We start from the raw sequence: 121,453 nt of genomic DNA, 5'->3' as shown, positions 1-121,453 counted from the left end.
ACTGAATTCCCACTGCTGGGTGCCCACTCTTTCCCCCTTTTCCCCTCTTCCCTTCTCACCTGCAGCACCATGGACCAACAGGAGGATCAGAGGGAGGAGCAGGAACAGGATCTTCATGGCTGCTGCTCCTCCTGGGTCTTCACAGAGCTGCAAAGAAGACCAAGGCAATGGGGACAGGGAGGACCCTGAGTGGGGAGAATTCAGGAAAGAGACCCACACTCACTTGGCTGGAGAAGGTCTGGGTGTTGAGGCAGCAGCAGATGCAGAGGAATGGCTGTGTGCAGATGGCCTTGGGGCCAGGCAATGCTGCAGTGGCCCAAGCACGCTGGGTTTATAGCAGAGCTGGTGGGTGGGACAGGCCCCAGGTGCTGCTGGCACAAGTGGCCTGGGCCAAGGCGGGAGGGCCCCATGGCTGTGGGGGTGATGGGGCTGGCCCTGCTCCCTCCCTGCTGCAGGGCCAGAGGCTGAGGGGCCTCCTGGGGCTGTTGCAATCAATGGCACCGTTGTCCCCATGCAACACCTCTTGTGACACCCGCAGCACAGCGACAGCGGGCTGGGCAGGAGAGAGATGGGATGGACAAGAGAGGTGGGTTGGTGTTGGGAAGAGGAGAAATGAGGAAATGCTTTCCCTCCTTGTGGTCCTCTCTGGTTTTATCTGTTCTATACCCATAGTGGGATGTGGAAGATCTGACTGAATATTGCAATCGTGCTCAGCTTTGTACTGTGAGGGGAAAGGTTTGCCAATCATTTCACACCAACAGCTCTTTTGGGGAGTTTGGTAATAAGATAGAGAAAATAAAATTTCGTGCACTCCCTCTTGCCCTTTACTTCCTCCCGTGTGCCCTTGGTGAGCCCTGAGCTTGTTTTCCACACCTCCATCAGTCTGGCTCCAGATGTTCTGGGCCAAGGAGCCCCTGGGCTCGGGGAGCAGCACTTGAGTGCAGAGGGAAAGGGAGCTTGAGGGAACAGCCCCAGAGTCAGTGCCAGGCCAGGTGAGCACAGCTGAAGGAAAAGCCAAGGCAGGCAGGGATGGTCTGAACATCCCTCACCAAATCCTCCAGGTCTAACAAGCAATGGCAGTGCAGACAGTTTTGGGGTCAGTCTCTTCTCCCAAGTAACAATTGGCAGGGTGAGAGGAAATGGTCTCAAATAGCACCAGGGAAGGATTAGACTGGGTATTAAGAAAAATTTCTTTGAAGCAATTGTAATGGCTTTATGGGACATGCTGCTCAGAGCAGTGGTGATGTCACCATTCCTGCAGGGAATTTAAAAGCTGTGTGGATGTGGCACTTGTGCTCATGGTTCAGTGTTGGGATAGGAGTTCCCAGGGGAATGATTGGACTCAATATTCTTAGAGGTCTGTTCCAACTTCAGAAAAGTTATGGGACTGCTTCTTGAGAGGGAAAGTCTCCAGTGAACTAGGCAGGGTCCCCAGCTGCTCCCAACCAAGCCCTGCAGCAGCAGCAGGACACACAGACACGGCCCAGCCCTGCAATGCCAAAGTGCTCGTCTTTATTCAAGGTGGGAAAAGCAGTCCCTGCCCCAAAGACACCGGGGCTGGCACCACAGGGCTCCAGCCCAGCAGCAGCCAGCAGGAGCAGCTGCCACTGCTGCTGTCAGCCCAGCTGGGCACGGCACAGCCACCCAGGGCAGGGGACATAAGCACATGGGGACATCAGCACATGGGGACATCAGCACATGGGGACAACAGCACACGGGGACATCAGCAGATGGGTCCAGCAGCCAGAAGCGAGGGCCATGTCCTGCTTGGGAATTTCAAGGTCTCAGCCCCAGGCACTGCAAGAAGAGAGGAAACAAGCACATCAGCTGGTGTAACTTTCCCTGCCACCCTCTCCCCAGCCCTGCAGTGCCCAGGGTGAGGTGCAGCAGAGTCAGGCTCAGGGCAGGTGAGGTGCAGTCCTTAGTGCAGCCAGGTTGGGCCTGGGCTATCTCAGTGCTGGCAGCCCTGGCTCCAGGGCTGTGGAGATGCAGCCACACCTGGATCATGTCCTCAGTTCTCCCCAAGGACAGGGAATATTTCAGTCCTTGGTGGCTTTGGTGAGTGGGGAGGCCCTGGCTGACCTGGGCCTGCTGCAGCTCCTCTTAGGGTATCTCCAAGCACGTTCCCATCCTTCCCCTCAGCTCTGCCTTCAGTCTTCAAATGCCCTGAGCCTTTAGTGACTCAGGGCCCTTAAACACCTTCTGCCATGACACCAACATTTGTAATTCCAAAACTTACTTTTTGCAGCAATAGAAGAACCTGGAACATGCTCCTTTGATGACCCAGGGGTATTTGCAGCCCAAAAATCCACAGTAGCCATTTTCTTTCTGACACTCTTTCTTGTTTGATGGCGCCAAGGAGGATCCTGCTCAGTGAAACAGGTCAAAGTGAGTTTGGCATGAAAGTCGAAATATGTCTGGCTCCAGAGTAGCTGCTGCTGGCTCTGAGTTGCAGTCTTATATGGGAACTGAACAACAAAATCAACGTTTTAAACTCTCCAGTCACAGTTCATTTTTTTCCACAGCAACAGGTGCATGTGGGGAAAGACAGAGGGAAAGATCAGCAGGATCTACAGGACTTGCTGTGCTGGATCCTCAGCTGCCCAGACCTTCGTCACAGCAAGTCCCTCCCAAATGTTATAAATACCTGAGAATTCTGGTCACATACCAGGACCAGGAAAACCCCTCAGGTGGGGGTTCCCACCTCAGCCATCTCTCCTCTGTCCCTCTCACCTGCAGCACTGTGAACCAGCAGGAGGAACAAGGGGAAGAGCAGGTAGAGGATCCTCATGGCTGACGCCTGTCCTGGGTCTTCTTAAGGCTGCAGAGGGAACACACCATGAACCAAAGCAGGGTCAAGGATTGAGGGGAATCTTTGTGCCTGGAGAGGCCAAGCTAAATGAGGTCTTATCCAATGTTTCCCATTGCCCAAGCCAGCCCAAGGCTTGCTGCTCAAACACCCTGCACAATCCCCTTTGCTTTCCAAAAGTGTGAAAAGTATTCCCAGTTCTGCTGGCAAATATCCATCCCCAACTCCAGAGCATTCCCAGGATTCCCAACCAGCCCAGTCCCCATCCCTGTGCTGCACTGACCCAGGAAAGAGCAAGAGGGCAGGGAAGGGTCTTGGTGGCCTGGAAGTGAGTCCCCAGTGACCTACCTGAGAAAGGTGTTGGTTCAGAGCACACCAAGGTCTGACTGTGAGACACCAAGCTGGAATGTCTTGTGTGAAGAGTCCAGCTGAGGGAGTGTCCCTGTGCCCCAAGCACGCCGGTTTTTCCCCATTTCCAGTGGGTGGGGCTGGCACAAGTGGCCTGGGCCAAGGCGGGAGGGCCCCATGGCTGTGGGGGTGCTGGGGCTGGCCCTGCTCCCTCCCTGCTGCAGGGCCAGAGGCTGAGGGGCCTCCTGGGGCTGTTGCAATCAATGGCACCGTTGTCCCCATGCAACACCTCTTGTGACACCCACAGCACAGCGGCACCGGGCTGGGAAGGAGGGGCACGGGATGACAAGAGAGGTGGGTTGGTGTTGGGAAGAGGAGAAATGAGGAAATGCTTTCCCTCCTTGTGGTCCTCTCTGGTTTTATCTGTTCTATATTCAGAGTGGGATGTGGAAGATCTGACTGAATATTGCAATCGTGCTCAGCTTTGTACTGTGAGGGGAAAGGTTTGCCAATCATTTCACACCAACAGCTCTTTTGGGGACTTTGGTAATAAGATAGAGAAAATAAAATTTCGTGCACTCCCTCTTGCCCTTTATTTCCCCCCGTGTGCCCTTGGTGAGCCCTGAGCTCGTTTCCCACACCTCCATCAGTCTGGCTCCAGATGTTCTGGGCCAAGGAGCCCCTGGGCTGGAGGAGCAGCACTTGAGTGCAGAGGGAAAGGGAGCTTGAGGGAACAGTCCCAGAGTCAGTGCCAGGACAGGTGAGCACAGCTGAAGGAAAAGCCAAGGTAGGCAGGGATGGTCTGAACATCCCTCACCAAATCCTCCAGGTCTAACAAGCAATGGCAGTGCAGACAGTTTTGGGGTCAGTTTCTTCTGCCACGTAACAATTGGCAGGGTGAGAGGAAATGGTCTCAAATAGCACCAGGGAAGGATTAGAGTTGGCATTAGAAATAATTTCTTTGCAGAATGGCTGATGGTTGTTTAGGACATGCTGCACAGGGCAGTGGTGGTGTCACCATTCCTGCAGGGAATTTAAAAGCTGTGTGGATGTGGCACTTGTGCTCATGGTTTAGTGTTGGGTTTGGCAGTGCTGGGGGAATGGTTGGACTCAATATTCTTAAAGGACTTTTCCAACATCAGAAATGTTATGGGTCAGATTCTTGAGAGGGAAAGTCTCCAGTGAACCAGGCAGGGTCCCCAGCTGCTCCCCAGCCACCCATGCAGCAGCAGCAGGACACACAGACACGGCCCAGCCCGGCAATGCCAAAGTGCTCGTCTTTATTCAAGGTGGGAAAAGCAGCCCCTGCCCCAAAGACACCGGGGCTGGCACCACAGGGCTCCAGCCCAGCAGCAGCCAGCAGGAGCAGCTGCCACTGCTGCTGTCAGCCCAGCTGGGCACGGCACAGCCACCCAGGCCAGGGGACATCAGCACATGGGGACATCAGCACAGGGGGACACCAGCACATGGGGACATCAGCCAGAAGCGAGGATCATGTCCTGCTTGGGAATTTCAGGGTTTCATATCCAGTCACTGCAAGAAGAAAACAGACAAGGACATCACCTGGTGTACCTTTCCTTGCCACTGTCTCCCCTGCCCTGCAATGCCCAGGGTGAGGTGCAGCAGAGTCAGGCTCAGGGCAGGTGAGGTGCAGTCCTTAGTGCAGCCAGGTCGGGCCTGGGCTATCTCAGTGCTGGCAGCCCAGACTCCAGGGCTGTACAAATGCAGCAAGTTTGGGATCATGTCCTCAGTGCTGCCAGGGACAGGGAATGTTTCCCTCTTTGGTGGCTTTGGTGAGTGGGTAGGCCTTGGCAATCGTTCGTCTCCTTCAGCCCCACTCAGGGCAGCTCCAAACCCCCATAGAAAAGACTTTTCCCTTCCTTCTTGAGCATCTCTTTCAAAGCATAAATGCAGGAGAATATTTATCACGAGTTGTCAAGAAAGAAACATTAAACAGATTCTTCTGCAGGAAAAAGGTAAAACCTGTCCTTAGCCAGGAAATCCGGGTCTTACCTTTTGCAGCACACGGACATGTCTGAACATCTTCCAATAGTTCTTAGAGGGGGGCGACATCTTACAGAAGAACAAAATCCTCCTCTCTGATTGCATTGAATTCTACTCCCTGTTTCCATGGGGAAAGACACACAGAGAATAATTACAGCAATAATCTGGCAGAGCGGGTTGTGCTTGCAGTCCTGCCTGTGCCATGATTCATGGGGCCTCTGATGAATACTCCTTGTCCAGCCGTTGCAGGGATCAACCCTTGGGGAAATGAGGATTTGGGACACTCAGTGGACGAACCACTTGATAAGAAGTGTCACCTTTGTGCCCCAAGAAACCCCCCTATCCAAACACCCCATGGGGTCCTCTGCCATCCCTCTGCAGGGCAAGAGACTTCTAAAGAGGAACAGCTGGGTGCAGGCGTGGAGTCTCATAACCAAACCCCTTCTCAACCCATGGAACAAGCCAGGTTTTTTCCCATGGAGTCTCTCCACCCCACATCAGTTGGGAACTCACTCAAAAACCAGCTTTGACCTTGATACCCCATTACCTTCTCATCACTCCCACAAACTCAGTCACTTCCAGGGACACTGAATTCCCACTGGTACAGGCTCACACTTTCTCCCATTTCCCCTCTTCCCATCTCACCTGCAGCACCCCGGGCCAACAGGAGGAGCAGGGAGAAGAGCAGGAACAGGATCTTCATGGCTGCTGCCTCTCCTGTGTCTTCAGAGAGCTGCAGAGGGGACACCAAGGCAATGGGGACACGCAGGACCCTGGGTGCGGAAACGTGGGCTCTGTGATTCACCAAACTGTGGCTGCTTCCAGTCACAGCAGATGGCATTTCCTCTACCTTTGTCTTTAAAACAATACTTAGGTCTGTGCCACCCTTCAACACCTGGGGTATTACACTATGTCTTGGTCTATAGGAAATCAATGACCTAAGAGGATTCATTCCCATGACCTCCCTCAGAGCTCTTCCAAAAACCTTTTCCTAGAGCACTGACTTGAGGTCAACAGTTGCCAATTCAAACCAAATAAATTACCAGTGAAACTGAGGAGAGGGAGATAAAATTGCTTTTGGAATTGCTGAAAACCTGAAATTGTGGGAAATCTCTCTACTGCTGTGAGAATAGAATCTCCTTCCATTCCAAGGTAACGTCCCCATTCCCCCAGCAATGATTTTGTCTCCCTCCTCCACCATCAAGGCACCATTCCAGTCTCTCCCGTACTTAGGAAACTTCAGGTCCACTTCCCACAAGTTCTGGCCTCCTATACTCACCTGAAGGCTTTTATTCTCTGTCCAGCGCCGCAGTTTAACGAAGTCTGGTTTTCAGTTGGGGTGCGGTCCACAGGCCACAGGGGTGGTTCCCTGTGGGGACCAAGCTGAGCCAATCAGCTGGCTAGTTTTTAAGATTGACACCCGGTTCAACCACTTAAAAGAGTCGAACACGCCTCCATGAAGACACATATAAAAACGAACAAAGGGCTGGGGACGTCTTTTGGCTTCTGGCCTTTGAATGGGAAACTGGCCAGGCTGGGCAGGCCTTGTGTGGGGCTGGCCCTGTGTGGCCAGGCCAGCTTGGCCTGCAGCAGGACTTGGCATGGCTGAGGTTTCTGCCCTCTGAGGGGTGGTGAGCAGCTGCTGAGATTTCTGCCCTCTGAGGGGTTGGTGAGCTGCTGCTGAGGTTTCTGCCCTCTGAGGGGTGGTGAGCAGGCTGAGGTTTCTGCCCTCTGAGGGGTGGTGAGCAGGCTGAGGTTTCTGCCCTCTGAGGGGTGGTGAGCAGGCTGAGGTTTCTGCCCCCTGAGGGGTGGTGAGCAGCTGCTGAGCCCCTCATCATGGAGCCCACCAGGCTCTGTCCTGATGGGGCAGCTCGGGCCCCTTCCCAGCAGGGCTGGGTCTCTTTCCTGGCAGTGAAAAACACCAATCACTTGTTTTTAAAATTTTAAAATTTTAAAATTTTAATAGTAATAAAATGGTTATGAAAATAGTAATATAATTAGAGTAATAATAATTTGGACAATTTGGATTAGGACAATATGAGACAATAAAAACAAAGAATTACGGATGTCCGGGTACCTTTTTCTGGGCAAAAATAAGCCTGAAAAAGAACACCCGCTCACAGAGGATTGACCCTTGAAAACAACAGCCTGTTGCATATTCATGCACCTCATATATGATGCATAAATTCCATTCAAACACAGGATTCTGTCTGGTCAGTGTCAGCTTCTTCCTCTTAATCCTGATGGCATCTTCATGGATAAGCGAGGCGGGAAGAAATTAGTTTCTTCTGATAATGGGGCAATACATTCTCTGAAAGATTTAGGTGTCCTGTGGCTGCTATCTCAGTGCAAGTCCTTTCTTTAAAAATATCTTACATAGCATAGTTTCTATTTTAACATTATGTTATAACCTAAAACTATATTTAACACATTACTTAAGAAAATTAATACAGCATAACTTTCTAACACAACACATGTAATATTCATTTTAATATTTGTGAAAAGCCAACCTTGAATACACATTTTTCACACCGGCGGAGACCCCAGGTCTTTTTTTTCCAGCAGCACTGCTAGGCCATGCTGGCTGGGGGCTATTGTGGCATTCACATTCTCTGGAAAAATCCCTTCACCTAGGATTTTTCTCCTGGGTGAGAAGCCTCAGAGAAAAGGGAAACAATTCTTATCTCATTTGCTTCTCCTGTGTTGTGCTCACATGTGGAATGTGTTTGGAGATTGTTTACCCAGAGGTGATTGTTGCATTGGATTCTGATGGGTTGTTTTCACTCATTGGCCAGTCAGTGCCAAGCTGTGTCGGGACTCTGGAGAGAGTCACGAGTTTTCATTATTACCTTTTTAGCATTCTGTAAGTATCCTTTCTATACTCTGTATAGTATAGTTTAGTATTCTTTAATATAATATAGTATCATAAAGTAATAAATTAGCCTTCTGAGAACATGGATTCAGGTTCATCATTCCTTCCTTTGTCGGAGATCGGGGCAAATACAATAGGCTATATGGGCACTGGGAGCAACCATGCAGCCAGGACCAGCACCGGCTGCCATTGGCACTGGGGATGGCCTTGAGGAGGCCAGGAGCAGCCAGAGCCACGTGGTGCCACTGCTATCCTGGACTAGGAGCAGCCACATGGACAGGACTGCACGGCTGAAATCAGCACAACCAGGACAACAGTGCACAACTGTGGCTGCCTCAGCATGGCTCCCAATGAACTTTGTTTAGCTGCTTTTAGCCAGCCATGCTGCAGGCAGAAGGACTCTCAGAGTCTCTGTGGTCGAGATGACCCTGAGGTGTTAGAAAGTCTCTTTTTTATCCTGCCTCAAGATCGATGAAGGAGTCAGGATTCTTCAGCTGTGGTTTTCAAGGTTGTTTATTTTCTGTTATCTAACACTCTTTTTCAGACCTGCTGAGGCCTGTCTAGCAAGTTGGTCCATGGCACACTGACCACCTTCAGGGTGATGTTATCTTTTTATACTAAAAACTACATGTACTTTATTTACAATAAATTTCCAATACCTATCACCTATGTTAGACAGTTGGTTCCTACTCTAAACCAATGCAGAAGTGCCACCATCACCCAGAAGATGGAGGCTAAAAAGAAGGACAAGGCATTCCCAAATCTCTCCATCTTGGCCTCTCATCCCCCATTCCGAAAACCCCAACATTTTACTTTTTCACCCTATGACAAACTATCATTCTATTTCAACTCTTGTGGCTTGTAAATCTTCACACAAAGTTGGTAATTTTCTCCATGGGTTAAAATCAAAGGCACAGGTGTCTTTGGCCCTGTGCCAAGGTCTCTGAGCCCTCAGCCAGGGGCTCAAGCCCTCCAGGGCAGCCAGAGGGATGTCCTGGGTTCTGACAAAGGACAAAACCAGCAGCAGCAGTTTTTCTTGTTTTTGACATTTCACATGAAGAAAAGCTGAGTAGAGCTGGTGGCCAGCGTGGCTCACACAGTGTTGGCAGAGACGTCATGACCGACATTGAGAGGCACTGTGAGCGATTTCCCTGATGCAGAGCCTGCATGGGATCAACATTTCAGCGCTGCAGAACTCTGTAAAAACCTGTTTAAATTGAAAAAGCTTGAGAAAAAATGAGCCTACAAACACTGGTTCTCTGCTCAATCAGGAAAAGGAAAAGGTGAAGACACGTAGAGAAAACAACATGAGACACTGAGGTCAATGAGGAAGGCATCAAATTCTAGATGGGAGGGGATTGAGGAGATACCTTAGTTTTTGGGCTGAAATTCTGTTGTGGGGCTGTAACTCATGGATTGCACTGGGGGGATGTATCATTCTAACTACAGCCGTGAGCAGAAGCACCAGTGTGAAATAAGCAGATGTTGCAGTAGCTGTGATCCAATGAGAATCTTGAACAGAGAGAGATGAGAGAGATGAGAAGTTTTGCCCTAGGAATAAAAGAAGAAAACCTCTGTTATCCCAGAGATGGATGAAGAGAACTTTTGCTTTTATGCTAGAACAGCTCATCCTTAAAATATCACCCCAATAAGCTGACTTGGCCCATGAAGTCTGCTGTGGGAGAGCTGCAAGGCATTGGGAGGGACTTTCCCACTACAAACAGATTTTCCTTTTCTGGGTGGCTGATTCATGGTGACATTAAAGCCACCAAGAGGACTGTTTCTTGTGGAAAGCTCTCCATGGCATGGCAAGAGAGACTCCTCTCCCTAAGAGAACTGAAGAAACACTATTTTAGAGGTGGTGAACTGACTGAAAGTCACAGGTTTTGTCTCAATCCAATGTCAGTGGGAAAGAAAAGAAGGTGTCAGGGGAGGAGAAGTGTTCTGAAGGTTTTTTCTGATTTCTTATTATTATTTCATTAAATTCTGTTGATATTTTTTTCTTTATTCCCTTTAAAGTTTTAGCAGCAGAAAATGAGTAAGTAATTCTAGTGGGTGCATGGGCATTTGGCCAGCATTAGACACACTGCACCCAACCATCTCTGATGGCCAAATATTCCACCTGGATGCTTCCAACACTTTGTCTTTTCAGAGACTCTGTGGTGCTGGGCTTTGAGCTGAGACCCTAAATGGGCAGGATTCCAGAAAGAGGCTGTACATTCACCTTCCTGACAAAGATCTTGGTGTTGAGGCAGCAGCAAAGGCAAGAGGAATGGCTGTGTGCAGATGGCCTTGGGGCCAGGCAATGCTGCAGTGGCCCAAGCACGCTGGGTTTATAGCCGTGCTGGTGGGTGGGACAGGCCCCAGGTGCTGCTGGCACAAGTGGCCTGGGCCAAGGCGGGAGGGCCCCATGGCTGTGGGGGTGCTGGGGCTGGCCCTGCTCCCTCCCTGCTGCAGGGCCAGAGGCTGAGGGGCCTCCTGGGGCTGTTGCAATCAATGGCACCGTTGTCCCCATGCAACACCTCTTGTGACACCCGCGGCACAGCGGCACCGGGCTGGGATGGGGTGGAACAGATCTGCACTGCAGAGCTTGTGGTGACAGCTGCAGGGTCAGTGCCAGGAGAGGGGAGCACAGGGGGAGGAAGGGCCATGGCAGGCAGGGATGATCTGAACATCCTTCACCAAAATGTCCACTTCTGGAAAGCAATGGCAGCAGAAGCCTTTTGGGGATTACTATCTTCTCTAAAGTCATAACCGAGACCCCCAGGGGAAATGGCTCAATTAGCACTAGGGAAGGTTTAGACTGGATATTAGGAACAATTTCTCGGAAGAAAGGGAGGTCAAACATTGGATCAGGCTGCCCAGGACACTGAAGGAGTAACCATCGCTGATAGAATTTCACAGCCTATTAGATGTGGCCCTTGGGGACATGTGTTAGTGCTGGGGGAGCAGTGGGACCCAATGATCTCAAAGGGCTTTCCAAACATTAGTAATAAAAAAACCCATTATAATACATTACATTTCATCAAAAACATTATAATACAAACTTTAGTAGTAAAGTCTCTGAGTCTATGACTCTTGGACTCTTGAGAGAGAAAGTCTTCACTGCAACAGGCAGGGACACAAGTTGCTCCTTGGGCATGTGGACATGGACACACACAGATATTGAGCCAGTCAAATCCTAATGCCTGAGGTTTGCTTTGCAGACATGGACAAGTCACTGCTTTTGATGGAGCAGTGTTGTCACCCTAGACTGCCTGAGATGAGCAGAGAAAAGACAACACACTTAATACTTGTGTGTAAAATTTTGGACATTTTCTGGCCATGCTTAATTTGGAGCCATTTCACAGGTCACCCTAACCCATGAGCTACAGGAGCTACATGATCTTGTCCTCCTCCTCCTGCCTGGTGGCATGGGGTGTGGAGCAGCACAGCCACAGCAGGGAGGGCTGTGTCACAGGAACAGGGCAAGGATGAGTAGCAGGGACAGCTCCTGTGGGTCACCATAGCCATGGCCACTCAAGGTACACAGCTCCCAGCACGACTCTGCACATGGAGCTGAGGCTGCCAGGGACAAGGGACAGCCATAATCAGCAGGATCGGGATAAGGATCCTGCTCCCTAGAGAGGGAGCATCTGCAGGGCAGCCCCAGCACAGGCAGCCCAGCCAGGCTGGCCCAGCAGGGAGTGCCAGGCTCAGTGTCCCCAAAGCACGGCCAGGCAGGAGCATCCCCAGGGACACAGGTACTGCTCAGCCCCAGCTCCATGCCCAGTGCCTTCTGCTGCCACCAAGGCAGAGGCAGCCCCAGGGCCAGCAGGCACAGCAGCCCTGCAGCAGCAGCAGGACACACAGACACGGCCCAGCCCTGCAATGCCAAAGTGCTCGTCTTTATTCAAGGTGGGAAAAGCAGCCCCTGCCCCAAAGACACCGGGGCTGGCACCACAGGGCTCCAGCCCAGCAGCAGCCAGCAGGAGCAGCTGCCACTGCTGCTGTCAGCCCAGCTGGGCACGGCACAGCCACCGAGGCCAGGAGACATCAGCAGATTGGGACATCAGCAGATGGGTCCAGCAGCCAGAAGCGAGGGCCATGTCCTGCTTGGCAATTTCAGGGTCTCATCCCCAGACACTGCAAGAAGAGAGGAAACAAGGACATCAGCTGGTGTAACTTTCCCTGCTACTCTGTCCCCTGCCCTGCAGTGCCCAGGATGAGGTGCAGCAGAGTCAGGCTCAGGGCAGGTGAGGTGCAGTCCTTAGTGCAGCCAGGTTGGGCCTGGGCTGTCTCAGTGCTGGCAGCCCTGGCTCCAGGACTGTGCAGATGCAGCCAGACCTGGATCATGTCCTCAGTGCTGCCCAAGGACAGGGAATATTTCAGTCCTTGGTGGCTTTGGTGAGTGGGGAGGCCCTGGCTGATCTGGGCCTGCTGCAGCTCTACTCTCAGGAGAGCTCCAAACCCCCAAAGAAAAGACTTTTCCCTCCCTTATGGGCATCTCTCCCACAAGGAACAGATAAAGAGATTACGTAGCAGACATTCACAGGAAATACATTTGCTACATATTTCATTGTGGACAAAAGCGGGAACTCTGTGCTCAGGCAGGATTCCAGACCTTATCTCTTGCAGCACACACTATACAGTGTGCATCTTCCAATGGGTCTTGCAGGGAAGTTGCATCTCCCATAAGTGCAGAATCCCCCTCTTTGCCTGCATCCAGCTGCATTTTGGGTGTCCATGGGGAAAGAAACATACAGAACAGTTAAAGGGGTCATCTGTAAGAGCAGTGTTTGGTTGCAAAAAGCTGGTGGTGTTTGTGCATTTCTGGCCAGTGGATGATTCAGCTCCAACCTCCCCACAGCAAAGACCACACACAAGGCAAAAGAACATTCAGAGACACCCAAAGAGAAACAGCTGGGTTCAGTGTGGAATTCTGAAACCAAACCCCTTCCTAACCCACCAAAGAAACAAATATTCTATTTCCATGGGCTCTTTCCACCCCAAGTCTGTGTCCTATAGAACTATCACTGGAGAAACACCTTTCTCCTCAATCGCCCCTTACCTTTGCATCACTCCCACTAAAGTGGTCACTTCCCAGGACATGGAAACCCCAGTAATGGAGGGTAATCACACCTCTCCCCATCTCCCCACTTTGCCTCTCACCTGAAGCCCCCCCTCTCACCAACAGGAAGATCAGGGGGAAGAGCAGGAACAGGATCTTCATGGCTGCTGCTCCTCCTGGGTCTTCACAGAGCTGCAGAGGGGACACCAAGGCAATGGGGACAGGCAGGACCCCAGGTGGGGCAGGAGCCTGAGCTCTGTGGTTCACCAAACTGCAAAGGTGCTGCCTCCAGGTACAGTGGATGATGTTTCTTCTACTTTCCTCTTAAAAACAATTCTTAGGTTTGGGCCACCCTGACAACCTCAGGATCATTTAATGTTGTTTCAGTCTCTGTGAAATCCATTACCTGATCTGATCCTTTTCCAGGAGACACCATAGCCACCTACCTGATAAAGGTCTGGGTGTTCAGGCAGCCACAAACCCAACAAGAATCGCTGTGTCCAGCAGCCCTCAGGTTCAAGGAGCACTCTTTTGGCCAAAACACTCTGATTTTATATTGTTGAAAGCCCTGAGGACATTCCCTGATTTTTGCCGACACATTTTCTCTTGGCCAATCAAAAAGCCACCCATCCATGTGGGGATGCTGGGGCTTCTCCTTTTCCCTCTCTGATGCAACAGCAGAGGCTGAGGGGCCTTCTGGGGCTGTTGCAATCAATGGCACCGTTGTCCCCATGCAACACCTCTTGTGACACCTGTGGCACAGTGGCACCGGGCTGTGGTGGCATGGCATGAACTGCCTTCAGAATTATCTCATTGAATGGGATGCCATGGGCAGGGACACCTTCCACTATCCCAGGATGCTCCAAGTCCATCCAACCTGGCCTTGATGCATGATGGGGACATTCCTTGAGCATCAATCTGTAGAAGTAGGACTGGGAGTCCATTGCTGGGTCCTTGGAATATCTTTGCTCCTGAAGGTTTGGAACCAGACTCAGGACCAGCCCAGAGCCAGCACAGCCAGGGATTGCTGCTTATGGTGTGGAAACAGCTTCTGTAATTCCCACTGCAGGGAGGCCATGGCTGGGGCCAGCCCTGCCATGGGAAGCTGCTCTGACCTGGGAATCTTGTGCTCGACCCCATCAGAGCTTCAGCTTGGCCTTGCTGATCCAGACCCAGACTTGAACCCAGAGCTGGCACCCTGATCTGACCTTCCCTGTCCCCACAGCAATGCCCAATACCCCAGGAGAGGCTGCTCCCACCCCTGGCTACCCTGCTCCATGGAGGGGAGCACTGGGTGTCCCCAGCATCCCCATGGTCACTGCCCCATGGCAGTGCAGGGGCCACCCCCATGGCCCCCATGAGCTGAGCATCCTGGATCTGCACACCAGCCATCCACAATGACCCACCAGAGCTCCTAACTGAGCCCCCAGGCCTTGAAACCCTCCCAGCACTGACCTCCACCCCAATTCCAAGCTCTTGAGAAGCCCCATGGCACAGCCATCCCTATTTCCTCTGGAACAGAATGACTTTTCCTATCCCCCAGACACCCCTGGACCCCACAACACCCCTTGTGCCACAGAGCTGGGTATGGACCCAAGGACACCAGGCCAGTGTGTGTCCCATGGAACAGCCCCATGAGGACTCCTGACCCAGCCTGGGAGCCAGTGTTCAACCAGCAGGACCCCACTGAAATTAGGGTGGTCACAGCCACCCCTCCACCCTGTGTGAGAGCTGCTGGGGCCCTCTTTCTGAGCAACAAGGCTGGCACTGGGGTCCCTGTGAGTGTCACCTGTGTCCCCTTTCCCACCACAGGTGGAGATGCTGGTGTGGCTGAGGCCACCAAGGAGAGAGGGAGGATGGTGGGACAGTGTTTGTGTGTCCATATCTGTCAGGAATTCACCCCATCCCCTCTGCCCTTCCCTACACACAGAGGAAAGAGATGCACACCCAGGATACACATCTTGGCAGTGGCAATGACCACCACCTTGTATTGGGGACACTGGGGGATGAGATTCCCATGGGATCCAGGTCTGGCTGTGCTTGGTGCCTCCGGGCAGCATCATCCCAACGGGCTGGTGTCCTGCTCGGGGATCCAGGAGCCCATCAGGGATACCAGCGCCTGTGGGATGGAAAGGTCTGGCAGTGCCTGTCTCACCAGGGCAGCAGCGAGGCTCAGCAGTGCCCTGTACCCTCAGGCTGCAGAATCCCTGGTTTTCCCCCAGCAGCCGAACCCCGAACCCCAACAGGAGCAGCAGCCCCGAACTCACATCCGACAGCAGAATTCCCGGTCGGAGCAGAGGCCGATGCGGCCGATCCCCTGCGGGCAGGAGCGGTAGGAGCAGAATCCCCCGCGGCGCTCGCACGCCTGGACTGATGGTCCAAACGGGGACAGCCCTGCAGGGCACGGAGAGGAGATGTCACAGGCATCTTTTATGAAAAATCCTTTCCTTAGGATTTTTCCTCCTGAGAAGCTGAGAGGACTTAGGAAAAAATGTAAACAATGATTATCTGCTGCTGTGGAATGCAACAGGTGGATCTGGGATTGGTCTCATGTGGTTGTTTCTAATTAATGGCCAATCACAGTGAGGCCAATCACACACAAGCCTTTGTTATCATTCTTTCTTTTTCTATTCTTGGCCAGCCTTCTGATGAAATCCTTTCTTCTATTCTTTTAGTATAGTTTTAATATAATATATATCATAAAATAATAAATCAAGCCTTCTGAAACATGGAGTCAGATCTGCATCTCTTCCCTCATCCTAAGACCCCTGTGAACACTGACACAAGGAGACTTTAAGCCGAGATGCTGAGCACTGCCCCTGGTCCCTGCGTGGCCAGAGTTAGCCCAGCCCTGCTTGTCCCCTGCCACAGCTGCTGAGCAGGTGCCTGCAGCAGAAATCCAGGTGAGTCCAAGTTTGTGGCACTTGGATGGGAGACAATCACCACACCCTAGGCAGGCTCTGGGAGAGGTCTCCATCATGCCTGCTGCCTTCTTCCTGGAGCAAGAGAGAACTCCAAGGGTACTACTCCTCCTCCTCCTCTCCAGCAGATGTGCCCAGTACTGCTGACTCATAAATGCAAGGGTCAGGAGGCATGGAGAGGGGTCAAATCCCAGATTTGGAAGGATGAGAGCTTTAATACAATGCCCCAGCTCTGGTCCCAACAGCACAACCTGCACCTGGAGTCTTTCCTTAAAGATGTGGGGTCAGAGAGTCTCCAGCAGGGATGGCACAGCCACCAGGAGAACTGACACCTGACTCATCAGCTCTGGTGACAAATCCTCCCTGAAAAGCACCGACAGAGGACAAACCCTCCACATTTCTTACCTGTCACTCCCTGGAGCGCCAGGAGGAGCAGAGCACAGAGGACGGGCAGGATCCGCATGCCTGGGAGTCGCCTGCAGAGTCGCAGCTCTGTGGGGAAGAGAAAGGAGGCAGAGGTGAGTGGGAGGGTCCCTTCCTGCAGGTCGTGCAGGGGACAGAACCGAGCAGAGGGGATGTGACCAGTCACTGGTGGGAGGATGCACTCAGCAGCCTGGGATTCGGAGCTTCCTGGCACCAGCAGCAGCAGCAGTTTGGTCCCTCCACGCGTCACAATATCCCTTGGGATGGCTGAGTCCTCCAAATGTCCAGCCCCAAAGCTCTTTTTCTGTTCCTTGCCCTGACAGAGAAAAACAAGCAGAGCTTTCCTCATCTGACACCTGAGAAGGACTCCCAGGCCTCCAGCCCAGGATCTTTTGTCATCCTGCCTTGCATAAGCACTTCTCAGTGCTGTGGTTTGCTGGACAGCTCTGGGGACACACACAGAAAGCATCCCTGTTCGTTGGGCCTTGGCAAACACTCAGCTTTCACCACACAAAGGAGCTCTGTCCTCCTCCCCCCGCGGGAAGCGAGCTCTCTATGCTTCACTTGAAAATAACTGGGAAGACGCCACTTGGGATGACATCCACAGCCCTAGGAAGGACAAGCTTTAATTGTGGCTTTGTTTGGTGGAGTTTGCTGTGTGTAACCCTTTGCTGTTTGATGGAGCATCTTCATAAACGTGTTCAGCCTTGCTGCAGTTTCATCAAGTGCTACTGTTGGGGTCTCTAGCTGGTCAGAGTGACCCCGAGAAAAGTTAAAAAGCTTTTTTCCCAGCAGGGCGCTTGAAGAAAGAGTCAGGGCTCTTCATTTTTCTTGGTCTCAAGGTTGTTTATTGTATCTTATCTATAAATTTCTTTCTCCTCTACAGCTGAGGTCTGCTCAGCAAGACAGTCAGAGGCACTCTGCCTGCCTTGGTGTTATCTTTTTGTACTAAAAACTATGTATACAATGTTTACAATTACTTCCCAATACCTATCACCTAAGTTAGACAGTGAGCTTCTACTCCAAACCAATCTGTAAGTGCCAACATCACAGCAGAAGATGGAGGCTGAGAAGAAGAAGGAGCAACGCTGGACATGCCCAGATCCCTCCATCTTGCCCCCCTGAACCCCCATATCAAAAACCCTAAAATCTACTTTTTCACCTTGTGATAAATTCATGGTCATTCTATTTAATTTGTCGTGGCTTGCTGATCTTCATATAAGGTTGGTAATTTGCTCCATGGGTCATAATCAAAACCACAGGGGCATTTTGGGCTCTGTGCCAGGGTCTCTGAGCCCCCTGGCAGGGGTCTTGGCTGCTCAGGACAGCCAGAGGGATGTCCTGGGTCCTGACATGTTATGTGTGTAGGGATGGATGTTAAAAACACACTTGTGAGCGCTCACATGAATCGTGGAATCACTCAATGATTTGGTTTGGAAGGGACCAGGAGGCTCCAGCCAGCTGCCATGGGCAGGCACACCTTCCAGTAGGTGCTCCAAGCCCTTTCCAACCTGTCTTTGAACACTTCCAGGGATGGGGCTGTCACCACATTTCTCTTCACAGAGAAAAGCAAAGCACAATGTCCCAAAAATATTCTGAGATTCATATTGTCTGATCCTCAGAGAAAAAGAAAATCCTTATCTCATTTGCTGCACCTGAGTTGTTCACAAGGGAAATACATTTTAGAAAATTGTTTATCTAAAAAAAATTGGTAATTAAATTCTAGTGTGAGTGTTTTAATTCACTAACCAATTAAATCCAAGTATGTGGGTGTCGGGACTGTCAGCTGATAGTCATGAGATACTGTGCAGTTGAGTGCAGTTAAATACTTAACAAATTCAATTTAAATATAATGTAATATAGTATAAAATAAAATCAAATAAATAATATGAAATAAATTATAATATAATATAATATAATATAATATAATATAATATAATATAATATAATATAATATAATATAATATAATATAATATAATATAATATAATATAATATAATATAATATAATATAATAATTAACCTTCTAATAAAATAGAGTTCTCCTCATCATTCCTTCCTTCATTGGAAATACCTTATTTCTGATATGGGGCAGCCACAGATCCTCTGGACAATACATGAATATGCCTTTGATCCAAACAACTCATCATATTTCATTGTTCTGTCACTCCCCAGTGAGGGACATTGTACAAACTATTTGCAAATCTGTACCCAGGTGGATCACTACTACTCTGCCCTGGTAGTCAGAGCACTCAGGGCAGCTTCTTAGTTCCTTCACCACTGAAGGAAATCCTGATCCTACAGCTGCAGCCAGAAAAAGGGAAAAGGCCATGCCCCAATTCTTTTTTTAATATCTGCTGAGCTGTCTTGGCATCAAAACTCCAGGAGAGAAGGGAGTGGGAGCAGCTATGTCGAGTAGTCAGGTTCCTTACGGGCTTCATTAAGGGGGCAATTAGCTGCATCTCTGTGCTATTGCTCTTTAGCACAGGCATCAGCTTAATCCCTGGAAGTGTCCAAGGCCAGCCTGGACAGGGCTTGGAGCAATCTAGGATAGTGGAAAGTGTCCCTGGTCATGGTGGGTGGGTTGGTTCTCTATTATTTTAAGGCCCCTTCCAACCCAAACCCTTTTATGATTCTTGGATTCTATGAGTTTGAATGCGTAGAGTGCTGGGGAGATGGGACTGGGATAAGAAGCAGGGAGGAGATGTGGAGCATGGATCCTAGAGGGTTTCAGCCTGTTTCACCCTAAACTGGCTCTTGAAGCCATTGCCCAGCCATAAAGGCAAGGACAGATCTTTGTGGTGGTGAGTTAAAGCATGATGAGCCTGGATTCTGCATGATGGTGGCTACAGGCAGATGAATCTAAAATTACAGGGGCTGAACTCTCCCTGCAAAGTCCTCAGTCCTTGAGCATAAATCTTGTGCCATTCCAGTTTGTGAAACATTCTCCTAGCATGGATTGTGCAAAAATCTCTTAGGACATCAACTGTAAATTGCTGGTTTGGCTCCACTTGGCAACTTCCTGAGGTTTCCATCCAGGGAGATCCCTTGGAGGAGGCTGTTGGCCCAGCTTCCTGCCCTGCACAAGGCTGTGGTCTCAACGGTGCCAGAGGCATTTGCAGAAATACCTGCTTTGAACAGGCCCACAGAGTGAGGGAGCTGGGCCTGTTCAGTCTGGAGAAAACTGAGAGGGAATCTCAACAATCCATATAAACATCCCCAAGGGGTTTCAGACGATGGTGACTGACTCTCTTCAGTGGTGCCCAGCCACAGGATGAGGAGCAATGGCCATAAACTTAAACACAAGAAATTCCACCTCTACTTAAAAAAAAAAAAAAAAAAAAAAAAAAAAAACCAAAACTTCTTTATGTTGAGGGTGGCAGAGCACTGAACAGCTGCCCAGGGAGGGTGTGGAGTTTCCTCTTTGGAGACATTCCAAACACACCTAGATGTGTTCCTGTGACACATGCTCCAGGTGACCCTGCCTTGGCAGGGGAGTTGGACTGGATGATCTCCAGAGGGCCTTCCAACCCTAAAAATTCTGTGATTCTGTGAGGGTGTGCAAATGTTTTGGGGCAGTTCAGGGCTTCCAGTCAGTCCTTTGCACTTGGATTGGTTGCTTCCCTTAAAAACTCAGCCACTACTGCTCTTCCCTTCACAGAAACACAGAATGGTTTGGATGGGAAGGGATCTTAAAAATAATCTAATTCCAACTCCCTGCCATGGGCAGGGACACCTTCCACTGTCCCAGGTTGTTCTAAGCCCCACCCAACCTGGCCTTGGACACTTCCAGGGATGGGGCAGCCACAGCTTCTCTGGACACCAAGGATTCCTTGCCAGGACAAGGATGCTCCTGACTGTGCAGAGACAGGAGTTCTCTGAGCAGCCTGCACCTTCTAGGTTTTCTGTTGTGGTCCAGGACAGTTCAGGCTGAATCTCTTGGAAGAGAAGTGATCAGAGGCACAGTGGGGTTGGCCTCTCAAATATTTCTATAATTGCCTCAAGCAATGTCACAGGTCGAACTGTGATCTCCTGATTTGCAACTGCAGCCAATATAAATTTTGCAGATTCACTCCAAATTTATGGCAGACAGAAATGGCAAGGGTAAAATCAGACCTCAGATTACCAATTTGTCCTGGTCAGTGTGACTTTAGTTCCCATAATAAAACAATATGCTGTTCCCAGGTCTGAAAGCTCTGGATCAGAAGGTGGGAACCCAAAGTTTTCAGAGCAGAGGTGCTGTGAAGTGTCACACTGGAGAAGACTTTTGTGCTCCCAGTGGAAATGGTGACTGATCTCAGTCATGACAGAGAATTCCCCAGCAGGCATGTGTGGAGAACTTGCCAGCACTCACTCAATCAGCAGTCCAAGAGGGGTAAATATTTTGGTGAACTACACATTCCTGGCAGGTTTAAATTAATGTCAGAACTCTTGTTTAAAATTTGTTTGTGAACTACACATTCCTTGCGGGTTTAGATTCATTTCAGAATTCTTGTTTAAAATTCTTAATGGAAATAAGACATGGGGAATGAATTACTTTTGGAAATGAATGACAACACCACACAGGGCAGCCATGCAACCTCCCCACCTCTTGCTTTTATTGAAAGGAGAATGATAAATCCTTGGTGGCTGCTGCAACAATTCCTTGAATCCAACGATGGCAAAAGCGATCACTCCTGGGGATTCTCCACAGTTAGCCACACTACAGCCTACAGAAAGGAAAGGATCTTCAGAATTATGATTATCAGGAAAATCCTGCTGCTTGGGATTCAAATGATGATTTGGGAAGTCATCTTTGCCCCAGACAAATCCTAAACTTACCACCTACAGCAGCTGTACCCAGAACGACAGGAGCCCAGGTAATCATTGCCACGAGGGCATTTCCCCCTGTGGCAGAAGGTCCCACGATAGCCACACTCCATGTAAGGCCTCCTGGGTCTTGCCAAGCTTCTACCTTAAAAAAGAACAAATAAACAAAGATGGGAGACATTTTATTTCCTGCTGGGATTTGCATTTTGCTTAATCCCTGTGAGCTGACAAGGACGTGACAGTTCACTCCTCAGAGGAGGAGTCTGTGGGCACAACGACCAAGCAAACACTTTAATTCCTTCTTCCCTGCCAAAATAGGATTCCCACATTCAAACTGCCTTTTGGGAATGGCCAGCAGTCTGTGCTATTCCCAGAACAGGTTTTATCCATGAAGGTGCTAATAGTCAGGGATCAAAACAACCCCAGGGAGCAGACCAGCAATTAGGCAGGAGGTTGCCTGGCCCTGTTTGGTCAATTAATAAAAATGCAAGCCTGGCAGCTGAAGTGTTCTGGATGCACCTGAGTGCACATGAACGAATTAATTCCAGTTTCCAGCTCATCCATGGAACATTGCAAAGTATTCAGAGAGAGGGGAGCTTGTTCCAGCCAACAGGAAATGGATATTAAATATGGACAGTGCATCCAGCACATCCCTGCTGGGCTGGCTACCCAGCATGTGAGTAGAGTGATACATACACACACAGAAAATCCCAGGGAGTAATAAAGGAGTGGTTTAAAGGGTGAATAAAACACTCCTGGTCTCAAACTAGTGGTCTGTGAGGAATTGTGAGCAGTCTGAGCTCTCAGGAACACTTTTCTTCCCAGATACAGATAAATTTCTGGCTTTAATATACCCAGAAGGTCCTACTGAAAACAGGCCAAACATCCCCTGTGTGTTAAATAAGGACATAAAAAAGACCGAAGGAACCCTTTGCCTCTGGGAACTGGCACAGGAAGAGGCCCAGGTAAGAATAACACCAGATAACCAGATAAAATCATAGAATCACAGACTCATTTAGGTTGGAAAAGACCATTAAGGTCATCAAGTCCAATTGTTAACTCAGCACTGCCAGCCCACCACTAATCCATGTCCTCAGGTACTACATCCAGATGGCTTTTAAATCCCTGCAGGGATATATCTATGACACTTTTCCTACATTTCTGGTCTGCTGCAGTTCTTCACAGCCTTTTCCCATCCTAACTTCCCTAGAGGACACTTTCCATCCTGTTCCCACAGAGATCAAAACTCCACCAGCCCCTGCTTGTGCACAGAGCACCCTGCAAATGTGGCTATGCCATTTTCAGGGCTGATATTAAAATACAATCTCTTATTCTGGACAATAGAGTTGGTTTGGGGTTCCAGACAGTTCCTTTTTCTGGATGATAGAGTTGATTTGGGATTCCAGACTCCTTTGCACCCCCCAACAGGCATCATGATTTTGTGCCTCTCCACCTTTTGTCCCAGCTCCTAAAGAAAAGGATATTTGAAGAACATGGGGCCAGATTCCTTTTTCTTTTTTTCTTTGTGGTTTGAGAATACTTGATCATGATTTAATTTGTTTGTTGGGTGACTCAGAGGCAAAGGGATTTAAATACCATTTAAGCCTGCAGGGTTTAATGGGGAAAATACTGGTGCTGAATGGTAATTTTGGAGTTGTCCCTTTCAAGGTGATGCTTGGAGTGTTTGCCTGCTAATTTAATTTCTTATCTGTAATCTCCAATGAGTTCTGATGATTTATGTGAGGATTCTTTGCAGGAGGCAGCTTGGTCACATCCCAAAGGGGACAGGAGAGCTTTGCAAGACACCAATACCTTCTCCTTAGTCCCTCACCTTACCTGCAGCTCCCTGAAATGCCACCAAGAGGAGAACAAGGAGCAAAGGAAGGATTTTCATGGCAGAGGGTGGGCTGGGATCCTGGATCACTGCAGAGAAAGGAGACCAGGACATTGGTTAGAGCCTTGTCTCTCCATAGTCCCAGAAGTGACACAGAGGAATGTTCTTCAAGACCTGAAAGTTACCTAAATGAAGTTATTACACATTTTTATCATGATTGTGTCTATTGTCCTAAGATTTTCCTGGAGCACACATAGGATCACGGCATATGATGCAAAAAATTCAATCTTCCATGCAAAAAATTCAATTTTATGTCCCCTTTTAATTAATGCATCTAGTGACCAGAAATTTATCCTGGATTTCTCGATAACTGTGATGCATTGCAATAAATTTGATTTGCCTTATGGAAGATAAATTCAGAATTTAATTAATCAATTAATTAATTAATGTTAATTCAGAAAATAAGACAATTTTTGCTAGATTTATACAAAACAACCCTATGGGTTTTCTCAAGCTTTTCTACTAAAAAAAAAGAGCAGAAAAAGCAGTTTTCTTCCCGATTAACTCAAAATCCAGCTTCTCCTTATTCTTGCTTAGAGGCTGTTGTTTATTCTTCCCCTAAAGAATTACATTATTTCCAGGATAAATTTTTGAGTATTTGCATTTCCTGCAGCCAACAAAACCTCCTTTCCCTTACCAACATTTGACACCTCTAGAACTGGCTCATGACAGACTGGAGCCACTGCACAGTTAAGGCTGTAAAACAAAACACAGATAAACATGAAAGACATGAAGTCTCCACCCCATTTAAGAAGGACGAAACCTTTTGAGAGAAGCTGAATAATGAGAATATTTTGGTTGTTACCAGGTAGGAGGAGCTCTAGGCTGGAATCAGGACCAGTGTCAGCCACCTGGATGAAGATGAAGGAGTAGAGTGTGGGTTTGTGCTGTTCTGGAGGGTGCTGAGGGATGTTTGACCTCCACGGCCTTCTGGTGGCCAATGAGGCTTTGGGAGCTCTGGGGGCACCCAATGAATCCTCTTTGCTGCTGTCCTAAGAGGAACCAAGGTCTGGCTTTCAAACCATTGCGGCATGGCCTCAGGAAATGTGTTGAGATGAGAAAAACCACCCTGGGCCTCCTCCCTTTGAGCAACCCTTTGGCCACAGCAGCTCACTCAAGGTCTCTGTTTCCATCTGTTTTCAGAGGTTTTATATTTCCTTACAAACATGAACAATTTATCATCATAGAAGTAAAATAATCGTCAGCTGGAATGTTAAAATAAAACCCCACCGAACCTATGTTAAATGGGAAATAAGTTCTTCTTTGGAAATTCAGGAAGAGGATTAATGGGCTGTCATTAATTCTACATCATCACTGCTGTTGAGAGGGAAAATCTGGACAATTAAGACCATGGAAAAGATCTGGACTAAGGAATGGTAGGGAGAAAATGAGAGAGGAAAAGAGAAATCAAAGAGTTAAGAATAAAAAAGGAAAAAGTGGTTTGGGTTTTTTTCACATTTTTGCACCAAAACATTTTCATTACCAGGTTACCTGCATGGCACATAAGATATTTTATGCCACATCTATTTATGGAAATTATCACAGCCCATGCCCAGCAATTTTAGTTTTATTGTCTTTATTCTCTTGCCATGGGCAGGAGAGTTCTCTGAGCACATCATCCTCCTTTCTCACCAAAGATTTCTCCAATGGCTTCCTGCTTTTTACAGACATTTCTACAAGTTCAGGTGCCTGTTGCAAAGGGATCTTCACTTCTCTTTTATCCCTCTTTCCTCCTTGAATCGGCCCCATTCCGTGGGAGGTGCCGTTCTCTGGAGCTGAGCTCATCCCTGGGCTCGCCCGTCGTGCCCTGCAGGGATTTTTCTTAGATCTCTTTGTTTTCTTTCCCAATCAAAGCAACTATTTCACGGAGGCTTCCAGCACAGCCTTGTCAGCAGCTTTCAGCCTGCCCTCAGGCTTCTTGTTTCTCTGGGTTGCTCCTTTGGGTGCTTTTCTTTCCTTATTTTTGCTTTTTTTTTTTTTGAGGTCAAATACATGTCGAACGTGCTTGGTCCCACAACGTGGTTACACATAATTGTGCTGTGGTCACTTTTACACAGCAGCTCCCACAAACAGCTTTGGAATTGGAATTTGCACTTAATCCAGGAAGGCAAATGTTCTTGTGGATGCCAGGACCAGCTGCTCTAAGAATCACCATTGTACAGCAAGAAAAATGTACATTTTATAGAGGAAAAATCTAATGTCTGCATTGCCTGGCATCATCCACAATCACCTGTCAGACCTGCTCTGCTGCATCACCTCAGGCAAGGGAAGGACCTGCAAAAAGTGTGCCCAGGTCCCCAAATCCTTTAGGGCAGGGCTGTTGCTGGAACCCTTCCCTGAGTTGTTGTGAGGTGTTGGCACACAGATGTGCAGCCAAACATCTGGGCTGAAAAATGGCTCAGCACATGAGGAACAGCTGGGTCTGTGTGATGTCACCTGTGGGCAGCTCACCTGGAGCACCACGCCTAGGTCTTGGGGTCCCCAACACAAAAAAGACTTTGAGCTGCTGGGGAGAGTCCAGAGGAGGCCATTGAGATGCTCCAAGGGCTAAAGCCATTCCTAAGGACAGCTTCCACCAGATCACATTCCTCCAAGCCCTGTCCAGCCTGGCCTTGGACACTTCCAGGGATCCAGGGGCAGCCACAGCTTCTCTGGGCACCCTGTGCCAGGGCCTCCCCACCCTCACAGCCAAGAATTCCTTCCCAAATTCCCATCTATTCCTGCCCTCTGCCAGTGGGAAGCCATTCCCTGTGTCCTGTCCCTCCATGCTGTCCTGGTTTGAAAAGGAATTGAGTTTTTGGGATGCTGTGGTCAAACCAAAAAACTCACTTCCTTTTCAAACCAGGACACTTGCCTTGTCCCAAATCCTTCTCCAGCTCTCCCTTTAGGCCCTGGAAGAGGCTCTGAGGTCTCCCTGAACCTTTCTCTTCTCCAGGATGTTGCTTTTTTGGAGACACGAGGAGTTTTTTAGCAAAAGAGGCTCCTGGGTGCTGCAATCCAGCAGAGAAAAGTGCAGCCAAACTGGGAGGCAGCCAGAGCAACTGGGAGCTGGCAGAGGAGCTGGGGAGGGTGTCTAGCTCTGGGAATATCTTCTGGAAAGCCTTCTGGCTTCCTCCCTCTTTGCCTGGCAAAGCTCTGGGGTGATGATGGCACAGGATTTATTCCTGGCTTGGAACACAGGAGGAGAGACTGAGGAGAGACAGCTGAGACTCCTCAGGGTGGGAATGATGGTGACGGAGGGCAGGAGGGATGAGATGATGAGGTTCACATCTTCTGTGGGTGACAAGAAAGGTCACATTATGCCTGCATGGACCCTGGCAGATTGCTCACTGCTGAATTTGCAAAATTGGTTCTTCCCCATCCCACTCTCAGGTCTGGAAGAGTCTTTGGTGCTCATTAGAGGCTGAGTTGTGCTTTGTATGCTGAAAATTGGGTTTTCTAGGAATGGGCCACATGGTGTTTGCAGTTGTGGAGGACAGAGACAGCCAAGGCTGAGCTTCACTTGGCTCCAGAGCCCTCATTACACCCCTGACTTTATTAAAATGCTTCGCTGGAGATGGGCCCAGCAGCCCAACATCATTAATTAATGAAACACAAATAGGGGCAGGGCAGTGGGACAGGAGGAAAAGTGGGTTGTCCTTTACACCCAAAGGGCTCCCAGACCTAATCAGATGGATTTGAGGATGCAAAGATGCCAAATTCCTGGTAAAAAGCAGTGCTGGAGACCCACAGAGAGCCTGGGGATGCTCCCATGAGTAGGGAAACCAGGCAAGGATATTTCTGAGCAGTTTGGTGGCTACTGTTATACAGCAGAGCCTGGGCTTTATTGCCAGAGTTGCAAAAGAAAAACCAAACAAAAACAACCTTAATAAAATTTAAAAGAGCAACAGTAAATGTATGAAAGTCTTGGAAAACAGGTACATCCAACAGCTCAGCTGATGTACAAAGTTTTGGGAGCTTCCTGCAGAATACTGCAAAAACCACCAAAACCAGAGGTGATATTTTGCCTTAATTAAACCCCTTTTTGTGGCTTTTCCTGTAGTGACCTGCTGGGAATTTATTTTCTATAAAGATATCAGGGCTGGAGGCTGCCGGGCTGGAAATTGGGATAAAAAGCAAATGCACACCAGAGGGCTCCTGCAAGCTCGGATGCTCGGGATCCCATTTCACAGCGGTTTCATCTCGGTGGTGAGGCGGGAAAACAGCGGGATTAGTTCATGGCTCTGTGCACGCCATGTCCCAGCTGCCACCTAGTGTCATCTCCGCCACACGGGGACATCGCGGGCACGGGGGACATCGGGGTGGGCGTGACCGGTGCACAACAATTGGGGACACGTCGGGGTGGGCTTGTGCCAGCGAACAACAGCACAGGGAGCAATGGGATGGGCTTGAGAGGTGCTGAAGAACTCAGGGGACATCGGGATGGGCTTGTGACAGCGCACAAGAGCCCGGGGGACATCAGGATGGGCTTGTGCCACCGCACGGGGGACATCGGTGAGGGTTTGTGACACCGCACAACAATTTGGGGGGTACGGGATGGGCTTGTGGCAGAGCACAGCAGCTCCAGGGGTCTCGGATGCTCGGTCTCTGTGTCCCCAAGCCCCCGGGGGTGGCGCAAGCACCGTGATGTCACACTGCCCGGGGAGGGGACACTGGGGGAGGTGCCCGGTGAGGGCGGGCGGAGCGGGACCGGCCCCGGCGGCTCCTTCCTCCTCCTCCTCCTCCTCCTCCTCCCTTTCCTCCCACCACCTCCTCCTCCTCCCTTTCCTCCTCCTCCTCCTCCCCGTCCTGCTCCCAGGATGCGCGGGGCCGTGCCCAGCCTCAGCCTGACGCTGCTGGCGGCGGAGAGCGGCGCCCGTGAGTGAGCGCGCAGGATGCGCGGGGGATGCGCGGGGGATGCGCGGGGGCGTGCGGGGCTGCGCTCGGGCGGAGGGGAGGGAGAAGGCGGGTGGGATGCTGGAAAGGCGGGTGGGATGCTGGCAGTGACGCCTTTGCGGCCATCCCGGGGATCCCGAATCCCCTCCGTGTACCGGGGAGAGGGGGGGGTTCATCCCTGCGCCCCGCGCTTGGGAAGATGCGCGGTTCTGCTCCCGGCATCTCCGCGGGCCCAAAATCCTCTTGGATTTATTTTTTTTTCATATTTGAAAAATGGACATTTTAATTTATTTATTTGTTTGTTTATTTTGGAGCCCGAGCTTTTTATCAGAGCTTTCCTGGGGGCCGGGCCCCTCGGTGGCTGTGGCTGCGCCTCAGCTGACAACGCCACCGGGAGCCGGCAGCTGGAGATAAGCCCAGGAGAAGGGCTGGGAGATGGAGTTCTGGCGGGAATGGCTTTAAACTGACAGAGAGCAGGTTTACATTGGATATTAGGAGGAAATTCTTCCCTGTGAGGGTGGGGAGGCCCTGGCACAGGGTGCCCAGAGAAGCTGTGGCTGCCCCTGGATCCCTGGAAGTGTCCAAGGCCAGGCTGGATGGGACTTGGAGCAACCTGGGATAGTGGAAGGTGTCCCTGCCCATGGCAGGGATGGAATGAGAGAAGCTTTAAGTCCCTTCCCACCCAAACCAATCTGGGATTCTCTGGTTATGAATGTCACCGCTCAGTTGCTGGGGGGGGGGGGGTGTGGCTGTGTCATCCCTCATCACCGCCTCTCTGCCCTTCTCCAGGGCTCTGTGCCATCATCCACTACCTTGTCCGGGGCCAGCTGGGCTGGTTCGGGCTCACCATGGCCTGCCTGGTGCCCGGCTACGCCGCTCAGCTCCTCAGCATCCTCTGGTTCCGGGCAGACGGACACGCACCCGGCTGCTGCCTCCTGGCGCTCCACCTCCTGCAGCTGGGCCTCTGGAAGCGGTGAGAGACACTCCCCGCCATCCACCCACCCCCCACAACCCGGCTGCAGCCCCAGATTTCCTCCAAGCAGCGTGGGCATCCCGTCACGGTGGCTCTTGCAGGTACTGGGATGTTCTGCGGGCGGCGGCCAAGGCGGGCGGCAGTGCCGGGGAGCTGCTGGCTCAGCTCGGGGATGTTTGTGTGCTGCGGCTCCTGGAGGCCCTGCTGCAGACCCTGCCTCACCTCCTGCTCCAAGCCTATGTGGTGGTGGCCGTGGACCCAGCAGGATTCATCCCTGGTGAGTTCCCCGGAGGATGGTTCAGGGGTGAGGGATGTGTGTGCCCTCCCTGGAGGGATGTGCTGCAGAGGGACTGGGAAGCCTCAATGAATAGCAGCAGGGAAATGCCTGGCTGAAAGATGTGCTGTGGCTGAATGCAAAGGTGGCTGCTTTTCCCCAAAGGTGAATTTTCAGGTGTGCAAAGAGGGAGGTTGCAGTGTGGAGTCACAGCATGTGCAAGGTCACACTTGCTCATTGTCCATCTCTGGTCCGATGGCAGTGACTGGGCTGGAGCTGCCCTGGGGCTGCAGAGCTCTGTCCATGGAGACAGAGGGTGTCCACAGGGAGATACTCAGAGAGTACTCTGGATGCTCAGAGGATATCCACAGGGAGATGCTGAGCATGGAGAGACCAGATTTAGGAGGACTTAGTTGAAATGCTCTAGTTTCATCCCTGGTAACATTCAAGTCAGGTTGCAGTGTCACTGTTGAGTCAGGAACGAAATGAAGTGACACATTAACTCTCTAACATAAACTCACACATAAACTCTAACTCAGGCTAATCCCAAGTTTATTGCAAACCCATTCCTTTTTATACCCTGTTCTGATACAGGTGGACCTGACTGGTCATTTAATCAACACCCATTGGCTAATTAAGAAGACACCCTTTGGTAAACATCTTATGAGAAAACAACTGTTTAAAACACCAGCTGCAAGATTGTTTTAGTTCTTTCTCTCAGCCTTCTCAGAACTCCCCAGAACAATTCCTGGGAAAGTTTATCTGGCTTTCTCTCTCTCTGACCAAACTGTCACAGCCATAGGACAGGGCTCTTGAGTAACCTGGTCTGGTGGAAGGGGTCCCTGTTCATTGCAAAGGACTGGACTAGATGGCCTTTAAGGTCCCTTCTGTGATTCCTTGATTCTGTGATTCACTTGGCAGGATCGAGGGGTGTCTGGCTTGTATGGGAGTGCTGTGCTGCCAACACCTCCTTAACACAGAGAATTGTCCCTGCTGTGCATTTGGGCCTCCATCAGAGCCCTGACTGCCCCTGTCCCCACACAGGTGTCAGTGCAGGGCTGTCCCTGCTGTCCCTGGCCTGGGCTTTGGTCTCCTACAGCCACTTCACCTTCCTGATGAAGCCTGGACACCTGAGCCCACCAGCTGCTGTCATCCTGTGCCTGCTGCTCTGGAGGACAGGGATGCTGGGCACCCGGGTGCTGGCCCTGGTGCTCTTTGCCAGGCTCTATTCCTTCTGGGTTTTTGCTGTGGCAGGTAAGACCTGAGATCCTGTTCCCCACATCCCACCCCAATGTTCTCGGGTTTTATGTTGCTGAAATGGCTCCTGAGGTATTAAAGAGTCTTTTTTCCCATCCCCGCAACCAAAGAAGAAGTCGAGATTCCTCAGCTCTGGTTTTTAGGGTTGTTTATTTTCTCTTATTTATTACATTCTTTTTCAGACCTGCTGAGGTCTGTCTGGCAGGTCAGGTTGAGGCACACTGACTGCCCTTGGGGCAGTGTTATCTTTTTATACTAAAAACTACATGTACTTTATTTACAATAATTTTCCAATACGTATCACCTATGTTAGACAGTCTGTCTCTACTTTAAACCAATCCAAAAATGCCACCATCACAGCAGAAGATGGAGGGCAAGAAGAAGGAGAAGAAGAACAGGACACGCCCAGATTCCTCCATCTTGCCTCTTGAACCCTCATTTTAAAAATCCCAAAATTCTCCTTTTTCACCCGGTGATGAATTCACTAACATTCTACTCAAACCCTTGTGGCTTGGAAATCTTCACACAAAGTTGATAACTGCTTCCATGGGTTAAAATTGAAGGCACAGGTGTTTTTTACTCCATGCCAAGGTCTCTGAGCCCCCTGCCAGGGTCTTGAGCCATCCAGGGCAGCCAGAGGAATGTCCTGGGTTCTGACACAATGTCAGCCCTGCCATGCTCAGGTTTGCAGCCTCTCCTGGGCATGGCTTTGCAAATCCAGTCCTTTCTCCCTGCAGGGGTGCACTGGCTGCTCATGTCCTTCTGGCTGGGGGCCCAGCAGACAGATATTGTGACCCAGCCGTGCCGCTGGAGGCTCTTCAACTGCCTGCTGGGAGCTGTCTACATCTTCTGCTACATCAACGTCCGCCCCGGCCCCTCCAGGACCAGGGTGGCCGTGTTTTATGCAGTGAGTACCTGGAATTGTTTTGTATTCTGCATGGATGAAGCTGATGGGGATGAGCAACAGCTTCAGACTCTCCATTTTCACCTCTCACATCACCACTTGCTCAAAATCCAGAGTCTTGCTGTGTCCTGACAAAGCCGCGTGGTCACCAAGGTGGATGTGTCTTCTGCACTGAGTTTGATTCCTGTCAATGGTAAAAAGTAGGTGAAGACCTTGCAGAAAGTTCATGGTTTGGCAGCTTTTGTGTTTTAAGTGATAAATTAGGTGCAAAATATAACAGAAGAAGTGCTCAAGGCCAGGTTGGGTGGGGCTGGGAGCAACCTGGAGTGGTGGAAAGTGTCCCTGCTCATGGCAGGGAGTGCAATAGGATGAGCTTTAAGGTCTCTTCTGACCCAAACCACTCCGTGATTCTAAGAATCCATGAAAATCTGGAAAATGTGTGTTTTTTGTTGTGAGAGGCACATCTAAAGCCATCAGAAGGATATAATGATGAGTATCTTCCCTCTGCCTTGCAGATAATGCTGATGGAGAACACGCTCCTGCTGCTGTTGGGCACCCGGTTCCTGCAGGTAGAGCTGAGGAACAGCCTGACTGTGACTGGGGCTGTCATGTCAGGGTCTTTAATAGGTAAGAACATTGATTTTAGAGCCTGGATTGCACATTTTTAGAGTAGTTTCAGGAAATGAGCATCCAGCCTCCTGTCCCCAGTCCCTCTCCAGATCTCCTGGAGCCCCTTTAGGCCCTGAAGGGGCTCTGAGCTCTCCCTGGATCCTTCTCTTCTCCAGGTGAGCACCCCCAGCTCTCCCAGCCTGGCTTCAGAGCAGAGGGGATCCAGCCCTTGGAGCATCTTTGTGCCAAGCAGGGTCATATTTTCCCAGAGGGATGGGGGCAGGGGGAAGTTGTGCAACTCCCCAGACCCTCAGATCAACCATGTTAAAAAATGGGATGGAAAAGGAGCAATTCCTGTGGTCTTGGATGAGTTTAGGGTAAAAGTAGGAAGCTGTCTTAGAAACTTGCTGGTTTAAAGGCCAGAGGATGGGGATGCTGTACATGGAAGGTTTCTTTCATCACACATCTCTCTGCTTTCAGTCTGCAAATTAATCCAGATTAAATTTGGGGTTGAGTGTGCACTTCCTTTGCCAAAATCTGCTCAAGTGGGATTCTTGCATCCCCATAAATGCTGGAAAGATGTTCTGCTCATACACCTGATTCTCAGCAGCATCTTTGCAGAGTTCCTGTTGATCTGGTGGTGCCTCAAGGTCTGGCCTCTTCTCCACAGCTGACCAAAATGCTGCTGGGACTCCTCAGTGACACTTTTCTGCTCCTTTCCAGGTGTCACAGCTCTGGTGATTTACTACAGCCTGCTCCACCCCAAGTCCACAGAGATCTGGCAGGGATTCCTGGAGACAATGTGCAGTCCTGCAGCAGCTGGGGATGAGGAGGGGTCTGGAGAAAGCTCCCAAGCTGAGCAGAGTTCAGGGACTTTGGCAGATGAGGAGTCCTTGCCAGTGGAAGGGACCAAGACAGAGCCCCAAAAGGAGACCAGCTCATCACTGTTGCAGTCCAAGGGGGGTTTGGAGGACAGCTGGACAGACCATCACCACTGGCTGCTGGTGAAGCTGGCCTTGAAGACAGGAGATGTGTCCGTGATCAACGCAGCTTTCGGAGATGGCGGCGTGGGAGAGGCTTTTCCTGGAGGATGGATGATGGGGAAAGCCCCTGGAGCTGAGCCTGGGGCAAACCTTTCCCTCCCCATGAGGGACATCCCTCCCTCTGGACTGGCAGTGGGGAATGGAGGAGGCATCAAAGCCAGTGCTGGTGCTCTGGGAGTGGCACAGGAGGATGGAGCAGGGCAGGAGCCTGATTTTCCCCCATCCACATCCCACCCCATTGGCTTCTCCCCGGATTCCACCGAGAGCTCCTCTGTGTATTTCAGTGCAAGTGCAGGAGGCATCATCTCCCCTGGGACAGGGACAGCCACAAGCATGGCTCTGGTGCAAAGGGACAGCAAAGCTCAGCCTCCCCCAGGCTGCCTGGGAGAAGGAGGAGGAGGAAGAGGAGGGGATTCATCCCTTGGGATGCCCAGCATCAGCCCAATCCTGGGCGCTTGTGCCCACAAGTGTCTGCAGAGAAGCTCTTCCTTCGGCAACACGGGCAGCTGTGGGGTGGCAGGTCTCCCCAAAGAGGGCTCAGAGCCCACGGGGACAGAGGGTGCCCTTGTGGGGTGCCAGCACCTTTGGGACACCCACCCTTGTGGCCCGCAGGGGACTGTGGTGAGGAGCAAGCTGAGGTCACCGTGCTTCACCTCCACCCCCAAGGCCGGCCCTAAATGCTCCCAGCGAGGACTGGGGGAGCTGGGAGAGGGGACAGACCAGTCTGGGTGACCAGAGTGACCCTGTAAATGTCTCCTTCGGCCAGCCTTGGGGTGGCTGTCTCATCAACAGGGCATGGCAGGAGGTGGTGGGACAAAGACTGTCCCCACAGTGCCCCTGCCATGGGGCAGAGTGCTCTTCCATCACTGGGACATCACCTTTCCTCTCAGTACATCTTCTAGAGGCAGTCTTGAAGAACTTCAAAAGCCTTAAAAAGCCCTGAAAGTCCAGGGCTGGTTATTTATTGAGCTAATTTATGTCACAGACCTACCAGGAGGCTGGAGCCTCCTGTCTTTGGTGTAGTTGTGACAATGACTTGAGGTGTGTCCTTAAACCAGTGCCTGCACAAGCTGCTGGCCTGACCCAGTGTGGAGATCTGGTTGCTGTCTCCAAGGGCTGCAGTGCTGGCCAAAGCAGTTTTCTCAGGACAAATAAGTGCCTAAATCAGAAAAATTATTCTGGGTTTTACTCTTGGATGTCTTTTCTGGGCAGAGTAAGGCCTCAAGTAAGGCTCAGCATTGCTTGATTGTTTTTCCCCACCAGGTTTATCTTGAGGCCTTTGCCAACTCTATTTTTGGGGTCACATAGGATTGCAGATTCTCTTCCTGCTGCAGACCAGAACCTCAGAACCTGGAATTACAACCAAAGCCATGTCCTGTTGCTTGCCCACTGTCTTGCCTCCTCAAGTGTTTTTTTCTCTCCAGCCTCCTTCCAGCTGAAGATCACAGGACCCCAGAATTATTTGGGTTGGAAGGAACCTTAAAGCTCATCCAGTTGCAACCCTCTGCCACGTGCAGGGACACCTTCCACTAGACCAGGTTACCAGGTTATAATCCACATTTGACTGGATGCTTTCATCTAAATTTAGGCCAAATCTCAAACCAGTTCTACCCCCACCATAAAACCCACAGTGCAAGCAGGGTTTATTTGTGCCAGAAGCTAAAACCATCAATACCATGGTCTCAGAAATAGCCAGTGCTTCCCCCCAGGCTGGCTGGGCATGGATTTGTGCCCAGGGCACAGGTTTTTGCCCAGGACATGGCTTAACATGTTAATTGAGGTGTGATCAGCTGGATTCACCACCAGGCTCCTGAGAGCCAGCTGGAGCACATCTGTCTGTGCTCTCCAGATGTTGTCCTGCTGTGGGCAGGACTCTGCTGCTGCCACAGGGCAGGAAAGGCAGCAGGGAGGGCACAGGCATGTGATGAATAATTTAAAAAAAGCTTCCATGATGCATTCACTGCTCAGGGCTGACCCAGCCAGATGTTCCCTTGGGGCACAGAAAACCCAGTTGGTGCTGAGTATGGAGTGAAGCCACATTCCAAGGGGATGAAGGCTCCCTGTCTCCATCTGGACCCCAGCCCCCTGTGCTGTGCCTGTGCTCTGCAGGCAAGAGCAGTTCCAGTGGCTTTTCCAGAGCCCTTCTCATTGTGTGGATCACAGAGAAGGCAGCAGTGCTGCCAGGCCATTGCAGGAATTTTTATCTAGCTTGGTTTTCTACTTTTGATAATATATAATTATGCTTGAAAACACCCCAAACCAGCCTCTGCTGTGTCTGTGTCTTGTGTTGGGGGTGAAAATAAGTGTGGAGGATTCTCTCTTCCAACTCGTGGCTCTTGCAGCCCCAGGATGAGTTGTTTGTTGGGATTTCCAGTGGGAGGGTGGAGAAGGGACATGGGCAACAGGATCTGGGGGAATGGCATGAAAATGTGTCAGGGAAGGTTAAGGCTGGGTGTTAGCAAAAGATTCAGCCAGCATGAAACTGTCCTACAGGCCAGTCAGAAAGGTAACAGACAATTTTGAGAAAGTAAAGAATACTTTCGTGCATGAGAGTCAGGAATAAATGCAATTAAATGTGATTTGATTTCTCAGAGCACATCCACAGTGCAGGGGTGCACCATGAGCTGATACCTCTGACCTCAGATGAGGAAATCCTGGATAGATCAAGGAGTGGCAAAAGAGAAGGGGGAATCTGGGGACAGAGGGTGCATGAGGACTGGGTAGGGATGAGGGTGTTTGTGTGAGGGATCTGTTCCCACAGCTTTGCTCCCTGATGATGAGAGTTGGTCATTGGTGAGCCATGCTCCACTTTCTCCTTGGGAGCAATGTGAAATCAGGTGGGATAATGTGGATTGTCTGTCCTTAAAGGCTTCCAGCCTGTGTGAGAGCCCTGTTGCACCCAGGGTCCAAGTCCTGTGTGCTGGTACAGTCCCAGCACTGAGCCACAGGTCTCTGCCTGTAGAAATAACCTGTATTCAATCAGAGAATCCCAGAATGGGTTGGGTTGGAAGGGACCATAAAGATCATCTCATTCTAATCCCCTGCCATGGGCAGGGACACCTTCCACCATTCCGGGTTGCTCCAAGCCCCGTCCAGCCTGGCCTGGGACATCTCCAGAGATGGGACAGCCACAGCTTCTCTGGGCACCCTGTGCCAGGGCCTCCCCACCCTCACAGGGAAGGGTCTCTTCCCTATATCCCATCTAAGCCTATTCTTTAGTGAATTCTAAAGCCCTGTTTGAAGTAGCAGGACTCCAGCAGCAAATCACAGCTTCAGATTCCCCACCCTTTCCATTTTCTGTGGCCCAAAGATCTGGTGCACCTCCAGATTTTTCCCAATGCTGCCAGACTGGGAAAATCACACTGGGGAGGGGTTTCTCCCCAAAACTTCTTGTCCCTTTGCCACCAGAGGGAGATGCTGCTCAAGCTCTAGATACCCTCCAGTGCCTGTGTTATGGAATCATCCAGGTTGGAAAAGCTCCGAGCTCATCCAGTCCAACCATTCCCCAGTGCTGCCAAGGCCACCACTAACCCATGTCCCCATGTGCGACATCCACATGACTTTTGAGTCCCTCCAGGGATGATGACTGGAGAGGTGAGGGAGGTACAGGACTGATGCTGCTGTGGCATTGCACTGGGAGCCAGTGGGAATGAAGTGGGGAGCTCTGGGATACTGGTGGTGGAGTGCACAGTGAGCTCCTGGAGGAATGAGACCATGGCTGTGGGCGTCTCCTTTTCCTTCCCAGGCATCACTGGGCCATGGGGAATGTTTGAAAATCACTGTCAAGGTCTTGCCCTCTTCAGGAGAAGAGTCACTGACCTGTAAATATCCCATGGTGCCTTCATGTCCAAAGGTATGTGTGGGAAGGAAAATGTCCCAGATCACACTGGATGCACAAGGGGACCTGGGGGTTTGGTGGAAGTGGCTCCAGCTGTCACCACCATGGTGCTGAGTCCTGATTTTGGTGCTGTATCCTTGGAGCTGTGCCCAGGTGGGTGACCTGGTCACTCCACACTCTGGTTTGTCCTCAGATCAACCCTTGGGGTGCACAAATCCCACAAATTCCCTGTCACTACTCTGTGTGGAGCAACACCTGGGCCAGTCCAAACCCAGGATGGAAAAGCTGGCAGAGGGCAATGAACCAACTGCTCCTGGCAACCTGCTGATGTTTATCTTCCAAATATCCCAGATGCTTGAGGAGACCTGGGCAGATCCTCTGCTCCTTCTGCAGCATCTCCCATGAAGCTGTTTTTGGATGAGGAATGATCCTGAGCTAGACCAGGATCTGCTCAGCTTTTGGAGGTGCTCATCACCAAAGTTTGGGCTTCAGCCACCCACTGAAGGGCTGGAGCAAGAGGATATCTCCATCCCACTGCACTTGGACAGATTGTCCAGTGCTTTTGCCTGCTCTGGAATAGAAAATTTCTGCTAATTTGCCTCCTATGAACCTTTTCTTTTCCATTTTGTTTCTTCTTTAGAGAGGTGGAGGGTCATGTCCCAGCCCAGGAGAGCTCAATGCCACAGGTGAGAGGAGCTCTCAAGGGCAACATGGGAGCAGGAACCAAGCATGAATTTTGACAATGCAGGGAGTGACCCAAGGGCTCCCCAGGAGAACTGGCTGTGCCACTCTGGTGATGTGGAAAAAGGAGCAATCAGGCAGGAACAGAGGCTACGTCCCTAAGAAATTAAACAATACCCAGGCAAGTGCCTGGGCTTGGGAACGTGGCTGTCCTGACTGCTGGCACTGTCCCCTTGGCTTGTCACTCTGGTCCCTCTTTCAAGGTGAAATAAAATAAAGCAGGATGGAGTTGTACCAACAGTGTGGGGCAGCAGCCTTGCCCCAGCCCTGCTGGGATCTCACCTTCCAGCAGCCCAATCTCTAAGCATTGTCCATGGGTGCCTGGTTTTGTGAAAAACATTCCCTCCAGCTCCAAAATGATGTAACACCACCCCACTCCCCATCCCCTCATCAAAAAAGATTTCCCCAGAAAAACCATCTTTTCACTTGAAACAACATTGAACCACAATACTTGGACCTTACAGAAAATAGAATTATTTGCCCTGGGGCTGTTGTTATTTGTCTGTTTTTTTTTTTTTCCCAAGCTGAAACTTTGGTTATTTTTTTCCCCCTTTAATTACATTTGGTTTGCTGCAAATCCCTTTCTGGTGCCTTCAGTGTTCCTGTAAAAGGCAGGGCCCAGGCTGCAGCTCTGTGCCCATGGCTCCAAGGCTAAACAATACCACAGAGGGGGGGAGCAGAGGGTAAGCCCAGCTAATCAGGACTTGCTTAATAGGACTGAGTGCTTAATGAGAACCCAGGGACTCTGCTTCCCCAGCTGGATTTGGCTGGAGGAAAATGCTTTGTGCTCTCAACACCAGGTTTGAGACGGCTCAGCTCTCTCAGATGTGCTGGAGCAGTGTTTTCTCCCTCTTGTAAATCCATCCTCACTGGACATAAGACAGATCTGTGAGGATTCAGGGATGCTGGAGGAGCTGAACAAGACCCTGGAAGCAGAAGGATCCATGTTTTGCTTGAAGGGAGATATTTCAAATCAAAACACTGTTTATACCTTGATTTTCCTAAGCAAAGCCACCAAAGGGCCCTGTCTGCTCTCCTCATGTCCTTGGAGCTCCCTGAGGAGCTTTGGGGGGATTTTAGGGATTGACTTCAATAAATAACACCAAATGTTCCACTGTTTTGCCATGGAGACCTGCTCAGATTGTCTCTGTCCCCACTGCTACACCCCCAGATTGAGCTGGGGTGTGGTTTTGGGAAGGGGGTGGGACAGGGAAGGCACCTCAGGCCTTTCCCTGGTTAATGAGGGAGATTTGGGGTTCAGCACGGGGACTTTGGGATGCAGAGCAGGGTGTCAGGGGGTTGCAGGGTGTGCACAGGCGGGTGGGTGCTGGGACACAGGTGGGTGCTGGGTGCATGGGAGCCCAGATGTGCAGGGTAGGTGGGTGCAGATGTGGGTGCAGATGTGGGAGGTTGCCTGCACACAGTCGGTGGGTGCAGATGCAGGTGTGCATCCCCACATACACAACAGTGGGTTCAAGCATGGGTGGCTGTCCAGATGTGCACAGCACCAGGACACAGATGTGAGGTGGGTGCCAAAACCAGCGTGTGCCTCCACCCACTTTGGAGTGTTAGAGTGTGTGTGGGGCAAGTGGGAGCCGTGACCAGAGCTGGCTTCTCTCTCTGGTGCCGGGATAGGTCATGGTTCCGTGCTAGGTCCAGGGCTGTGCTGAGCTGTAGCAGGGCTGGCTCCAGGTCCGGGGCTTGGTCCCGGGAAGGGTCCATATCTGTGTCCATAGCCGGTGCCCGTCTTGGCTCTCGGTCTGGATCCACATCCGAGCTTTCCATCGTGTGCTGGGTCCAGGTCCCGGGGCGGGCCTGGTGCCGGGTCCGTGTCCAGGGCTGGGCTGAGGTCCCGTGCCGGTACTGGGGCTGGGTCCAGGTCCGTGTCCGTGCCCAGGTCCGGTCCGGCTCGGGGGCAGGCTCGGGTGCTGGGTCTCGGTTTGGGTGCGGGCCCGTGGCTGGGTGCGGGTCCGGCTCTGTGACCTGGGCCCGGTGCTGCTCGGTGCCAATGCCGGCCCCGGTCCTGGTGCTGGTCGGAGCTGTGCTGGTGCCGATGTCACTCCCGGTGCTGGTCGGAGCGGTGCCGGTGCGGTACTGGTGCGGGCCGTGGCGGTGCCGGTCCCGGTCCCGGTCCCAGTGAGGGCCGGGGCGGTGCCGGTTCCCGGTGCCGGCCCCGGTGCAGTGCCGGTGCTGGATCCGGTTCCTGTGTGGGCCGGGACGGTGCCGGTGCCGTTCTCGGTGCGGGCCGGGGCGGTGCCGGTCCCAGTGCTGTTCCCGGTGCGGGCTGGGGCGGTGCCGGGTCCGGTTCCGGTGCGAGCCGGGGCGATGCCGGTCCCAGTGCTGTTCCCGGTGCGGGCCGAGGCGGTACCGGTTTCGTTCCCGGTGCGGGCCGGGGCGATGCCGGTGTCGGTCCCGGTGCGGGCCGGGGCGGTGTCGGGTCCGGTTCCGGTGCGAGCCGGGGCGATGCCGGTCCCAGTGCGGGCCGGGGCGGCGCCGGTGCCGGTCCCGTTCCCGGTGCGGGCCGGGGCGGTGCCGGTGCCGGTCCCGGTGCGGGCCGGGGCGGTGCCGGTGCCGGTCCCGGTGCGGGCCGGGGCGGGGTCGCCGCCGGGGCCGAGCGGAGCCGGGCGGGCGCGGGGAGGGCTCAGGCGGCGGCGCCTGCGCGGGGCCATCGCGGCGCTCCGCGAAGTTCCGCGGGGCCCGGGGAAGTTTGGGCTCGGCTCGGCCCCGGCCATGGCCTTCCGCCGGCGGGCCAAGAGCCACCCGCTCTTCAGCCAGGAGTTCCTCATCCACAACCACGCCGACATCGGCTTCTGCCTGGTGCTCAGCGTCCTCATCGCCCTCATGTTCGAGGTGAGACGCCCCCGCCATCGCCCCCCCCCCGGGACCGGCTCTCCGAGTGTCCCCACCCCGTGGGCGAGGTGACCCCCCTTGGTCTGCATGGGGGTGTCCCCTCCTGGGGCTGTTCCAGCTCGGGACGGTCCCCAGCCGGCCCAGGTACCCCCATCTCGTCCGGGGAGGGGGCTGTAGGGTGCGGGACCCCTCGGTGTGGGCTCAGAGTGCTGCCCCATTCATTCCCCATCGCTCACCCATCACCGGAGCGGGTCCCCACATTGCCACGGAGACCCAGCCTGCTGCTGGCTTTAGGGGTGGCACATCCTTCACATCCTTCTGCCCCCGCTCCAGCTCTGCCGGGGGTCCCTGCCTGCGGAGGGGGAGCACAGGCGGTGTCAAAACCCCTGCCCCAAACCCACCGCAGCTGCCGGGACGTCCCGAGCGCTGAGGGGCACATCCAGCGAGAAGCCAAGCCTTGTCTGCTATTCCCAGCTCTTGGAAATGGAAGAATTTTTTTTTGCCTTTTTTTTTTTCGCCCTTTTTTCTTTAACAGTAGCCCTTTTCCAGGTGTTTTCTCCGCAGCCCGTGGGACGAGCACCGGAGGCTCCCGGGCCTGGGGCAGCGGCTCCCGGGCCTTTCCCATCCCGCTGAGGCACGGGAAGGCATCCCCGGCATTCCTCGCCCTGCTTGGGCGCCGCAGACCCCCTCAAGGCCGCTGTCCCACCCCCGCCGTGCCGGGAACGCCGCTCTGTCCCTGCCGCTGCTCCGGCTCCTTCCCTGTCCGCCTGCTTTCCTTGCCCGTGCGTGGCTCCGGGCATCCCGCCCCGAGCAGCGGGCCCGGTCAGCGGCACCGCCGGCCGGGACCCCCCCGCCTCCCCCGCTGAACCCTCCCTTTCGGCACTGCCACGTTTCAAAGCAAATCCGGATGGGAAAGGGGTGGCCGGGGGGCCTGGCGAGGGAGGAAAGGCTCCTTCTGTAGCAAATCGCAGGAGGAGGAAATCCATTTCCTTAATTCCTCCCCGCTGGCACCCCCTTGCTTTTCTATCCCCCTCTTTTTTTTTTTTTTTACTGCGAACTCATTGAATGAACGAGCCTCTTACAGCACTCGAACCCTTTTCGACGTCCTTGTGCATGTATGTATATTTATTTAAGGGTTTCAAAACCGACCCAGGAGGGCCAGCTGTATTCCAAAGCCACATGCAAATGCTGCAAAGTTGGGCTGCAAGTTTCATACTCGTACTTTAAAAAGAAAATGCCGCTGAAGTTGTGTCTCTGTCTCAGGGTTTCTTCCTGCTGATGGGTTTGTTGCATATTGGGAGCCCTGTCCTGTTGAGGTTGAACCTGGGCTTCCTGCTGTGGTGGTTTTGGTTGATATGGTGCTGTGAGGGCTGTTCTAAAATATGATGAACCTTCCCCCATGGTGGTGGCAGCAGGGAGGGATTTGTGGTGTATCTGTGGGTTTTTTAATGTATTTTAATGAAATCTCCCTCAGATGCTGAAGGCAGCAGTTTGCTACTCTCCAGCAGACCTCAGGGTGACAGCTTGCCATGCCAGGGTGGCTTCCAGTGCTCCCTGTGGCTGGCAGCATCATCCCTGGGCATGGGCTTTGGGACAGCTCTTGGTCCTTGTGGGTATTTCAGTTTACTTTTATTTTATTATTACATTTATTCCTTCTGCTTTCTTTTCCACTGGAGGGGAGATCAGCCTCTGCTCTTGCCCAGCCCTCCAAACCATCCGTGCCTGTTTGTGCCACCACTGTGGTGAGTTTTGTTGGCAGCTCTGATCCCTTGCCATAATGAGGAGGACCTGTCACTGTCCCTTCCCCTCCTTCTCCTGTCATCCCTGCTTCCCACCCTGCAGGCAGGCTTGCACCTTCCCCAAGCTCAGGCCCAGCGGAAAAGGCCGAATCCTGCTCACAATAGGCCGTTTCCTGCAGGGAAGGTTTTTTTGGGAAGACACAAATAAGGTTTTTAACCTTTTCCCAGGCATCCCTCAGGAGCTGACTGCTTCCTTGCTCCAGCACCCTGCTTGGGGTGATGCTGTGGGGCTGCCACGGGTCTCCCACTGCTCAAGCACAGCATAAGCTGCACCTTGAGCATCTTTTTGGGTGCACAGTCTTTCCCCATCCACATGGATTCACCAAGCTGGTAATTCCTCTGTGGCAAGGAGCAGGTGCTGGTCATGACGGGATTTGGTGGCATGAGGCTGCTCATTGGTGTTCCAGGTGATTATTCCAGTGTTGTGTTTGTTTTTGGGGATCATTGCATTACTCAGGGAGGGAATCCCCAGGCTTGGAGGGAGTTTCCCCAAAAAGAGCTGTCCTGAGCTGGGCACTACAAAAGGTTTTTATTTCCCTGTCAACCCTAAGCCTTCAGGGTGTGAAAACACACTTGGTTGTGCAGCTGCCTGATGCCAGAGAGGGATTTTGCCACGTGTGTGTGGCTGCTGGAGCCCAGAAAGAAAAACCTCCCTCTTGTTTTTTTTGGTGTAAAACTATTTTTAGTGAGTCTGTACAGAAACGCAAAGCAGGTGCTTCCCATCCTCATGCAGAAATTACTTTGCATATCTTTTTCCACCCTGCTTTGCAGACAAATGAAGCAAAGGCCAGGCTGGGTTTAATCTGTGTCCCACCAGGGCTGGCTCCTGTGAGTGGTGTTTAGTCAGGTTTGGGGAAAACTTTGCAGATTTTGGAGAAGTTTCTGTATTAGATGAGGGTCTGCTATTGTAATCTCTAATGTGGGGAAGCTGAGGCTCAGTCTTATGCCTGAGGTGATGAAATAAAGCTATAAACCATTGTTTTAGCAGTGGTTCCATGCCCTTGCAGGGCTTTCCCCCTGTGCAGATCGTGGGATGTGAGTCACGGGCTCCCAGGCTCAGAGTTGTGACACTCAGGAGAAGGCAGCTGACGAATGAGCTGCTATTTCCAGGCTTCCTGCTAAATATACTTTCCCCTTCCCAGTCCCCTCCGTAGTACTCTAAAAATTTAGGCCTTTCTATTGTTAATGAGGGAAAACAAAATGCATTCCTGCCTCCCCTGGTCTTTGCCAGATGTGGGAACCGAGGCATGTGGGGGATGTAAGGGTTGAGTGCTGGGAAGAGTGGAAAAAAGGTAAAAAAGTGCAGTATTTAGGTTTACTTTTAAAAAGGGAACAAACAGGAGGGAGGGTGAGGCAGTGGAAATAGTGTCATGCTGGGGGATGAGTTTGTCTGTGGGGGCAGAGGGGCTGCACCGCCCTTGGGAAGGGCTTTTTGTCAAAGCCAGATGTTTACTTTGAGAGGCTTTGGTCCAAAGTTTGGGCTTCAGTTTACATATAGGGCCTGTGTCAATCCATACTGTGCATCAGCAAGTTTGTCTTTCAATAAACTGGGAAAAAGAAACCCGAAGTTGTGAGAAAAGCCTTTGGACAGCATTTTGTCTGTAATTAGTTTGAGTTGTTTTTCAAGCCCTGGAAATATTTTCCCAGCTCAGAGTGCAGAAAACTCCCCCAGCCTCCCCCGCCAGAGGTTTGGAGCTGCTGCTTTCTTCTAGAATGGCTTTAACTCAAGCAGGACCATGGGGATGGTGGCATGCCTGGGGGTTCCTGGCTGTGGTGAAAACAAATCCCACTGGGATGAGGCTTTGGAGAAGGGAAATGTGTTTCATAGAATCCTGGAATTGTTTGAGTTGGAAGGGACCTTAAAACTCATTCCAACCCTGTGCCTTGAACACTTCCAGGGTTGGGGAGTCCACAACCAATCTGGGCAAGCTGTTCCAGAAGTTTGTAGAGTGTGCTGGGGAAGGATGCTCAAAAACTATCCCTAATTCCTGAAAATATTAGTGTTTGAGAGTTGCAGTGGGTAATTTCTGAGAGAGGTGCTAAAGTGCCTGCATGCGTGTGCTTAGACACAAGTGGAGTTGGGATTTTGATGTGGAGCTTTTCATGGCAGGGGTAAAAACAGCATCTTCTAAATTGCTGGGTGGGGCTCTGAGCACCCTGCTCTGTGAAAGGTCTCCCTTCCCATGGCAGGGGGTTGGAACATGATCTTTGAGGTCCCTATCAACCCAAAACATTCTGGGATCTAAAAAAGGATGGGGAGAGCTTTGCTGCTCTGTGTTAGGCAGCAATCTCCAGGCTAGGGGTTGGAATGTGGATTTTTCCAGTCACCACATTGTCAGGGATTAAATGCCTGATGGTAGACAGTGAATGTGTGGTGGTGCTGGGATTGCTTGGCTTTATCTTTTGCTCTGCCACCCAGGGCTGCAAGGTGGATGTGCTGATTTGGTTTCTGGCCATGAGAAACAGCCTTATCCCTGTCCTGGCTGATCAGGCATCTCAGGAAACTCTGGTCATGTTGGACACATTGAGTTTTACCTTTTTATCATCCATCTGCACTTTGGTCCTTGAGTTAGTGTCTTTAACCAGCAGAAAGCTGAAGATGCGGTCCCTTCTTCATGGTTGTAGAGAGCTCCCAGGACAGCTGCTTCCCAAATTTTCCTGGTTCAGACATACAGAACCATGAAATCATTAATAGGGAAAGCCCTCTAAGGTCATTGAGTCCAACCACTGCCCCAGCACTGCCAAGGCCACCCCTAATCCCTGTCCCCAAGTGCCACATCCCTCATAAGGCAGGATGAGGAACATCTCCCTCTGCATAGAGGTGCCCTTAATGCAGGTCAGGGAATGGATGAGAAATAAATATACAGTGTTTGCTACATGGTCCCTGCTCTGTGTGTCCCATGGAGACAAATCCCTCTCCCACCCTCTAAAAAGTTGTGCCAGGAAGGATTAGGTTGGATATGAGGAAAATTTCTTCACTGAAAAGGCAGCCAGTGGTTGGAACAGGCTGGAAGTGGTGGAATCGCCATCCCTGGAATTGTTCAGAACTTCTGCAGATGTGGCACCCATGACCAGGGTTTTGTGGTGGGCTTGGCAGTGCTGGGGGAACAGTTGGATTCCATAATCTTAGAGGACTTTTCCAACCTAAATTATTCTGTGATTCCATGAATTGTCCCCCTGCCAGTAGCAGTTAAGTGGCAGCTCTGGCTCTGCTCTCTGCCCTGCAGGACAGAAGTGTGCCCAGCCCTTCCTTTCCCATTTCAGCATCTTGTTTCAGAACAAACAGACAGCAAGTCTTGTGCCTCTGAATAATCCTCACATTTCTCTTCCCACTCCAAACTTCTGCCTTCTTTGGCTGCCTGTGAAATGCTCAAGGCAGGCTCTGGAGGGTTTTGCCATCCCTGGTGCTCATCCCTATTTCCCAAGCCAAGGAAACCTGTTTTTTGCCTTGCAGGTGCCTGCATCTAGGAGGTTACCATATTTTAACAACCAATTTGTCTTTGGTTGTTAAAATATTTCACTGAGGCTTTAGGAAGCAACCTGCTACCTCTCTGTAAGGAAAGGGGGGGGGGGTGCTGGGATGGCTCCAAAGCTGCTGGTGGTTCTGCAGCCCACAGGAAGCAAAGGCAGGTGTGGAGATGGGACAAAGCATTGCTTGATGGAGGAACCTTGCTACCAGGTGCTCTGGGAAAGAAGATCAGGAAAAAGAAAAAGAAGATCAGGATTGGAAAATGTGCTGGGGCTGAGCTCTGTCTGGGCATTGCTTCCCACCCTGGAGATACTCTGGGGCCATTTTCCTGGACTCACAGCTCTGGCCTGTGTCCTCTCCAGCAGGTTAGAAGGCTTCACCTGGAGATGATGTCTTGTTTCCAGCTGTTGATAGCAATGGATGTCAGCCAGGTACTCGGGGAGCTGTAAATCCATCAGTGCCTGCTGCCTTTAGCACGTCCGTGACACGGCCGCCCATCCCTGCAGCACCACAGCCACCACTGGCTCCATGCCTTTGTTTCATGCCCTGTGCCAGTCTGTGGCAAGGTTTGGATGTAAACTCCAGTCCTGGATGTGCTTTACAGCTCTGGGATGAAGCAACTTGGCTTTCCCAGCCAGCAAGGTCTGCAGGAGCCAGAAGTGTCTCCCTCAGCCAGCTTGAGGCCAGACGATGCACTTTTTCCATTCCCACCCCAAACTCTGCCCATGGTCTCCATCTCCTGCATCTACTCCTCCACAAACAGAGCACAACATGTGGGATTTCCTTTTTTTTTTTTTTTTTTTTTTTTTCTCAGTGGAAAAAGCAATAAAATCCCCAAACATCACAAAAACACACCATGGAGTTTGCTGTCCCTGAGCTGGGGCTGCCTGCCCCGGTTGCTCAATGCTGGTGGTGGCAGGATGGGAACTCTTGGCAAAGTCTCCCCCACAAGCTGTGGAGCAATTTCCAGCTGGGATTTTAATATCCTGCAGCTCTGAAGCAGTGGCAGCCATGTCTGTGTGAAATGCAGCTCATCTCCATCAGTGTTTGACGGACACAGGATTTTTTGGGAATGGTTTTGTTTGAGGGTGGGTGCTTGTGAAGTGTTGGAGCCACTGGAAAGGGAAAATCTGGTGACCTGCTGCCATTGTGGGGTTGGATGGGATGAAGGCATGTTTGGTGTTAGATGTCTGTGCACTGGATTTTGCTGTGGCCCCAGTTTGAGGGTGCTTTGGTCTCAAAGATGCAGTTTTGGGGTGTCCTGTGGGGTGGATGCTCTGCCCCATCCCCACAAAGCCTCCTGCTTTACTGCTGGGAAGGATCAGCAAAATTAAATTCCTTTGAATTAAAAGCAGTTTAATCAATGGCCACCTCTCTGGTGATCAGTGACAGGATCAGAGGGAATGGCTGGGGCTGTGTCAGGAAAGGTTCAGGTTGAATATTAGGAAAAGGTTCTTCCCACCCCAGAGGGTGGCTGGGTACTGAACAGGCTCCCCAGGGAATGATCACAGCCCCAAGCCTGACGGAGTTCAGGAAGGGTTTTGACAATGCTCTCAGGCACAGGATGGGATTCTTGGGGTGTCCTGTGCAGGGACAGGAGTGGAATTTCAATGATCTTTTTGGTCCCTTCCAGCTCAGGATATTCCATGATTTGATTCTATGGTTCAATAAATAAAAGGTGAGCAGCACAGCCCTGGGTTTTGGATGTCTTGATATCTCATCCCAGGCTTTTTTTTCTCTCTTTGGCCATGCGCCTGGGATCTTGTGGGTGACCAGTGAGAGTTTCAGTGTTCCTGCAAGTGAAGTTGGTGCTGGCACATCTCCCTGGGTGATTTGCCTTTCCCATCGTGATGGGAAAATAACTGGTCCAGAGGAATGGATTTAACAACTGATTTGCTTCTTGTCCCCTCTGTGTCTTTGACAGGTCACAGCCAAGACTGCCTTCCTGTTCATCTTACCTCAGTACAATGTTAGTGTGCCTACAGCAGGTGAGAGATGCCTCTGCTCCACAAAGAAGTTTGGATTCCTCCCAAGAAGAGGAAGGAGTCGGGTTTGCCCCACATCCTCACTTCCAGCTGCCTTGGGCTCACCCTGTACTGATCAGCTGCTCAGGGCCTTGTCTAGCAGTAAATGCAGTCTGGCAGAGATGTTAGAAATAAGACATTTTGTGAAGAAACAAAGTTTGAGTGGCTCAGACCACTCTGATCATGTCTCATGCAGCCAGGGTTGGGAAGAAATCTTTCCAGGGATTCTGGGGGCTTCCTCTCTCTTTCTGCCAAGGCCAGGCCACTCTGTGCTCCCTGCAGGATGAGGGTGCTGCTCCAAGCCTGGCCAGGCAGGATCCAGCTGTGTGATTGCCTACCTGGAGCAGCTCCTTGTCCCTCTGGGGAGCAGGAGGGATTTACCTCTCTGCCAAGCAGCAGGGGCTGTTCATGTCATCCCTGTCCTGCTGATTTTTGGGGATGGCACCTGGAGAAGAAGGTGTGGAGATGGATGTGGTGCACTGTGACAGCGTTCACAGGGGTCTCAGGTTGAGGGAAGAGACGAGGATCTGACTCCATGTTTCAGAAGGCTTGATTTATTATTTTATGATATATATTACATTAAAACTATACTAAAAGAGTAGAAGAAAGGATTTCATCAGAAGGCTGGCTAAGAATAGAATAGAATAGAATAGAATAGAATAGAATAGAATAGAATAGAATAGAATAGAATAGAATAGAATAGAATAGAATAGAATGATAACAAAGTCTCTGTCTCAGACTCTCTGTCCGAGCCAGCTGGGCTGTGATTGGCCATTAATTAGAAACATCCCACATGGGCCAATCAAAAATCCACCTGTTGCATTCCACAGCAGCAGATAATCAATGTTTACATTTTGTTCCTGAGGCCTCCCAGCTTCTCAGGAGGAAAAATCTTAAGGAAAGGATTTTTCATAAAAGATGTCTGTGACAGTGCACAGCATCCCTGATTCACAGGGAGTAAATTCCAGGAGGCTCTGAGCTGGTGCAGCTCAGAACCAAATGGACCAGAGGAGGTGTCCCAGCTCCCAGCCAGGAGGCTCAGCCTCTGTTATTCCTATTTTGGCTGCTGGTTGCTGCCTTCCTGGCTCAGAGCCCCTCTGGATCTGGCAGGGATCTGGGCACTGGCCTGGAGGCAGCAGGAGGTGCTTTGGGTAAAGGCCTGGGCTTGGGATGAGCCAAATGCCCAGGGCACAAAGCTTGGCCTGGTGGCAGAAAACTGCAGTTAATTGGGAGTGTTTGAGTAATCATCCAGAGAAAGAGCAGGGTTGGGATTAGGGGAGCTGCAGAGGCAGACATGTGGAAGCTCTACCCTTAAGGGCTTTGGTTATGGCTGAAGGAATCATCCAGCTTCCAGATTAACTTGTGGTCCTTTCTCCCCTGTGGCACAGTCCAGACAACTTCTGCTGCTGGTTTTTAAGGGATTTATTCTTTCCTGATATGAGAAGTCCCAGGGGGCACAGAAGCACCTCCCCAGGACCAGGTATTGGGGTATCAATATGGGGCATGAGCTAGTGGGGAGAGAGATCTTAGTGCAGCAGCTTCTTGGGAGGAATCTAAATTTTTCCAAGGCTTTCCCACATCCCCCACAGCTCCTGCTAGAGATGCTCTGGAGAGAGAAGGCACAGCACATATACATTATATATTTTTTTTTTTGGTCTTGCAGTACTGTCTTTTGCCTTGCACTGGGATGCAGGCACCATTTTTACCTCTGGGTCTGCACAGCACTAGGGGCTCCTAAGGATGTTTTCATATCCTTGAGCCAGGTGTGTTCATAAATCCTGTTCTTAGAAACCTGGAATGAAGCTTTGTTTAGGGTAGGCAGGGCTGGTGACAGAGCAGTCCCTTCCCAGCACTGGTACCAGGAGAGGAGAGGCTGGATCAGGGTGAGGGAGAGCAGCAGCCAGGAGTGGGCTGAGCTTTGTGTGGTGATACTTCCTGCAGCCTTCCCAACTCTGCTGCTTCCCATAAGCTTCAGGGCTGAAAATAGTCACCTAAATGCAGATGTCTGGGGTATTTTTGGGTGCTGCTGGGTCTCCTGTTGCTCCAGAAGAGCACAGCCTCCTGTGGGTCCTATTTCTAATCCACCAGCCCTGTGCTGCTGCCTCAGATCTCTGAATAGCAGAAGGCATCTGCATGTAGGCAGCTGAATCCTGCTCCAGCAGTTTTCAGGGAAGATCATAAGGAAATGTTAAATCATAACTGAGGAGGTGGAAATCCTATCCCAAGCCCTGATGTTCCTAGTGGGGCATCCCTGATCCCATCACTTGCTTCTGCTTCCCATGTTTTCATCCCTCCAGGTGATAAATTCCCATCTCCACAGTTGAGCTGTCCCCAGTGGCAGGGGGATGATTTTAGTGTCCCCAGTGTCTCCTCCCTTGAGGTGTTGTACCTGTCAGAGGGGAAACCACCCATGTCTGCCACGAGCCAACCCTGGAGAGAGCCCTTTGGCCACTGCCATAGTCATGACCTCTCTCTGGTGTCCCCATCCAAGCTGCTCCCCACTAAGCCCTCCCCTGGAAATCCTTTGGGCCACGGGGGTCTGACCCACACTCTGGTGTCTTTGCAGATGGGGAGCTGGTCCAGTATCACTATGGGCTGAAGGACCTGGTCACCATCCTCTTCTACATCTTCATCGCCATCATCCTGCACGCAGTGGTGCAGGAATACGCCCTGGACGTGAGCACCATTCCCTGTCCTGTGTCCTCAAAATACCTCAAATCCCATGGGGGCTCTGCATTAAAATGCTCTTCTGGGGGTGGTCTGGGGGCTGAGGTGATGATGAGTGAACCTTCATCTGTGGAGGCTGCTTGGGATGAGGAGGAGAGACAGAGTTGATGGTGGCTGATGTTTTCTTGTTGGTCTCTCCCTCTGCTCCTTCCCAGAAAATCAACAGGCGTCTGCACCTCTCCAAGGTCAAGCACAGCAAGTTCAATGAGTCAGGGCAGCTGGTTGCCTTCCACCTCACCTCTGTCATCTGGTGCTTGTACGTCGTGGTGACGGTAAGGCACGGGGCTGCCTGGAATTCGGGTTTCCAGGGGGAGCTATGGCTTCTGGAGCACAAAATCCCACTGGCAGCAGAGTCCCCAGCCAGCTTCTGGGCCAAAACAGGCACATTTCAGTCAGTTTAGTTTTCAGCTGTGGTGGATCTTTCCTTAAGGCAGTTTTGGGAGATCTTTCTCCTGTGTTGTACAAGGCACAGGTAAATGGGCTGTGAAATATTTTTGGGCCCCAGAAACCCTGCCTGGCCCCATCATCTCCATCCTCTGCTCCAGGACCTGATGCCTTCCTCAGCTTATTTTCCTCCTTATGTACATTCAGTGCCTTGAGGTTTCTGGGTGCCTTTTGTGGGGTCATGGGACTAATGGGCAGAATTTTGGAATCCCTCTTTGTTGTTCCTTCCTTGGCAAGCTGATGGTGAGGGAATCTTTGAAAACAAGGAAACCTTGCTGTTCCTATGGGTGTCAACCCAAAGAATTCAGAGGGAAAAGTGTCATTTTGGGAAGGAAAGGGAAGAACAGGTGGTGTGGGAGAGATCTGACTCTTTTGGCAGTGTGAAGTGATGATGCTTTGCTGCCTGCAGCCATTGGGGTTCAGCTTTGGTCTGCAGTGGCTCTGGGGATGGATCCTTGGGGACAGATTCCCTCCCCACTGCTCAGAGGATCCTGCCAACCCTTTAGAGAACTACTTTTCCCTTCAAGGCCAGCATCTCTAGAGATCTGCTGACACTGCCTCTGCCTCATAAGGCTCTGAGGAAGGAAACATTGGCAAAACAGTTGATGCTGCTGGTTTTGGGCTCCCCTTACCCAGTGCCAGACTGATCCCTCAGCAGCTGTGGGGCTGGAGCATCCTATACAGCCCACATTGCTGTGATGTGCTCCCCAAACACCCAACACACGTAGAGCGGGTCACTCTTGTACTTCCCTGGCCTTCTCCAGCTGAAAAAAGGTCTTGGGACAGACAGGGAATGGATGATGGTGACTGGGCAAGATAAATTTCCCATGCCAGCATCTCCTTGCAAAGTCCAGGGCAGCATCTGTGTGGCAGGACTGAGAAGGGAGTCCCATCCTGTAAGGCAAGAGGTGGAAAATGAAACTATCCAATTCATATCAATTATTTTTATTGGTGTTTTCTGTTCCTCTTTCTCTTCAGAAGCACTTCTTGTTGCTGAAGTGCTGCTGGGGTTGGAAATGCCAGTGGGCAAGAAGCCTCTGGACCATGCACACAGGAATCTCACCCCTACACTTCCAGAGCATTCCAAACCCCAAAATATCCTCTCCTGAACTTGGGACCCTCTGTGCAACTCAGCAAGCAGCTTTCTGCCCCCAAACGAGGGGCCTGGTGAAATTTTAGAGGGGTGCTAGAGACCCAAGATGCAGAGCTCAGCCCTGGCCCTCACAGGGAATGTGGTTTTTCCTGCAGGCTGTGATGAGACTTGGGTGTCATTCCCAGTTCCTCCTTTCACTGTACCATTAGACCCCCCTCTCATAACCTGTTTTGTTTTGCTGAAGCCTTGCCTCTCTTGTCTTTTTCAGGAGGGATACATTTCAAACCCCCGGAGTCTGTGGGAAAACTACCCGCATGTTTATCTGCCGTAAGCACTTGGGAGGGCATTTTGTTCTGGGGTTGGCCACTTCCTTCCTCTCCATGGTTTTGCCTGCTGGGAGTGGGGTGCTGATAGCACAGCACAGCACCCTCTGCATGCACTGTGCAGCAAGGATGCTGCAGTGAGACTGTGGGCAGTGGGGATATCTCGTTTGTGAGCCTGGGGAAGGGTGTTCCAGAGGGTTTCATGAGGAGGACCCTGTGGGCTTGGTTACTCATCCTGCCTTTCCCAAGGTGAAGTCTCTTGGCTGTGCATTTTTCACAGCAGAAATGTAGTGGGAGATGACCCTTCTTTCTTGGTTTTTTACAAAAGCGAGGCTTGCTGAAAGCACAGAGACCACAGCACAAGCATCTGGATAAACTCCATGCGTGGCTCTCTCGGCTCAACAAATAATTTCAGCCCTGAAATGATTTCTCCTAAATCCAATGGCTCCAAAACAATGGAGGGATTGCCTAATGCTGCCCTGGCACTCAAGTTCTTGGGATCCTGCCTTGGCCTGGGCTGGCTCACGTGGCTCCTCCCTGCATTTCAGGTACCAGGTGAAGTTTTTCTACCTGTGCCAGCTGGCCTACTGGCTGCATGCCCTGCCCGAGCTCTACTTCCAAAAAGTCCGCAAGGTGAGAGCCAGGTGGAGGTTTTGGGAGAGGGAGGGTGGCTGGAGAGGGCTGAGAGGTTCATTTGGCTTTTCTGCCCCTGCCAGGAGGAGATCCCCCGGCAGCTGCGCTGCATCGCGCTCTACCTGCTGCACATCGCCGGCGCCTACCTGCTCAAGTGAGTCCCTGCCCCAGCATCCCCTCCCACACCAGGGATGGGGCTGGGCAGCTGCTTCTGCCCTGGGGAGCACCTGGGAATCCTCAGGGGTGAGGGGCTTAGAAGGAAAAAATGGGATTGTTTCAGTGGAGAGTGACTTTTTACCTAAGCAGGTATATAGGACAAGGGGAATGGTTTTAACCTAGAAGATATTTGGATATTGGGAAGAAATTCTTCTCTGTGAGGGTCATGAGGCACTTGGCACAGGTTGTACAAAGGGTTCCTCATCCCTGGAAGTGCTCAAGGCCAGGTTGTATGGGCACTGGAGCAGCCTGAGACAGTGAAAGGTGTCCAGGGCAGGGAGTTGGAGTGAGATGGTCTTTAAGGTCCCTTCTCACCCAAACCATTCTCTAATGAAAAGCAGAGCGGCCTTGCCAGCCATAGGGTTTTGTGTTGGATATATCCCAGCTCTGCCAGTGTTTTGGATGTTGTTGATGGTTTGTAGACAGGGATTTCCCCTACTGCAGTTCTGCCCTCACAGAGGTCTGGCTTTGGGCTGGTGCTGCAGCTCATGGACAGCAGGGCTGAGTGTGCAGCTGGGTTTGAAGGATGAAGGTTGAAGGATGAAGGATGAAGGTAGAAGGATGAAGTCTGACCAGCCCAGTGATGCTTTTTTTGCCTCTTCTCTGCCAGTTTAACCCGCCTGGGGCTGATCCTCTTGCTGTTGCAGTACTTGGCTGAGTTCTTCTTCCACATGGCACGGCTGGTTTACTTCACGGATGAGAACAACGAGAAGCTGTAAGCAGGGGAGCTGCCTGTGCCTCCCATCCTCCTCTGGAGCCCAGGAGAGCCTGGATCTTGCTCTCAGCTCCTGGGTCAGCACTGGGGCTGCTCCTGCCCACACCTCTGCTTTCCCTCCTGCAGGTTTAATGTCTGGGCCGTGGTGTTTGTGGTCACCAGGCTCTTCACCCTCACCTTGTACATCCTGGTCATCGGCTTCGGGCTGCCGCGCGTGGAGAGCCAGGCCCTGGACCCTGAGAGAGGGAACTTCTTCAGCTTCCTCTTCAACAATATTCTCTTCAGGTAGGAATGTCCTCTGTGTCTTCCTTGGCTGTGTTATCTCAGCATGGGTTTTTCTGAGTTTGGAAATGATGGAATCCCAGAAAGGTGTGGGTTGGAGGGGACCTTAAAGATCATCTTGTTCCAACCCCTGCTATGGACATGGATATCATCACTGGACCAGGTTGCTCCAAGCTCCATCCAAATGGGATCCAGACAGTGATGATCTGATCCTGATTCCATTTAGGAAAGGTCTTAGTGAGCTGAAGGGGGTGTGAAGGAAGCAAGGAGGGGTTTAAAGGCTACAGAGAGCCAAAACAGAGGGAAAAAGTCAGGAAATTATGTGTTAATCAAGTGAAGTTATAAAGTGCGAGCCTATGTTGGAGAAATGCTTGCAGGCTTTCCCTGTTGTACCTGTAAGTGCATTTCCATGGATGTGGTCAAGGAAAAGGCATTTTCCCTTCTGCTTGGCCATGTTTTGCTGCTTGTTGATGTGAGAAGCAGAAAGTGGAATGGGCTCCTCTTGCCTTGCAGTCTGTCAAGTCTGGGAGCCTTTCTCACCCTTGCAGCAGCTGTGGGTTGAGTTCAGAATTTGCCAGGCATGGTCATTCTCAAGATTTTTGAAGCCAAGGACTGCTGGCACAGCTGAGGATTTGAGGGTCTTTCTTACCTCCCTTCCAGGTGGTAATGATGGATGATCCTTTAGATCATGCAGGGACGTCGTATCTTGTCTGTGCCACTTTGTGTTTTGGGCAATGCTGGTTGAGATGATCTTGTTCATCCTGTGGGAATCTACAAAATCAGAGGGTTTTGGGAAAGGTGCAAAAGGCAGGCTTCAGAGACAGTAGAACTGTGATTAGAGCTAAGCTAGCAGGCTTACAAGTAGGTATTGTATTTGAAGTGGGTGAGCATTGTTTTGACCAAAGGTACGTGTGCTTATAGTGATTGGATAGAACTACTGTCAGTGTGCTTTTGCTTTGTGTGATTGGTCAAAAAACTTAAAAAGTAAGTTGTAACATTAAATTCTTCGTCTGCTGCCTGAGATGTGAGCTGATGGCATCTTCCCATTGTCATAACCATGTAATGAGACTGACGCTGAAAAATAAAACAGCTCAAGGCACGTTCCCAGCAGTCCCATCCCATTTGTAATTTGTACAGACCCCTGACCAGCGATACATCCATTCCTGCCCTAAAGTTGAAAGAATCGATGAATCAAAACCTGAGAGCTTTATGACATGGAGGGAAAGGAAGGTGGCTGCTCTGGGCTCAGGGGTAGCAGAAAGGAGAGATGGTGGCTGGAGGGATGGCATCTGCCACGGGGGGGGACCTCGGCCACCAGCCCCAGAGTGGGGGGATGGCCGGGCTGGGGGTGGCCTCGCTGCTGTGTTCTCAGCCTGCCTCTTCTCCGCCCCTGGCAGAATGAGTGTGCTGCTGTTGGTGTGCCTCTTCCAGGCCTCGGTGATGTGGCGCTTCATCCACTTCCAGCTGCGGCGCTGGAGGGAGTACTGGAACGAGCAGAGCAGTCGGAAGCGAGCGGCCGCCGCTGCTGCTGGCACCAGGCAGCAAACCAAGCTGCTCAAGAGGGACTCGGGTGAGTGCTGCAAGGGTGGCACCGTGGAGGGGGCAGCCCTGGGGTTCAGCATCCCCCCAGCATGGTGCTGACTGTGCAGGGTGTCCCCAGCTGTGTCCTGATGTCATGGGGGTTTCCCCATGTCTGGGGGACAGTTGTGAGAGATTAAAGGGTTTGGCTTGTGCAAGGGACAAAGTTGCTTTCTCTGTAGAATCACAGAATGGTTTAGATTGGAAAAGACCTCTGAGGTCATGGAGTCCAACCTTTGACCAATCACCAGGGTGTCAACCAGACTAGAGCACTGAGTGCCATGTTAAGTCATTCCTTGGATACCTCCAGGGGTGGTGACTCCAAATCTCTCTGAGCAGCCCATTCCAATGTTTAATCACCCTTTCTGTGAGGAAATTCCTTCTAATGTCCAACCTGAGCCTCCCTTGTGGCAGCCTGAAGCCGTTTCATCTTGTCCTGTCCCTTGTTCCCTGGGAGTGAAGCCCCACCTGGCTGCACCCTCCTGTCAGGCACTTGTGGCAAGCGAGAAGGTCCCTGCTGAGCCTCCTTTTCTCCAGGTTAAACACCCCCAGCTCCCTCAGATCACACTCCAGACCCCTCACCAGCTCCGTGTCCCTTTGTTGCCACCCCCAGGTTACCATGAAAACGGAGTGGTGAAAGCAGAGAACGGAACCTCACCCCGCACCAAGAAGCTCAAGTCTCCATAGAAGCCAAGGGTTGTCTCCTGGGGAGGAGGGCGAGATACCAGGACTGAGCTGCCCCTCCTCCTGCTCCTCACGAGCGAGCGGCGTCCCAAAAGGCTCGGGATCATCTTCCCAAGGTGTCTCTCGCTCTCCTCCCTTCCTTTCTTGCTCTCATGAACCGTTTGCAATAAAACCAAAAAGGCCCCATTCCCCTTCTCCCATCCCCCTCATAGGAACCTTCTCCAGCCCTCCTGGTTTTGCCTCTGATCATAAACCAGCGTGCAATTTTTATTTTTTTTTTTTCCTTTTCTATTTTAGTGTTCAGTTATTTTGGTTAAATGGTTACAAATGTATCATAGATGGTTCCAAACAATCCTTTTTTCTCCTACAGCATGTTCCTCCCCTCTCTTCATGGTGCTTCCCTGAGCCCCTGGGACAGGGCCACGACAGCTTGAAGGCACCAAATATGTGTTATGGGATCAGATTCCTGGGGGAATGTGCTGGGGCTGGGAGATCTGAGGCTCAGGGGTGCTCTCAGGTGAGATGGGGCACAACTGGCCTGCACTCAGCAGGATGGTGATGCTGCAAAGAGAGACAAGGGTCTGATGGAAGAAGCTCAACCCTGTCTTGTCTCCTGGTGGACCTCTGGTTAACTGGGGTTTTCTGAACCCTGCTTTTGAGAATTTTTGAGAGCTGGCCAGCAGAGAAGGGAGAGAACTTCCCTCTTCATATGGAAGGTCCATCTCCCGGCCTCTGCTTGCCCCAGCTGAGTTTCTCTTGGCTGTCCCGTGGTTGTTCTGAGCCCAGGCCTCTGCAGCTCTCAGTGTTTTGTAACAGGGCAGCAGCATCCTAAGTTCCACATGAATCCTTGAGGCCTGCCCTGCTCTGAGTGTTGGCCTGGCTTTTGTAAGCCCAGCCTTTTGCCAGCTTCTCTGTGCCTCATGAACCTGGTGTTCTTGTTCCTTGTGACCACGTCCAGGTGACAGATGGGTTGCTGCAACGGGTTTTTGCATCAGTGGGACTGTGCCCCTCATGCTGTCACCTCAGCCTTCCTCGTCCCTACCGTACCAGTCCAGCCATGCCATCGGCAGCCACCAGCTTCACTCTGTTTCCCATGGATACAGTGCTTGTATCCACCCAAGGTGCTATCAAATCCAGGGTTTCTTCCAAAAATCCTAGCCCCTTCATCCCTTTCTGAGCTGTGAATGAGATGACAGGGAAGGAAGGCGAAGGAGGCCGGGGCTGCAAGGAGCAGCTTGCATTTTAGGAAAAGCCTGGCTTGTGACACGTAGCTGTTAGCAGATGGAGTTGTCTCAAATCTACCTCAGAGGCCATCTGTTGCTGCAGACCACTTTCTCCTCTTGCTTCTGCCCACTGCCACCTCCACGTGCTGGCAAGAGGTTTTGTGGAAAGCCAGATCCCACCAGCTTCATCCCTCGCTGAGTCTGCTGGGGAGCAGCATCTGCTTGGGGTTTCATGGGTCAGTGCCATCTCTCTGGGCTTCTTTTTTGGTGTGCCACGCCAAGCTAGGTTTGGCAGGTGAGCAGTAGTGGCACCTCTGTCCCCATACTGTCCTCTGGGGCAGTTCCTGAGCTGGGCTTTGCTGCTGGTGCCTCTTGTGCAGTGAAGTCAGCCGTAGCTTTAGTTCTGCTTGACACAGCAGGAGCAGGGGACTCGTGGTGTGTCCCCTTGGCTGGGTGAGGAGAGGGACACAGAGCTGGGCTGCTGTCCATGTGCAGTGCAGGACTGATCCTTGGTGTGCCCCTGGCTCAGCCCCTGGGGGCACCTGAACTCCTTTTTGAGTGCAATTCCAGCTTGAGGCTGGTGCTGTTGTTCTTCACACCAGTCATGTTTTGAGAAATGGGTGACAGTTGATTCTCTGCCCCTCTTGGAGCTGAGTTGGGGTTTTTTACCCATTTATCTGGGTGTCTTTTGTCCTTTCCTCCTCTCCTTGTTGAGGAGACACTGGAGGGAGAAGACATGCAGGGACATGAGGACAGTTGGTCAAATTCCACTTGTTCCTCAATCCCCGCAATTTGAGTGTCAAGTGAGAGATTTTGGCAGGAGAGGGCTCTCCCTGTTTTCAGGGGAGCTGGGGAAGGAGGCTGGAGCAGAGCCCCTGGTGGCTCCTTTCCATTGCTCCTTGTAGCCTGTGCTGGGAGGATAAGACACTTTTTGGCTCAGAGGCAGCAACAGGACCTGCAGTGCAGCGTGACTGGGGGGAAAAGAGCTTTATGTTGGGGAGGACATGGAAAAGGTCGAGTGTGAGAGGTTTTTCCTTTCTCCTGCCTCTTCCCATCCCCTGCCAGTGCCCTCCAGGAGTGACTGCTGGCTGGCACCTCCCAGAGCCTCTGCCAGGCCTTTCTGCAGCACCAGTGCCTTGCAGCAGCCGAACTGCTGACTCTGTGAGCAGGTGACACGTAGAGCCCCCCAAAAACACGGCGGCTGAATGATTCCTCCTCCTGCCTGCTTGGCTTCAGGCAGCTCTTCCACTTGCACAATCCTATCTCTGTACAGTAGCTGGTGATGCTTTGTATCCCAAGTGCCTTATGTTGTAGTCTCTCTGTGCACTATAGCAGTACCTGAACACCCTCCTTTGTTACTACGTATGTACAACATATGCTACATTTATGTGTTTTCTGTTTCCTTTTTGATAGAGCTACCAGGAAAAGGGACATTTGTTTTTGAAGCATTTCCATGTGTTCTTTTTATTATTTTAGTTTTTTAAACCTATAGATGATGGGGAGCTTTTTTTTTTTTTTTTTCCTAGCCCTCCCCTATATTTAGTCCTCAGAAATCCCCATCCTTCTGGCAGGTTGTTTTTTTTTTGAGCTGAGCCTTTGTTGTGAGGCGATATCCACTGTCATCCTGGAGGTTTGCAATCCCATCTCCATCAGAGGGGCTGCCTTGGGCTCCCCATCCCTGTGTTGTAGTGCAAGCACAATCCCTGGGCTGCAAGCCTGCAGTAACTGCTGCTGTTGTTCCTGTGTCCGTGTCATTTCTCAGCAGATCCAGCCTTTCTTTCAGCCCAAAGAGCTTTTTCTTGGAGCGTTGTCATTGCAAGCCCTTAATGGTCAGTCTGTCCTTGGCCTCTCTGCCTATGAAATGCCACGAGCTCACTTCCCTTTACTGGATGCTCTTCTCATGCCCCATCTGTGTCATCTGCAGAAAACATCATGGAATTGTTGGGTGAGGTTGGAAAATGCCTCCAAACTCGTCAAAGTCCAACCTTTACTCCAACACCAAGATCCAACCCCGAACAGGAGCTCTTGTCCACCACAGTGTAGAAGGTGATGGAGATTATCCAAAACTTCCAGTGGGATGTGATTCATTGCACTCTTCCCATGGGCTTGAGGCTGCTTTAGTAGTCTGTGTCCATTATCCAAGCTGTGGAGGTCAGGAATTGAGTAGCCTGTGATTTTTGGGGTGAAGTGTAGTGTTTTCCTGTCCTAGCCTAGAAGAGCTGTGAAATACCAGCACTAGTTCTCTTTTCTTGTCTTAGGTAGTTGGAGAATGGGCTCGGGAAGAGAAAGGGGTGGAGTAAAAACAGATGTAGCATTTCACATACAGTTTTTGAGTGACTCTTACATTATGGGGCATTACAGTTGCGTTTTATGTTGTTGTTATTTAGGATTCTTTCTTCTTACTCATCATGTTTGGGTTAGTAGTAGCCAAGTTCCAGTTCCCCTGTAGGTCCCCTTATCTTCAACTCAGTGTTTTACCTTAACAAAAAGGTATTTTTGGTAGGGTTCCTGGTTGGAGGGAAGTGTGATCACTCTGGGATGTCTCCTCCTTGCCTCCAAGTGACTCTGGGAGCTTGGAGCCATCCTGCCTTTGCTCCTGGGGCTTTACAGCAGCCTCAGGCTCTTGCCTTGGGTAGATGGAGCCCAGGTTGTGTCAGCAGTGGGTGGAGATGTTGGGGTTTGATTTACAGCCTTCCAGGAAACTTAACGGGGGATGAAAGGTTGGTTTAGAAGGTTCTATGCCAGCAGTAAGGTAGATTCCTCCTCCTTGGAGCTGTGTGTGGGGTTTTTCTGGGAAGAATGGCTGTTGGAAAAGCCAGGCAGAGGTGTGTAGTTTTTCCTCGAAAATGTTGAACTCAACTGATCAAACTTCAGCAAAGGAACTTGAGGAAAAATTCTGTTCTTCCATATTTATGCTTTAGTGCAAATTTCCTGATTTTGGAGGGGGTGGGGGGAATTAACATTCTCTGGTATTTTATCCCATTTGTTTCATTCTTCTGTCACCTCAGTTTTTGTACGGATTTTGTTTGTTGTTGTTCGTTGTTCAATGACTTTTGTAATAAACTCAGCAGAAGTATTTTTCTGAAATAAATAAATAAAAGGCATAGATTCTTCCAGTGCTGTTTCCACTGATGCTTTATTATTGCCAAGCTGTGCATGTGGCAGGGACACCTTCCACCATCCCAGCTTGCTCCAAGCCCCATCCAGCCTGGCCTTGGACACTTCCAGGAATGGAGCAGCCACAGCTTCTCTGGGCACCCTGTGCCAGGGCCTCACCACCCTCACAGGGAACAATTTTTTCCCCAATATTCAATCTAAATCCACTTTCAGTTAAAAGCCATGCCCCCTTACCCTGTCACCCTAAGCCCTTGCAGCTGGGATTCATCTTCCCACATTTCCCATGTCCCCAGCACAGGCAGCTGCTCCAGAGTTCATTATTCGTGGCTGCTTTCATCAGAGGCAGTGGAGGATAAGGGAATTTGTAGGAGATGATTTATCTGATGTGGTTTAGGCACATATTTTTGGTGAGCTATATTGTATATTTTGTGCAGCTGGCCCCAGGCACACAACATCACTTGGCTGAGGTTTAGGTTAAGGTTTCATAGCCTGTGCAGAAAATAGTTTCTGACTTTCTACAGCTCAAGTAATTTCATCTGTAAGTTTTTGGTCTCTTGAAATCTGAGGTGGACCAGAGATCCCTGGAATGATGCTTGGTCTGGTGAGCAGCAGCACAAAACAGGCCCAGAAGGGAAGAGCAGTGACCTTTCCAAACAAGGGAGACAGGAGGGAGCTGTCACATGGAGACTCTCAGCTGTCTGAGGGGAAGAGGGAATCCATGGCACAAAAGCTGATTTAAAGCAGCATTTTGTTCCAGAGAGCTTTGTTCTCTGTGTGTGTGACAGCTGCCTTTTCTAGGTGCTCCATGGCAACACCTGGCAGGTGTCACTTGGGGTGAGAAGGTTCCTGCCTCGTTACCTTCACAGGGAGATGAGTAACAGAGCATGGGTGTCATAACTATTGCCATGCCAACTGCCCATGTTCCCTTCTCCTTGGAGACCTGTCTGGTGACATGACAGGTGGATAAGGTGGGTTTAGATGGGATCTCAGTCCTAAAACCATTCTCCCAACTTCTTGTTGAAAAATGCAGAGCTGCTGTCAGCAGATTTGTGTCCATACCCTTGTTACCTCCAGATAACTAAACTCACCATCACTACCCTACTTTGAGTAGACCCAGAATGACAATTAGTGAGTTTCCCCCGTCACTTTTATTTTAACCCTTAGCTATTCCAGCCATTCTATTTAAAACAGACTTTTGGACACGTTTATAGCAACTGCAGTTTTATTGCAATTTTAATAACAAACTGGCAGTCTTCACTACTTGGAGGTAAAAGGTCCATTTGAAAGAAACCTGGAGGGGTTTTCACTCCAGGTTTCAGAGAGCTTTAGCTCTCTAAAGTACTGCACTAAAAGGTTGAGGAAACAACAGAACCTGACTTTGGTTCTCAGAATTATTTTTTTCTCTCCTATAAGTTTCATTTCAACATCCAGCAGTTGTGGGGTTTGAGTTTAGGAGTAGCTAAAAGGACAGGGAGAGGTTAGGAAGGAAAAAAAGTTAACATGAAGGTGGAATCAGCTGGGTCTGTAAAAGGGGGAGGTGGAGAGTGAAGCAAGGGGGAAAACCAGAACATCCTTTTTGAAGTACAATATATTCAAGTCAGCTGAGAATCCAACTGCTGACCCTGTCCTTCGGCTTCTGGGAAGAGATCACTAGGGAAGGCTCGAAGGAAGTCACGGTAGTTTACCTTGTCTTCATCACAGGAACAGTAGTCAATCAGCTGTGGGGACAAAACACACAGCAAACACCATAAAGAGTTGGAAAAAGCTGCAAAATTGGGGTTGTTTTTAAGGGAAACTGCCCAGAGTTCTTGAGCAGGAGATGTCATTCCCCCATGTGGATTTCCCCATCCTAGTAATCCTGAATCACAGGTAAACTTGGAATCATAGAACCATTGAGGATTGAAAAGACCTACAAGATCATTGAGCCCAACCTTTAGATCATCAAGTCTAACCATTTAAGGATTGAACTTGCTGATCTAAAGGTTGGACTTGATGATCTAAAAGTTCAAGTCCAACTTTGAATGCCTATAGATGACACTAATCTATGCAAGGAGAAAAAGTTAAAGTGTTGGAGTTTAATCCTGATTTCCTTCTGGGCCTCACCAGAGTGGAAAGAAAGCCACAAAAATACAAAGCATAGCCACAGACTGAGATGGGCCACAGGAAATCTTGCAGAAATCCCTGCCAAAAGTGGGGTGAAGGCAGTGTATGTGAACAGTCACTGTTCCCTGGTGTCACTTTGGTGTGTGCACATGGCATAAAGGGGAGACACAGATAACTGAGCTTGGTGACAGCCCCACTAATGAGCCAGCTCTGGTGTCCGTGCCTGACCCTGCATTGTGTTACAGAGCCACAGCCTTTGTGTGCTCCAGGGGAAGAAAGAAGGCTTTTGTTTCTTTAATTGCATAAGTAATCTCCTTCTGACACCCAGCAAGATGGAAAAGGTCTAATATCACAATTCCTTGAAAGGATTCCTCTTCCCTTGTCGCCTGGAGACAGATTCTCTGGGCTTTGCTTCTGTGACTGACAGCTGTTCTCCTCTCCAGGCACTGAACTCTGTCTATGTTTAATTTATAGCCCTGCCACACTGCCCTGGGCTCTGGGAACACTGGGATTAAGATTTCAGGGGAGGAGATGGATGTTTTTAGTGCATAGGTCCTAGAGTGGGGCTCAAACATGGGAGTTTAGCTTCAATTGTCACAGGTTCTCCACATAATTTTGAGAATGTTCTCTCCCACTCTCAGAGTGGAGCAGGGATTTTCACCCCACTGTAAACTCCTCAGGGCAGAGTGAGCTCTGAGGAACTCTGATACAGCAAAGCCCTGGGTGTTTGTCAGGGCCTTTATTCATCCTACATTCAGAGACACAAATCCCCTGCCCGTGCACCTTTCTAACCATGCCTGTGATGCTCACAGTGGACTGCTTTAGAAAAGTTTTTATTTTAGCAGGAGAAATAACTCCCTCTGGTTTCCAGATTTCTCTAAAGTCTGATCCCCCTTTTTTGGCCACTAATCTACTGCCTATCACATGATGCTGAGGAAACATCCTTGCCAGTCAGATTCCTCTTCCATCCTCACTGCAGGAATTTTCCCTCAGTTTCCCTCACATTTTATTGCTTTGCAGACTGTGCAAAGACTGTGATCTCCATGTGCTGCTTGTTGCTCATAGTGCCCAGCAAGTGTTAACCAGGGTGTTGTTGTTGTTGTTGTTGTTGTTGTTGTTGTTAATAATAATAATAACAATAATAATAACAATAATAATAATAATAATAATAATAATAATAATAATAATAATAATAATAATAATAATAATAATTCGTTGCTATATTATACATTATATATTTACTATACATTATGTATTACATATATAATATAATGATGAATTATTATTAATATCATTATATTAAAATTATTGTATTATATTATTATATATTATATATTGTAATATATTATTATAATATTATTATTTATTGCCATTTTAATAACTATAATTATGAATTAATAACAATTATAATTATAAAATACATTTAATAACAAAAATAATGATAATAACAACTCATCATTATATTATTATACATTATATTATAATTCTATATTATATTATATATTTATTATATATTATATACTTTATTAATACATATTAATAAAGTATATTATAGTTATTAATATTGTTTTGGAAAGTACTTAGTTCTTAGACCTTCAGTTCAGTTGCTGTTGAATCCAGAATGTCTCTAAGCTTTCCTAAGGCACATTCCTTGAACACCTCAGTGTCTACTCAATCCCAGCTGTGCTTAAGCCATCACAGACACTCCAAGCTCTGCAGGAGCCTGTCCCTGATCCCTGTCATGATTCCTGATCTCTATCATGATCCTTTACTCATCCAAGACCTGAACCAACTGGAATTTTCACACATTACAGTGCAGCCAAACATGGGGGGCAACCTGGATAACATTTTTTCCCTTTTCCTTAGAGGACAGCAATTATTATCTCCTCTAACACACATGCTCAGTCCAACAGCTCAGGAGTTTTTTTAAACTGGGACTCTCTTGCCTTTTTCTTGAATTTGTTCCCCTTTGAAGGCTAGAGCAGCTGGTTAGGGTTGGTTTTTAGAAGAGATCTTTTGGAAGAAGCATAGAAGGGGAATTCCACATGCACAGCACCCCTTCCATCTGACCTTTTTAAGAAGAATGGTGCTGGTTGGCACGTTGAACCTGTCACAAAGAGTTAAAAATCTTGTTTTATCCAGGAAGCCAGAGCCCTCTGTGTCACAATGATAAAATGCCTCATGAAACTGCCTGGTGTCAAAAGGCTCTTGGAGTTTCAGTTCTTTCTGAACTTCCACAATTAAATCATCCAGCTCCTTTTTGGGGAAGCCACTGCAGAAGAAAAGAATAATAGGATTTCATGTAAAAACTCATTTTGGCAGCCTTACTGTGACATTTGAGTAAAAAACAGAGCATTTCCCTGCGTGCTCCACAGTGTCAGAAACTGTGGGAAACTTGAGTTTCAACCAGAGCCATGATATAACTGCCTCCAAACCATGTTCTGAGATAACAGAGTATTACTGGGTCACAAAAACTGGGTCCAGACAGCTAAAAGGAGGATGTGGTCTAGGCTTGGATGGGCTGATAAGCAAAGAAGGAATAAATGCCCTAAAAAAGCCTCTCCCCACCACCTGCAGAGCCTTCAACCATCAAACAGCTCAAGTTGGCAACATCTGTTACAGTGAAGTGATGCTTTTTTTGGAAAATATGTGTCCACCATCTGAAAATGATGTCCCCTCACAAACTTAAAGTGTTGAAGTGTTGCTTGGAGCAACACTGGGATAGTGGAAGATGTCCCTGCCATGGCAGGGGTTGGACTGAGCTGATCTTTAAGGTCCTTCCAACCCAAGCCATTTTGTGCTTCCATGATTTTGGCTGGAAGTCCAAACACTTCTTGAACTCAGCCTTGGTGCTGTGACCACTTCTCTGTCTGTGCTGCTGAGCCAGAGCTGTCCCAGGAGGTTTTGGGGCTGGCAGCAGCCACAGCATTTTACTGTACACACCTCACACCCTCTGGATGTGCCCAAACAGCCCCTTGGAGCATCAGAACCACCAGCAGAGGAGGAGACTGGGGCCCAGGGAGGCTGCTGAGAATGCCCTCAGCCTTATTTAGCCCCACAACCCCATTCTTTGTAGCCTACCTGCTGGTAGTCTCCACCACCATCTTCCGTGGGAGGAAATGATCCCTTATGGATTGCACTGTGGCTGCAGGGAAACTCTGTGCATTTCTCTCCAAATAATTAAGCACATATTCATCAGCATCAGTGATAATAAACCTGTGGCCAAACACTAGGGGAGGAACATTAAAGAAGTAGTGTTACTTGTGGTTTAGCATGGGTTAAAGTAATTTCATCATCCAGGAGGGAGCAAGATTCCTCTCCTGTGGCTGGGCTCAGCTTTGAGCCAGCTCTGCTACTTGTTTCACTTCTTGAAGCAAGAATAATTTCACTGATTGAAAGGTTCAAACATTGACAGTAACAAAGTTATATCAATGTACACCAGCTGCTAATCTGGAAACTCAAATGTGAGGAGACCCAGAAGCAGCAGATCTTTCAAGTGAAAGAAGAGATATGCAGTAAATGAAATTTCAAAGCAGAGTATTATAAATCCAGGCTGGATTTTACCTTCAATTGTAGAACCAATGGTGAAGTCAGAGGCCTCATAGTATATGGGATTCTCTGGAGTAGATCCTGGCTTGGTAACTTTGGTCCTTCTTAAGTATTTGCCCCCAGTGATGCCAGAGTTTCTGACTGGGGGTTCATAGATGCTGATTGTGTCATCGGCAAGGAAATAAGAGAGGATGAAACGACGATTTTTGTCCTCAGGCACTGGTGATTCCTACAGGAAAGGTAGCAGGTTTGGAACACAGCATTTGAACAGGTCTGAACATTTGAACCAGGTTTTCCTTGCCTGGGGTGCTTAGGAGTACCTAGTAACTCACTCATAAGCACTCAGAACTTTTTTCACAGCTGACTAAACAAAGCACTTGTGCTGACATAGCATAACAAAGCACTAGACAGCACTCAGGATCTGAATTTCAAAGGTTACTTGCTTTACTCAAGCCACTGAAGCAGAATCTGGGTTGAAGTTACCAAATATATTCAGTGTTTCCACAGCCTGAGTAATCCGAGAGAAATCCTTTCTCTATCCTATATGGAATGATTCATCCCAGAGAGGCTGTAAAATTCAGTTTTAAATTACATTTTTTCATTATGCTGAGTGCCTGAGAGAGGCTGGTGCTGTTTCAGCCCTTAGTCACAGGAAGTCACTCCCCTGACACACCAGTGGATTTGCTTGCTTAGCTTAAAGCTAAGTGGATCTTAACTCCTCAGCTGTGACCTTTAGGGAACTCCTGCACAATAGGGAAAAGAAACCAGAGTGTTTGGAGAGGGCAGGCACAAGGCAGCACAGGAAATGCCATCGCTGCTGTTGGATGTGCCAGAGGCTCCTTGCATAAACCAGCTGCAAAGCTGGCACAAAGGCCAGGGCCTGGGTGCTGTAGTGGGTGGAAAACACCATTCTCATGGATTTTCCAGCTTCTACACAGCATTGGCTGCTCTGCTAGGACAGCTCCTTGCTGGCTGCTGCATCCAGGACTAGCCTGGAGAAGGACAGGGGCTGGGCCAGCAGCAGAGACATCAAGAACTGGCTGGTGGCAGTGGTGGCAGGCAGGCAGAGGCACAGTGCCCAGTGCAGGCTGCTTCAGCCAGGGCCATCTGTCATGCAGCACTGGCAGAGGGAGTTTTTCCATAAATGGCTGTGGGTTTGTAGCAGGTTTGGTTTGTACTTTTTGGCCTTATTTTTTTTTTTTCTAGTTTTTTGAGCTGTCAATTGTCACAGCAAGCACACAATAACCCCATGGCATCCCCTCAGGGACACTCCTGTTGGCTTGGAGAGCTCTCTTTTCCCACTGGCACAAAGGAGAGTTTGCCAACAGCCTTGTCTGGGCAGGCTGCTCCTCCCATCCTCCTGGCACTATTCCACCAAGGAAAACACTTACCAGGGCCACCTGGTACCGCAGGACCTTGAGATTATTCTCCAGCATCTTAATGACATCTTTCCGTGGAGGCTTTGGAAACAGACTAAGGCAGTTCTGGAGAGAGTCTTCAGGGATGCCAAAACCATTGTAGGGAGGAATTACCTGCATGCAGAGGAGATATCAATCATAAACAGCTGCAACTAAGAACAAGACAAAGTTTATAAGACTTAGCAAAGCCCATCAGATTTGGAAGGGAATATTCTGCCACCAGGTAGGAAGAGCTGTGACATTCTACCCAGTAGAGATGGTTGATACCAGCCTGGCCATGTGTTGTATTTAATGAAAATATAAAAGGATTAAGCAAATCTGAAACTCAGAAAGCCACAGCCAATTTAAGATGTATATATTAAAGAACCATAGAATGGTTTGGGTTGAAAAGGACCTTAAAATCATCTAGTACCACTTAATCCTTCCCATGCACAGGAACTCAGCCATCAAATGGTTACACTGGTAACCTAATCCCCATCATGCCTGTGGTCTAAGCCACAACTCCAAACAATTTCTGAGCTCAGTTTGGGAGGTAACAAGGGCTGTGACCATCCTCAGTAGGCAGTTTGGACTTGGCAACACTGTTCTGAAGAGTGAGGGAGAGTTCAGTGGTATGAGTGCAGCCAGACCTTCATTTTTATATTCATTATGACCATTCTTGCTTGTCTTTTTCAAATTGATTTTTTTCTTTAAGCTGAACATGTTTTCTACAGGTACTTACTAAGCTGAACCTCTACTTTACTATAAGAGCTTACACCAACTGCTTCCTTTCCTCCCTTCTTTTGAGAAATTGCAGTACCTGTGGAACCTTTTCAAGTGGTTTCTTATTTACATCCACTGGCTGGAAGTCTGTGATGCCATATTTTTCACGATAGAAGTCCTGGGTGAACTTGTCACAATCATAGATGAAGAAGGTGCGTCCAAGGAGGGTGACAGTTTTGCCAATAGCAAAATCTTTGGGTGAGAACCACTCTTGTACCTCATGGTCAGTGATCTCCAGCACACAGCTTGGGAAGTTCTCTAAGGACAAGGAAGCAGAAGGAAAAATAAATCAATCAGGGAGATGCTAACGTTTCCTAGTGAAAATGGATATAAAAGCAAGGTGTATAAATAGCTACAGGGAGATGCTGGCACTGCTGTCCTGCCACTGTTTCCCAAAAGATAAAGAATTTAGTGACCATTTGAAGAACTTTTTTTTGACCAAGAAATAATGACACTGGAGCACAGATGGGTGTGACAATCTAAACTTACTGTTCTTGTCCACAAAGATTTTGGGCAAGCGCTGGCGTCTCATCAGTACTGGGAATGGGTCTCTCCCATCATTTCTCTTGTGCACTTCCCGAACCTCCACTGTGTCATCTGCCAAGAAGTAATGGATGATGCAGGGATGGTGATCACCAAAGGCACAGTTGGTGTCATCCCATATGGCATAGAAGCGAAGCACCTGGGGTGGAGGAAAAGAAAGCAGACAAACATAGATCAGAATCATCTTTTGGTGCTGCAGAAATCAAACTCATCACACTGAGATGCTCAAGAATTCCCCAAGGTTCACCTCCTGAAGAGAGTAGAGAGACACAGGGAGAATTTAATCAGAGCAAGGGGCATTTGTGTTTGTCTTAAATTGTCTGCTCTGACAGCTGGCATCAATATTTTGGGGGAGCAGAGGAGTGGATGCAGCAAGACCATTCCTAATAGAACTGCATCTGATTGCTAAATTCCAGAGGCAGGTGGCTTATCTCATCCCAACAGAAAGCAAGAGAGTAATGGATGATATTGAGCACAGGCTCTGCAATCCAAAGAGGAGCTGTTTACAAGGCACAAAGCCCAGAAAAAAACATAAAAGGTTTTGTTTCTCACTAAAGCCAAGAAAGGAGCAAATCTGGAGTCTGTTCAGCAGACTGAGACAATTTAGAATAAGTGAGGTTGCAGACTCTCACAAGACCTGGGTTTCAATAGCACATATTCACTGTAATAACAGAATCTTCTAGGTTGGAAGATCATTGAGCCCAACCTCTGACTGACCACCACCCTGTCATCCTTCCCAGAGCACTGAGTGACATTTTCAGTCATTCCTTGGACACTTCCAGGGATGTGGATTCCACCACCTCCCTGGGCAGCCTGTTTCAATGTCTAATCACCCTTTCTGTGAAGAAATTCTTCCTAATTCAACCCAAACCTCCCCTTGCACAACTTGAGGCCATTTCCAGTTCTCTCTCTGGTTGCCTGGGAGAAGATACTGACCCTCACCTGACTGTCCCCTCCTGTCAGGGAGTTGTGCAGAGCCTGGAGGTCCCCCCTGAGCCTCCTCTTCTCCAGGCTGAGCCCCTTTCCCAGCTCCCTCAGCCACTCCTGGTGCTGCAGCCCCTTCCCTGGATACTCCAGATTCTCAATGTCTTTCCTAAAGTGAAGGGCCCAGACCTTCAGACCCAGAACCAGGACTGGAGGTCCCTCACCAGTGTGGTGTGGGTAATTATACACTAATTAGGGCAATCCCCAGCTCTCTCACCTTTGTATCATAGGCCAGGAACTGCCTGAAGGGGTCGGGACTTGTGGGCATGATGCGTTTTTGCACAGGCATCTGACGCTGCTCCGTGTAAGGATCCGAAACCAGCTCCTCTGGAGGGTTCACTACAATCCCCTGGCTCTCCAGGAACACCTAGGAAGGTCATCTGAGGTGTTAGTGCTGCCAGGAGTTCTGAAGGTAAGAGGTGACTAGAGTGAGGTCAGAATTCTGCAAGTTCACTCCTCACAGAAAATTCTACAGCAACAGCAAAATACAACAGATGACAAATACATTTGTTTAAGCTGCTTTTTATCTTTGCTTACCCTTTAATTAATCAGAGTAGTTCTGTCCTGAACATCCTAACTCAGATTTCACTTGAGCACAGTTTTCCTTGGCCTTAGGGCTTTAAATGGAAGATAGCTGTCAGTTGGTCTCTTTTAAATGGAAAAGATTAAATTGCTTTATAAACACAGATGTAGTCAGCCTGAGTTTGTAATAATTTAGGGCTGTGTCAGATAGTTAGAAGAAGCTAGTGTGACCCACACTAGGCACATCAAGACCCTTCAGGCATGAGGAGATGTGTCAGTGGCAGCTTCATTCCATCTTTCAGCAGTACTTTTCCCACAGAGAGAGTGCAATGTGCTTGCTTATAAAGGCATTTTTTCTTACCTTGGACCATGAACAAAATCCAGGGTGTTACTTGTGGACTTCCATCAGTCACCCAAAACAATCTCTGAAGTCAAGGGACTTTTCCCACTTTGGGAAGTGGTCCATGAAAACATTCAGCCCAGGAAGCACCTATGCAAACATCTCCCACAGGAATATGAGATCTCCCTGGAGACTCACAAGGCAAGTTCACTTTCAGACTCACTATTTCCTGGTCTGGAAGATGTCAGTAAATGACACATACACTATTGGCCTTGAGATGGAGACCCATGTAGCTCATTCCATGTTTTCCATCAATATTTAATGAGGACCAGCTCTTTATTTGGTGTGGACTGACTTGAACAGTCACCAGTTCCAGCAGAGCTGGCCCCACAGCCACATTTATACCAATATATTACACATGTTGGGAACATTCCTGGCCACTGAGGCCAACTGACAAGGAAAAGCCTGGATCTAAACTCTTCCAGCCTCCAGGACAGGTTGACTGCATGTAACTCACCAATTGGGAATGGCCCCTGGAGCAGTCTAACTCCTGGCCTGGAAGAATAGTAGCTGACCAGGGCTGAGATTTTACTGGGGACAATCTAGCAGGATACCAGCATACTGGTAATTTTTATTTCTTGTTGTTGGATCATTATTATCTCATTTACTGGTACAGAAACAGCCAGAAATAGAAAAACAGGCAATGAGTAAGCTTTCTTAGAAAGGTCAGTTCATACCATGATTCTCAACCCATGGATCATGAATTGGCTGTGAATGTGTGCAGAGTTACTGCCTGTATTCCTTTCCACTGTTAATATTAAATCAGAAAAGAGTCACGATCACTAATTTCCCTCTCATGTATGCACAATGTTTCACGTGGACTCCAAGCAGTTAAACTGCCCAGACAGGTACTTAGAATTTGTATTGTAAAGAGAAGTCCTGAGGACAAAAGATGGACTCCCAGCAGTCCTGGGGCAAAAATCCTGAGCACCTTACTTGCCCTCAGCAGATGTCATACCCTGAAGTCCCCTTTGGCCTGAAAAAAGAAATCTCCACAAAAAGCAAAATGAAAGACTGCGAGCACCCAAATGACAAAAGCTACACAAAAAGCAAAATGAAAGACTGCGAGCACCCATATGACAAAAGCTACAGCTGCAAACTGCTGGACTCTAAGAGGTGATGAAACCCCTGCATTCCCAGGATCTGGGAGTGTTTCTGTCACTGCTCTCCCCAGCACACACCTTGGTGAAGGAGTCGCAGTTGACCAGGCGGTAGGTCCGGCCGTAGATGGTGAGGTCGATGCCCACGTTCAGATCCTTCCAGTGGTAATAATCCCCGTGCACGTTCTTGGGCACTCGGTGGCGCCTCATGAGTTTGCCTTGGACCAGCCCTGAGTTCTTCACCTTGGGCTCGATGATGCACATGCTGTCATCCTCCAGGTAGTAGTAGATGCACACCTGGCGGATCCGGTAATTCTCCTCTGCAGAGATAGCAACTTCCTCCATGAAGTAGGCATCGAACTTCAAAACCTGCCCGAGGCACAGCACAGCAAAGAGAGAGAGAAAAATAATTTGAACACCATGATTAGTCTATTAAGGCAAATAATTTATTTGTAATTTGCTTTGGTGGTGTGAAATTACTGGATTGGATTCTAAAAGCCTTCAGAGACAACTGTGGCCTAATCTGTGAGTGACAGCAGAGGCACCAGGAGTGCTTTTATTAAGATGTGTCTTTTGCAAATTCGGTGTGTCTGAGACAAGTATAAAAATACAGCCTTTTCCCTACTTCTTGATCACCTGCTGTTTCACCTACTGCCAGGTGCTTGGCTGCTGACAGCAATCTACTTTACTGACACACAACTGTTTATTTGTCAGCTTTACAGCCCTGATTTAGGGAAGTTATCCACAGATTTTAGTAAAGAGTTCAACCACATCTGAGAATTTTAAAATCTGAAAGGACTCATCATTTTAAGGCCAGGCTGGAGGGGCTCTGAGCAACCTGGGATAGCAGAAGGTGTCCCTACCCATGGCAGAGAGGCTGGAACAAGATGATCTTTAAGGTCCCTTTCCATGATCTGAAGTCCCATTTATTCAGCACTGACAGCAAAAACTGATTTGTGCTGGGGAAACAAGGAAACTAATCAGCCAGTCTCTGCTTGGCAGAAGTAGGAGGAATATTCCCTCCAAGACTATTCAATGCCCTTAAGAAGGTGCAGGTGGCCAATCAGGCCTTGCATACCCAGCCTACACCAGCCCAGAGGCCTGGATAATTAAGAGATGATAAAGCCAGCAAGTTCCTCTCAGTCAGCAAAGTGTCCCACAAGGGATTGTGACATCCCCAGCAGCACTGGGGCCCCTGCTGCTCCTGTGGTTTGAAGGAAGGGGCAGAGAAGGATCTGACAGATTACCCAGCAACATTTACATTGCTCTGAAGGAACAGCCTCAGCAATTAACAGAGCACATCTGTTCCCCAGCCTGTGCCACAGCCAGGCTGAGGGCTGGCTGGCTGCACACTGCTCTGGCAGGGCTGGCAGCGTGTGGAGCCTGCACGTGCTGAGCTCCCGAGCCCCGCAGCTCCCACTGCAGCAGCTGCTCCATGCACGGCTGCGGGTTGCAGCTTGGGCCATTGGCACACTGAAAACCAAGGGGAGCTCAGGGCTGCTCCAGCAGACACAGAGCCAGCACCCAGTCTGATAGGATGACCAAGATGAAACATGGGAAGCACTAATAGAGCAGTTCAGGTTGTGACACCCTGTGCTGACAACACAAGCACAAATAGATAGACCACAGTCAAACTGGCTGCCAGGGCTCCCACTGCAGACTGACTTTTCCAGTTAAAGCTCAGTTACAACCTCAATATAGCTGTGGAAACACAGAACTCCAGGCTGTGGCTTACAGAGCAATACTTTTAAGCTGGAGCTTTCCAGAGCTAATCAAACCTCTTTTCCAACATCTGCTGGAAATGCTCAAGTGTAACTTGCAGGGAATGTCTTACATCGTTTATGTATTATAATCCTCCTCCCGAGCAAAGAAAGCCTCTTTCAGTCTGGGATTCAACTGTCTCTGACTAAGGGCTCTGGCATCTGAAAACTGCTGCATGCAGTCCCGTGAACCCTGGAGCTGACTGTTTATGTCTCCGAATTTGGCCAGTGATATTCCTGGAATCAGCTTCTTTATACCTTTTTGTCATAAGCCACGAATGCTGGAGTGAAGCGGGAAGGTGCAGGCCTCTTGACTTGCCCATAGGTCAGTGTGGCTCCCTTGGTGCATAAATCATCTAATTCATCTTGAGAGAGCTGATTTGCAAAGAGTGTTTCCCCACCAACCCCCTCTCTTGGCAGCCGGAAAAAGGCATATCCATTTTTGAAGTCCATTGTCTGGCACCGATGAAAAGATGTTTTCTGTTGGAAGGAAATCCAGCTATCAAAATACTGCATGATTTTAGCAGATATAGCTACTGGAAGCACAAAAAACCCCCAGTAATAGAGTGCATTATCAAGAATGTCTCACCCCACACACATCCCCAGCATTTTATTATAAACTACTGCAGCAGTTATTTAAAATCAGATTTTGTACTTAGGGAAAAAAACAGTGGAAAAAAACAGGGAGTGGTGGATGTACAAAGCACAAGAGTGAAATCAGATTCTTGCATTGCCACAGGCTCTGGAAGAACTTAAATCACTGAATTTCCTGACTGCCACCATAGTCAGTGCCTAGAACTGTGTGTCAGCACTTTATCTGCCCTGGCATTTATCTCACCAGCTCTTTGTTCCCTACCCTATTTGTCAGCAGTACAGAGCACCATGAGACCTCAGTTACTGCCTTATGGTGCTCCCTTCACTCTTGTGCACCCTCTCTGTATTTCATGGTTATTTATTTTCTTAACCCTCCCCTGGGCATAATACAGGATTTTCTTTGCTGGGTTAAATCAAGGCATGTCATGCTCACAGAACTGCAATTATGCAATTGCACATTAGTTGTTTTATCACCTCTCTACATAGTTGTAGACTGATAGAACAGCCTGGGTTGGAAGGGACATTAAAGATTATCCAGTGGGAGGTGTCCTTGGGCAGGGACACCTTCCACTATCCCTGGTTGCTCCAAGCCCCATCCAACCTGGACTTGGACACTTGCAGTGATGAAACAGCCACAGTTTCTCTGGGCAACCCGTGCCAATATCTCACCACCCTCTTTGTAAAAAACTTCCTCCTTGTATCTAATCTCAATTAAGCCTCTTAGAGTTTAAAACCATCATTCCTTGTCCTGCTGCTACAGGCCCTGCTAAAAAGTTTGTCCCATCTTTCATGAAGACCCTTTAGGTCCTGGAAGGGGCTCTGAGCTCTCCCTGGATCCTTCTCTTCTTCAGGTGAGCACCCCCAGTTCTCCTATCCTGGCTCCAGAGTAGAGGGGCTCTGAGGTCTCCTTGGATCTTTCTCCAGGAGAACACCCCCAGCTCTCCCATTCCGGCTTGAGGGCAGAGGGGCTCCAGCCCTTGGAACATCTCTGTGGCCTCCTCTGGATTTGCTCCAGCAGCTCCATGTCCTGTTTATGCGGAGGACCCCAGATCTGGAGGCAGCTCTGCAGGTGGGGTCTCACCTGAGAGGGGCAGAAACCCCCATCCCCTGCTTCCCACAGGGGGATCACCCCAGCACATCGTGGGGGTTGGGTTTCTGGCTCCCAGCCTCTGATCCATCAGCAGCTCCAAGTCCTTCTCCCAGGGCTGAATTCAACCAGAGCTGTGCACAGGACCTGATCTCTGCCAGCCACTCTTGTTCTTCACCACTGAAGAGCAGGGTCACACTGGAGTGACACCAAACTGTCCCACTTGCTGCACACTCCAGCACACATGGCACCTCACCTGCACTGCAGGAACCTGCCTGGTCCCACTGGGCTTTCAGCACTTACAGCTCCAAAGAAAGCAGGGGAAATTATGAGTCCCTGATAATAAAATCTCTTGATTTTGCCAAGTAAAACAGAGTTGTAAGCATTTCTAGTGCTGAGAGAACAAGCTCCAGCTCCTTTTCCAGCCCCAGGCTCGCAGTCAGTCCAACCTCAGGCATGCAAACTGCACTCCCTCTCTTGCTCCTCATGGTTAAGCCTCTAATCTTATTTATACCTTCAAGGCCCCACTTGAATGCCACATAATTCCCTGTTTTCCCTTTAAACTGCTACTATAGATCTTGCAATGGAGAGAGCAGTGAGGAAAACAGGTAAAAACAAGATTTGTCTGAAGACATTTTAGCAGAACATCCACAGAACTGCCACTTCCTTCTGTTAAATAAACACCAAGGGAATGCTGTGGGGGAAAAATATTCAAGGAAAACCAGGAAGTTTGTCTTTAATTTGAGCAATATCAGTGTTTGTCAGAAGTGTGCAGGCTTTTAAGAGCCCACATTTGCCTACAGAAAGCACCTCATTGGTTCCTAAGGCTCCTGAGTGGATAAGCTCTCCCAAAGTGAGCCTGTATGCCAGATAACATCTTCCAGGATTAGGTGACTAATGAAAATTTAAAAGGGAAAACCCAGAATGTAAACTCCTAATCTCAGTTGCTGGCAGTGTTTATCTGAAGAAATTCCACTGAATTAAGTCTTTCTTTTTGCCAAGTCTGTAACACTTCACACAAACACCATTCCCTCTCCCAGTGTCTGTTTCCCTGTCCTGTGAGCACTGAGCAGTAACAACACTTCACTTGAGCACAGAGGTTTTCTGCAGAACTTGTCAGCATTCACTTGGAAACCAAATATTGTGATGCCAGTTTTATGGACTGGAAAACTGCAGATTTCCAAGATGATATAAATTATTTCAAGGAAATATTATTATCTGATGATGATTCTGAGCTAACCTTTAATGTTGGATTTGTTATGAGCAATTTATTTACTATTGGAGGACTCAGTTGTCACTGATTTTAGGCCAGGCTGGATGGGCTTGGAGCAATCTGGTTTGTGGAAGGTGTCCCTGCCCATGGCAGAGGGTTGGAACAAGATGACATTTAAGATCCCTTCCAACTCAAACCATTCCATGATTTTGTGACAATGAATTTTCATATAAAAAGCTGAATGCAGCCAGGAATGTTTTCTGTTAAAGATGCTCTCCAGGAAGGCTGTAAATTCCTGGTGAGCCCAAACCAGGCATGAAACAACCCCCCTTTTGACTTTTTGGGGGGAATTGTTTAGTAAATCAGAGAAATAAATGGAAGCATCATTTCTCTGTAGAACCACTTCTTCAAGAGGATGTTGGGAGGATTTGGGGATATCAGGTCCTTAGGGCCTGGACCATTGCATTGGATGGGGAAAAGCAGAAGTGTTCCTCATTTAGGTATCAGATGCAGAGGATGAGGAGGAGGATGGGGATGAGATTGCTTCTTCCAGGGAACCTGGGAACAGCTGAGAATGTGTCACTTCCTGGGATGGTCCTGGAAGCTGTGATGACACCAGTTCTGTGGTGGGATACCAGCTCTCTCATCAGGTTCACTGTCAAGGATTCAGCTCTCCAAGCAACACCAAGAGAGCAGTTTTGGAAGTAACAGAGCTTTGGAGGAAGAGGTATCAGGAGGGTGTTGATTGCCAATGAGATTGGTGACTTCAAGGTGTACCTATGATAAATTATGTCCAGGAAAATAGATATGTAATAGATAAATTATGTCCAGGAAAAAAAATTATAATGGATGATTGGGGGATTAATTTATGTGGAGGAATGCTCAAGGTTTGATCAATACTGGTTCTCCTGGGTACATCAGCTGAGGAGGTATCAGGTGAATTTAAGGAACTTGGTTCAGGACAGTATCAGTATCAGTTCAGAGGACTTTGCTTTGGGAAAACTCAGATGGTTCAGAGAAACAGCAGCTTTCCTGAGGGAATTGGGTTTCAGGACTGTAAAGTGATTTGGGGATTTCCCATGGCATATTTTATGAACTGTGGAGGAATTATTGGATAGATTCAGGGGAACTGAATATCCAAAGGGGTGAGTTTGCAGACAGGAGTTCTGCAGTTATGGAAACAGCTTTTGGAATTTCAAATGAGGCTCACAAATGAGGGGGAGAAGGGGTGTGTGTGTCACTCTCCAAAGCTATCAGGACAAATTCAGGGTTATAAGATGAGTACATGATGCAATGGATTCCTTGGAGAGAAGATTAAAAGTACCAAGTCCCCTTGAAGGTTAGTTCAGGGATACTTGGTCCCTTGGGAACAGATTGCAATGTTCAATAGCAGTGGAAGAATTATGGGAGTACCAGGTCTGCTGTGGGTGGGATCAGGAGATACCAGGTGGGTAGAGGGTTCAGATCCCCAGAAGTGAGTCCAGCAGGTGTTTGGGAAACACCAAGTCCCTGGGGGAGAGTTTAGTGGATATTAAATCTTCTGGGGAGCATCAAATGAGTTCACAGAGCACCAGGTTCTTTGGGGATACTCTGAGGGTCATGTCCAGGTTCTGGTGAGTTTGAGGTTCCCAGGACATGGGTTCAAAGGACACCAAGTTGTCTGGGGGATATTTGGTGAATACAGGATGTACCAGGCCCCTGGACTGGCAGAGAATTACATCTGATCTGAGGAAACAGCAGGCTCCCTTGGTTCATGTTCCCTGAAGAAACTGTCTCCCCCTATACTCTGCTCTTGTGAAACCCCACCTGCAGTGCTGCATTCAGCTTGGGAGCCCAAAACACAACAAATGCAGGGACCTGTTGGAGGGAGTCCAGAGGAAATAATGGAGATGCTCCAAGGGCTGGAGCCAGGCTGGGAGAGCTGGGGGTGTTCACACGGAGAAGAGAAGGATCCAGGGACACCTTAGAACCTCTTTTGGTGCCTAAAGGAACTCTAGGAGAGCTGGAGAGGGACTTGGGACAAGGGATGGAGAGACAGGACAAGGGGCAGTGGCTTCCCACTGCCAGAGGGCAGGGTTGGGTGGGATATTGAAAAGGAATTGTTCCCTGTGAGGATGGCAAGTCCCTGGCACAGGGTGCCCAGAGAAGCTGTAGCTGCTCCTGCATCCCTGGAAGTGCTCAAGGCCAGGCCTGATGGGACTTAGAACAATGTGGGATAGTGGGAGGTGTCCCTGCCCATGGCAGGGAGTGGAATGGGATGAGCTTTAAGGTCTTCTAACCCAAACCATTCCACACTTCCATGAATACTGTTGAGTTTAGGGGTCTCAAGACTCCCGTGGAGGGAGTACCAGATTCCCAGAGAGTGTCTCCAGGGAACACCAGGTACCACCTGAAGCGGGTGAGGGATCCGTTCTGAGGTCACCCCTCAGGGGGCACCCTCCAGGCCGGCCCACCTTGCCCCGGGGGGGCCTCCCGTGGGAAGGGGGTACAGTGGGCAAGCGCGCTCACCGTGGGGTCCTTGATGGCGCAGCCGGGGAGGAAGGGCAGCCCCGGCTCGGGCACGATCGGGGGCCCTGTTCCCATACCCGGCCGCATCCCCGGCCCCGGCCCCGGCTCCGGCCCCGAGCTCATGGCGGCGGCGGCGGCGGCGGCGCTGCGGGCCCGGCCTGCCCGACGCGTCTCCACGGCAACCACCCGCACGCTCAGTGCGCGTGCGCGGGGCCCTTCGCGCCTCTCGCTGGCTTTCTATGCGCATGCGCACTGAGCGCCGCGGGGCGCGCGGTTACCGTGGCAACGGGGAGGGCTCTGAGGGGCCGAACCGCCCCCCCCACCCCCGTGAGGGGAGTGCGGCCCCACAGCGTGGAAAAAAATACGTGAAAAGTGTTAATCCTGTTTTATTTGGGATTTTCCCCTGTGAAAAATGCGTATTTTATGATTGCCTTTTCGCAAATATTAAAATGAATATTATTTGTGTTGTGTTAGAAAGTAATGCTGTATTAATTCTCTTAAGTAGTGTGTTAAATACAGTTTTAGGTTATAAAAATGTTAAAATAGAAACTATTTTATGTAGGATACTTTTTTTTAAAGAAAAGACTTACAGCAAGATAGCAGCCACAAGACACCTAAATCTTTCAGAGAAAAATAATTTATTGCCCTCTTATCAGAAGAAATGAACTTCTTCCCGCCTTGAAGGCGCTGTTAGGATTCAGAGGAAGAAGCTGAGGATGACCAGACAGAAACCTGTGTTTGAATGGAATTTATGCATCATGTATGAAGTGTATGAATATGCAACAGGCTGTTGTTTTTAAGGGTTAATCCTTTGTTAACCTGTGTCCTTTTTTGGGCTTGGATGGATACAGACAATGGAGGGATACAGACAAGCCAAAAAGGTGAGGAGAGGGAGCTGCCCTGCAGTGAGAGAACAGCTGGAGTGCTGGAATTTTGAGTGGATGACGAGCCAACAGCTTACAGGGGAAGGATTCAAGGGATAACCAGCTTGGGTGATGTTGTACTGGGCCAGTTGCCTCTCTGCAGGCCCTGCTCCTCATGGGGGACTTCAGCCACCCTGGTACCTGCTGGAAGGACAAGTAAAGAGGGATGGAGCATCTCTCCTAAGCTGCCCAGAAAAAGGTACTGTAACTCTTTGTCTCTATTGTCTCATATTGTCCTAATTCAAATTGTCCAAATTATTATTACTCTAATTGTATTACTATTTTTATAACCATTTTATTACTATTAAATTTTTAAAATTTTAAAAACAAGTGATTGGCATTTTTCACACCCCGCACAGCCCCTCAGAGCCCCCTCATGGCTCCCTCGTGGCCCCTCATAACTCCCTCACATTAAAACATCTTGGCCTCCCAAACGGATGGTGGCATCTGGACTGCTGTGCAAAAGTCACTCCCAAATGCAAGAGAGAAAACAGCTAAATCCATCACCTTGGAAAACAGAAGTTATTTGTTGCCTATAGAAGTTGTGGATTCTCCAAAAAACGTTGATTCCTCATCCCTGGAAGCATTCAGGGCCAGGTTAGACAGGATTTGGGAAAAAACTGGTCTAGTGGAAAGTGTTCCTGCTCATGGCAAGAAGGTTGGAACGAGATGATCCTGAATATCCCTTCCAACCCAAACCTTCTAGCATTCCATGAAAAAGAAGTTTTTTGTGCATTTTTGCTTTGTTCTCTTTATCACCACTACACCAGGCAAGCCAGGCTGCGATTCAAGGGCAGGTGGCAGATCCGAGGGCTTTGTAAGCAGAAGTTAAGCGGGGAGAATTGCAGCCAGACTGTCTGTCTGAGCACGGTGTGGGAGAGAGAAAGAAGCCAGACGGTGGGAGATAAAGAATGAGGCTGATGAGCTTAGAAAGGAAAATAATGAACAGAAGGCCAAGCTAGAAGGGCTAGAAGAGCTGAATCTGGAAGATGGCAAAGCTGCTGGTGTGATGGCTGACTGGACTTAGGAGCAGGACACTGATCAAGCCCTTGCTCTGATTTTCCAAGCTGCAATATCCAGGCAGCATTTAACAGGGAATGGGGCCTGTCTCAGAGAAGGAAACCCAGCTCTGTGTGCCAAGGATCATCCACAAGGACAGTAACTGCAAATTTGTGACAAGGCTGTGTGGCACAGCCTGTAAAGATGACAGGTTAGGCATGTTCAGCCTGGAGAAAAGAAGGTTCTGGGAAGTCCTTTCCAGTGCCTCTAAAGGGACTCTGAGAGAGCAAAAAAGGGATTATTTGCAAGGGTATGCAGTGACAGGACAAGGGGCAGTGGTTTTAAACTGCCAGAGGGCAGGGCTGGATGGGATATTGGGAAGGAATTCATCCCTGTGAGGGTGGGGAGGCCCTGGCACAGGTTGCCCAGAAAAGCTGTGGCTGGACCATCCCTGCAAGTGTCCAAGGTCAGGATGAGCAACCTGGTTTAATGGAAGGTGTCCCTGCTCATGGCAGGACTTTGGAATGAGATGATCTTTAATGTCCCTTCCAACCCAAACCATTCTGGGATTCCACTGGAGCAAGTCAAAGAAAAGCCATAGCAGAAGGTCTTTAGTAATAGTGACTGTAAAGCAGGAGAAAGGAGAAATGAGGAATTAAAGTGAAGATATAGATAAGCTTCATCCTTGACAACTTCTGTACAGACAAGTCTGACTTGCCAAGGTTAAGATGACCCTTTTTAAGGTTAAGATGAGCCTTTTTAGCCTCCCACATCCTTGCTATCTACTCATGAAAGGCAGAAGGAATTCTTTATCGGGCTCTGCTTTCATGGCAGTGGTGGAGACATCTCGCCCTCTGGTGGGTGAAGACACAACCTGCAGAAGCCTTGGTCTGCGTGGTATATTAAGAAATAATAATTAAAATAACTGGTTATTGGAAGAAAAAATAAAAGATATTCTAGTGGTTTTAAGTTCTGAAATTCAGAAAAAAAAAATGATTAATTATGTATGTGATCACACACAACCCTCCCAGATAAGGTTGAGGAGTTGAGGATCTGGAACAATATGACAGAAAGGAATCAGAAAATCAACAAAACACCATGATGGAGAAATCTCTAAAACTGGGATCCCTAAATATGGGAAGTCAGTGTGCTGGGGTGTCTCTGGAGTGTGTGTAGAGAACACCAGCAGTGTGGGGATTGGGCATGACAAGGCAGAGATCTGGGTGCATCTGCAGGGCCATGATCTTGTTGGGATCAGGAAGGTGTGGTGGGATGGCTCCCATGACCCAAGTGTTGCAATGGAGGGATACAGACAAGCCAAAAAGGTGAGGAGAGGGAGCTGCCCTGCAGTGAGAGAACAGCTGGAGTGCTGGAATTTTGAGTGGATGATGAGCCAACAGCTTACAGGGGAAGGATTCAAGGGATAACCAGTTTGGGTGATGTTGTACTGGGCCAGTTGCCTCTCTGCAGGCCCTGCTCCTCATGGGGGACTTCAGCTGCCCTGGTACCTGCTGGAAGGACAAGTAAAGAGGGACAGAGCATCTCTCCTAAGAGGAAATGCCAAGAGAATTAGGATTGTTCATCCTGGAGAAGTCTTTGGGGTAACCTAATTGCAGTTTTCCAGTACCTGAAGGGAGCCTACAGGAAAGATGGAGAGGGACTATTTGCAAAAACATGTAGTGACAGGACAAAGGGGAATGGCTTCAAAGTGAAGCCAGAGAGTAGATTTAGATTGGGTATTAGGAAGAAATTATTTAGTGTGGGATTGGTGAGGCCTTGGCACTGGTTGGACAGAGAAGATGTGAATGCTTTATCTGTGGGAACATTCAAGGTCCAGTTGGATGGAGCCCTGAGAAATATGATCTAATGGAAGGTGGCCCTGGCCATGGCAGGGGGCTGGAATGAGATGATCTTTAAGGTCTCTTCCAACCCAAACCCTTCTATGATTCTGTAATTCCCAGCCCAGGAGGTTTCTGGAATGCAGTGCTGGTAACTCCCTCCTCCAAGTGATGGAGGAGCTGACAAGGAGAGGTGCTTTGCTGGACATCAAACTCACCAGCCATGGTTCAGTGAAAATGTGGGGCTCAAAAGCAGAGCTGGCTGGTGGAGTTCAGGATCCTGAAGGAAGGGAGGAAGGCAAACATCAAACACTGGCCTTCAGATTTTGGCCTCTTCAAAGGCCTCTATCCACTTGGTAGAGTCCCCTCGGATAAGGAGGCCTGGGAGGAGTCATCTCCAAGCTCAAGAACAGTCCATTCCAATGAGCAGGAAGCTGGGAAAAAATGCCAGCAGGCCTGCATGAATAAACAGGGAGCTCCTGGAAAAACTCAAACACAGAAGCAGCAGAGAGAAGGTGAAAGCAAGGACGTGGTTAGAAAGGAATACAGAGATTATCTGAGTGTGTGGGGATGAGGAAAGGCAAAGTCCAACTGGAATCTGTTTGGGAATGTCAAACACAACTAGAAGGGTTTCTATAGGGTGACAAAAGGGAGAGTAGGGAAAATGTTGTGGGCACATTGCTCACTAGGATATGGGAGCTGGCTACAGAGAACATGGAAAAGCCTTCTTCACCTCAGTCTTTACCAGAGGGATCAGCCTTCAGGAACCCCTGGTCCCTGAGAGCAGGAGGAAGGGCTGGAGCAGGGAACATGTACTTTGGTGGATGAGGATCAGGTCAGGCAATATTTAAAGGATTTTACAGGTGTATATAAATCCCTGAAGGGAGGGTGCAAAGTGGACAGGGCGAGGCTCTGTGCTGGATCCCAGGGCCATGACCAGAGGGCACAGGCACACACTGGAACACAGGAAGTTCCTCTGAACATCAGGAAAACTCTTTTTTACTGTGAGGGTAGCTGAGCACTGGCACAGGTTGTCCTGAGAGGTGACGGAGTTGCCATCCTTGGAGATATTCAAAATCCATCTGGACATGGACCTGAGCAACCAGCTCTGAGTGGCCCTGATTGAGCTCAGGGTTGGACCAAGTGGCTCCCAGAGATCTTTTCCAAAATCAACACTTCTGTGACTGGATGATGAACTAAAATTTCTCTAATCAGTGTCAGGGCAGTTGTTCTGCACTTCCCTTGTGGAAAGGGAATGAAATCCAAAAGGTATCATGAAACCTTGGAAGTGCTTTGAGATGCACAGATAAAACCACACCTTATTGTTCATTATTGTAATTAATATCTCTCTAATATATCCTCTCTGTAATTATTATCCCTATTTTTTTCTAATGACTCATAACCTTCTGTAGTTGTGCAGTTGTGCATTTGGGAATTTCACACCACACCAATTGTTTTGCTTTCACAGATTTTTTTTTCCATTAAAGTTTTTAAATAAAGATCAGTACAGTACAAAGCTTAAAATATTGTCAATGTTTTCAACAATACAAAGTCAGCAGGTGGGAGTTGGGAAGGGGATGGTTAATAAGGAGCACTCATATCCTTCCCTGTTTCCCAAAGGAAAAAAATACAAACTCTTTTGTACTTCTGTTTAGTAACAAACAGTGCTTAAAAATAATCTTGTCAGTAAAAGATGTAAATGCAAGGCACATGAGGAACCTGTCCTTGCCTTGTTACACAAATTAGGCATAAATACAAATTGAAGGCACCTGTCTCCATCCTCCCCTCCTGCTCTGCACATGGAGCAAATCCTGTCAGTGGGAATTGGCTGTTAACAGCAACCATGGACCATGGAGCAGACAGCAAAGAGGCTGCCCTTGATCCTCAGGTTCCTTCAGGATTAATCCCCAAAAGAAACAGCACAAGGCACATTGGGATGAATTCTCAGGAGCTGTCCTGGTTTGCAAGATCTGAAGGAACACTACCTCAGTACCAGAGATTCCTGAGGGAGAGGACTGTGACCTCAGGGATCCCTGAGGGATCTCAGGTGTGCTCAACCCTTGGTGGTCAGCTCTTCACCAAGCCTGGCCACTGGTACGTTCTTCCCAGCCATGCCTCCTTAGGAACACCAGGATGGAGGAGACCTGCTCCAAGCAGTGAGCCCAAGGAGAAGCTCCTGGGGGGCTCAGACAAGCTGAGCATTTATCCCAGAGGCACTCTGGATTTTTCCAGATCCAGCCCTGGTGACCTCTGGATCACTGGCAAAGCCTCCACAGCCACTTCCCAGCTGAGACTGCAGCATGTGGAGTCTGCCCAGGAAGGCAGCCAGGTGCACAAGGCACAAGAATGAAGGAAAGAAAGAAGCTGGTTGGAGGAAGAGGAGGATGGAGACAGGGATAAAGGAAGCTCCAGTGTTGGTGAGCCCCTTGTGACACAAGGGCGCATCCTCACAGCAGCACAGATCTGTATTGTAGATCCCAGCTCACTCCACCCATCATCGTAACCAGGAGTCAGCTCCAGGTGGGAGTGCAGGGCCACACGGGGATGGGCACGGCTTCACCTGAGGGGAAATGTGGGAGTGTGCAAAACCACCTCCACTGTCACACCGCTGCTCCACTGCCCACTTCTGCTCAGCCAGAGAGGAGAAGATATGATCAGAAGTACCAGATATGATCAGAAGTACCTTGGAAGAGCCATGTGGGCTCCTCTCCCTGTCCCTGAACAAGATTACTGTAGTCACCCTCCTTCAACAAGGGCAGGGCATGTCATCTGCTCTCAAACCCTCAGAGAAGGGGACACCTGGGTGATCCCTTCCTTTGGTACCAGTATAACTCCAGGTAGCAGCAGAGCAGGTTTGCTATTACCAGCCATGCCCAATCCTTCTTAATTTTATCTCAGAAATGAGCTCTGGACCAGCCTGATTTACCTTTGTTTCTGCACAGGAACCCACTGATACCATCCAGCCAATTCCACACCCAGAGCCTTGTTCTGCCTTACCCACCACAAAACCAAGGCAAATTAGCCTGCACGAAAAAGCTGCTTGCACTGGAAGCCTTTTCTCAAACTGGGAGGAGACCCACAAACAAAGCCAGAGGCCATGGAGGGAGCAGTGCAGCTGAGTGAGCTGAGCAGCCAGCTGCCATGCAAGGAGGAGCTGCTGCTGGCCTCCACTCCAGCCCTTCCCTGCCAGCAGCTGCATTGTCCAAGTGAGTTGGCTCAGAATTAAAACCAGCCGAAAATTACTGACATTTTTTCAGTAGGATTGGTTTCCCAAAGGTCCCTCTCCTGGCACTGGCTCACTCTGTGGTGAGATGAACTTCTGTGCATGGGAAGAGGTTGAACAAGGTGCAAGTGGGACCACCCCTGCTTGGCATCTCCCCTGAGGCAGATTTTCTTCTAGGTCAGCATGGCTGTACCATCTGTACCATCAAAAACACCCTACAAAAATCAAGTAATTAATTTTTAAGCTGAGACCAGGACTGATGAGAAAGGGTAGAGTTGATGACCTCCTGAAGGCTTTCCTATGACTTCTTCTCCTATATTCCAAACTTACTTCCCTCTCCCTTTGTATTTAATTCTCTATAGGGCCATGAGTCCCAAATTTACCTACCAAACACAGGACCAGCAAAGTGCCAATCTCCAGGTCTGTATTCCACCATCTATTAACAAATCTGTTGTCCAGCCCACCTTGCTCCTACAGCAGGACAGCACTGTTTCCTTCGGGTTAATCTTAACCCAGCTAGGAGGCTCTGCAGATATAAAATCCCAAGGCAAAGCCTTTCTGGATAACAAATCCCACGCACATGCATGGAACATGAAGACACACACACCTCAAGAGCTGAAACACAGATGAAATGCAGAAATCAGTGCTTGTCATCACTAACCATATCCCCAACCCTACACTCTGCCTGCTCAGAACCAGCAATCACAATTCATTTGCCTGCCCTTGGGCTCAATGAGACAAATCTGTGGCTGGGATAGATCCCATGGATTCCTTGGTTTTAGCAAGGATTTAATCCTACTTGGTGGCTCCATGTTCAGTATTCCCCCAAGGCAAGCACAGAATAGATTCTTCTAGTGGGAGACACAGTAATCCAGCTTTTGTTACCTTGGACAGGAGTGAACCATGGACATTAAGTGACCCTGACCACTATCTTTGCTACTCCACACAGGAATCACCAAGTCCCAAGGCCAAGCCATCCCAAGGTTGTGCAGGACCCTAATGTTGTCACCCTGCTTTTCCTTTTGCTCTTCCACCTTCATCTAATACTGATAAAAACATGCCAGAGCCACAGCCCCACTCATCACAGAACAGCAACCCTGCAGCTTCAAGGTCAGCTTTCCCATAATGCTGACCAAGGACACAAAGCACCATTAAGAGGGGAATAAAGACTCCTTCACCTTTACACCCTGTTGGCCATGACCACAGTAGTGTTGTTGGAGGAGCAGAGCCTTTCCTGTATCAAACAGATCCCATCCAAGTTAGTCCACATTTCATGGACGTTGCTAGAGGTTGGTCAGGCTCCCTAGACAGATGACACCAACCCAGTTTGTCCCAGAGGACAAACTGCCCAGGTCAAGCCAGGATCTCCAAAGATGTTTTCCCAAAGCCATCTAAGTGCCCTGGCATTGACACCCTTGAAAAGGGGAGCTCAGAGAGAACCTGGCTGGAACAGGAAAAGGATTCTAGCAGCCACGGTGCCACATGTGCCCTCACACCGCAATCCTAGAAACACAAACTTCCCAAAACCTTCCTACTGCCTTTGACAGGAACAGTTCTCACACAGATATGGCCAAACTCAGAGAGGTCATCACATCCAGCTGTGCTCCTCATGGTGTTGTGAGCCCTGGCACACCCTTCTGCAGTCCCACAGCCTCCAGGCTGCCCTCCCTGACCTTCAGCAAGGTCTCACCCACAGCTCTACCAGAATGAACAAGGAACCTCTGCCTATTTCAGCATCTTTGGTTCAGTGACTTGTTCTGGCTTAAAACACTCCATGCCCCCGCCCTGGATGGCAAAAGGCAATCCCTGCTGTGAAAATGCATCCAGCATGAAGTGTCCAGCCCTCCATCTGAATCCAGGGTCCTGGTTAGTCACGGCATGTTAGGCAAGTAAGACAGTCATGTCTCTAGTATGTTATGCCCTTTTCCTTGATTTTCTCTGGTGATGTCATGCCTGTCACATCTGTGACTCTCAGGAGTCCTTTTTAGCCAGACTGGCCTTGATCCTGCATCGCAGGATGTAAGCTGTGATGGCACTGCAGGCCACCAAGCCAAAGAAAGAGATGCAGGAGAGATAAACGGTGAAAGGCCCGTGTCTCTTCAGGAAAATCTCCTGCCTGTTCTTGTAATCCAAAAGAATAGCCTCCAGCTGTGACAGGGTGCAGATGGCCAGGAAGGTGTGGAAGATCTGGTGGGCATGGCCAACAATATCACAGGAGCCAGGGAAGTATTTCTCAGGGACAGGGCAGGAAAAGAAATAAGCACTGATAAGGAAAAACAGTATCTGGTACGTGTGGTACCAAGCAGCATCCTCCTCACAGCCCCCCAGGTGACACACAACCACCCGGTGAGCCACGGGACTGATATCCAGGATGAAAGCCAGCCCTGCTGGGATCACCTGGCACATCTTCCTCATGATGGGGTAAGGCCGTCGGTACCGGTATTTGGCGTAGCAGCAGCCAGCACAGGACAGCCAGCCACAGAAAGCTGCTGCTGGCAGGAAGAAAAGCCAGAACTTGTCATACCAGGCTTGATCAGAGCTGTAGTAGAAATGAGCCAGGGCACTGCCATACTGGTAGATGCTGACTCCAACATAGTCCACAAAGTAGAAGGTGTAGTGGTACAGCTCCGACTTGGACTGCAGCAGGTGGGCCAAGAGGCTGCAGGTCAGGTAGGTGACAGAGGAGAGGACAAAGATGAGCAACGGCAAGGACCACGCATCCACAAGCAACTGCTCGGCCTCCACAAACGTCTTGAACCTCAGCAGCACGGCCAAGGCCGCCAGGAGATGAGTCCACACGTTGACCACCTCGTTGTGCTTCTGGAAGAGGCTGAGGAAGTAGTAGCGCCAGTCCTGGCCGGTGGGGCGGTAGCCGCTGTGGATGTAGGGCTCGCGGAAGAGCTGCGGCACCTCGCACTCCTTCACCGTGCACGGCATCTTGGGCAGGCCGTCCTCCAGCAGCCGGGGCAGCCGGCTGAGGTGCTGCCCGCTGAGGGACAGCGTGCTGAGCCGCTCCAGGATGGCTGTCATCCTTCAGCCCCGCTCCAGGGAATGTCTCTTCCTGCCCTGAGGGGATGGGAGAAAGAGGAAATGTTAATGGTGGTGCACGGGGAGAAGAGCATGCAGCCATTCCCAGTGGGATTAACCATGGCACCATGGAGACACTGCCCATAGAGCACCTACCAGTGCCTAAAGGGATTCCAGGAAAACTGGAGAGGGACTTGGGACAAGGGCCTGGAAGGACAGGACAAGGGGCAATGCCTGCCCACTACCATAGGGTGAGGATAGATGGGATATTGGGAAGGAATTTCTGGTTGTGAGGGTGGTGGAGCCCTGGCACAGGGTACCCAGAGAAGCTGTGGCTGCTCCTGAATCCCTGGAAGTGTCCAAGGACAGGATGGACAGGGCTTGGAGCAAGCTGGGATAGTGGGAGGTGTCCTTGCCCATGGCAGGGTGTTGGGTCAAGATGGTCTTTCAGGTCCCTTCTATCCCAAACCATTCCATGATTCTATTAATATTGTCAAGTTTAGGGGTACCAGATATCCTGGGGAGTTAGAGAAGGGCCTGAGGGAGTACCAGATTGTCGGGGTCTCTAGCTGGTCAGAGTGACCCTGAGAAAAGTTAGAAAGTCTCTTTTCCCAGCCTGCTGCTTGAAGAAGGAGTCAGGGCTCTTCATTTCTCGGTCTCAAGGTTGTTTATTGTATCTTATCTATAAAATTCATTCTCCTGGCCTGACAAGGTCCACTCAGCAAGACAGTCAGAGGCACTCTGCCTGCCCCCAGGGTGGTGTTATGTCTTTATACTAAAAACTACGTGTACAATGTTTACAATCACTTTCCAATACCTATCACCTATGTTAGACAGTGAGTTCCTACTCTAAACCAATCCAAAAGTGCCAACATCACAGCAGAAGATGGAGCCCAAGAAGAAGAAGGAGAAAGGCTGGACATGCCCAGATTCCTTCACCTTGCCCCCTGAATCCCCATTCTAAAAACCCCAAAATCTACTTTTCCACCTTGTGATAAATTCACTATCATTCTACTTAATTTGTCGTGGCTAGCAGATCTTCATCTAAGGTTGGTAACTTGCTCCACGGGTCATAATCAAAACCAGAGGCATTTTGGGCTCTGTGCCAGGGTCTCTGAGCCCCCTGGCAGGGGTCTTGGCTGCTCAGGACAGCCAGAGGGATGTCCTGGGTCCTGACACCAGATTCCCAGGGGTATCTGTTCCCTAATTCAGCACAGAGGGGGATGGCAGAGCCCTGTCCCTGCAGGTCAGCCTGCATCAGATGGGCACAGCAATGTCACAAGCCTGCCCTTCCTCCCCACTTCCTCACGCACTCAGCTTGGAGTGTGTTCAGGAGCCACAAGCTGCCAACAAGGGGCTGCAGGAAGCAGTTAGTTGGCAAGGAAGCATCTGATGATTTATGAAGGTGATTTTTCACCCCTTACCCCAGAACAAAATGCTCAGGGACAAAACTGGGATGTAAATCACTCATCTAAGGGATAAACAGCATGTCTGCACATGAGTTGAGAGGGTCCCAAACAAATCATGGCAGTTGCAAAGAAATTCAACCTCCCCTGTCACACAACTTGCCCATGGATTACTGTAGTGAGTATGGCAGAAGGAGAAGTGGAGGAATCCACAGTCCCAAACCTGCAGCCCTCATCCCTCCACAAGTAAGAAGCATCAGGACTGAGAAGGACTGAAGAAATGAGAGGCTTCGCATCCAAGCTGGCTGCAGTTTGGGTACAGCATCAGAGCTTTGGCAGCATCCATGGAGCCAATGCTGAGGGACTGCCAGAGAAGTCCCTGGATGCTCAGAGCAGCCAAACCCTGTGCTGGGCACTCCTCTGCTGCTCTGTTCCTTGGTAACCTCCAGACTTGCTAAGCTCTGGCTGGCAAGATTCAGATTCAGGGCACAGCAGGATCCTGATATGTGGAGAACAACTCCTGGCATTAAATTAATTCCCAATACCCCCTGTTTCCCAATAACCTAGATACCTCTGTTCCCTGCTGGTGTTTGTGTCATACAAAATAGAGGAGAATTCATCACAAATGCCCATGTTAAACTGAAATTGGTGCTGATGGGGCCCCACCAGACTGTGCAGGGCTGTGGTTACTCCTGTGAAATCAACACACACAGATTTGCAGGAGCAGAATCTGTCTCCTAAGCTTATATGCACACAACTGGAGCTGCAGAGGACGGAGGTAGGAAAAAAAAAAAAAAAAAGAAACACAAATAAGTATTTTGCCTGACTGTGGAAAACAGCCAATTTTTCTCCTGTTTCAATTTTTCTCCTACTAGATGTGTCCAGAGGTGAGACACCAACAGTTTGTGTGGGTACCTGGTCTAGAAAAGGTGTCCCTGCCCATGGCAGGGGGCTGGAACTAGAAGAGCTTTAAGATCCCTTCCAACCTAAACCAATCTGTGATTCCATGATGGGAGACCCCTGCTAGGCTGTGATACAGAGGACAGGACAGTGTTAAACACCATGAGAGAGTTTCTGAAAGCAAGGAGGTGGGAACCGGCAGTCTCAGGGTGAGACAGCATGAAGAGCAAAGTCAGAGCAGACTCTCAAGCAGGCAGCAAGTCTCACTTCCTGTAGAAAGCCAAAGCATCTGATAAAAGACAAAATATTTTCATGTTGCTTCTGTATTCTAGCAGAGGGGAGCTGTTATAACTAGGTTTCATTTTCCAGAAAATTCTTTCTGCCCTATACTGCCTAGGCTTTCTCCCTTAGCATCTCTCAAGGCTGGAGGTTTGTTTCTCTGTTTGCCACAGGGGACTTTGTCTGCTGTGTTTGATGGAGCTGCCTTGGCCACAGAAGTCAAAATGGTCCCTGGAAATGCTGTTTTAGTTTCACAGATGTGCAATGCTGAAGATAGCACACTTGCTGGGCAGTTAATGTTGTTCTCACTCATAAAGACTTTTTTTCTCTCCTAAGGGTCTGCAGGGTCCTAATCCATGATGGGACATGCAGTTCATTCAGCAGGTTGTGCATCCCTATGGAGTTACATGCCAAAATCTAGGCAGGCAAGGCAAATGTTGACTTTGGGGCAGTCCTATGAGGGCAAAGTGTGAGCAGGAGGCAACACTCACTCTGCCCTGTTCTAATGCACAGCCAGTCTATTCTGGTTTCTTGTAGCTAGTGGAGTTCATTCATAAATCATGGAATTGTGGAGTGCTTCAGGATGGAAGGGATGTTAAAGATCACCTCATTCCAACCTCTGCCACAGCCAGGGACACCTTCCACTATCCCAGCTTGCTCCAAGCTCCATCCAACCTTGGACACTTCCAGGGATGGAGCAGCCACAGCTTCTCTGGGTAACCTGTGCCAGGGCCCCACCACCCTCACAGGGAAGAATTTTTTCCTGCCTGTGGCAGAAGAGTTGGAGCAAAATGATCTTTCCAACCCAGACCATTCTGGGATTCTATGATTCAATGATCATGATGGTGAGGCAGAGGAAGAAAGGACATGCTGAAGTTCCTTATATCTTGGAGAGAACAGAGTAATGCCAGAGTGAATCTCAGCAGAGCAGGAATAAAAACCTCCAAGAGGGCACAACTGCAAGGCCAGGGCAAGAGGCCAAAGACCTGCAGAGATGCTCATCTCCTGTGGAGAAACCTGCTGAAAACTGCACATAAAGAGCAACGGCAACACATGGGAGAGTGGCAATTGAGCCTGGGAATGGGAATGCATGGGAATGCTGTCCATGGCCTGCCTGCTTTGCATGCTGACAAGGGTGTGAGAGACACAGGCAGCTTCTGTCCCAGGCACAGCCTGGCTCCGCCTTGCACCGCTCGTACTCATGCCAGGATTTTGCCAAGGTCTCTCATCCCCAGAGCTCAGTGCATGCAGTGAGCATTGCCCCAGAGAGCCTGGGCACTGCACATCTCCCTGACAGCACAGATTATTCCAGGCAGGCTTTCAGAGCTGGAAAATGCCAGTTTTAAACAGGCCGTGAGGGGCAGAGATTTTCAAAATAATAGTCCGAAATCACAAGAAACACATCTGATACTGGGCTGAACAATGCTAAATCAGAAACCTGGTACCCTGCTTATTTCAAACCTTGTGATATGAGTGAGAACGAGTTGGCAGCTTCCAGCGATCATGTGATGGGACAAAGTGACGAGCAATTAACGTTAGAAAAGAGAGAGAAAGAGAAAAAAAAAAACACAACAAAAAACACCAACCCAGAAACCCAAGGTCAGCACTGGCTGTTTCACTTTCACAGAGCCCCTATTCTTTTCCCTTCACGGGAGCGTAGGAGCAGCTGAAAGCCACATTCATCGGCGGGGTGTCTCGTTGAGATTCCGTCCTCACTCCCATCTCCGGGGGATTCAGTTATTTTGGCTGCTCCCAATTAACAGCAACCAAGTATCGTTTGTTCAGGGAGGGAGCTGCAAGGCGAGAAGGAGGGCGTGGATGATGGCCAGGCTGGATCATGACATCCACAATAAAAACTCCCGGCACAGGAGGAGAACGATCCTGTTCCAATTTTTCTCTCCCTTTTGAAGAGGGTAATTGGAAACCCGAGCTTTTTCCCAGCTCTTTTGCTTTTTGGTCACAGTCTGATGGAAGGGTTTGAATGAGAAAATTTCCTACAGAGTACGGTCTATTTTCCCACCAGTCAGGCCCCCGAGTTCACTGTCTGGGATTGAGGCTGGACCAATGTGATAGATTTGCTTGCAGGCTGGTATTCAGGCACCAGAGTTTTACACAGGCTTCCAAAAAGGCAGTAATTCCTGGTAAACAAAGCAGGGAGGACTGGGGGTACTCAGCTTTGGGGAAGTCTTTGATAAATGCATGGCATTTAAAACAGAAAAAAAAAAAGAAGTAGTGGTTGTGGACAGCATGAAAATAACAGCAGTGGCCAACAGAGTGGTTTGGAGAGCTGCAGGTGATTAATGCCTGAATTCCTCTCTCCTAAAAGTCCCAGGGGGGACTCCAGGTCATTTTGAAGCTTTTGGGGTTTTATTGTGACCCATTCCTACATGGGTTTACTTTGGTGTCACAGCTCCCAGTGCACCAGGATGGCAGGGAGCAGTCCAGCTCTGGGAGAGGCTGCACCAGGGCTGCACCCAGATCAGAGGCACTGGATAAGCCCCATCCCAAACCCTGTTGTCTGAAGGCTGGTCCCTCCCTGAGCACAAACGTCTCCTCCTGTAATTAAACCATTCTGAAGGGCTGGAGAAAACTTTGAAAGACCATCCTGGGAGCACAGTGCCAGCTCCTCCATCCTATTCTTGCCGCGTGTTTTGGAAAGGCCCCTCCAGAGCTGAGAAAATAAGAGGACTCAAGAAGCAGTTCCTGTGCAGTCTTAGTATTACCTGCTTCCTTCTCCTGCCACAGATTTAGGTGCCAACATTGCTCCAGACTGCAGCAGGAACACTCAGAGCTCAGATTCCTTCTGTGGGGAGTTGCTGAGATTTATATGAGATTTACAACCAGCACAGGTTCCCTAAAGGAGGTGTGGCTGCTCCTGGATCTCTGGGAAGGGTCCAAGGCCAGGCTGGACAGGGCTTGGAGCAAAGTGGGATATGGGAAGGTGTCCCTGCCCATGGCAGGGGGGTTGAACTGGGTAAGCCTTAATGTCCCTCCCAACCCAAACCACTCTGTTGATTCCATGATTTGATGGTTTGTGCCAGGGACCAGCCCTGCCAGGGCAGGCAGCAGGATGTGAAGAACTTATCTACTCTCCAGCATCAAAGAAGTGGAAATCCCCACAACCAGAGAGGGGCCAGGTGCTTGGGGTTTTTCTAAACTCGGCTTACACTTCCCCATGTAGGAAATGGAGATATCAGTCCTCATCTGCCTGATGGAATGAGATATCATGCTCCTAATGCACTGGGCAGTGCTGGGACTACTTAACAGTGAATTGCACAGAAGATTTTATTTCCCTCAAGGCACTTAGGTACCCTGTTAGATCTACATCAGCCCAGTTACTCCTCCAACAGGGACCTGCACAGGTTGGCATGCTCTGGAAGGTAAAAGGTGATGCCATGTGATTTACTGAAGGGCACGACTTAAAACAACCTGATCTCTTCAGAAAAAAAGGTCAAAGTAATCTCATGATGAATTTCAAATAAAAGAAGACAGCTCAAATTCTCCCCTTTACACACACACACAGTGTGCAGCCCAAGCAGGGCTTGTCCAAGCTTGTGTCCCTCAGGAAAGGAGTGTCCCGTGATGCTGGGAGATGAGCCATGAAAGCCAGTGGGAGGTGGCAGGATCCCCACGGAAGCCACAGCAGTGTCAGCTCCCCTGCAATTCCTGGCCTGGCAGCCAGCTGGGCCAGCAGCCAGCTCAGCCCTGCTGGGCACCAAGTGCCTCTTGACATGGGCCGAGCATTGCCTGAGCTTTGGGATGGGGCCAGGGGATGAGAGCAGTGGAGCCAGCACAGGGAACGCTGCGCTCAGAGGGCACAGAGCAAAAACAAAGCTGCTGGCAAGTGCATCCCAGCAAGGGGGGCACCCCTGAGGCCCTGTGGTGTTTGGGGGAGCAAAGCAGGAGAATGGAACCCCAAAGATAGGAAACCAAAGGCTGGATGAGGCTGGTGGCTTTGCTGTGAGAATCCAAGCCTCACGTGCAAGGAGGGGGTTGATTTTCACAACATCAGGTTCTCAGAGGTCAGCTGAGCTGGCTTGGCCATTCCTGTGCTGCTGCACCCCTCAAATGGGGGGGGGGGGGGGCACACACAAACTGTCAGCCAGGAACAACTCCTGCACTCTGCTATCTCCCAAACCACGTTAGGGAATGGCACAGTTCTGGTTTGCTGTGATAGCACAGCTGCAGTTTCCTCATGCCTAACCCAGGTTAGAGCTTGGTGATGCTGCTGATAACACAGTCAATAATTCCTGAAAAGAAAAAATAATTCTTCTGGCTCAGGATTCCCTCCTCTGGCAAATCCACTCTCTCTGTATCAAAATTTGCTCAAGAGTGAGGTAATTTTCTGCAGCTTTTCTCCCTGATCTCACTAATCCTTTGCTGTTTGTGCTTTCCTGATCCCTTCACCACTTTCTTTTCCCACACACAACCAAGAGAGCACCCGATGCTTTGGGGCTGAATTTCAGGTGAAATCCCTGGATGAGTACACCAGGAATCAAACCAGACTGGGACACAGTCCCAAACTGTAACCATCAGGTTGCTGAAGTGTCAGCACACCCCTGGGCATGGTTTTGGTCCTGCCAGCCCCACCAGTCCCTGCCTGCTGTATTCAGCCATGCAGGGATCACTGATGGGCTGAGACTGACCCTTTCCAGAAACTGGAATTGTGCCAGGAAAGTGCCTGGGGGTTTTCCCCCTGCACTGACTGAAAAAGGAGCCTGGATTTGTCACAGTGGCATCCCACTTTCACCTCCTAAGCTTCCTTTAGCACTAATTTTCCTTCAGTGCAGATCTAGAACTGGGAACTCCTGCTAGCACAGGGAAACCTCAACAAGGCATCCCATCCCTCCCTGCTCAGATCCATCTGCTGATGGGACAACCCTGGAACCATCTGCCTGTGGCCAGAGCGACCAAACCAAACTGGCCATGTGCTGTTTGTGGGTTCAAATCATCCCCAAAAAACCTCAGGGCTGAGGCTGCTCAGCTTTGCTGTCATCCACAAAAGCCTCTTGCTTTTGATTTTTTTTTAAGACTGCAGATTTTAGAGCTTTGGTCACTTGAAAAAAATGTACATAAATCATGCAGAGCCCTGCGGCTGCTGCGGGCAGAGAGGAGGCACTGCCAGGGAGAGACTGCAGCCCTGTGCCAACCACCTGGAGCTGGGAGTTCTCTTCTCCCCTGAAATAAAAGTCTTTGTCCCCATCCTGGACCTCGTCCCATTTAACCCCATGGGCTCTCCCAGCCAGGTTCTGGGTTTGCAGTGACAGAAGTGATGCCCTTCCCAGAGTCTACAAAGCTCCAAGGAAGGGGCAGATGGCAGATTCCCTCCACAAAAGGTATGCAGGCTGTGCTGCATTCACTTGCTTAGAACCTACCCAATCCCAAGGATTTGGAGGGTGGGAAGGAGATGGGAGCAATCTGCCCCTTACTACCTGGAAGTGGACAGCACGTGGAGGAACCTGGTCTAGTAGAAGGTGTCCCTGTCCATGGCAGGGAGCTGGAACTGGACCATCTTTAATGTCCCTTCCAATCCAAACCATTCCATGATGCTGTGAAGGATGAAGCTTATAATTTATGGCATCTGCACAGCTGCAGCCTCCAGCAGCCTCCCTGGGCATTTATTCTTCTGAAATTTACTAATGATTAATTGTTTATGCACTTTGAGGGCCACTGGTCTGACCCCGTGAGCAAGGGGTACCCTGTAAACTGACAGATAAAAAATTAAGCTGGTGCCTGACTCAAGATGTGCAAGTAGCTGCAAGCTCATGCATGTGACCTGGTGGTGGCACCTCCCTTGTGGCCATCCCTCCCTGCCATCCCTCCCTGCCATCCTTCCCTGCATCCACAGGGACACAGCCCTTGGCTCAGCCACAGGCTGCGGCTGCAGCTTCAGCGTAAACAAATAAAAACAATTAATATCCAGGAAACAGAAAATCCTGCAGGGTGCCGGGCTGTTAACCCACACCTTCCCCAGCTGCGTGGGAGGGAATGTGCAACTGTGTGGTTTGGCCTGATGAGTCCTGAGTGGGTTTCTAGGAACTGTTTGCAGCACATATCACCACAGCACCCCAAGGTTGGGGCACAGTCTGCTGCTAGAATTCAGAATTCATGGCTGCCTGTCCCCTGGCAGAGGGCAAAATCAGACTTCAGACCTGCTGGATTCATCCCTTTTCATGACCTTTCTGTAACTTTGCTTCTTTTCAATGACTGTTGCCAGAGAAGCATTACACTCCTCATCCTAATCTGCAGCAAGCCATCCTAGAATCCCAAAACATTGTGGGTTGGAAAGGACCTTAAAGCTCGTCTCATTCCAACCCCCCTGCCATGGGCAGGCCACCTTTCACTAGACTAGGCTGCTCCAAGCCTCATCCCACTCAAAAATCCTCCAACTAGCAATATTTAAATAATTTCCCAGCTCTGAAGCTACAATCCCACAACTGCACCTCCCCATCCCAGTAAAAACCTGCGTGCCCCTTGTGTCACCTTGGCACAGCTACTGGGATGCTCCATACCCAACCCGGCTCATGCCAGGGAGGAACTGGTTTGGCACCAAACAAACAATTGTTAAATGTTTACCTGAAGTTATATATCTCTATATTTGTGTTCAAGAAAACCAGAACACTTTAAGACTGTCCACAATATTTTCCTCCCTGCCCCTAGGAAAAAAAAAAAAAAAAAAAAAAAAAAAGAAAAAAAAAGTGAGATGCTTGTGGAGTTTTCAGCCAGGAAAACATCCAGATGAGATATGAGATACAGGGGGGACATGACCCCGAAGTGTTCTGGAGAAGATCAGCAGGGAACAATGCCTCGGTGACCCTTTGGAGACGCGCCCCAGCTCGTGTCCGCGCAAGGAGCGGGCGGCAGCTCCAAGGCAAACACCGGGAGCTGGTTCTTCTCCCAGCTCACGGCTGAACTATGCATCTCCTTCCCGTGGCCTCCAGAGCTCCCCGGGTGTCAAAGTCGTTAAAGGAAAATCCGCCCACAGCCATTTCAAACAAACACGCAGGAAAACCACTGCCCACCTCTCTCCTTCAGGAAGCCCTTGAGATGCCGGTAACGGGGGAACTTAAGGCAAAACCCGCGTCTCCCTGCTCATCCCTGCCCTCCTTAAGCTCTTCCCCAGCACTCACCTGAACCAACCCTGGCTGGATGAACCACAACTGTGCGTGGCACAGAGGGAAGATCCCGCATCCCCCCGCATCCCAGGGGTGTCTGCAAGCACCAGGCACCGCCCACCGCCCACCCCCGCACCCATCCCGCATCCCGCTTCTCCCGCAGGGAACGATGCTCCTGGCGCCGCGGGGATGCAGGAGCGCACCGGGAACTCCCCGGGGACCCTCGGGTATCCCGGCGGAAGAGGAGGGGACCGCAGGGAGGGGATCGCCCGCAGTGTCCGCTCTCAGTGCCCGCACTCAGTGCCGGCTCTCCATCTCCCGCACTCCATGTCCACACTCACCCCCTGCACTCAGTGGCCGCACTCACCCCCTGCTCTCAGTGCGGGCTCTCCTGTCCCGCACTCACCGCTCTCAGTGCCCGCTCTCAGTGCTCGCTCTCGGCGTCCCCTCGGTGTCCGCTGTCCCCTCCCCTGTCCCGCTGCCGCCGCCGAGTCCCGGCGCTGCCGCCTCCGGGAGCCCCCGCGGCCGCCCCGCGCATGCGCGCCCCGCCCCGCCCCGGGGTGGCCCCGCGGGCCGAGCCCAGCCCGGCCCGGCCCAGCCCAGGCCGGACAAAGCGGGGCTCAACCCCGCGGCATCACCGTGATCCCGTCGCCCCAGGGGCAGGTGCAGGACAGAGCTCAGTGACACATCCGTGAGAGCGGTGCAAAGTCACAGAATCACAGAGTCGTTCCTCCGAGGTCATCGAGTTCCACCTGTGACCGAGCGCAGAGCTGAGTGCTCCGTCCTGCTTTTCCTTGGCACCTCCAGGGATGGAGATTCCAGCGCCTCCTGGGAAGCCCTTCCAATGCCTGACCACCCCTTCCATGAAGAAGTTCTGCCTCATGTCCAGCCAGAACCTCCTCTGGCCACAGCTTGAGGTTCTGTCCCTTGTCCTGTCCCTGTTCCTTGGAAGCAGAGCCCACCCTCCCCTGGCTGTCCTCTCTTGTCAGACACTTGTGCAGAGCCACAAGGTCCCTTCTGAGCCTCCTTTTCTCCAGGCTGAGCCCTCCAGTTCCCTCAGATGCTCCTTACAGGATTTACAAGTCACTGCAAGGTGGTTTAGATGGGAAGGGACCTTTGGAGGTCACCTGGTTCAGCCCCAGAGATCACCCTCAAAGATGGAGATTCTACATTTAAAGTAAAAATCACAGGACCACAGGCTATGGGCACCCACTGAAGCACAGGAGATTCCTCTGAACACCAGGAAACACTTTTTCACTGTGAGGCCAAGAACTGGCACAGGTTGCCCAGCAAGAGGTACCTCCATCCTTTGAGATATTTAAAATCCATCTGGACATGGACCTGGGCAACCTGGTCTGTGTGGCCCTAAATGAACAAGGGGGCTGGACCAGATGACTTCCATGGAGTGGGGGGGACCCCCTGATTTCAGTGCTGTGGACATGCAAGTGTGGAGGAGCAGATGATTTTCCACAAGATTGCCAAGCTAAAGGCAGTATGGCCCAAGCCAGCTGCCAGCACCAAAATCTTTGGGCTCCAAAAACCAGGCATTTTCACCCAAATGGCCTTTCAGGAGCAGCTCAGGGCTCCTGAGCAATGCCTGGGAAATGTGTGGGAGAAGCTGATGGATCCTGGATCGAGCTGTGCCAAAGGCACAGTGGTGGGTTTCAGCTGTAGGGTCACCGTGACCCCAGGAGCAGGTTAATTTATGAGTTACAGAGTTTGCCCTCTCCAGGCTCTGCCTCAGCTGGTTCATGCACGTTCTGCTGCTCCAGCCTGTCAGAACCGCTGGTTTCTGATGGGTTTATGAGGAAAACAGAAGGACTGCTTGTTCTGCAGGGAGAGCATCCACAGAGAGGCAGCCCAGGAATGTGACTTTGTGGCTCTGATAAGATCTCTGCAGCCTGGGTGAAGGTTCAGCACATCCCAGCACAAATCTCACACCACATGGGAGAGCCAATGACCCCAAAATGAGGAGGGAAAACATCCAGGGTGAAGAAGGTGGGAAGGAACCTCAATTTCTCCCTGTCATTCCATTCAGGGATGTGAATGAGATGCAACTGGCAGCTACCAACCTCCCCTGTGACGTCTTGCACTCGTTTTATGTCCCTCTAAAACATCTCCTGAAAGACCCATAATACTTCACCATCCTCCTCCTCCATTCCTGAAACTGGGAGGGGATTCTGCCCCTCTGCTTCATTCTGGTGAGACCCCACCTGCAGAGCTGCCTCCAGATCTGGGAACCCCAACATCAGGAGGATGTGGAGCTCCTGGAGAGAGACCAAAGGAGGCCATGGAGATGCTCCAAGGGCTGGAGCCCCTCTGCTCTGGAGTCAGGCTGGGAGAGCTGGGGGTGCTCACCTGGAGAGGAGAAGGATCCAGGGAGAGCTCAGAGCCCCTTCCAGGGCCTAAAGGGGCTCCAGGAGAGCTGGAGAGGGACTGGGGACAAGGCATGGAGGGACAGGACAAGGGGCAATGTAGGAGGTGGGACATAAAATACAACCCAGGCAGATGGGGATGGTGGGGCGTGACATCCCTGCTGCAACACAGACACTGCAATGCTGCCAGGCCACCTGCACCACTGTTTTACCCCAGTGAAAGGTTTTTACCTCATTTACCCTCAAGGGATGCCCCAGGGCAGCCATGGGAAGGACAAAGGGCAGCTCTGTGTGGGATAACTGCTCTCCTGGAGGGTGCTGACAGCCTGTTCTGCACCCCAAGCCTGGTGGATGCTGACAGCCTGTTCTGCACCCCAAGGCTGGTGGGGGCTGCGCAGCGAGAGCTCTTTGATCCCTGGCTCTCGGGTGAGTGGTACCAAGCCATGCTCTGTAGTTCATCTCAAACTTACCCTGCTGTGCTCAAACTCACCCTGCTGTTACTCCCTAGCATTGACATTTTAAACCCTGAAATGAATCACCCAGCTCCCTCCAAGTCAAAGCCCAGGTGTGGTTGTGTTTGCCCAGGAGATTAGTCCCAGAGTCAGGACTGGGTTGTACCAGGCTGAGCTCTCCCTACCCTCTACAGTCATCTCATGATTCAAACACACTTTGTGCCCTCAAACATGTCCTGAATGCCTTAATTCCCCACCCAAATGTGCATCATAGAATGGTTTGGGTTGGAAGGGACCTTGGAAGGGACCTGCAAAATGTTGTCCTGTTATTTTTAGCTGTTTCGAGTTATAACTCAAAAAAAGGATTTTCTTTTGTGGATCAGGGTCTCCCTCCACCAAGAAGCCTCCACACACACCATGTCCACACTGTGCTGCTGAGGACCAATGTAGCAGCTTTGCACCAAAGATAGCTGAGTTATTACAAGCACCAAAGGTAATCCAGGAAGTAGGAGTTACCTTTTCCTGTAATAAAGAATAATGACTTGTTGTTATTGTAGTGGGGTAAAAGAGAAAATTTTTTGCCCTGTCTGTGCCCATATGGAACTCCTTCCCATGGGGCAAGAATTGATGCTTATCATACATTTGGCAAGTTTTACATAAAAATTCTGCAGATGCAGAATTAGAACACTAAGAAGACATTGGAACACTAAGGCTTTCTTTAACTAATAATTCGGGGGGAAAATAATCCATAAAAGCCTTGGGTTACCAAGGCTAACTTGGGTTCACCCTCTGCAGTCAGAATGAAGCACTTGATACAGTTAATTTGGGCACCATCAGCTGTTCCCCACGTGCGGCACAAGGATTGTGTAGCAATTTGGGGTCGGGACTTTCCTGCCTCCTCGTGGTTTGCCCGCAGCAGTGACATTGTGACAGTCTGATGGGGGTTACTAATGCGCCTTACACGGAGTGCTGCAACTTCCCAGCTCCCCATGAGGGCGGGGAATGGATCCCGAGCAGCACTGGGGAAAAGGATTTGGGGGTGCTGGCGGGTGAGAGCTGTACCTGACCCATCCCTGAAACCCCCTATGCTCTGGGGCAGCAGGGGAGGGGGGATTCTGCCTCTCTGTCCCACTCAGGTGAGCTGCAGAGCTGCCTCCAGATCTGGGACTCCCAACAGCAGAAGGATGTGGAGCTGCTGGAGAGACCAGAGGAGGCCACAGATGCTCCAAGGGCTGGAGCCCCTCTGCTCTGGAGCCAGGCTGGGAGAGCTGGGGGTGCTCACCTGGAGAGGAGAAGGATCCAGGGAGAGCTCAGAGCCCCTTCCAGGGCCTAAAGGGGCTCCAGGAGAGCTGGAGAGGGACTGGGGACAAGGGATGGAGGGACAGACAAGGGGGAATGGGTGAAAAAGGGCAGGGTTAGATTAGATACTTGGAAAAAATTCCTTATAACTAGGGTGATGTACACTTTTCTGGAAGTGGACAAGACTTGGAGCAGCCTGGGATACTGGAAGGTGTCCCTGCCCATGGCAGAGGGTGGAACTGAATGTTCTTTTAGGTCCCTTCCAGCCCACACAGTTCTGTGACTCTGTGATTCTAAAGCTGGACATCACTTGCTGATGTGACCAGTGGATCCTGCCCCAGGGCTGAAAGCAGCTCCCAGAGATCCTGAGGAAGAGGCAGAGATGTTTTGCGTACAAATGGATGATTTCCAGGCTCGAGGGTGGAGAAAATGAGAGAATAGGAAAAAAAAAAAAAAAAAAGGAACCAGCTGTCACTGTCTTTAGTAACAGCCACAAGTCATGAGAGCAGATGAGGAGACCAAAATAGCAACATCAAAACCTCAGCTCTGTGTCTGGGCCCTTTGGATTTCCCTGCAAGTGTGGTTGGGTTGCTCCATTCCAGAGCTTTGTTGTTGATTCAGCCACTACTCTGGTTTCATTTGGAATTCAGTTTTCCTTCTGCCCGCAGGCAGGGCCTGTGTGGGTTTGTTTTGGTTTTCTATTAATTGCTGAATTTTCCTCCTGCACAGCAGGAAAACAGGATGAATCCCTGTGGGATCTGGAGTAGCCGTGCATCTCAGGAGCAGGACCACAACAAGATTTTATGTTCCCATCACTGTGCTAGGGCCATGCTAGAGGCATCTGGGAGGAAAAACAAATCCATATCCTCTGGGCTGCTACTCTGGGAAGAAAGGAGGTGGTTACAGCCTATCCAAACACACTGAAGGTCAGACCTTTAACTCCTTACCCACTTTCCTGTGCTCTCCTGGTGAGATACCAGCAGCTGTCCGTGTCTTTCAGTAAAGAAATTCCATTTACACCCCTGACAGTAGTTTTCCGTGTTATTCTTCTCCACAATTAGGAAAAAACCCACAAGAGCTAGAACTGTTTAAAGATTTACCAGAGTGTGTGGGAATAGCAAATACTTCAAGAAAATGATGTCAGAAATGCCTGAGCTGGGTGAAGATGCAGTGGGGTGAAATTCTCCAGCCTATGTTAGGGAAAAGGTCAGGAGGGAGGATTAAGAAGGGTTTCTTCAGCATTAAATTATTTGTGGTGAAAGTCAGGACAACACTCCACTTGTGAAAGTGAATTCACTCCCTGGTTAAAGTTCAGCTCCTGCAGCTTCAGGAGAGCCCAGTAAATAGAAATCCCTTTAATCCCCTGGAAAACGTAGAATTTGCCCTGATAAAAACTTCTCATAGGTGGTCTCACTTGACCACATAATTTCCTTTCTAAAAAGTGACCTTTTTTCCATTCCAAACATTGCATTCCATGTTATTATCCTTCTTTTTTATTACAAATAGATTTGAAACCTCCACTCCACTCTGTTGCTTGATGATCAGGTGACACCCCATCGAATTTGGGATCCTCTCCACCCATTTTTTGGAGCTGTGAATGAGCCACAAGCCTCTCCCCTGCCCTTCATGGGTGAGGCAAGGCTACTCAGCAGCCAGGAAAGTGAATAGATGGCAACTTCATAATGGCACTGTGGCTTGAAAATTGACATTTAGATGAACTAAGAGGAAAAAAAAATCCAACAAGTAAAACCAACCAACTAACCAACCAACCAAAAAAAAAAAACAAACCCAAAAAAAGGAAACAACAAAAACAACAGCAACAACAACAAAACCCCACAACATCCCAGAATCTCAGAAGGATCACAGAGTACCCTTAAACCTCAGAAACCCCAAGTACAGGTGGATGCTGACACACAGAGGTGTGAGGAAGGGATGAGAAAATCCACGTTGAGTGCTGTTAAAGAGCTCCATGTGCAATTCACCCATGGATTCTCCTGCATCCACCCTTCATCCTTCTGTGTCTCTTCAAGCTCTCCAGACCCAGCCCTCTGTGTGCTAAGTGCTTAATTCCTCTTTTTTCCAGTGGATAGGAAGTGCTCAATGTCCCCGTGAGCTTGTGCTGCCTTTTCACCCCGTAACCTCCAGAATGCAGCAGGGAGGTGAAACCAGGAGACCTTGGGCACAATCCTGGGGAGTCCCAAAAGCCAGGGAAGGCTTCTGCCTTCTTCCCAGCCTTCTCCACCTCTCTCCATCCCTCTGTCCTGCCTGCTCCATGAATTATTCAGGCAGCAGTTGCTATAGGCGCTGTCATGAATAACAACAGCGCTATTTTTATCCCTCACTCCTGTTACCTTTCAGCCAGGAGAGGGTGGGGCCCTGCCTGCTCCCTCAGGAGGAAAACTGCAGCCGTCCACATGGCTGGGATTCGTTCCGACCACCCAAAAATGGGTGAGATCTTGTGCAATCTGCATAAATGTGCCTGAATCCCACCCTGGTACCTGCTCTGTGTTGTACTCACACTCACACATGGGAGCTTTGCACCCATAATTTATTTTTCCCACCTATATTTTACCTGCAGTGGAGCACACAGAGTGTCCATTGCTGGATTTAATGTTCTGCCTGCTGCAGAGAGAGAAAAAATATCACAGAAGTGAGATCTTGAAACGGGTTCTGGCAATTTATATGGGATAAATCATATTTCCTTTAGGGACGTACATGGATTCCTTCAGCCAGTTTAGATCCTCAGTGGATAATATGCCCATTAAAAAAAACCAACAACAAAAACAAAATACAAACATTAAATATTATAAACATAAACACAAAGCATTATAAATATAAATTTAAATATCAAAGATTATAAATACAAACAATAACTATTAAATACTATAAATATAAATATAAATATAAATATAAATATAAATATAAATATAAATATAAATATAAATATAAATATAAATATAAATATAAATATAAATATAATATAAATATTAATGTAAATATAAATGTAAATGTAAATTAGAAATAGAAATATGAATAGAAATAGAAATGAAATAGAAATAGAAATAGAAATAGAAATAGAAATAGAAATAGAAATAGAAATAGAAATAGAAATAGAAATAGAAATAGAAATAGAAATAGAAATAAATAGAAATAGAAATAGAAATAGAAATAGAAATAGAAATAGAAATAGAAATAGAATGCCAAGGGCACACCAAAGGTTGTCTCTGTTCATTCTTTGTGCTTTCTCCACTCATGAAAACAAGAAATGTCGAACAAATCAGAGGGAAGGGGTGGATTTGAGGAGCAGCTGGAGGGAAATGAGTCCTGCTGAGTGTGCAGAAGCAGGGGAGCTATTCCAGCTGCAGGGAACATCTCTGGAGCTAGCAGGGCAACCTGGAAGATTAAAGGGGAAAAATAAGAAAAATGGAAAGGAAAAAGAAAAGAAATGAAAAGGTAAAGGAAAAGAAGAGAAAAAGTAAGAAAACAGCAATAAAGCAGAAGATCCTTTATTTATGCCAATGTGCCAATCTGAATACTGTATCAAATTATTCCACAAGAGGGCTAAAAGGCCTAAAAATGAAACTCTGAACTTTCACTTTGACACAGAGCAATGTGAAAAAAATCTCTCAGGAGCAGGACAAGTATCCAGGACTTGGTCTGTACGTATCCCAAGCCACAGAGTTGCCAGGCATTTCCAGGGAGGGATCTGATCCAGGCACACAAGCAGAAAATGGGAAATGGGGCAAAGGTTGTTTCCTGCTCCTCTTCCGAAGCTCCAGTGGCAGCTGCTCCCTCTGGAGAGATCTGGCAGTGGGAATTCTGTGCCTCGGGGTTTGCACAGCCCAGCAGATCCTGGGGTGAAGATTTATTACCAGGATTACCCTGGAAAAACTGCTGTGAGCTACAGTATCCAGGGGACACGGCCAAGTTTGTGTGCACGGTATGCCCTGCTGAACAAAATAGTTCTGTCATGCTTTTTATTCTTTTTCTATTTTTAAACAGAGTTTAGATAAATATTTTTAAGGCATACTGTGATGGTTTTTTAAGGGGGAGCAGCAGGTTTCACTGTAGGCAGCAGCACCTTTTGATTCTTGCCTCCAACAGGAATTTCTTCCTCCTCTTAGGAAACTTAAGGGAGGTTTGGAGAAAAGAGGGAGTTTTTACACAAGCAGATAGTGACAGGACAGAGGGGACTGGTTTTTAATTTGCCAGAAGGTGGGGTTAGGTGGAATATTAGGGAAAAAATTCTTCCCTGTGAGGATGGGAGATCCTGGCACAGGTTTCCCAGAGAAGCTGTGGCTGCCCCTGGATCCCTGGAAGCGTCCCAGGCCAAGCTGGATGGGGCTTGGAGCAACCTGGGATAGTGGGAGGGGTCCCTGCCCATGGCAGGGGGTGGAATGGGATGGGCTTTAGGGTCCCTTCCAACCCAAACCTTTATTCTGGGATTCAAAACACATCCAAAATCGCCTTTTCCATCCAAAATTCCACAGGACATGTCGATTTTGTGCGGTCACCCCCAAACTGCTGGAATCACACCGGGAGGAAAAACAACGCCCACCCAGCCTATATGGGGTAAAAACACCCGGAAACGGGGCTCCCCAAATACAATGTAAAAACCAATACCTTGGTTTTTCATTAGTTTTTCATTAGATTTTGTTGGGTTCTTATTGGTTTGGGATTCTATCTGGGTTGTTTTTGTTGTTTCCTGTTTGATTTTTAAAATATTCTTTTTTTTCCCTTAAGCGGCATTTTCAGCCCCTCGGTGACTTCCAAGAGCCGGAACTGGGATCAAATCCAATCCCCGGTACCCCGCCTTGGCCCCGCCCCTAAACCGCCTCCGCTCTTTGATTGACTGAACGTCATGTCCATCACTATTTCGCCGTTCCATTGGCTGGCGCTGGGAGCTGCCGACCAATCAGCAGCGCTAAGGGGCGGGCCGGGGGCGGGTTTCCCGCGCTGTGGCGGGAAAGGAGCCGCGTTTGGCGCGAAACGGGAGCGCGGCGGGGGCGGATCGCGGGGTCTGAGTAAATCGCGGGGTCTGAGTAAATCGCGGGGCCTGATCTGATCGCGGGGCCTGCTCGGCTTTCCTCGGCTCTCACCGCCTTCCCCGGCAGCAGCGGCAGCGGCAGAGGGATCCGTCCCAGGGCGACCGGCAGAATGGCGGCGCCGGCGGGCGGGCTGGAGGATGCGGAGCTGCGAGAGGCGCAACGCGATTATCTCGATTTCCTGGACGATGAGGTGAGACGAGCTGGGAGGCGCGGGTGCTGCGTCTTCTGCGTGTCCCCCGGGGTTGGGGGATAACTGATCTGTGTCCCCATGTCCCCCTCCCCCCTGTATCCTGGGGGACTGGGGAGCATCTCATGCCTGTGTGCCCTTGCCCCATGTCTACTCCCGAAGTTCGGGAACACTTGGTCCCTGTGTCCATCCGTCTCCCCTAATCCATACCCCCGGGACTGGGAGCTCCCTGATCCTCCCTGCCATGTACCCCAGGTGTCTGGGAGCCCCTGGTCCCTGTGTCTCCCCCATTCCTACCAGGGTTTAGGGAGCCCCTGGTCCCTGTGTCCCCTCCATTCCTACCAGGGTTTAGGGAGCCCCCTGGTCCCTGTGTACCCCCCATTCCTACCGGGCTTTAGGGAGCATCTGGTCGCTGTGTTGCCCCTTCCTGCTTAGCCAGTGGGATAAAGGGGATCCAGCTCTGCAGGAATGGGCCCCTGGGGGCTTTTTCACATAGGCTGACATGCAAAGTGAGTTGTTTTTTGGGTGTCTTTCCCCCCACTCCCACTTGCAGGAAGACCAAGGGATTTACCAGAGCAAGGTCCGGGACATGATCAGTGAGAACCAGTATCGGCTCATCGTCAACATCAACGACCTGCGGCGCAAGAACGAGAAGAGAGCCAGCAGGTGGGTGTGGGACCCTGGGGACACCTGGGGCACTGGGCTTCAGAGGGGTTTCAAAGGTCCAGCCCATGTTCTGCAGGTCATTTGTCACAAGAAAGCTCCAAACCCTTGTCGTCTGGTGAAAGCTGGGGCCTCCCCTCCCGCCACAGGGAACAATCCCTTCCCAATATCCCATCTAACCCTTCCCTCTGGAAGCATAAAGCCATTTCCCCTTGTCCTCTCCTTCCATGCCCTTGTTCCAAGTCCCTGTCCAGCTGTTTTGGAGTCCCTTTAGGCACTGGAAGAGATTCTAAGGTCTTCTTTTCTCCAGGCTGAGCAGACCCACTTCTCTCAGCCTTTTTGAGAATGCTCAGGGATATTTTGGACCAGCCTTGCCAGTCTGGCCAGGGTCACATGAGGCTTTTTAGATATACTTGGAATTGTTCTCCTCTTAGCTGTTGGTGCCAGTGCACCTCCCAGCCAGTGCACCTCACACAGAGCTGTGATAGACTTCAATTTTTTTTTACCTCCTGATAAACTTGTGGAGCAAGCAGGGGTATGGGAAAAAGCGTTGATGAGGAAAGGGTTGACCCTTTTTTGTGACCTCCCTGTGCTGCAGGCTCCTGAGCAATGCCTTTGAGGAGCTGATTGCCTTCCAGCGTGCCCTGAAGGATTTCGTCGCCTCCGTTGATGCCACCTATGCCAAGCAGTACGAGGACTTCTACATCGGGCTGGAGGGCAGCTTTGGCTCCAAGCACGTGTCCCCACGGACACTGACAGCCTGTTTCCTCAGCTGCATCGTCTGTGTGGAGGGCATTGTGACAAAGTGTGAGACTGGGCAACATGGAGGGGCTGGGGGTTTGGTGTGAAGGAACTGGAGCCCTCCAGGAGCTGTGGTGTGGAGAGGGATGTGGGACAAGGGTCTGGAGGAACAGGACAAGAGGATAAGTGGGAATGGTTTTACACTGACAGAGGGTAGGATTAGATGGGATACTGGGGAGGAATTCTTCCCTGTGAGAGTGGGGACATCCTGGCACAGGTTTCCCAGAGAAGCTGTGGCTGCCCCTGAATCCCTGGAAGTGTCCAAGGCCAAGTTGGATGGGGCTTGAAGCAATCTGGGATAGTGGAAGGTGTCCCTGACCATGGCAGGGAGTGAAACATTATCTAGAATGTTCCTTCCAATTCAAATGTTCCTTCCCTGGAAACCTGGGCCAGGGAGCTTGGCTGAAGGTCTTGAGTGTTGGGATGGTCTTTAAAATCAGCCAGTCCTGCCCATGTTTGACAGTGAGTTGTGACCCAAATAATTTTAATGTTGGAGACCCTTTTGGGGGCAGAGGGGTAGGACATCCCAGCCCTTAACTCCTCCCTTTTCCAACCCCAGGCTCTCTGGTGCGTCCCAAAGTCGTCCGGAGTGTCCATTATTGCCCAGCTACCAAGAAAACAATTGAGCGCCGATACACAGACATGACCTCCCTGGATGCTTTCCCATCCAGCTCCATCTACCCTACAAAGGTGAGGTGAACCAGCAGCAGGTTCCTCTAGGGACAGTGTGCCAGCTTCAGTATGGAGCTGCTGAGCCCCAGCCTCCAGTCCTGCTGAACAGCCTTGTGCAGGGTGGGTGATGCACCCTGTGTCCTCCCTGCTCTCCTGAAAAATTGTGCTCATCTTTTAATTTGGGCTCCTGCTTTAGGATGAAGAGAACAACCCACTGGAGACAGAGTTTGGCCTCTCAGTCTACAAGGACCACCAGACCATCACCATCCAGGAGATGCCTGAGAAGGCCCCGGCAGGGCAGCTGCCACGCTCGGTGGATGTGGTTTTGGATGATGACCTGGTGGACAAGGTGAAGCCTGGGGACCGCATCCAGGTGGTGGGGACGTACCGCTGCCTGCCCGGGAAGAAAGGGGGCTACACTTCTGGCACTTTCAGGTGGGTCTTCCTGGGGCTTTAGCCCTCTCACCCTGTTTGGCTGGGTCTCTGGAAGGTGAGATCTGGCAGGTGGCCATCAGAGAGTTGGGTCAAACAGTGGCTTGAATCACTTGGAAGTGGTTTGCACCTTGATCCTGTTTATGAGATATGCTGAGTTGGAAAGGACCTACAAGGATCACTGAGTCCAATTCCTGGCCCTGCACAGGAACTAGACTCAGTGATCCTTGTAGGTCCCAGCAATGCCACCCTGTGCAGCTCTGAGAGTGTTGTCCAAACTCTCCTGGAGCTCTGGCAGCCTTGGGGCCATGCCCATTCCTTGGGAAGCCTGGTCAGTGCCTGACCACCCTCTGGTGGAAGAACCTGATATCCAAAACAAACTTGCCCTGACCTAGCTCCAGCCATTCCCTTGGGTCCTGTCACTGGTCACCAGAGCACCCAGTTGGTGCCCCTTCTCCACTTCCCCTTGTGAGGAAGCTCTAAACTGTGGTGAGGTCTCCCCTCACAATATGCAGCTGTGACTTCCAGCTGTGCCCCGAAGGGTTTGGATGCTTTAAAAGATGCTCCACTGATGGTCCAGCAGTCAGATCAAGGGTGCTACAGCTGTCAAAGCTTCCCACTCCCTTCCAGGGTTTCCTAGAACAAGTGATGGCCCTGTGGAAGCTTCTGCTGTGTCTCTGTGGGGCTTGCAGAGCTGACCACAGCTGTGTCCCTTCTCCAGGACCATCCTCATTGCCTGCCATGTGAAGCAGATGAGCAAAGACCTCCGGCCTCTCTACTCTGCTTCAGACGTGGCCAAGATCAAGAGATTCAGCAAGAGCCGATCCAAGGTATCTAAATCTTGTGTCCAGGCATGAAGTTTCAGCTTGGCATGTGGCTAAGGAGGTTCTTGTTGGCTTGCAAGTAGCTCTTCGAGTCTCTTAGCAGGTTGTTGGACTATCTAACTAATTTTATTTGAATTTTCTGCTTAGACTATGATTTTGTTTTGTTGTTTTTCTTGCTGCTTCTGTACTTCTTGCTGAGCATCCTTCCTGCTGGCAGCTCTGCTGTGTCTTGACCCTACCAGCAGGTTTCCAGAGAATTTGCTCTGCAGGAGAAACACTTCTTTTCTCACCCTGGACTGAGGTAATGGGGTTCTGCCCCAGCCTCTCATGCTCAGAACTTTCCTTTGTAGCACAGAGAGTAGCAAGCCTTGTTCTCAGTGCTTCCAGTGCTTGTTTGGGTGACAGTGACAAGATGGTCCTGGACTTCAGATAAATCCCACTGTGAAAGAAAACTCTGGCCAACAGTCTTCTCCTTTCCAAATAATTTTCATCTATGTGGCTCTGTGATAGAAATAAGCTGAAATTTGGGCTGAAATGAAATATTTTGAAGTATTGCTTGTTCTTGCTGGCTCCAGCCCATGTGACAGCCATGCTTTGCCTCTTCTGCCTAGGATATCTTTGACCAGCTGGCCAGATCCCTGGCTCCTAGCATCCATGGGCACGAGTACATCAAGAAGGCCATCCTCTGCATGCTGCTGGGAGGGGTGGAGAAGATCCTGGACAACGGGAGCCGCATCCGAGGAGACATCAACATCTTGCTGATAGGTCTGGGAGGGCAGGGCAGAGAGGCACCCTTGGCTGGTCTTGGTGGGGGTGAGGGAAGGTTCTGGATTTAGTTTTGTGGAGTGGCTGAGGTTAGAAGGACATCTGGAGGTTCCTGGTCCAGGGATGTGTGCAGGGCTGAGCCAGTGTCACTGGTAGGTCAGGTTGTTTTGGGACATGTCCAGTTGGTTTTGAACATGTCCAGGGCTGGAGATGTGTCCAGATGAGGAGTCATCAGCACAAGAAAGGTGTGGACCTGTTAGAAGGAGTGCAGAGGAAACCTTGGACAGGAGTGCCAGGAATGGACTTCTCCTGCTCTGGAGCCAGGCTGGAAGAGCTGGGGTTGTTCAGCCTCGAGAAATCTCCAGGGACACCTTGGAGCCCCTTCCAGGGCCTAAAGGGACTTCAGGAGAGCTGGAGAGGAGGGACTTGGAACAAGGACAGGAGAAGAGGCAATGGCTTCCCACTGCCAGAGTGCAGGGATAGATGGAATATTGGGAAGGAATTCTTGGCTCTGAGGGTGGTGAGGCCCTGGCACAGGGTGCCCAGAGAAGCTGTGGCTGCTCCTGTATATCTGGAAGTGTCCAATGCCAGGTTGGACAGGGCTTGGAGCAACCTGGGACAGTGGAAGGTGTCCCTGCCCATGGGAGAGGGTGGAATGAAGTGACCTTTAATGTCCTTTCCAACCCAACCCAAACCCAGAGTTCTAGGGGACCTTTAATGCCCTTTCCAACCCAAACCGTTCCATGACATCTGTGAGCCATTATCTCAGTGTTTGCGTGTTTGCCCATAGTCAAGGAGACTTTTTTTTTGTTTCTGATCTCCCATTGGAGTTTCTATTTTCTGAATTGTCCCCATTGCTTCTTGTCCCATCCCTATCACCTCAAGTCTCTTATCTCCATCTTCCCTATTTCCTCCCATGGGTTTATTGATGATAGTGGGAAGATCATCTGCTTACCTTGTTTTATGAAGTCTGAACAAAACCCTTCTATTCCCTCTCCCCTCCACTTCCCCCCGCTCTGAACACCCCCAAACCAGACACAGGGAGATGATGCAGTTGGTATCCAGGGGATGAGTTATTCCTAAACCTGCCATTCTCCATCCCAGGAGACCCTTCTGTGGCCAAGTCCCAGCTGCTGAGGTACGTGCTGAGCACAGCACCCCGGGCCATCCCCACCACCGGCCGCGGCTCCTCCGGCGTCGGCCTCACCGCTGCTGTCACCATGGACCAGGAGACAGGTGAGGAGCTCTGGGGTGGTGGCTGTCAGCTCCTGGGAGGGGCTCTGTGACATCCAAGGCTGCTCATCTCAATGATCTGGGAGGTCATTTCCAACCTTAGTGATTTTATGGTGTTGGCTCTGCAGTGACATTTGCAGGACCTACTCCACCAGAAGCTTTATGTTAGTAATCATTCACGATCATGGGATCCTGTGTTTTGGGATATTTTTTCCACCTCTCTTAGGTGCTGGTTTTCTTTACTCTTCTTCCACTTGGTGCCACATCTGAGGGCTAGTGTGGAAATCCAGGGCATGGGAAATATTTCTCTGTCTGCTCTGAGGTGCCCTGACCCCAAGGGGAGCACTGACTTTCACCCTCATTCATGGAGAAAGTTTCCTAGACTTCAAGATAGACCAGAATCTGCAAAAGTGTGAAATAGAGTATAGAGAGTAGTGTAGGTGTATCACTTGGTGAGAAATCTAGGTTTTGGGATTTTTAATATGTTGTGGATGGAAGCAAGATGGAGGGCACAGGGTGTCATCCTGGGTTTCTTCTTCATGCTGCTTCTTCCTTCTTCTTCATGGGTTTGGGTGGCATTTTGTAATTGGGCAGAAAAGTCCTCATTGCAGGCTCTGTGGGATCAGTTATTGGGTTAAAAGGGAAAATAATCTAGGTATCAGTTCTTAATTGTATAGTTTAGTCTTAAAAGACCTTGGAACAAGAGATTGTTGGCCATTTTGTGCCTTCTAATGAAAAGCTGCCAAACTCACAGTAGTGAGACTGTTTTACTGATAAGAAATACTAAACACTTGAGTCTGAATACAAATTAGTGTCTCAAGTGCCTTCAGTCCAGACCCAGAAAAACCAACGAAAACCAACAAAAAACCTGTGGTACCCCACAGGCTAGCAGCAGCCTTCCTCATGGGAGCACATTCCTAACCCTGATCCTTACCCTAAGCATTCTCTGCTGTAGAGTTGGGTCACAGAGCAACCACGAAGGATTCTGCTGCTCCTTGAGGTTCACCCTCATCCCAGGGGTGATGGGTATGGCAGGGCAGGAGATGTGTGGGGCCAGTGGGGGCTGTCTGACCCTGTTTTCCCCCATCCCATCCCAGGGGAGCGGCGGCTGGAAGCAGGAGCCATGGTATTGGCCGACCGGGGCGTGGTGTGCATCGACGAGTTCGACAAGATGTCCGACATCGACCGCACGGCCATCCACGAGGTGATGGAGCAGGGACGGGTCACCATCGCCAAGGCTGGCATCCAGGCCCGCCTCAACTCCCGCTGCAGCGTCCTGGCTGCTGCCAACCCCGTCTACGGCCGGGTGAGTGCTGCTGGTGCCCTTCCCTGGAGAAGGGAGGAGGCAGCTGGTCAATTCCAAAAGATTCCCCATGTTATAATCGCCTCCTTGAGCCAGGTCTCATAAGCTCTTGCAGGTCCATAACACACCCAAGATAGCTCAGCTACCCTTGGAGGCATAAAAATCAGCAGGATGGCTTCTGTTGCAGTATTGGAAAAAAACCAGTATTTCCAATACTGTTGCAGTATTGGAAAAAAAAAGATTTATTAAAAAGCAAAATAGCAAACAGAGAAAAACCAAGCCAGGTGCAGGAGGTCTTTGCTCCTGGTAAAACACCTTACAAAAGTGATTAGTTTCTTTGTTCACTCCTTTTTTTAGTTAATTGCCCAGGTGAGACTTTTTGGCTTCTGTCCACTTAGCTCTCCTTCAGTTTGAGGTGAAATCCCTAAGGTCCTATGAAATGTCTTTTTTACCTAATCAAGGAGAGAAACTTCTGGGCTTCTTTCCTTTCTGAGGGGACAAAGGATAGTTTTGTCACTCTGTCAACAGGGAGCACATTCCTACACCCCCAGACAAGTGACTTGGATGCATGGCACAGCAAAGACCTTGTTAGTTTGGTGTCTGTTGTGGTCATGGCTTTGCTGGAGGAGAGAGAAGCTCCTGGGGTTTCTCACCATGTTTTGGGTGTTTGGGCAGCCCAGTGGACCCTCATGCTGGTAATGAGACTCAATCTTGGTGTCTGATCAGGGATCACAAAAAATATTTGTTTCCCTTGGAAATAAGAGCCAGAAGTGGTTGTACTGCTGCTGCAGGCTGGGTTTGGTGTGGTACCCATCCATCCATCCATCCATCCATCCATCCATCCATCCATCCATCCATCCATCCATCCATCCATCCATCCTTTTAGGCCTGGCCCAAGGAGGTCCTCCCAGCCTCCCTGGCAGCCAGGGTTCACCATGAGGTTCTCCTGTAACCCTTCATGCTGTCCTTCCCCAGTATGACCAGTACAAGACCCCCATGGAGAACATTGGCCTGCAGGACTCCCTGCTCTCCCGTTTTGACCTGCTCTTCATTGTGCTGGACCAGATGGACCCTGAGCAGGACAAGGAGATCTCAGACCACGTCCTGCGGATGCACCGCTACCGCAACCCCAACGAGCAGGACGGGGATGGTGAGTCCCATCCCTCCTCAGCCAAGGGATGAGCCCCTTGTGGCAGCTCTTGCTTCAGAGGGTAAAATCCTGTTCTCTGTACATTCCCCTTTCCAGCCATGCCCCTGGGCAGTGCTGTGGAGATGCTGGCTACAGATGACCCTGACTTCATGCAGGAGGAGGAGCAGGAGCTGCAGGTCTATGAGAAACACGATGACCTCCTGCACGGGCCCAACCGCCGCAAGTGAGTGCTTCATACCCTGGAGCTCCCTGGGGGTGTCCAGCACTGTGGGCTCATGGGTTTGGCCTGAGTATCCAGACAGTGCCAGCCAGCAATGCTCCAGCTGATCCATGGGTAGGATGCTGTCACAATCCGTCCTTACGAACGGGTTTTGTGATGGTTCATGGATTGATCTCAGCATGCAAAAAGAACCCACACGGTACAAGGGGGGTTTGCAGTGATGATCAAAACAACTGCACCTTTATTGAGTGACCACAGCAAAATGCAATAGAGGGATTAAGGGAGAGAAAAAGATAGAGAAAGAGAGAGAAGAGAGAGAGAGAGAAAGAGGGAGATATAGCTACCAAACATAGAGGCAAACATCTCAGTTTGGTCAGCTTGCCTCCCCCCACACACCTCCCCCAGGTTGTGGGTTTCAGTCCCAGTCCTTGGAAGGAGCAGAGGGGCCTTTTCACATGGGGGTTTCATGTGTCAGTCCTTGATGGAGAGGCTTCTTACATCTCTGTCTGTCACGGCTGTTGTAGACAAGTGACAGACTCTCACAGATGCTAAGGGAGCCTTGCTTGATCTCTTGTGCCAGGCAGGTGGGGAACATCTGGAGCTGAATTCCCTACACACCTAGATGCCCCTGGAGGGGTATAAATGGATGGGAAGCCCATCCCCACTGTGGATAATACGGATGTACATGCATTCCTGCAGGGAGAAGGTTGTCAGCATGGAGTTCATGAGGAAGTACATCCATGTAGCAAAGATGATCAAGCCCGTGCTGACCGAGGAGGCGGCGAGCTACATTGCTGAGGAGTATTCCCGCCTGCGCAGCCAGAGCCAGATGAACTCAGATGTGGCCAGGGTGAGCCCTGGGAGCAGCTCCTTCTTGGGCCAGGAGGAGGGAAACTGAGGCACAGGCCTCTCTTCTTATGGGTGTTTTCCACCTTGGCCTTGTGAGGGTCACACAAACACCTCTCTCTGTCCCCTCAGACCTCCCCCATCACAGCCCGGACCCTGGAGACCCTGATCCGCCTCTCCACAGCCCACGCCAAGGCCAGGATGAACAAGACTGTGGATATGCAGGATGCTGAGGCAGCTCTGGAGCTGGTGCAGTTTGCCTACTTCAAAAAGGTGAGGGGAAAAGTGTCCCTCTCTTCCCAGGGGATCCTGAGATTGGAAAAGGTTGGGCTTGGTGCAAGCTGAGCACCCTGGGCTGCTGGTGTGAGCTTCCCTGGACACAGTGTGGGATCAGGCCATCACTTTGGGATTTTGGGTGCTTGGGGTTGGTCCCTAAAAGGAGCTTGAGTGAAAGTGATGTCTGAGTCCATCCTGCCTTTGCCACACAGGTGCTGGAGAAGGAGAAAAAGCGCAGGAAGCCGGCGGAGGATGACTCAGAGACTGAGAAGGAGGAAGATCAGGAGTCGCAGGACAAGGAGGAGCGCAGGACAAGGAGGTAGGAGCCACAGCAAGGGAGTAGGAGGGACATGGTGCAAAGGGCACCAGCCTCTTCTGAGGTTGCCATGGGGAAATACTCCATGTTTTGCTCACCCAGGCGATTTGTCCCACCCCATTTTTAGTAGAGGGACATCATAATTTAATGGATAAAGATCTGGCTGGATAGCACTGGCACAGGGTTCCCAGAGAAGCTGTGGCTGCCCCTGGATCCCTGGCAGTGTCCAAGGCCAGGCTGAACAGGAGTTAGAGCAACATAGGATAGAGAAAAGTGTTCCTGCCTATGGCAGAGGGTGGAACAGGATGATCCTTAGGGTCCCTTCCAACCCAAACCCTTGGCTGAGCTCTCTTTTCCCTCCCAGAAGGAAGAAGGCGCGCACGGAAGGTGAGGATGGCTCCTACGACCCATACGACTTCAGTGATGCTGAGGAGGAGATGCCACAGGGTGAGTCCCTGGGTTTGGTGACACCTGGCTCCTCCTGAGGGTGCTGCTGGGTCTGCTCAGCCTGGGGAGCAGCAATGTTGCTGTCACCTGTGGTCCCTGGTGTGGTACAGTGCCATTCAGAGCCACAGATCCATATGGGACAGGGTTAGATGGGATTTTAGGAAGGAATACTTGGCTGTGAGGGTGGTGAGGCCCTGGCACAAGTTCCCAAAGAAGCTGTGGCTGCCCCTGAATCCATGGAAGAGTCCAAGGCCAGGTTGGATGGGCCTTGGAGCAACCTTGGATAGTGGGAGGTGTCCCTGCCCATGACAGGAGTTGGGCCTGGATGATCTTTAAAGTCCCTTCCCACCCAAACCATTTTGTCATTCTATTGCCCATTATTTTTTTTCCATCCACCTTCAAACCACAGCATAAATAACAGTATTGGGAGGCAGTTTGGCATCACCCCCCCATCCTGAGCTCAGTACTTTTGCTCTCTGTGTACTTGGTCACCAGGCTCAGGGTGAAGGTAACTCTTCCTTCTGCTCCAGTTCAGGCACACCCTCCGAAAACACCTGAATCCTCAGGAGATGGTGAAGGGAAGAAGGTGGAATTGTCTGAGCCAAGGTGAGTGGGGGCTGTCCCTGTGTGCCCACCTCCCCCAGTGGCTCCAGGCTGTTGTCCCATGCTGGAGATGGATCTGTGATGCTCCCAGCTCCAGCTTTTGCCTTTCCTACTGAATGCTGCTGCTGGAATGGGGAAGGGCTGAGGCATCCTGGGCTGGGAACAAGTGGAAGGATTTGTGGAAGGATTTGTGCCTATTCTCCAATCTCCAAGGGTGATTCCTTCTCTTCTGACCAGGTTGAAGGCGTTCAAGGCTGCTCTCCTGGAGGTGTTCAAAGCCTCCCATGCCCAGTCTGTGGGCCTGAAGAGCGTGATGGAATCCATCAACCGCGACAACCCCGAGCCCTTCTCGGCCGCCGAGGTGAAGCTGGCCCTGGCCCACATGCAGGATGACAACCAGATCATGGTGTCTGATGACATTATCTTCTTAATCTGAGCCTCTGGGTGCAGGAGCCCAAGTTTTTCGTGGACTCTCAGCCTGGAGACTCTTTGTGTTTGAATGCTTCATGTGGCTGAGCTGGATTTTGGGAAGCTCAAGTCTGTGCACTTCCTTGCTGTGCATTTCTGGCCAGGAGCTCTGGAAGTTCTTGCTGTCTTCAGAGTGGAGTATTTGGGAAGAGGTTTATGCAAGGGGACAAAAGGAAAAACCTAGGAGCAAATTGTCAGTGTTTTTAATGTATTGTTTTTAGCTTTGGTATTAAGACTTCCAGCTTTTAAATAAAAAATCTGGATTAAGGAATCCAGCATGCAGTAGTGGTGATGAGAAGCAATATGAGAACTCCACTGTTAGTGAAGCTTTTATTTCCCTCTTTTTTTTTCCATTTTGCCCCTATTATATAGCCTAGCTCTGCTTGTCTCACAGGGAAAGGTGCCTGAAGCCTGTCCTGTTGGTTCTGCCCTTCCACCCATCTTGTGGAGGATGATTCCTGGTAATAGAGGGCCAGATGTAGTCTGATCTGTTCCACTGCCCATGGCTCAGCTCGAATTTCCAGATTTCACACCCCTGATGAGGGTTTTGCCCTCAGGGAAGGAACCTGGAAGGTTTCAGAGCTGCCCAGGGAATGTGTCCCTGGCACAGATGGATTCCATCTCCTCCTGCTCCTGCCTTTAGCCTGGGATCATGTCCTGGGCATGGCGAACTTCCAAGAAAAGCTGAACACGCAATCCGATCAGTTCTGACTGCTTGTAGTCCAGAGCTGCTGAAGGTTTGGGTTTTTCTTCAGTTTCTTTTTCTTTTGTCTTTGTGAGTTTGAGCTTTGAAGAAACCCCTGAACAGGTTTGCTGTTGTCACTGCCTGTCTCCAGACACTTGCACAGCTCCCTTCTTTCTGGGTGCCATAAATCTTTATTTGGGTTATAAAATTGTCTCTTTTGTTCACCCCATGACTGGCTCTTTGGGGGGATGTAGGATTCCCACTTGTGGGGACACAGCTGCCCTTACACAGGTGGGATTTGTGCTGCTGTGGAGGGACTTCAGCTGCAGGGTGAGCTCTAAATGCCAAATTTTGGAGCTCCTCTCATCCAACACAGCCATGACAGCAGGGTTGGAGGGGATTTTGCATGTTTGCAGCCTAAAGATCTCTGGGTGGGTATATTGTGCTGTACAGAGCAACCTTGGACCTTCAGGCAAAGTCTGGTTCAAAACAGCAAAAACTGGTGAAAGTTAAACACAGATCCTCTTCTCTGGAGATGGGGTGGGAGAGCTGGGATTGTTCAGCCTGGAGAGACTGAAGAGCCCCTTCCAGGGTCTAAAGGGCCTCCAAGAGAGCTGGAGAGGGGATTGGGACAAGGGATGGAGGGACGGGACACAGGGAATGCCTTCCCACTGCCAGAGGGTAGGGATCGATGGGATAGATTTTTTTTCCAGTGAGGGTGGGGAGGCCCCTGAATCCCTGGAAGTGTCCAAGGCCAAGTTTGATTTGCCTTGGTGCAACCTGGGCTAGTGCAAGGTGTCCCTGCCCATTCCATAATTTCATGATTTCGTGTTTTCCCTGCATTTGCAGCTGGGGAACCGCTAATACTGAATTTCCCGTGAGAGGACACCAGGAGGAGCTCCAGGGTAGAGAAATCTGGTTATTTCCGCATCCTGTAGCCCAGGGCTGGCTGTAGGCTGTGGGTGACTCCCATCCCCCGTGTGGTGGTGGCCACTTCAGTACATCCTTTGCAATTGGAAGAGAGGTCTTTGTTGACAAGGGAAAAGCTGCCAAAGGTGGCTGGAGAGGCAGGAGCAATGTGCTGGAAGTACAAGTTGTGTCCTGTGCTGCAGCTGAAATTTTTGTTTGACCCTGGAGATTTTGGAGATGACATTTTTATTTGTCATCTGGAGATTTTGGAGGCTGTGATTTCAGCCTTTAGCTGCTGCAGGTTGTGGAAGCTCCTCTGAGCACCTGGGCTTGTGGAAAGTGTCCCTGCCCATGGCAGGGGGTGGGACTGGATGGTCTGTAAGGTTCTTTCCAACCCATATTATTC

The 121,453-nt window shown here is 50.1% G+C and overlaps 7 protein-coding genes and 1 long non-coding RNA gene across 16 annotated transcripts; 3 read left to right on the top strand and 5 right to left on the bottom strand.

Moving 5' to 3' along the window:
- Positions 1-4,417: 4,417 nt before the first annotated feature.
- LOC134416862 (uncharacterized) lies at positions 4,418-5,250 on the bottom strand. Its single transcript, XR_010027432.1, has 2 exons — positions 5,171-5,250; positions 4,418-4,690 (listed from the first exon to the last, which is right to left on the bottom strand). It is a non-coding gene; the product is annotated as an uncharacterized LOC134416862 (long non-coding RNA).
- A 9,786-nt stretch (positions 5,251-15,036) lies between these two features.
- On the bottom strand, positions 15,037-16,897 carry LOC134416469 (uncharacterized). Of its 3 annotated transcripts, XM_063153158.1 has the most exons (4): positions 16,587-16,885; positions 16,410-16,496; positions 15,351-15,477; positions 15,037-15,202 (listed from the first exon to the last, which is right to left on the bottom strand). In XM_063153158.1, the coding sequence occupies exons 1-4, from the start codon at positions 16,774-16,776 to the stop codon at positions 15,187-15,189; spliced, it is 420 nt and encodes a 139-aa protein (XP_063009228.1). In that variant the 5' UTR covers positions 16,777-16,885; the 3' UTR covers positions 15,037-15,186. The 3 variants fall into 3 exon arrangements, with proteins under 3 accessions (XP_063009228.1, XP_063009226.1, XP_063009227.1); XM_063153156.1 differs by having other exon boundaries at positions 16,410-16,889; XM_063153157.1 differs by lacking the exon at positions 15,037-15,202 and having other exon boundaries at positions 15,347-15,477; positions 16,410-16,897.
- Positions 16,898-21,243: 4,346 nt separating this feature from the next.
- LOC134416472 (gallinacin-4-like) lies at positions 21,244-23,154 on the bottom strand. Its single transcript, XM_063153159.1, has 2 exons — positions 23,072-23,154; positions 21,244-21,380 (listed from the first exon to the last, which is right to left on the bottom strand). Exons 1-2 carry the CDS (start codon positions 23,127-23,129, stop codon positions 21,244-21,246), a joined length of 195 nt encoding a protein of 64 aa, XP_063009229.1. The 5' UTR covers positions 23,130-23,154.
- Positions 23,155-27,912: 4,758 nt separating this feature from the next.
- Positions 27,913-35,328, top strand: XKR5 (XK related 5). 3 transcript variants are annotated; one of them, XM_063153154.1, is made up of 7 exons: positions 27,913-27,986; positions 28,794-28,977; positions 29,079-29,254; positions 30,296-30,505; positions 31,246-31,415; positions 31,928-32,039; positions 32,745-35,328. In XM_063153154.1, the coding sequence occupies exons 1-7, from the start codon at positions 27,929-27,931 to the stop codon at positions 33,794-33,796; spliced, it is 1,962 nt and encodes a 653-aa protein (XP_063009224.1). In that variant the 5' UTR covers positions 27,913-27,928; the 3' UTR covers positions 33,797-35,328. The 3 variants fall into 3 exon arrangements, with proteins under 3 accessions (XP_063009224.1, XP_063009225.1, XP_063009223.1); XM_063153155.1 differs by lacking the exon at positions 27,913-27,986 and adding an exon at positions 28,115-28,481; XM_063153153.1 differs by lacking the exon at positions 27,913-27,986 and having other exon boundaries at positions 28,115-28,977.
- A 5,001-nt stretch (positions 35,329-40,329) lies between these two features.
- TRAM2 (translocation associated membrane protein 2) lies at positions 40,330-60,819 on the top strand. Its single transcript, XM_063153152.1, has 11 exons — positions 40,330-40,493; positions 47,686-47,749; positions 50,352-50,461; positions 50,668-50,784; positions 52,318-52,376; positions 52,921-53,005; positions 53,089-53,159; positions 53,832-53,936; positions 54,063-54,221; positions 55,616-55,788; positions 56,410-60,819. The coding sequence occupies exons 1-11, from the start codon at positions 40,374-40,376 to the stop codon at positions 56,481-56,483; spliced, it is 1,137 nt and encodes a 378-aa protein (XP_063009222.1). The 5' UTR covers positions 40,330-40,373; the 3' UTR covers positions 56,484-60,819.
- A 1,256-nt stretch (positions 60,820-62,075) lies between these two features.
- On the bottom strand, positions 62,076-79,486 carry EFHC1 (EF-hand domain containing 1). Its single transcript, XM_063153541.1, has 11 exons — positions 79,364-79,486; positions 74,220-74,441; positions 72,283-72,570; positions 70,397-70,546; positions 69,142-69,334; positions 68,690-68,910; positions 67,864-68,004; positions 66,488-66,701; positions 66,005-66,152; positions 64,994-65,195; positions 62,076-62,538 (listed from the first exon to the last, which is right to left on the bottom strand). The coding sequence occupies exons 1-11, from the start codon at positions 79,484-79,486 to the stop codon at positions 62,413-62,415; spliced, it is 2,028 nt and encodes a 675-aa protein (XP_063009611.1). The 3' UTR covers positions 62,076-62,412.
- A 5,088-nt stretch (positions 79,487-84,574) lies between these two features.
- PAQR8 (progestin and adipoQ receptor family member 8) lies at positions 84,575-99,573 on the bottom strand. Of its 4 annotated transcripts, none has more exons than XM_063153148.1 (2): positions 99,441-99,573; positions 84,575-89,412 (listed from the first exon to the last, which is right to left on the bottom strand). In XM_063153148.1, the coding sequence occupies exon 2, from the start codon at positions 89,374-89,376 to the stop codon at positions 88,318-88,320; it is 1,059 nt and encodes a 352-aa protein (XP_063009218.1). In that variant the 5' UTR covers positions 89,377-89,412; positions 99,441-99,573; the 3' UTR covers positions 84,575-88,317. The 4 variants fall into 4 exon arrangements, with proteins under 4 accessions (XP_063009218.1, XP_063009220.1, XP_063009219.1 ...); XM_063153150.1 differs by having other exon boundaries at positions 99,480-99,572; XM_063153149.1 differs by having other exon boundaries at positions 99,415-99,546.
- An 8,751-nt stretch (positions 99,574-108,324) lies between these two features.
- MCM3 (minichromosome maintenance complex component 3) lies at positions 108,325-119,724 on the top strand. 2 transcript variants are annotated; one of them, XM_063153540.1, is made up of 17 exons: positions 108,325-108,437; positions 108,988-109,100; positions 109,696-109,904; positions 110,458-110,588; positions 110,767-111,005; positions 111,724-111,832; positions 112,438-112,591; positions 113,696-113,827; positions 114,922-115,130; positions 116,103-116,277; positions 116,374-116,500; positions 117,197-117,347; positions 117,476-117,616; positions 117,832-117,938; positions 118,303-118,382; positions 118,913-118,988; positions 119,223-119,724. In XM_063153540.1, the coding sequence occupies exons 1-17, from the start codon at positions 108,357-108,359 to the stop codon at positions 119,419-119,421; spliced, it is 2,433 nt and encodes an 810-aa protein (XP_063009610.1). In that variant the 5' UTR covers positions 108,325-108,356; the 3' UTR covers positions 119,422-119,724. The 2 variants fall into 2 exon arrangements, with proteins under 2 accessions (XP_063009610.1, XP_063009609.1); XM_063153539.1 differs by having other exon boundaries at positions 118,300-118,382.
- The last annotated feature ends 1,729 nt before the right edge of the window (positions 119,725-121,453 follow it).

The sequence above is a fragment of the Melospiza melodia genome, chromosome 3, assembly GCF_035770615.1.
Source record: "Melospiza melodia melodia isolate bMelMel2 chromosome 3, bMelMel2.pri, whole genome shotgun sequence".
Taxonomy (NCBI): Eukaryota; Metazoa; Chordata; class Aves; order Passeriformes; family Passerellidae; genus Melospiza; species Melospiza melodia.
Note: the sequence above shows the minus strand (reverse complement) of the source record. Positions and strands in the feature narration are given on the sequence as shown.

What these genes read in the sequence shown, in the direction of transcription:
- LOC134416469 (XM_063153157.1), bottom strand. Translation starts at nt 16,896, where the DNA reads ATGCTTTCTGTGTGTGTCCCCAGAGCTGTCCAGCAAACCACAGCACTG. An exon ending in GGCGCTCCAGGGAGTGACAG is followed by an intron (nt 15,478 to 16,409) that starts GTAAGAAATGTG and finishes CGTGCCCTGCAG; the next exon opens with GGCTGTCCCCGTTTGGACCA.
- LOC134416472 (XM_063153159.1), bottom strand. Translation starts at nt 23,129, where the DNA reads ATGAAAATCCTTCCTTTGCTCCTTGTTCTCCTCTTGGTGGCATTTCAG. An exon ending in GGCATTTCAGGGAGCTGCAG is followed by an intron (nt 21,381 to 23,071) that starts GTAAGGTGAGGG and finishes TTCTTTTTTAAG; the next exon opens with GTAGAAGCTTGGCAAGACCC.
- XKR5 (XM_063153153.1), top strand. Translation starts at nt 28,601, where the DNA reads ATGGGACTTGGAGCAACCTGGGATAGTGGAAGGTGTCCCTGCCCATGG. An exon ending in CAGCTGGGCCTCTGGAAGCG is followed by an intron (nt 28,978 to 29,078) that starts GTGAGAGACACT and finishes TGGCTCTTGCAG; the next exon opens with GTACTGGGATGTTCTGCGGG. An exon ending in CCCAGCAGGATTCATCCCTG is followed by an intron (nt 29,255 to 30,295) that starts GTGAGTTCCCCG and finishes GTCCCCACACAG; the next exon opens with GTGTCAGTGCAGGGCTGTCC.
- TRAM2 (XM_063153152.1), top strand. Translation starts at nt 40,374, where the DNA reads ATGGCCTTCCGCCGGCGGGCCAAGAGCCACCCGCTCTTCAGCCAGGAG. An exon ending in TACCCGCATGTTTATCTGCC is followed by an intron (nt 52,377 to 52,920) that starts GTAAGCACTTGG and finishes CCTGCATTTCAG; the next exon opens with GTACCAGGTGAAGTTTTTCT. An exon ending in GATGAGAACAACGAGAAGCT is followed by an intron (nt 53,937 to 54,062) that starts GTAAGCAGGGGA and finishes TCCCTCCTGCAG; the next exon opens with GTTTAATGTCTGGGCCGTGG.
- EFHC1 (XM_063153541.1), bottom strand. Translation starts at nt 79,486, where the DNA reads ATGAGCTCGGGGCCGGAGCCGGGGCCGGGGCCGGGGATGCGGCCGGGT. An exon ending in CACTTGAAAAGGTTCCACAG is followed by an intron (nt 68,005 to 68,689) that starts GTACTGCAATTT and finishes CTCTGCATGCAG; the next exon opens with GTAATTCCTCCCTACAATGG. An exon ending in TGCGGTACCAGGTGGCCCTG is followed by an intron (nt 66,702 to 67,863) that starts GTAAGTGTTTTC and finishes CCTTTCCTGTAG; the next exon opens with GAATCACCAGTGCCTGAGGA.
- PAQR8 (XM_063153148.1), bottom strand. Translation starts at nt 89,376, where the DNA reads ATGACAGCCATCCTGGAGCGGCTCAGCACGCTGTCCCTCAGCGGGCAG.
- MCM3 (XM_063153539.1), top strand. Translation starts at nt 108,357, where the DNA reads ATGGCGGCGCCGGCGGGCGGGCTGGAGGATGCGGAGCTGCGAGAGGCG. An exon ending in GGAGGGCATTGTGACAAAGT is followed by an intron (nt 109,905 to 110,457) that starts GTGAGACTGGGC and finishes TTCCAACCCCAG; the next exon opens with GCTCTCTGGTGCGTCCCAAA. An exon ending in TGAGGAGGAGATGCCACAGG is followed by an intron (nt 118,383 to 118,912) that starts GTGAGTCCCTGG and finishes CTTCTGCTCCAG; the next exon opens with TTCAGGCACACCCTCCGAAA.